At 44.6% G+C, this 121,896-nt stretch overlaps 2 protein-coding genes across 5 annotated transcripts in view; both read right to left on the reverse strand.

Annotated features, from left to right (window-relative positions):
- Positions 1 to 15,154, reverse strand: part of CLCC1 (chloride channel CLIC like 1) — a 145,992-nt gene extending 130,838 nt beyond the window's left edge. For all 3 annotated transcript variants that reach the window (XM_044301875.1, XM_044301874.1, XM_044301873.1), the window contains exons 1-2: positions 15,077 to 15,154; positions 3,645 to 3,782 (exon numbers count right to left, since the gene is read on the reverse strand). In XM_044301875.1, coding sequence (XP_044157810.1) covers positions 3,645 to 3,782; positions 15,077 to 15,148 — 210 coding nt within the window. In that variant the 5' untranslated portion in view covers positions 15,149 to 15,154. The remainder of the gene's footprint in view (positions 1 to 3,644; positions 3,783 to 15,076) is intronic.
- A 17,994-nt stretch (positions 15,155 to 33,148) lies between these two features.
- WDR47 (WD repeat domain 47) lies at positions 33,149 to 119,195 on the reverse strand. 2 transcript variants are annotated; one of them, XM_044300954.1, is made up of 15 exons: positions 119,021 to 119,195; positions 101,598 to 101,764; positions 91,419 to 91,502; positions 90,664 to 90,748; positions 87,292 to 88,094; positions 78,302 to 78,428; positions 72,764 to 72,942; positions 70,775 to 71,029; positions 69,507 to 69,561; positions 66,657 to 66,820; positions 66,379 to 66,548; positions 51,391 to 51,561; positions 50,642 to 50,773; positions 47,332 to 47,550; positions 33,149 to 39,661 (listed from the first exon to the last, which is right to left on the reverse strand). In XM_044300954.1, the coding sequence occupies exons 2-15, from the start codon at positions 101,753 to 101,755 to the stop codon at positions 39,519 to 39,521; spliced, it is 2,745 nt and encodes a 914-aa protein (XP_044156889.1). In that variant the 5' UTR covers positions 101,756 to 101,764; positions 119,021 to 119,195; the 3' UTR covers positions 33,149 to 39,518. The 2 variants fall into 2 exon arrangements, with proteins under 2 accessions (XP_044156889.1, XP_044156888.1); XM_044300953.1 differs by having other exon boundaries at positions 78,302 to 78,431.
- Positions 119,196 to 121,896: the final 2,701 nt, after the last annotated feature.

Genomic DNA, 121,896 nt, shown 5'->3' on the forward strand with positions numbered 1-121,896 from the left:
TCTGCTGCTATGTCCAGGACACAATTTGAGACCATCCTGTGTTTCCTGCACTTGTGACAATAGCATCTCTCGTCCCAGAGGCCACCCAGCTTTTGACCGGCTCCACAAAGTTCAGCCCCTCATAGACCACTTTAACACCAAATTTGCAGATTTCTATACCCCTGAGCAAAACATCTGCATAGACGAGTCCCTTATACATTTTACTGGGCACCTTGGCTTCAAACAATACATCCCAAGCAAGCGCGCCCGGGATGGGGTCAAATTGTAAAGCTCTTTGTAAGGGCCACAGGCTATACGCACAAATTTTGTGTCTATGAGGGTAAAGATCAGACCCTGGAGCCAGTCGGTTGCCCTGACTACCTGGGGAGCAGTGGGATGACAGTCTGGGACTTGGTGTCATCCTTATTTGGCAAGGGGTACCATCTTTATGTGGACAATTTTTACACAAGTGTGCCCCTCTTCAGGCATTGGTTTTTAGAACAGATTGGCTGCTGTGGCACCGCGCGACCTACCACCCGTCTTGCAAGGGGGGAGAGGGCTGCCTTGTGTAACGAAGAACTGCTTGCGGTGAAATGGAGAGACAAGCATGACGTTTACATGCTCTCCTTCATTCACGCAGACACGACAATATAAATTGAACGAACAACCAGTGTCATTGAAAAACCCCTCTCGGTCCACGACTATAATTTGCTCATGGGAGGGGTGGACTTCAATGACCAGATGTTGGCTCCTTATTTAGTGTCCTGCAGAACCAGACGCTGGTATAAGAAGGTGTCTGTATATTTAATTCAATTGGCTATGTACAATAGCTTTGTTCTCTACAGTAAGGCTGGGAGAACTGGATCCTTCCTCAAATTTCAGGAAGAGATCATAGAGAACCTCCTGTATCCAGGAGGTTCCGTGGCCCCATCCACTAGTGTAGTGAGCCGTCTACACGAGCGACATTTCCCAATGTCGTTTCTGGTACCTCAACCCAAGCGCCACCCCGAAAAAGATGTTGTGTCTGTAGCAGGAGTGGAATAAGGCGTGACACCCGCTATTTCTGTCCTGACTGCCCTGACCACCCTGCCCTATGCTTAGGGGAGTGTTTCCGGAAGTACCACACACAGGTACACTATTAGCATAGGGATTGCATCTCACAGGACAGGCACACAGGGCTCTTAGGGCCCTTTCACACAGAGCTGCTGCAAACCTCTCCTTTCACCTGGGACAAAGTGCATAATGTACTTCGCCACATCTCTGGGCGATTTGCGCTTTGCACATTGTCCCATGGGAAAGGAGAGGTTTGTCCTAAAAAAAGGTTAAAAAAAAGCAAAACAAAAAAAAAAATCACCGGTAAGCAAAGAAGTTAATGTTCCGTTCCAAAAGTTCAAAAAAGTTGATAAAAGTTAATGTTCTGTTCAAATGTTATTATAAAGTTCATGTTAATAAATTAATTGCGTTGCGGCCTGGTGTTTTCTTTATTGTTTTGGTTTTTTTACCTTCTAGGTGGACCACCCGATGAACCAGCTGCAGCACTGATGTGCACTCTGACAGAAGCATTGCGCTGCTGTCAGATTACACAAAAGTCGGTGTATGCGGCGCTGCAAGACGAGATTTCTCCTCTGCAGTAAAAAAAAGATGTTTGCCGAGGCTTATGAGCTGACGGGCGGTGTTCATATGCTTTGGCAAACACTTTGTATATAAAAAAAAAAAAAAAAGAACAAAAAACCGGCAATGATTTATTCATCCACATCAATTGATGTGAATGGAGAAATCGGGTTTGCCAGGGCATACGAGCTGAGTGGGTATGGATGTTGGGCGGAACTCCTATGTCCTGGCAGACGCCTTTCCCCTCCTTTTTTTTTTGGGCAGAGATTTTTTCATCCACATTGATCGATGCGAATGAAGAAATCTGTGCCATTCATTTTTTCTTTCAGCCCAGAGGCTGAACCGAAAAAAAAAAAATCTCATTACCCGTATGCTCAATATAAGGAGAATAGCAGAAACTCCTAATGCTGGCCATACATGTAATGATTGCGGAGAACCTCAAATGCCAGGGCAGTACAAACACCCCACAGATGACCCCATTTTGCAAAGAAAACACCCTAAGGCATTCGCTGATGGGCATAGTGAGTTCATAGAAGCTTTTATTTTTTGTCACAAGTTAGCGGAAAATTATGTTTTGGATTTTGTTTTTTGTTTTTTCTTACAAAGTCTCATATTCCACTAACTTGTGATAAAAAATGAAAACTTTCATGAACTCACTATGCCCATCACGAAATACCTTAGGGTGTCTTCTTTCCAAAAATGGGGTCACATGTGGGGTATTTATACTGCCCTGGCATTTTAGGGGCCCTAAAGCGCGAGAAGAAGTCTGGAATCCAAATGTCTAAAAATGCCCTCCTAAAAGGAATTTGTTCCCCTTTGCGCCCCTAGGCTGCAAAAAAGTGTCACACAGGTGGTATCGCCATACTCAGGAGAAGTTGGGCAATGTGTTTGGGGGTGTATTTTTACATATACCCATGCTGGGTGAGAGAAATATCTCTCTAAAAGTCAACTTTTCACATTTTTTTATACAAAGTTGTCATTTTAGAGATATTTCTCTCACCCAGCACAGTTATATGTAAAAAGACACCCCAAAACACATTGCCCTACTTCTCCTGAGTACTGCGATACCACATGTGTGACACTTTTTTGCAGCCTAGGTGGGCAAAGGTGCCCAAATTCTAAAGAGTATCTTTACGATTTCACAGGGCATTTTTTACACATATGGATTTCAAAAAACAAAAAAAATCATCATTTTACACTAACTTGTGACAAAAAATAAAAACTTCCATGAACTCACTATGCCCATCAGCGAATACCTTAGGGTGTCTACTTTCTGAAATGGGGTCATTTGTGGGGTGTTTCTACTGTCTGGGCATTGTAGAACCTCAGGAAACATGGAAGGTGCTCAGAAAGTCAAAGCTGCTTCAAAATTCAGAAATTCACATTTTTGTACCATAGTTTGTAAATGCTATAACTTTTGCGCAAACCAATAAATATACACTTATTGCATTTTTTTTTTAATCAAAGACATGTAGAACAATAAATTTAGAGAAAAATGTATATAGAAATGTAGTTTTATTTGAAAAATTTTACAACTGTCCTCCATCCATTCAAGTGAACAGAGCTTAGCCCCGCCCACACTAGTTGATACTAGTTGTGACGTCACTGGGCCAGTGGTAAACAGAGAGAAGGCAGCGTCGCCGCTATAGCGCCGCTTCCTTGTCAAACAGCTGATCTGCGGGGGTCCCGGGTGTCGGAGTCCCCGCCGATCAGATGCTGATGATCTATCCAGAGGATAGCTCATCAGTTAAAACAAACTACAGAACCCCTTTAAGGTGAAAAATTGCAGGGTCCTGAAGGGGTTAAACAGCAATTATACAGTAAATATTATTCACTTTTTATGAATTTTATATTTAACGGTAGGACAACCTCTAGGAGACAAAACCAAATGCATTCTGTTTGTATTACATTTTTTACTATGGTCACCAAATACAGACTATTTATGGGGAGAGTGGGATAATGATGGCAAGTAAAATCTCTATTCCATTCGACTTCCCAGAACTGCCCACCCATATTCCATAGACAAATCAAAAGCAGTTATAAAAGGTTTTCACCTTCAGTTTGATCATTTTGCCAGTAGCTGCATCGTAATTAAACATGTCTGTAGGATCAGTCCAGTCTTCAGCGTCATAGTGTCCACAGCAAAGCGTCACACACAGGGATAGAAGCAGGAACAGGTACATTTTACAGGCCTACAAAAAAAAAAATTAAAATTAGAAAATCTGCTCTTACTGTAGAAAGATAAAACAGTGTTATTCTCCAAAATGCCAACATTTTCTATGTGATGTGCCGAAATAACAGACGGAGCGTTGGTCACCTGGACACTCCGCCACCACCGGTCTCTGTTGCAGTCCGGCAGCCATGGGGTTGGGATTACTGTGGCTGGCTTTCCAACTTCCTTTGTTATTGTCGCAAATTCCCTGCTAATTATCAAATGTCCCCAGAAAACCCCTTTTCATTAGGCCGGCTTCACATATAAGTTGTGCTCAGGCCAGGAGCCAGACACACCATATATTGGTGTACTGCACTTCAGTGCAATTTTCAGTCCTGTGCTATTTGACATCTGGTGTCATAAGTGATGCTCCGGATGTATGTGGACGATCCCACAGAAAACGATGGGTACAGCCACATGTATCATGGATTTTACACAATGGAACCACATGCGGACAATGCGTAGCATTTACAGCAGCAGCATGAGGTGCCGATTTTAAATTCACAGCATGTCCATTTATGTTGTGGACACCTGCCACGGATTTCACCCTTTGCAATGTACAGGGTGAAATCTTCAGCAAAATCCAAACAATTTGGTGAACATTTTCACCAGATATGCTGCGGAAAATCCACAGCAGATACATTACATAGTCCTGATTACCCCGCCTACAAACTGTGATTGACAGCCTCCTGGGTACACATCCTGATAAAGGGAGACCTCACTGTTTCTCCTAGGAGTCAGAATTGTTTTCCAGTTATAAATCCAGGCTCAAATATGTAAAAATAAATCTACAGTAGGCCTCATGCACACGACCGTTGTGTGCACCCGTGGCCGTTGTTCCGTTTTCCGTGATTTTCTGTGGATCCATTGACTTTCAATGGGTCCGTAGAAAACTTGGAAAATGCACCGTTTGTCATCCGCCTCCGTGATCCGTGTATCCTGTCCGTCAAAAAAAATATGACGGACAACGGTTCACGGACCCATTCAAGTCAAAGGGTCCGTGAAAAAAGACGGAGGCACACAAGATTGCCATCCACGTCCGTGATCCGTAGGCTACTTTAGCACAGACTGATCCGCAGATCCGTCTGTATACAGCTTTTTCAGAGAAACGTGAAAACTCAGATCTGACAGTATATTCTAACACAGAGGCGTTCCCATAGTGATGGGGACGCTTCTATTTAGAATATACTACGAACTGTGTACATGACTGCCCCCTGCTGCCTGGCAGCACCTGATCTCTTACGAGGGGCTATGATCCGTACAATTAACCCCTCAGGTGCCGCACCTGAAGGGGTTAATTGTGTGTATCATAGCCCCCTATAAAAGATCCGGGGATGCCAGGCAGCAGGGGGCAGACCCCCCCTCCCTCCCCAGTTTCAATTTCATTGGTGGCCATTGCGGCCCCCCCTCCCTCCCTCTATTGTATTTATATCATTGGTGGCCAGTGTGCGCCCCCCCCCCTCTATTGTATTGATATCATTGGTGGCACAGTGTGCGGCCCCCCCCTCCCTCCCTCTATTGTATTTATATCATTGGTGGCACAGTGTGCGCCCCCCCTCCCTCCCTCTATTGTTGTTATATCATTGAAACTCAAACCACTAATGATATTCAAACTGGGGAGGGAGGGGGGTCTGACCTGAGAGGTTAATTGTGCCACTGTGGCACCTGAGGGGTTAATTGTGCGGATCACCGCCCCCTGTAAGAGATCGGGTGCTGCCAGGCAGCAGGGGGCAGTCATGTACACAGTTCATAGTATATTCTAACTAGAAGCGTCCCCATCACCATGGGAACGCCTCTCTGTTAGAATATACTGTCGGATATGAGTTTTCACGATGTAACTCAAATCCGATGGTATATTCTAACATAGAGGTGTTCCCATGGTGATGGTGACCCTTCAAGTTAAAATATACCATCGGATTGGAGAAAACTCCGATCCGATGGTATAAAAGGGACTCCTGACTTTACATTGAAAGTCAATGGGGACGGATCCGTTTGCAATTGCACCATATTGTGTCGACGTCAAACGGATCCGTCCCCATTGACTTGCATTGTAATTCAGGACGGATCCGTTTGGCTCCGCATGGCCAGGCGGACACCAAAACCAAAAAACGGTCACGGATCTACGGACCCCGTTTTTGCGGACCTTAAAAAAAACGGTCGTGTGCATGAGGCCTAAGGCTAATTTCACATGAGCATGTTTAAGCCGGGAAATATGCTCCGTGTGATAGACTCATCTCCAAGATCGACCAATGCTCATCTGATTGATGATGCTGTGAGTACAGCACGGTAAACACTCCAGTCATAATACACTCGTTGTTGGGATTATATTAAACATTCTATGTGTGAATGTAATGATGATATATGTAAGTGATTTCAATATTAGAGTGAAGGGAGAAGTTTATTGGAGAAAACTGTACAACTAAAAGGAGGCTCTAGGACCCTGTTGGGCTGAATCTAGCCTGGATACAAGGTGAGATACTATGGGAGGTAAAACCTGCCAAAATTAACCCTTTCACGACCAAAGATGTACATGTATATCGGGCTGGTCTTTAAACATAGCCGCCAGGTTTCTGCTATGACCACGGCATATGCACAGTCCGGAAGCGGAAGTGGCACACTTCCACTTCTGCTCCAGTAACAGAATTCCCCGGCTGAGATCTCCCCGAGATCTCCCCTGTTACTTCGCTGAAATACACTAAAGCCTCAAGCAAGCTTTGGTGCCCATTTCAGGAATATTCCAATACAGGCCACTAGGTGGCAGCATTGTATTGTTATATTCCAAATGAAGTGTTTAATGATGGTTTTTTTAGCAATCAGTGAACACACTGGGCAATCTAATGATTGCCAGTTATTGTCACCCAAGGTGACTTAAATAAAAGTCAACAAAAAAAAGAGTTAATTTTTTTTTAAAACATAAAAGTTCAAATCACCCCCCTTTCTTTAAAATAAAAATACTTAACCAGTAAAAAAAAAATTTACATCATGGGCATCTCCATGCGCGATAATAAAAAAATTTAAAATGGCCAATTTGCCATTTTGTGTCACTTCAACTACCCAATAATTTTTTTTTAAAAAGTGATCAAAAAAAATGTCACACACACTTCAAATTGGTATCACTGAAAAGAACAGATCGTTCTGCAAAAAATTAGCCCTCACACATAACTACAAAAAAGTTATAGGTGTCAGAATATGGTTATAAAATGTTTTTTTTCCTCAAAGGTTTAAAAAAAAAAATATTATTAAAACGCAAGAAAAATTATACAACTGTGGTATCATTGGAACTGTACTGACCTGGAGAATAAGGATAACAGGTCAATTTTACAGAATAGTAACAGTGTAATAAAATAAAAATAAAAAAAACCTTTATTTGAATTGTGTTTTTTCCCAATTCTACCCCATTTAGAATTTTTTTTCCGCTTCCCACTATATGGTATGCATCCATAAATGGCGCCATTAGAAAGTACAACTTGTCCCTCAAAACAAAAAAGCCTTCATAAGGCTATGTGAACGGGAAAATAAAAAATTTGGGATTATGGGAAGGTGGAGAGTGAAAAACGAAAACGCAAAATGAAAAATGGCCTAGGCCTGAAAGGGTTAAAATTAAATTGAAAAACCTAAAATTATAATAAAAATATAATTTTTATTTCATCTAGTGTCTGCAAAATGCATGCCAAAATTTAAAAGAAAATTCAATTCCTCCATTAGAATTTTCTTTTCCAACTTCAGTGTCTTTCTCCAACTCCAGTAATAAGTGTCAAAAATAAATAGCCTTTTTCATTTTAAATTTCCACTTTGTCAATTCATTCTCCTCTTCCTATAGTGGGTTTTTCATGTCAAAATCATAAATCAAATTAAAACTCCTAGTAGAAACTGAAAATGGTAGATTGAGATTTCAATTTCATCTCTTGCAGACATTTTCCAAGCCAAAAGTCAAATGAAAAAGAAAGCCCATTTTATTTTGATTTTAAAGGGGTTGTCCGGGTTCAGAGCTGACCCCAGACATACCCATCATTTCAACCAGGCAGCCCCCCTGATGTTAGCATCGGAGCATTTCATGCTCCAATGCTCTCCCTTACCCTGCTCTGGATCGTGCAGGACAAGGCCTCTTATTTACAATAACACACTGCCGGGCGGAGGCTTCCGTTCAGCAGTGTGTTCGGTGACCTCACCGGCTCTGATGGGCGGGCTTTAGTGCTGCCCTATCCGTTTTACAGGCTAGGGCAGCACTAAAGCCCGCCCATCAGTGCTGGTGATGTCACCGGGCTCACTGCTGGGCGGAAGCCTCCACATGGCAGCCCCATGGAGAGCCCAGTTCGTCACCAGAACTCCAAAAAAATGCCTTTGCCCTGCACGATTTAGCGCAGGGCAAAGGAGAGCATCGGAGCATGAACTGCTCCAATGCTCTTGTCAGGGGGGCTGCCTGGGTGAAAATGGGGATATGTCCGGGTTCAGCTCTAAACCCAGACAACCCCTTTAACGTTGTACTAACATTCAGATTTATTTAACCCATTAAGGACGCAGGGCGTACCGGTACGTCCTAACTTTAAAGAGGACCTTTCACCAGAATAAAACTTCTAAAGTAACTATACAGGCATGTAGAGCGGCACCCAGGGACCCCCCTGCACTTACTGTTATAACTGGGCGCCGCTCCATTCTCCCGTTATTGCCTCCGGTATCTTCAGAGTTAGGCTCCACCCAGGAGAACCTGCCGGCACCTCCTTCTCCCATGCTGCAGCGCTGGCCAATCACAGCGCTCAGCTCATAGCCCGAGAGGCTTTTTTCTCTCTCAGGCTATGAGCTGAGCGCTGTGATTGGCCAGCGCTACAGCATGGGAGAATGAGCCGACGGCAGGTTCCCCTGGGTGGAGCCTAACTCTGAAGATACCGGAGGCAATAACGGGAGAACGGAGCGGCGCCCAGTTATAACAGTAAGTGCAGGGGGGTCCCTGGGTGCCGCTCTACATGCCTGTATAGTTACTTTAGAAGTTTTATTCTGGTGAAAGGTCCTCTTTAAATGCAGATTCCGGCGCCACAGGGGTTAATGGGAAAGGGATGCCGGCTGAAATCATTCAGCCGGCATCCTGTGACAACGCCGGGGGGGGTCATGTGACCCACCTCTATCGGCGATTGCCGCAAACCGCAGGTCAATTCAGAACTGCGGTTTGCTGCGCTTTTTGCAGTTTCTGATCCCCGCGGTCCCTAACCGCAGGGATCAGAAACTTTAGTGTCCCTCAAACATAGATTTTACACACACCCCCCCCCCCCCTGCACCCCTGCATCCCTGCATGATTTTTTGCCGGTGGGTGGTGCAGGGGGGGGGAGTTGTGGGCGGTGCGGAGTGGGTTGGTGTAGAGTGGCACCCTGGTATAAACGGCTGACATCGGTGATGCGATGTCAGCCTTTTAACCCTTTCCATACAGCGGTCCGTACGGACCGCTGTATGGAAAAAGTTAACAGTAAGAAGTAGCTCCCTCCCTCTCCCATCGGGGGGCTGCAGTGCCTTTGCAGCCCCCCGATGGAGAGGGAGAGAGCTTCCAGACAGCCCCCAGAGAGCCCCCCTCCTTAATCTTCCCCGTCTGTGAAGTTCTGACCAGTACTGAGCAGACGGGGGGGGGGAAGGTTCCCATGGCAACAGGACGCCGTCTCAGGCGTCCTGCTGTCCATGGTGCTGAACAGATCTGTGCTGAAGGCAGAGATCTGTTCAGACAAAGTAAGTAAAATACAGTACTGTACAATATATATTGCACTGTACTGTATTATACAGACATCAGACCCACTGGATCTTCAAGAACCAAGTGGGTCTGGGTAAAAAAAAAAAGTGAAAAAAAAGTAAAAATAAAAAAACACATTTATCACTGATTAAAAATGAAAAAAATAAAATTCCCTACACATGCTTGGTATCGCCGCGTCCGTAATGACCTGATCTATAAAACGGTCATGTTATTTTCCCCGCAAAAAAAAAAAACTATTAGGAAATTGAAATTTTGCCCACTTTACTTCCCAAAAAAGGTAATAAAAGTGATCAAAAAAGTCGCATGTATGCCAAAATAGTACCAATCAAACCGTCATCTCATCCCGCAAAAATCATACCCTACCCAAGATAATCGCCCAAAAACTGAAAAAACTATGGCTCTCAGACTATGGAAACACTAAAACATGATTTTTTTTGTTTCAAAAATGAAATCATTGTGTAAAACTTAAATAAAAATAAAAAAGTATACATATTAGGTATCGCCGCGTCCGTATCGACCGGCTCTATAAAAATATCACATGACCTAACCCCTCAGATGACCACCGTAAAAAAATAAAAATACAAACGGTGTAAAAAAAGCTATTTTTTGTCATCTTACGTCACAATAAAGTGTAATAGCAAGCGATCAAAAAGTCATGTGAACCCCAAAATAGTGCCAAACCGTCATCTCATCCCGCAAAAAATGAGACCCTACTTAAGATAATCGCCCAAAAACTGAAAAAACTATGGCTCTTAGACTATGGAGACACTAAAAAAATTTTTGGGCTTTAAAAATGAAATCATTGTGTAAAACTTACATAAATAAAAAAAATTGTATACATATTAGGTACGCCACGTCCGTGGCAACCTGCTCTATAAAATTACCACATGATCTAACCTGTCAGATGAATGTTGTAAATAACAAAAAAAAACGTGCCAAAAAATCTATTTCTTGTTACCTTGCCGCACAAAAAAGTGTAATATAGAGCAACCAAAAATCATATGTACCCTAAACTAGTACCAACAAAACTGCCACCCTATCCTGTAGTTTCTAAAATGGGGTCTCTTTTTTGGAGTTTATACTCTGGGGGTGCATCAGGGGGGCTTCAAATGGGACATGGTGTCAAAAAAAAACAGTCCAGCAAAATCTGCCTTACAAAAACCGTATGGAATTCCTTTCCATCTGCGCCCTGCCGTGTGCCCGTACAGCGGTTTACGACAATATGGGGTGTTTCTGTAAACTACAGAATCAGGGCCATAAATAATAAGTTTTGTTTGGCTGTTAACCCTTGCTTTGTAATTGGAAAAAAAATATTAAAATGGAAAAATCTTCCAAAAAAGTGAAATTTTGAAATTGTATCTCTATTTTCCATTAAATCTTGTGCAACACCTAAAGGGTTAACAAAGTTTGTAAAATCAGTTTTGAATACCTTGAGGGGTGTAGTTTCTTAGCTGGGGTCACTTTTATGGAGTTTCTACTCTAGGGGTGCATCAGGGGGGCTTCAAATGGGACATGGTGTCAAAAAAACAGTCCAGCAAAATCTGGCTTCCAAAAACCATACGGCGCACCTTTCCCTCTACGCCCTGCCGTGTGCCCGTACAGTAGTTTACGGCCACATATGGGGTGTTTCTGTAAACGAGTCAGGGCAATAAAGATACAGTCTTGTTTGGCTGTTAACCCTTGCTTTGTTGGTGGAAAAAATGGGTTAAAATGGAAAATTAGGCAAAAAAAATGAAATTCTCTAATTTCATCCCCATTTGCCAATAACTCTTGTGCAACACCTAAAGGGTTAATGAAGTTTGTAAAATCAGTTTTGAATACCTTGAGGGGTGTAGTTGATAGAATGGGGTCATTTTTGGGTGGTTTCTATTATGTAAGCCTCGCAAAGTGACTTCAGAGCTGTAGTGGTCCCTAAAAATTGTTTTTTTGTAAATTTCTGAAAAATTTCAAGATTTGCTTCTAAACTTATAAGCCTTGTAACATCCCCAAAAAATAAAATATCATTCCCAAAATGCTACAAACATGAAGTAGACATATGGGGAATGTAAAGTCATCACAATTTTTGGGGGTATTACTATGTATTACAGAAGTAGAGAAACTGAAACTTTGAAATTTGCAAATTTTTCAAAATTTTTGGTAAATATGTTTTTTTGTGCAAAAAAATTAACTTTTTTGACCCAATTTTAGCACTGTCATGAAGTACAATATGTGACGAAAAAACAATCTCAGAACGGCCTGGGTAAGTCAAAGCGTTTTAAAAGTTATCAGCACTTAAAGTGACACTGGTCAGATTTGCAAAAAATGGCCAAGTCCTTAAGGTGAAATAGGGCTGAGTCCTTAAGGGGTTAAATGAACAGCAGTGGGCGTGGGCAGCATGCAAAATGCTGTTAGTTAATTCCTGACTGAACAGTGACTCTGTATGTCCACTAGAGGGATCTGTGCTTCTCCACAATCCCAACAGCTAAAGGCTGCTTTCACACTCGCATTTTGGTTTTCCGTTTGTGAAATCGGACATGGGCTCTCACAAGCGGTCCAAAACTGATCAGTTTTGCCCTAATGCATTCTGAATGAAAAAGGACCCGCCCAGAATGCATCAGTTTGCCTCCGATCAGTCTCCATTCCGCTCTGGAGGCGGACACCAAAACGCTGCCTGCTTGACAAAACTGAGCAAAACGGATCCGTTCAGATAATACAACCGTCTGCATCCGTTCAAATCAGATCCATTTGTATTATCTGTAACATAGCCCAGATTGTGTCAGAGAAAACGGATCCGTCCACATTGACTTACATTGTGTGCCAGGACGGATCTGTTTTCTCTGACACAATCTGGGCTATGTTACAGATAATACAAATGGATCCGTTCTGAACGGATGCAGAAGGTTGTATTATCGGAACGGATTCGTCCATGACTGATCCACACAAAACGTGAGTGTGAAATAGGCCTGCACAATATAAATCGCCAAAGCAATCGCAATAAATCGCCATATCGCAATCGCCAATTGGCCGACCTAAAAATCCTGCAATTATATTACCATATTTTTTGCTTTATAGGACAAACTTTTTTCCCCCATAAGTGGGGGGGAAATGGCAATGCGTCTTATAAAGCGATGGTTGACACGGATGTATCGCCGGCCGCTATGCCGCACAGCGCGTGCCGGCGATACATCAGTTACAGTGCGGGGAGGGGCTGGAGGCAAGTAGTTATTTTAATGAACGAATGTTCTTCTATTTATTCTATTTTATTTATCTGTTCTGTGCAGCGCTATTAAGAAAATGGCAAGTTTTGTATTTTGTACTTTTGCAGTAATGCAAATATGTTATTTAATTTAGTAAAAGATGTTTTATTTTGAAAAACACTGTGCATTTCAGTTCTTGAGTTAAGCATAACTACATTCCTGCAATATCAGTAATTTCTGTGTGCTTTTGCCTTGAAAATCCAAGCAAATAGACCTCTAGCACAATTCCCTTAAAATATCGCATCAGCATATCGTTATTGCAATTTTTAGGGGCCTAATCGCAATCGCACAAAATTCCCATATCGTGCAGCCCTAGTGTGAAAGTAGCCTAAGGATCAAGTATATAATTCCAATAGATGGCGCTGTGACAGGGAAATCTTAGTACTGTGCTGAATGCATAGGATAAGATTATGAGTCTAATAGATGTCGCCCTCTTTTTGAGGAGTGAGTTATACTAGGATTATGATTAGATCATAAACTCTGCTGCCCTGTTAACCCCCTAGATGCCGTGGTGCCTAATCACCCACAGCATCTATGGGGTTAATCCGCTCTGCCATACTTGAGTGAGGACGTGGTGGACGTTGCTCAAGAAAAGTTTCAAGAAGCTTAAAAAGTCACAAGTTATTGTACACATATGCCATGCGCCACGATCCGTGACTTTTTTACATCCGTATAGTGGCATAAAACGATGAGTAAATGTCCTCCATTCTGTCTGTGTGACCAAAAATCAGGGTGCATGACTAGCAGAAACACGGAGCATCCTTGGCATCACTGTTCTGATTGGTGCGAGAGTTCAGACCCCCATGATCAGTATTGATGGCCTACAATAGCGCTCAGCAACCTTCAGCCAGAGGTATAGCTATAGGGGGTGCAGAGGTAGCAGTCGCTACCGGGCCCAGGAGCCTGGCGCAAAAAGTCGTATGTACCCCAAAATGATAGCAATAAAAACGTCACCTCGTCCCGCAAAAAACAAGCCCTCACACAAGACTATAGCCAGAAAAATAAAAAAATATATGGCAACACAAAAACATGATTTTTTTTCTAAAAATGTTTTTATTGTGTAAAACCTAAAAATAAAAAAAACTAGACATATTTGGTATTGTTGCATCCGTAATGACCGGATCTATAAAAACATCACATGATTTACCCCATCAAGAGAATAGTGCACAAAAAATAAAAATAAAATATAGAAAAATGACACCAGCTTTTTTGTGACTACACCTCCCAAAAATGAGATACAAAGCAACCAGAAAGCCAAATGTACCCCACAACGGGGGTGTCTCACACAAAATAAGCCCTCACAAAGCTCATTAAACAAAAAATAAAAAAACTTTATTGTTCTTAAAACCTTAAGAACCATGACAGAAAATTCCATGTTAGAAAATCCAGATGCCGCTCCTTCCCTTCTGAGCCCTGGCGTATCCCCAAATAACCAGTTTACAACCACAATTGGGGTGTTACTGTATTCAGGAGAAAGTGGGTAGCAAATTGGGGGGGGGGGGGGTATTCTCCTGTAATCTTTTTGTACCTAGTTTGGACCTAAAGCACCATTTTCTTATTAAAAAAAAAAAGAGAAGTCACTGTGGGATACCTCAGGGCCTCTTCAAATGCAACATAGCGCCCAAAGACCATTCCAGCAAAAATCTGCTCTCCAAAAACCATATGGCGAAATTTTTAAATTTGCTAAATTTTCCAAATTTGGGGGAAAATTTGAATTTGTTTTTTACTCAATTTTTCTTACTGCCATGAAGCCATGAAGTACAATATGTGACGACAAAACAATCTCAGAATGGCCTGGATAAGTAGAAGCGTTTTAAAGTTATCACCACATAAAGTGACACGTCAGATTTGCAAAAAATGGCCTGGGCAAAAAGGTGAAAACTGGCCCGGTCATTAAGGGGTTAACATGATGTATGTGAAAACAATCTGAGAATGGCCTGGAAGAGTAGAAGCGTTCCAGAGTTATCACCACATAAAGTGACACATGGCATATTTTCAAAATTAGGCCTGGTTGCAGTAACACTGGGTGCAGTAACCAGCAAGTGCAGGCCATACCACAGCATGGTGACAGTGCTAATTACTTCTGCTGACAGAACTTCTCAGTGAGCAGAGGAGAGCCCAGGACTGAGCACCGCCCGCATCACCAGTGAGGCGCGGAGTCACTGCAGACATTACTGGGCGACATTTCCTGTACCGCAGCGCTGTCAGACTCATGTACGGTGCCCGCGCTGGGACAATAAGCCGCTAATCACACTCTGCAGCCTGACAGTCACAGATGCACGAACGGCAGTAAAATCCCCATGTCACCTGCTGCGGGTTCTGCTGTCCGGACGTGGACGACGGTTCACAGCACAGTTCACTCGGTAACTTCGAGATCATCCTATCGGGGAGAAGGAAAGTCAGTGACGTCACTACCATGTGACCCGCGTTAACGAGTAATAAACGCCCGGCAGCAGGAAGGAAATGTCATCACAGGAGAGGAGCCATGGTGTACGGGTTATAAGCGTCCGCAGCTCCCCATCATGGGCGGCCAGTGCCTCCATAATAGAGCAGAAATACAGCTAGTCACAATTGTACATCCCATAATACAGCACATACACAGCCACTCACATCTGTACCACAACCTAATAATAGAGCAGATACACAGCTACTCACATCTGTACCACCCCATAATAAATCAGTTACAGAGCCAGTCACACGGTACATCCCATAATATAGCATATACTGAGCCAGTCACATCTGTACCACCCCATGATAAAGCAGATACAGAGCCAGTCACATCTGTACATCCCATAATAGGGCAGATATACAGCCCTTCACATCTGTACCATCCCATAATAGAGCAGATATACAGCCCCTCACATCTGTACCATCCCATAATAGAGCAGATAAACAGCCACTCACATCTGTACCACAACCTAATAATACAGCAGATACACAGCTACTCACATCTGTACATCCCATAATAGAGCATGTCACATCTGTACCACCCCATAATAAATCAGTTACAGAGCCAGTCACATCTGTACATCCCATAATAGAGCATATACTGAGCCAGTCACATCTGTACCACCCCATGATAAAGCAGATACAGAGCCAGTCACATATGTACATCCCATAATAGAGCAGATATACAGCCCCCTCACATCTGTACCATCCCATAATAGAGCAGATACAGTGCCAGACACATGTACATCCCATAATAGAGCGGATACACATCCGGTCACATCTGTACATCCCATAATAGAGTATATACGCAGCCCCTCACATCTGTATACACCATAATAAAGCATATACACAGTCAGTCACATCTGTACACCCCATAATAGAGCAGATACACAGCCAGTAACATCTGTACCACCCCATAATAAAGCAGGTACAGAGCCAGTCACATATGTACATCCCATAATACAGCAGATACAGAGCCAGTCACATCTGTACTACCCCATGATGAAGCAGATACAGAACCAGTCACATATGTACATCCCATAATACAGCAGATACAGAGCCAGTCACATCTGTACATCCCATAATACAACAGATACACAGTCAGTCACATATGTACATCCCATAATAGAGCAGATACAGAACCAGTCACATCAGTATCACCCCATGATAAAGCAAATACAGAACCATTCACATCTGTACTACCTCATAATAGAGCAGATACAGAGCCAGTCACATCTGTACCACAACCTAATAATAAAGCAGATACATAGCCAGTCACATCTGTACATCCCATAATAAAGCAGTTACAGAGCTAGTCACATCTGTACATCCCATAATAGAGCATATACTGAGCTAGCCACATCTGTACCACCCCATGATAAAGCAGATACAGAACCAGTCACATATGTACATCCCACAATACAGCAGATACAGAACCAGTCACATCAGTATAAAGCAAATACAGAGCCAGTCACATCTGTACTACCTCATAATAGAGCAGATACACAGCCAGTCACATCTGTACTACCCCATAATAGAGCATATACACAGCCAGTCACATCTGTACTACCTCATAATAGAGCAGATATATAGCCCCTCACATCTGTACACTATATGATAGAGCAAATACACAGCCCCTCACATCTGTACACTAAATAATAGAGCAGATACACAGCCCCTCACATCTGTACACTAAATAATAGAGCAGATACACAGCCCCTCACATCTGTACACTATATAACAGAGCAGATACACAGCCCCTCACATATGTACATCCCATAATAGAGCAGATACACAGCCCCTCACATCTGTACACTATATAATAGAGCAGATACACAGCCCCTCACATCTGTACACTATATAATAGAGCAGATACACAGCCCCTCACATCTGTACACTATATGATAGAGCAGATACACAGCCCCTCACATCTGTACACTATATGATAGAGCAGATACATAGCCCCTCACATCTGTACACTATATAATAGAGCAGATACACAGCCCCTCACATCTGTACACTATATGATAGAGCAGATACACTGCCCCTCACATCTGTACACTATATAATAGAGCAGATACACAGCCCCTCACATCTGTACACTATATGATAGAGCAAATACACAGCCCCTCACATCTGTACACTAAATAATAGAGCAGATACACAGCCCCTCACATCTGTACACTAAATAATAGAGCAGATACACAGCCCCTCACATCTGTACACTATATAATAGAGCAGATACACAGCCCCTCACATCTGTACACTAAATAATAGAGCAGATACACAGCCCCTCACATCTGTACACTATATAATAGAACAGATACACAGCCCCTCACATCTGTACACTATATACCAGAGCAGATACACAGCCCCTCACATATGTACATCCCATAATAGAGCAGATACACAGCCCCTCACATCTGTACACTATATAATAGAGCAGATACACAGCCCCTCACATCTGTACACTATGTAATAGAGCAGATACACAGCCCCTCACATCTGTATATCCCATAATAGAGCAGATACACAGCCCCTCACATCTGTACACTATATAATATAGCAGATACACAGCCCCTCACATCTTTACACTATATGATAGAGCAGATACACAGCCCCTCACATCTGTACACTATATAATAGAGCAGATACACAGCCCCTCACATCTGTACACTTTATAATAGAGCAGATACACAGCCCCTCACATCTGTACACTATATAATAGAGCAGATACACAGCCCCTCACATCTGTACACTATATAATAGAGCAGATACACAGCCCCTCACATCTGTACACTATATGATAGAGCAGATACACAGCCCCTCACATCTGTACACTATATAATAGAGCAGATACACAGCCCCTCACATCTGTACACTATATAATAGAGCAGATACATAGCCCCTCACATCTGTACACTATATAATAGAGCAGATACACAGCCCCTCACATCTGTACACTATATGATAGAGCAGATACACAGCCCCTCACATCTGTACACTATATAACAGAGCAGATACACAGCCCCTCACATCTGTACACTATGTAATAGAGCAGATACACAGCCCCTCACATCTGTATATCCCATAATAGAGCAGATACACAGCCCCTCACATCTGTACACTATATAATATAGCAAATACACAGCCCCTCACATCTGTACACTATGTAATAGAGCAGATACACAGCCCCTCACATCTGTACACTATGTAATAGAGCAGATACACAACCCCTCACATCTGTATATCCCATAATAGAGCAGATACACAGCCCCTCACATCTGTTCACTATATAATATAGCAGATACACAGCCCCTCACATCTGTACACTATGTAATAGAGCAGATACACAGCCCCTCACATCTGTATATCCCATAATAGAGCAGATACACAGCCCCTCACATCTGTACACTATATAATATAGCAGATACACAGCCCCTCACATCTGTACACTATATAATAGAGCAGATACACAGCCCCTCACATCTGTACACTATATAATAGAGCAGATACACAGCCCCTCACATCTGTACACTATATAATAGAGCAGATACACAGCCCCTCACATCTGTACACTATATAATAGAGCAGATACACCGACCCTCACATCTGTACACTATATGATAGAGCAGATACACAGCCCCTCACATCTGTACACTATATGATAGAGCAAATACACAGCCCCTCACATCTGTACACTAAATAATAGAGCAGATACACAGCCCCTCACATCTGTACACTAATAGAGCAGATACACAGCCCCTCACATCTGTACACTATATAATAGAGCAGATACACAGCCCCTCACATCTGTACACTATATAATAGAGCAGATACACAGCCCCTCACATCTGTACATCCTATATATAGAGCAGATACACAGCCCCTCACATCTGTACACTATATAATAGAGCAGATACACAGCCCCTCACATCTGTACATCCCATAATAGAGCAGATACACAGCCCCTCACATCTGTACACTATATAATAGAGCAGATACACAGCCCCTCACATCTGTACACTATATAATAGAGCAGATACACAGCCCCTCACATATGTACACTATATAATAGAGCAGATACACAGCCCCTCACATCTGTACACTATATAATAGAGCAGATACACAGCCCCTCACATCTGTACATCCCATAATAGAGCAGATACACAGCCCCTCACATCTGTACACTATATAATAGAGCAGATACACAGCCCCTCACATCTGTACACTATATAATAGAGCAGATACACAGCCCCTCACATCTGTACACTATATGATAGAGCAGATACACAGCCCCTCACATATGTACACTATATAATAGAGCAGATACACAGCCCCTCACATCTGTACACTATATGATAGAGCAGATACACAGCCCCTCACATCTGTACACTATATAATAGAGCAGATACACAGCCCCTCACATCTGTACACTATATAATAGAGCAGATACATAGCCCCTCACATCTGTACACTATATAATAGAGCAGATACACAGCCCCTCACATCTGTACACTATATAATAGAGCAGATACATAGCCCCTCACATCTGTACACTATATAATAGAGCAGATACACAGCCCCTCACATCTGTACACTATATGATAGAGCAGATACACAGCCCCTCACATCTGTACACTATATAACAGAGCAGATACACAGCCCCTCACATCTGTACACTATGTAATAGAGCAGATACACAGCCCCTCACATCTGTATATCCCATAATAGAGCAGATACACAGCCCCTCACATCTGTACACTATATAATATAGCAGATACACAGCCCCTCACATCTGTACACTATGTAATAGAGCAGATACACAGCCCCTCACATCTGTACATCCCATAATAGAGCAGATACACAGCCCCTCACATCTGTACACTATATAATAGAGCAGATACAGTTACAGCAGTGATGTCTCCCCCATGTATCTTGTGACCCAGTGACATTATGCATTGGGGACACATCACTAAGGCAAGAAGCCAGGTAACCCGCATTGAACTAGATGTTGACATATTTAAAACAAAAGAGAGAGTGAGCACTCGCGACACCTGGATCATAAGATATATAGGATGTTTTAATTTTAAAGATAGGACCTATACGGTCAAAAGGGTAAAACAATTATACACCATTCACAATATAAAATACATTCAGAATAAAATATTATAAATAGGTACCATTAGCTATTATGTACTGATGTCGGGGTAGAATCCTAGCGCCACAATAGGGATTTATATGTAGCAGTGTCCGGTCACTGCCACTGCCTCCTATACCGCACACCGTACATCAAATAAAGACGTCCTGAAAAGTTCCTCAGATAAATCGCCTATCTCCGGTGCAGACAGTCACTGTGCTGAACAGTCCCTAAAGGGTACTTAGTTCTTTATTAACCACCCAACTAAGTTAATAGTGGCGTGGTCCGTGTCCAGAAAAAACAGTTTGGTAGTTCCTACTTTGTTCCTGGTAGTATATCCCGCTGTGTGGCGTCTTACGATCCTTTCCACGAGACGAGTCGAGTGATGCCGGCTGCTCAGGCGTCTTGCGCCGCACGTCTCAGGTCGATGACGTCACAGTATCGCAGGGTTTCAACAGGCAAAGGGAATACCTGATCGGCGGTATCTGCTGCTCCAAACTGATTCTGTAGTTTTTCACTGGAGATTTATTTTCGCATGGCCATGCAATTTATAAAGGGGTCCGGTAAATTAGGTGGGCTCTTTTTCCTCTCTTTCACCAAGAGAGCATGAAATCTGCATTTTTTCACTGCCGCGATCCGATTGGTTAGTCTGCACAGACTAACCAATCGGATCGATTGCCGGCAAGGGGCCACTCTGATTGGTCCCTTGCCGGCATTACTGCAGTGTATGCTGTCTGTGACAGCATACAGGGCAGGGGCAGAAGCTTTAATCCAAGCGCTTTGCAGCGCTTGGATTAAAGAGCTGCCAGAACCTTTATATACGTGGTAGCTGCACAGGGTATGTGCAGCTACCCTGTGTGCAGTTATACAGATGTATGTGCGGTATGTGCAGTTATACAGATTGCGGTCGGGAAGGGGTTAACCACTTTACGTCTGCCCATAGGATATAAACGTCCTATGGGTGGACCTCTATTTCTGAAAGCACGTTTTAAAACGTCCTTTCAGAAATAGCAGCTGCACGCTAATCGTGCAGCTGCTGATCGGGTTGCCCGCTGTCAGTGACAGCAGGGCAACCCAGAGATAAGGCAGGGACAGTTCCCAGGTGTCCCTGCCTTCTAGATCGCTGCAGACACAGCGCTCACCGAGCGCTGTGTCTGCAGAGCAGGAAGCGCTATGCGCTTCCTGTTCCGGCCCGGCGGTCGTGTGACCGCCGGGACCGGAGCGCGCAGGAGCTGTGTGAGGTCTCTCACAGACCTCGATCAGCCCTGCACTGAGGCTGTACAGCCTCTCTGGGGGGTGTATTTCCACTGTAACTGGGGCTACTATGTCAGCCCCAGTTACAGGAGAAATCAACAGTGAAAAAGAAAAGAAAAAGTGAAGCAAATGTCCCCCAGAGGTCTTGTATGACCTTATGGGGGACGAAAAGTAAGGAATAAAAAAAAAAAAGGTAAAAATAGAAAAAATAAAATAGACATATTTGGTATTGCCGCGTCCGTAAAAAACAGCTTTATAAAAATATCACATGAGCTAACCCCTCAGATGAACACCGTAAAAAAAAAAAAAAAAAAAGGTGTCAAAACAAGCAATTTTTGTCACCTTGCATCACAAAAGGTGCAACACCAAGTGATCAAAAACGCGTATGTCCCACAAAATGGTACCAATAAAACTGTCACCTCATCCCGCAAAAAATGAGCCCCTACATAAGAAAATCTCTCAAAAAAAAACAAAACTATAGCTATATCAGAACATGGACACATTAAAACATAATTTTTTTGTTTCAAAAATGCTATTATTGTGTAAAACTTTAATAAATGAGAAAAAGTATACATATTAGGTATCGCCACGTCTGTAACAATCTGCTCTATAAAAATGTCACTTGACTGAACCCCTAAGGTGAACGCTATAAAAATAAATAAATAGAAACTGTGCTAAAACAACCAATTTTTTGGTCACCTTGCCCCATAAAGTGTTATAATGAATGATCAAAAAATCATATGTACCCAAAAATAGTACTAATAAAACTGGCACCTTATCCCCTAGTTTCCAAAATGGGGTCACTTCTTGGGAGTTTCTACTGTAAGGGTGCATCAGGGGGCTTCAAATGGAACATGGCATCTAAAAACCATGTGGAGTTCCTTTTCTTCTGCGCCCTGCCGTGTGCCCACACAGCAGTTTATGACCACATGTGGGGTGTTTCTGTAAACCGCAGAATCTGGGTAATAAATATTGAGTTTTGTTTGGCTGTTAACCATTGATGTGTTAAAGAAAAAATTGGATTAAAATGGAAAATCTGCCAAAAAAGTGAAATTTAAAAATTTGATCTCCATTTTCCTTTAATTCTTGTGGAACGCATAAAGGGTTAACAAAGTTTGTAAAATCGGTTTTGAATACCTTCAGGGGTGTAGTTTCTACAATGGGGTCATTTATGGGGGTATCCACTATGTAGGCCCCACAAAGTGACTTCAGACCTGAACTGGTCCTTATGAAGTGGGTTTTGGCAATTTTCTTAAAAATTTGAAGAATTTCTTCTAAACTTCTAAGCCTTCTAACGTCCTAAAAAAATAAAATGACATTTCCAAAATGATGCCAACATAAAGTAGACATATGGGGAATGTTAAGTAATAAATATTTTATGAGGTATCACTTTCTGTTTTAAAAGCAGAGAAATTGAAATTTAGAAAATTGCGACTTTTTCAAATTTTTGGGTAAATTTGGGATTTTTTCATAAATAAAGGTGAAATATTTTGACTCAAATTTATGACTATCATGAAGTACAATGTGTCACGAGAAAACAATCTCTGAATGACTTGGATAAATACAAAGTTATTACCACATAAAGTGAGACATGTCAGTTTTGCAAAATTAGGCCTGGTCAGGAAGGGGGCAAATGGCCCAGATGGGAAGTGGTTAAGGACCAGTTCAGGTCTGAAGTTACTTTGGGAGACTTACATAAAAGAAATCACCCAAAAATGACCCCAACTGCACACCTCAAGGTATTCAAAACTGATTTTAGAAATTTTGTTAACCCTTTAGGTATTCGACAAGAATGAAAGGAAAATGTAGATGAAATTTCTGAATATCACTTTTTGGCAGATTTTCCATTTTAATAATTTTTTTCCCAGTAACAAAGCAAGGGTTAACAGCCAAACAAAACTCTATTTATTGCCCTGATTCTGTAGTTTACGACCACATATGGGGTGTTTTTGTAAACTGCTGTACGGGCACACGGCAGTGCACAGAAGGAACGCCATATGGTTTTTGGAGGGCAGATTTCACTAGGATAATTTTAAGTTGCCATGTCACATTTGAAGACCCCTGATGCACCCCTAGCCTCATGCACACGACCGTTGTGTGCATCCGTAGCCGATGTGCCGTTTTCCGTTTTTTTTCGCGGACCCATTGACTCTTTATGGGTCCGTGGAAAAATCGGAAAATGCACCGTTTTGCAGCCGAGACCGTGATCCGTGTATCCTGTCCGTCAAAAAAATAGGACCTGTCCTATTTTTTTGACGGACAACGGTTCACGGACCCATTCAAGTCACACAAGATTGGCATCAGTGGCCGTAGGTTACTTTCATACAGACGGATCCGAAGATCCGTCTGCATAAAAGCTTTTTCAGAGCTGAGTTTTCACTTCGTGAAAACTCAGATCCGACAGTATACAGGTCCTTCTAAAAAAATTAGCATATTGTGATAAAGTTCATTATTTTCTGTAATGTACTGATAAACATTAGACTTTCATATATTTTAGATTCATTACACACCAACTGCCTTTTATTGTTATAAATTATTTAATATTGATGATTTTGGCATACAGCTCATGAAAACCCAAAATTCCTATCTAAAAAAATTAGCATATCATGAAAAGGTTCTCTAAACGAGCTATTAAAGGGAACCTGTCACCCAAAAATCGCCTATTAAGCTGTTTACAGTACCTTATAGTGCTGTATACTCGGTTCTTGATGCACTTTTTGTTCGTTTTCCCGCATGTCTGCTCATTCAGAAATCGTAGTTATATTCAGCTGCTGCCCCGTGCTGCAAGTCAGGCTTGAAGTCACGGGGGCAGCGGCCTCGGCGTCTTACATGGCCCTCTCCCCGCCCCCTGCCTCTGTTACTGACAGCCGAACTCCGAATCCGGGACCGCGCTCAACGGCCGCATGCGCAGTAAAGGGCGGCAGGAGCGCGGTCCCGGCTGCCGCGCGTACTACGCGCCGTCTTACTTTCGCCGCACTGCGCATGCGCCCGACATCCTGTATCAAACGCGCCCGCGCCCGGCATCTGGGCGCGGGCGCGTTTGATACAGGATGTCGGGCGCATGCGCAGTGCGGCGAAAGTAAGACGGCGCGTAGTACGCGCGGCAGCCGGGACCGCGCTCCTGCCGCCCTTTACTGCGCATGCGGCCGTTGAGCGCGGTCCCGGATTCGGAGTTCGGCTGTCAGTAACAGAGGCAGGGGGCGGGGAGAGGGCCATGTAAGACGCCGAGGCCGCTGCCCCCGTGACTTCAAGCCTGACTTGCAGCACGGGGCAGCAGCTGAATATAACTACGATTTCTGAATGAGCAGACATGCGGGAAAACGAACAAAAAGTGCATCAAGAACCGAGTATACAGCACTATAAGGTACTGTAAACAGCTTAATAGGCGATTTTTGGGTGACAGGTTCCCTTTAACCTAATCATCTGAATCAACTAATTAACTCTAAACACCTGCAAAAGATTCCTGAGGCTTTTAAAAGCTCCCAGCCTGGTTCATTACTCAAAACCACAATCATGGGTAAGACTGCCGACCTGACTGCTGTCCAGAAGGCCATCATTGACACCCTCAAGCAAGAGGGTAAGACACAGAAAGAAATTTCTGAACGAATAGGCTGTTCCCAGAGTGCTGTATCAAGGCACCTCAGTGGGAAGTCTGTGGGAAGGAAAAAGTGTGGCAGAAAACACTGCACAACGAGAAGAGGTGACCGGACCCTGAGGAAGATTGTGGAGAAGGACCGATTCCAGACCTTGGGGGACCTGCGGAAGCAGTGGACTGAGTCTGGAGTAGAAACATCCAGAGCCACCGTGTACAGGCGTGTGCAGGAAATGGGCTACAGGTGCCGCATTCCCCAGGTCAAGCCACTTTTGAACCAGAAACAGCGGCAGAAGCGCCTGACCTGGGCTACAGAGAAGCAGCACTGGACTGTTGCTCAGTGGTCCAAAGTACTTTTTTCGGATGAAAGCAAATTTTGCATGTCATTCGGAAATCAAGGTGCCAGAGTCTGGAGGAAGACTGGGGAGAGGGAAATGCCAAAATGCCTGAAGTCCAGTGTCAAGTACCCACAGTCAGTGATGGTCTGGGGTGCCATGTCAGCTGCTGGTGTTGGTCCACTGTGTTTTATCAAGGGCAGGGTCAATGCAGCTAGCTATCAGGAGATTTTGGAGCACTTCATGCTTCCATCTGCTGAAAAGCGTTATGAAGATGAAGATTTCATTTTTCAGCACGACCTGGCACCTGCTCACAGTGCCAAAACCACTGGTAAATGGTTTACTGACTATGGTATTACTGTGCTCAATTGGCCTGCCAACTCTCCTGACCGGAACCCCATAGAGAATCTGTGGGATATTGGGAAGAGAAAGTTGAGAGAAGCAAGACCCAACACTCTGGATGAGCTTAAAGCCGCTATCGAAGCATCCTGGGCCTCCATAACACCTCAGCAGTGCCACAGGCTGATTGCCTCCATGCCACGCTGCATTGAAGCAGTCATTTCTGCAAAAGGATTCCCGACCAAGTATTGAGTGCATAACTGAACATAATTATTTGAAGGTTTACTTTTTTTGTATTAAAAACACTTTTGTATTAAAAACTACTTCAGTTGGTGTGTAATGAATCTAAAATTTATGAAAGTCTAATGTTTATCAGTACATTACAGAAAATAATGAACTTTATCACAATATGCTAATTTTTTTAGAAGGACCTGTAGTCTAACACAGAGGCACGGGGGGGGGGGGGGGGGGTCTGCCCCCTGCTGCCTGGCAGCCCCTGATCTCTTGATCAGGGGCTGCCAGGCAGCAGGGGGCAGACCCCCCCCCCCCTCCTCAGTTTGGATATCATTGGTGGCCAGTGCGGCCCCCCTCCCTCCCTCTATTGCATTATTAACACCGCCACCAATGTTATTGATGCAATAGAGGGAGGGAGGGGGGGCCGGGGGAGGCCGCACACTGCCACCAATGTTAATAATGCAATAGAGGGAGGGAGGGGCCGGGGGAGGCCGCACACTGCCACCAATGTTAATAATGCAATAGAGGGAGGGAGGGGGGGCCGGGGGAGGCCGCACTGGCCACCAATGATATTTAAACTGGGGAGGGGGGGTCTGCCCCCTGCTGCCTGGCAGCCCCTGATCTCTTACAGGGGGCTATGATACGCACAATTAACCCCTTCAGGTGCGGCACCTGAGGGGTTAATTGTGCTGATCACGGCCCCCTGTAAGAGATCGGGTGCTGCCAGGCAGCAGGGGGCAGTCATGTACACAGTTTGTAGTATATTCTAACTAGAAGCGCCCCCATCACCATGGGAACGCCTCTGTGTTAGAATATACTGTCGGATATGAGTTTTCACGATGTAACTCATATCCGACAGTATATTCTAACATAGAGGCGTTCCCATGGTGATGGGGACGCTTCAAGTTAAAATATACCATCGGATTGGCGAAAACTCCGATCCGATGGTATAAAAGAGACTCCAGACTTTACATTGAAAGTCAATGGGGACGGATCCGTTTGCAATTGCACCATATTGTGTCAACGTCAAACGGATCCGTCCCCATTGACTTGCATTGTAATTCAGGACGGATCCGTTTGGCTCCGCACGGCCAGGCAGACACCAAAACGACTTTTTTTCATGTCCGTGGATCCTCCAAAAATCAAGGAAGACCCACGGACGAAAAAACGGATCACGGACCTACGGACCCCTTTTTTCCGGACCGTAAAAAAAAACGGTCGTGTGCATGAGGCCTAAGGTGGCAGTTTTGTTGGTACTATTTTAGGGTACATATGATTTTTGGTTGCTCTAGATTACACTTTTTGTGAGGCAAGGTAACAAAAAATAGCTGTTTTGGCACCGTTTTTATTTTTTGTTATTTAGAATGTTCATCTGACAGGTTAGATCATGTGGTATTTTTATAGAGCAGGTTGTCACGGACACAACAATACCAAATATGTTTTAGTTTTACATAATTACAAATTTTTTTGTGTCTCCATATTCTGAGAGCCGTAGTTTTTTTTTGGGGGGGCGATCGTCTCGCGATTGTCTCATGAAGGGGCTCATTTTTTTTCGGTATGAGATGACGGTTTGATTGGTACTATTTTAGTGTGCATGTGACTTTTTGATCGCTTGGCAGGGGCGTAGCTATAGGGGAAATTATATACAGCGACAGAATAGACAGTGTAGAAAACACATGGAACAGCTGCCGGTCCTGGTCTGAGAGAGCGATCTTTACTAGCCACAGGAATGGGGGCAGCATGAAAGGAAGGGGCTGTAAAAAATTACTGGGGAAGGGGGCCCCATTAAAAAATTTGTTGTGGGGCCCAGTCATCTCTAGCTACACCATTGTTGCTTGGTATTCCGCTTTTTGTGATGTAAGGTGACAAAAAATTGCTTTTTTTACACACTTTTTTATTTTTATTTTTTTACGGTGTTCATCTGAGAGGTTAGGTTATGGGGTAAATCTTATGCCTGATTGTGATTGAGAAGTTCAGCAAAGCCATTGAAAAGTGCAACAGTGCCGTCCCAGAGGATCAAAACATCATCTATATACAGTTGTGTTCAAAATAATAGCAGTCAGACGTAACTAACCTAATCAATCACTGTTTTTGGTAGAAATTATATTTCTACATGGCAAATAATTTACTAGCAGGTGTAGTAGAGTAATAGAAATCCAACAGACCCAACAGTCATGACATGCATGCTGCTGATTCTGTGTAATTGAATCACTAATTGAAAGGAGCAAGTTCAAAATAATAGCAGTGTGGAGTTCAATTAGTGAGGTCATTCATTCTTTTAAAAACAGGTGGAAATTATTGCCCTTATTTAAGGAAGAAAGGCAGCACATGTTGTACATGCTGGTTACAGTGCATTTCTCTCTGAAATTCTGAGGAAAATGGGTCGTTCCAGACATTGTTCAGAAGAACAGCGTACCTTGATTAATAAGTTGATTGGAGAGGGGAAAACATATAATAAAGTGCAGAAAATGATAGGCTGCTCAGCTAAAATGACTTAAAATGGCAACCAAAACCTGAAAGGCGTGTAAGAAAGAGAAAAACTACCATTCGAACGGATAGAAAAATAACCAAAATGGCAAGGACTCGGCAATCAGCTCCAGGAAGATCAGAGAAGGTCTAAAGTTACCTGTGAGTTCTGTTACAATTAGAAGACGCCTATGTGAAGCCAAGCTATCTACAAGAAGCCCCCGCAAAGAGCACTGTTGAAAAAAAAAAGATGTGCTGAAGAGGTTACAATTTGCTAAAGAGCACATTGACTGGCCTAAAGAGACTGATGAAAGTAAGATTGTTCTTTTTGGATCTAATGGCCGGAGTTTGTCAGACGACCTCCAAACACTGAATTCAAGCCGCAGAACACTGTGAAGTCAGTGAGGCATGGTGGCGCAAGCGTCATGATATGGGGATGTTTCTTATACTACGGTGTTGGGCCTATTTATCGCATACCAGGGATCATGGATCAGTTTGAATACATCAGAATAATTAATGAGGTCATGCTGTCTTATGTTGAAGAGGAAATGCCCTTGAAATGGGTGTTCCAACAAGACAACGACCCCAAACACACCAGTAAACTTGCAACATCTTGGTTCTAGACCAACAAGATTGACGTTATGAAATGGTCACCCCAATCCCCGGATCTTAATTCAATAGAAAACTTGTGGAGTGACATAAAAAATGCAGTTTCTGAGGCAAAACCAAGAAATAGAGAAGAACTGTGGAATGTAGTCCAATCATCCTGGGAATACCTGTTCACAGGGGCCAGAAGTTGGTTGATGTACAGCAGTTCTCAGAAACAGTGGTTATATTAGTTAAAGGGGTTGTCCAGGTTCAGAGCTGAACCTGGACATACCTCCATTTTCACCCAGGCAGCCCCCCTGACATGAGCATCGGAGCAGTTCATGCTCCGATGCTCTCCTTTGCCCTGCGCTAAATTGCACAGGGCAAAGGCATTTTTCTAAATTCCGGTGATGTACCGAGGCTCTCTATGGGGCTGACAGGAACCCCGGTGACGTCACCGGCACTGATGGGCAGGATTTGGCTCTGCCCTAGCCAGTAAAACAGCTAGGGCAGAGCTAAAGCCCGCCCCTCAGAGCCGGTGACTTCACCGAACACACTGCCGGGCGTAAGTTACCGCCCGGCAGTGTGTTTTTGAAAACAAAAGAGCCTGAGCCCGTGCCCTGCGCGATCTAGCGCAGGGCACAGGAGCGCATCGGAGCATGAGATGCTCCGATGCTAGGCTCAGGGGGGCTGCCTGGGTGAAAATAAGGGTAAGTCCGGGTTCAGGAAAGTTTGTAAAGAATATAAACACTGCTATTTTTTTAAACAGTCTAATATTCACTTAAAAATTTTTGTGGAACAACACAAATTTGATATATTTTTCTTCATGTTTTGATTTAGAATAGAATGTGTAGTGTACCCAATACATTTGTGTGTATGGAAATAAAAGCTATTAGAAGGATTTTGAGCTTTATTCACTTTTTTAAACACACTGCTATTATTTTGAACACAACTGTACCTGCCCCAAAATAAAATGTGCCTGGTGTATGTCTGAAATGATTCAGTGATTTCAATAGTGTTTTCCCACCACCCCAAAAACGAATATGCATAATTCGGTGCACATTTACTCCCCATAGCTGTGCCAATTAATTGTAAATAATAGTGACCATCAAATAAAAAATAGTTGTGTGTAAAAAACATAAAAGTGTGAGCACAAATTGGTTGTGTGGGTGAAATTGTGTGCCTTTTGTGAATAGAAAGGAAGAGACAGCCGAATTTCCCAAATCATGTCTGATATTCGTATACAACGTTTCAATGGCTAAACTAGCCAATTTCAAGTTGGCTGTGACCTGGATCTCCTGGAGTCTGGTGACCGCATCCTTAGTGTCTTTGATGTAGGATGGCAAGCTAGGGACAAACGGAGATAGGATTCGTCTACATACGACTGATGTTTTCTGTAAGGCTACTTTCTGTTGGGTGAACAGCCTGTCTGATCCGTCCTGCCGCTAGTGGCCATGTGCTCCCGGACTGCCGCTCCGTCCCCATTGACTATAATGGGGGCGGGGCGGAGGCATGGAGGGAGGCTGCCGGAATAAAACTACTACATGTCCGACATTTATTCCAGCAGCCTCTCGCCGTGCCTCCGCCCCCATTATAGTCTATGGGGACGGAGTGGCAGTCCGGGAGCACATGGCCACTAGCGGCAGGATGGATCCAACAGGCTGTTCACCCGACGGAACAGCCTACCGGAGGTCCGTGTCACTAGTGTGAAAGTAGCCTAAGACTATTGTTGATAGAAACAATCGGTCTGGCAGGGATCGGTCATCTTTGCTTGTGCACCATTGGGATGGCATACAATGTAGCGATCATTGGATGCGGATTGTAAAGGTATTTAAACATCTTTGGAAATCAGATTGTCGTATTTTTAGCTTTGGTAAGTATGGTTTTCAGGTCTATAAGAAACCTATCTGTGGAGTTACCATCTAGTTTCCTATACATCTGTTTATCATTCAACAGGTGCATCACCGTATCTATCTACATTTGCCTATTCATTATAAGGCTACTTTCACACTGGCATTTTGGCTTTCCGTTTGTGAGATCCATTCAGGGCTCTCACAAGCGGTCCAAAATGGATCAGTTTTGCCCTAATGCATTCTGAATGGAAAAAGATCCGCTCAGAATGCATCAGTTTGCCTCCGTTCTGTCTCCATTCTGCTTTGGAGGCAGACACCAAAACGCTGCCTGCAGCGTTTTGATTTCTGTCTGGCGAAACTGAGCCAAACGGATCCGTTCTGACACACAATGTAAGCCCATGTGGACGGATCCGTTTTCTATGACACAATCTGGCACAATGGAAAACTGATCCGTCCTCCAGTGACTTTCAATGGTGTTCAAGATGGATCCGTCTTGGCTATATTAAAGATAATACAAACGGATCCGTTCTGAACGGATGCAGACGGTTGTATTATCTGGACGGATCCGTCTGTGCAGATCCATACCAAACGAGTGTGAGAAAGTTGCATAACAATATTGCCGCCCTTGTCTGTCTGTTTTATCACCACTTCTTTATTATTCACCAATTCTTGTAATGCTTGTGTTTTTTCCATATTTAAATTCAGAATGGGTGATTTCTGGGATCTTTTAATGCGTTTGAGATCCTCTGTTACCAAGTGGACAAAGTCGTCTTGCAGATCCTTCTGGCTGACCAAGGTGTTAATCACATTACAGAGGTGATTTATACCTAGTTTGTGGCGTTCCTTTTCCAATGCTGCCCAAACCCCAGAAGAAGCCAGGTTAGCTGGTAAAACATGTCGGGGGCAGTTCTTAGGTTTTAGATCTACTGCCAGCCTGTCTCTCTGAGCTAAAATCAGTGTTCCTTTCAGTCTCATTAGTGGTAGTGATGCACCAAATAATAACTAAGTGTAGGAACAGTCACTTTCAATAGCCAGCGTTGCAACTGGTAACAAGTGATATGCCATAAGTCAGTGATTCAAAGGAGAAATCCACGGTGCACCAATTGTTTTCTTTTCAGAAGATGCTTTTAATACATAACGTTTTATTTTACATGATTTTGTTCCATCCAGAGAAAGTGTCAATGTAACCGGCCAGAAAAGAAACCCCAACATTTCGGATAGGTAATGACCTTTATCAAGGGATCTGTGGCCTCAGTTGGACATATGTTCTCTGGAAGCGGACATGTGTGCTCTAGCGCTTCCAGAGCACACATGTCCAACTGAGGCCACAGATCCCTTTATAAAGGCCATTACCTGACCGAAACATTGGGGTTTCTTTTATGGCCGGTTACATTGACACTTTCTCTGGATGGAACAAAATGATGGAAAATTAAACGTTATGTATTAAAAGCATCTTCTGAAAAAGAAAACAATTGGTGCACCGTGGATTTCTCCTTTGAAATAGATTGGCATACGTCCTCTACGGCACCCACCGCCAAGGGTGTGCAGATCTCATCCTTTTCCACCATAAGTCAGTGATTGACAGGTGGGGAGAGTGCACATCCCTACTGGTGTCAAGAGCAATCAAACACACACATGCCAGCCGCTGAGACAGGAGACAGTTTATTTTTTATTCCTTTTCTGTTTGGCTCACTTGATATGTCTTTTATTAAATAATGAATAATTGTCTGGGACAAGTTTGCATTCTGTCCGTAAGGTCATTGTGGTCCATTATGTAAATATGTCTATACCCAGATAGGGTATTTTTTTTGTGGATATACCATTCATAACTTGCCCACATTTACCAGTCAGAACACAGAGGGGCTTCACATCACACAACTGAAACACCTCCAACTTTTGTCTGCTCATAGAAGAAGTCTCACATCGTCAAGTTTATAAAACTTGCATGTTATAAAAAAGCAAAGCAAACTTTGGCATTTGCACACAAATCCTGTCTAGCATGTATACTGTACATCCAGGCCAGTGCATCCCTATAGAGGGCTAGTTTCCCAGCCCTACCCTGGTAACCACTGTGTGCACATTCATCCACCCAGTCAAAATATTTGCACAGTTGAACCAGTAGCTGAAATGATGAATCTTGGATCTCTTTATTCATATTGCAGAACGGGTACACTTCCATAGTAAACATCGCCACATTAAACAATAGGTATAAAATAGACACGTACAGTGCACAGAGTTTAGTATGTTAAAAGAACAAAATAATAATTCCACTTCATATCAAATAAATAAAACTTTCCTAAATCTGGCTTAGGTTTTTTGTTTTTTAATTTAACAAAAATAAAAATATACAGTATTAACAGAATCCAGAAATATTAGCATTTACATTAGAGGATACAACATTGAAGCTCTATTTCTACCAGTATGATAGAAAAATAGTGAAAACAATACGCAAGTGCAAGACTTAATATCCAGGTTGGTTGTTACTCTGAAGAACATAGGAAACGGTTCTCATGCTCATGTGCCATGCAGTCACGTACATGATATTCCCTTTCTGGCACCTAGTGGGCTCCAAGTGAGATCACAAGCTCCATCACTGCCGCCGAGATGTCTTACTGGCCACTGAAGCAGAGGGTACACAGGGAATTCTGGTTTACATTGCCTATTATTACTGTATATGTATAAAAACGGGGAAAACATCAAGATCAACACTGGATAATTCTAGCAGCATTTCACCTACAATACAGTTCAGCATACAGCACGGTATAGTAGTGTTGAGCGCCTCGATTTGCATTGTATAGGGGTGGCGAGTTTGTTCACATGTGGACACCTCAATGACGACACAGCGAAGTGACTTCTGAAGGCCCAGACTAGAAGGAGGCAGGCTAGTGAGCTGCAAGCAGCACTGTACAAGCATCCCAGCAGTGACCATACAGCTAAAAGGTATAAACTGCACTTTCAGATTTTAAGACAATTTTCTCTTACTTTTTCCAATATCATTTAGAGGATATTCACACGCCAAATGTTCAACGCTAGTCTCATTAATAGTTAACAAGGTATTCTGGTTTTCATGATTACACTTATTTGTTTAGCTTATAGGCAGTTATACAATTTTCTGATGTACGTTTAAAATATTCTCACAGACTTATTATATTTGCACAATGGCTCGTCTCTGGTAAGACCCTTTTTATTCCTGCAAAATCCATCCATAGGAGATCTGAATAGGACTAAAGACGGCGTCAGTCATGTGTCCCTCAATCCTGTCATGTGACTTGTCTAGATATCCAACAGGTGAATAGTAGTTTATTGAGATGCAGCACATATGTATACAGTATATACATTACTACTACCTGCAGCAGTATCTCTTCATATCTGTCAGTGTAGAAGCACACCTAACATTGTTCTACCAGTCTCCTCAGTAAGTGCTGCATTTGTTGTTTTTTCATATAGTTATCTTTATTAACAACATGCCATCATCACCTAGAGACAGGCAGCCATTTTACCTATCACCTGGAAACAGGCAGCTACATAAACATATACAGTGAACTAGTTGCTGTGATAGTCACAATGGTTTCCACCATTAGTCTCATCTAGTTACCCCATGGAAGTGTCCTGTGTGCTGACCCAGCGCATGTATGTCATTTAACACTGTTGCCTACTGAATGTCATTGGGGTGTCACATGACTGATGCCATGTTTCAGTTAAGCCATGGATGTATTACACAGGACTGACTGACTCATGGACTATACCATTCTTCTGTGCAGATAGGGGTCAACATCCTGGTATAAGAAAGGCAAAATTTTAAATACATGTATATTTGAAAGTTGTATAATTTCCTATTATAAAAACAAATGAAAACTAGAATACCCCTTCTATACTATAGAACATTGTATTTTAAAAGTAACCTGCCATATTTAAAATGCGGTGCAATCTACAGACAGTATGCTGTCAGGATGAGCTGAACAGATGTATTGTCTTGTGGGAAAAGTATAACTTGTATTTCATTAATTTACATTCCTGCTCATTCTGGGCTTTTAAGTCAAGGTGGCAGTCCCGTCAGTGACTGAAGTCCAGGAGGCGGTCCCGTCAGTGACTGAAGTCCAGGAGGCGGTCCCGTCAGTGACTGAAGTCCAGGAGGCGGTCCTACCTATCAGTGATTGACAGCTCTCTCTGTATACACTGTCAGAGGGAAGGTTGTCATCACTGATAGGAACGCCTCCTTTACCTCAAAGTCCAGAATACACAAGAATGTAAATGAATAAATTACAAGTTTTGCTGGATTTTTTCCCTATAAGACTATATATCAATCTGCTCAGCTCCTCCTGCTTCTAGACATGCTCTGGCAGATTAAACTGCATTTTCATGGTGACAGGTTCCCTTTAAATCAATGATGGAAGATGCTGCCCCCTTGTGTTCAGAGTGGTACCTATTTTATGCATCTATAAATGAGCTTCAGATCGGGTTCCCAAGCATGTGCTGTGTGTGGAACCATCCAGTTCATGTGCTGCAGTTAAAGAGGACTTGTGTGGTATAGGGCCCGGCCATTGACTCGGTCCACGATTACTGGACAGTATCAGAGAGATGCAGAAGACTCCAACTTGAAAGAGGAGATGTGGTTGCAGCTCCATTGATAAACCACACTCAATTAGCATATAGGGAAACTTAACTAACGGGGGCTAGGTTTAAAGAAAGGTGGTGGTCGGGGTGACAATTGTTTTTCATTTGTAAAAGTCATGACAGATCTTCTTTAGGGGTTGTCCCATTACAACAATGTATTCCCTAAACAGGATATAAAAATTGTGCCCGATTGGAAGGGGATCTATTGCTGGGCCAAAATCACTAGAACGGGCGCCTGTGTTCCCCCTTTTGAATGAAGTGGAGGACACTAGGTTTGCTGCCGGTCCGTTCAACTCTATGAGACTGCTGGAGATAGCTGTGTACAAGTGCTTGGAAATCTCCAGGAGCTCCATAGAGCTGAATGAAGCAGCAGTGTATGTGTGTCCGCTGCTCCATTCAAACGGGTGAACATGGGCCCATTTCCAGTGACCCGCTGGTACCCCAGTGGTCAGGCCCCTGCCAATCAGACACTTATCTCTTATCCTGTAGATATGGGATACATTGTTGTAATGGGACAACCCCTTTAAAGTGAGAGCCTTCTGATTGGTATTGCACAGAGCCTGAAGCAGAAACACTGCTGTGTTCTATATAATTAACTATACATGGGATGGTGGCACAACCCCATTAATGAGGAGTACTAGAATACTGCATTAGAACTACTACTATGGAAAACTGCATAATGGAACCTCATGGAGAAAGTAGTTGCAGATCCCAAACAAAACTCTGATCCATAGGGCCACTGGTTCTAACAAGGACAAGAGGTGTTGCCCAAAGCAATCACTAAGGATAGAGGTGGAAATTCCATTGGGTGCTCTGGGTAACATCTCTGGTTCTTGGGTGCAGTCATTTTCATCCATAAAGCAAAGTTTAAAAAAGGTTATTTTTTTCCGCTGCAAAGTGGGAACAAAATTTTAAAAACCATATTCATTCCAAAAGGCACCTCTGTCTACTGTAGCAAATTACATGGTACATCAAGGCCTCATTCACACTTGGCAGCACTGGAATGCAGAGAACTACAACATAACTACTGAAGCAAAAAAAATATACTGTTGTGCTGCCCCTGGTGGCAACCTGTGAATGTGAATGAGGCCCAATACATTCTACAAATGGAAGATGGAAAAGTCTGTTCTTTGTGAGGTGAAAAGTAAAGAGCAGGGTGCTAATAACAGTGCCCACGTGTTTCACTACGGGTGGTAGAAGAGAGTCCCAACCACACGTTCATAAGGAGCTACATGTTGTTATGTATTTGGACTGATTAAAACTGATGAAAAATCACACTATAGTGATCTAGGCATGCCGTGTTGTGAAATTAGAGGGGATCTGGCCACTGGGACCCCCAGCAATCTTTACAGATGGTATTCTGATCTCCACTTTCACAGTAGAGATGACCTGTAGGGTGCGTTATGTAAATAAAGCCTAATTATTATACATGTTTAACATTATGCAACTTTCTAATATACTTTGCATTTCAGTTTGACGTTATTTCTTAAAAGGGTTTTTCTAAATTTCCGACACCTGGGACCCCCACCAATCAGCTGTTTGAGAAGGCACCAGCTTTTGCAGCCATCTCACACCTTTCCCTAGGCCATGTGATGTCATGTTCATTGGGCACATGACCTAGGAGGTGCAGCTCAGCCCCACTGAAGTGAATGGGGCTGAGCACAATACCAAGCACAGCCACTATACAATGTACGCCGCTATGCTTGGTGAGCCAGAAGGCCATGGCGCTACTGTGAGCACCGGTGCCTTCTCAAACAGTTGACCGGCGAGGGTCTTGGGAGTCAGACCCCCACCAATAAGATACTGATGACCTATCCAGAGGATAGGTCATCAGCAGAAAAGTCTCTGAAATTATTTTTTTTTACTCCCGCTGTTGGGGAACTGGTTGAACAGCACATCAATCAGGGTGGACTGTAATACAAAGTATAATGGATAGTTACATTTTTTATAAGCTTAACTATAAAACCAGAAACCTCCTTTAAGTTTTCTGCTCACTATGGAAACATATCAGCCTAAGGCCTCATGCACACGGCCGTGTTCCGCAGCCGAGAGCAGACCGTGGAAACCCGGCCGGGATTCCTCCTGACGGCATGAGCGCACGGCGTCATTGGTTTCCACAGTCCGCTCTCGGCCGCGGAACACGGCTGTGTGCATGAGGCCTTAGGGTAAGTCCACATGGGACAAAATTGCTATGGTTGTTACTCTGGGATTGGTGCAGGTGAAATCCAGTGACATGCAGCAGCAGGTATGTGCTGGATCCACATGCTGTAGAAACTTCCAGCTGAAAGTGACCTATGGTGCAGATTTGGGAACTGACCCCTTTCAATGTGGCAGGGGTAAAATCTGCTGTGAATTTGCATGTGGTCCTACCCTAAAACGCATTTCTACAATGACATTTGATCTTTGGGTGTACCCATCACATTTTGTTCATCTGCTCTGGCACTGCTAAAGCTACCACCTGGTAAATAATAGTTCTGATAAGGGTCCATTTCGACGTCCGTATGTGTTTTGCGGATCCACAAAACACGGACACCGGCGAACCGCACATCGCCGACACTCTAATATAAAATTCATTTTCTTGTCCGCAGACAAGAATGCGGACAGCACATTCCAGCTTCATTGAAAATGAATGGGTCCACACTTGTTCCGCAAAATTGCGGAACGGATGCAGACTCATTTTGCGGATGTGTGAATGGACCCCAAGGGGATGACAATGGACAGTGGAATTTGGCAGATTCCTTGCCAAAAAGCCGCCGCTAGCCGCGCAGAGTAAGCCTTCCAATACAATGAGAGGCTGCGGCTTATTACCACAAATGCGCCAAAAACAAACATGTCCATTCTTGGTGCAGTTGCAGCTGTAAACGGCCTCCCATTAAAAACAAGGGAAGCCGGATTCTGCACCAAATTCTTCCTGCAAAAGAGAGGGCCATATAGAGATTTAGGGGATTCCTAACCTTTCAGAATCAGTCTGCTTTTTCATCACATGTATACCTTACAGAGAATCTACTTTAACAGCATGTAACTAAGAAAACTAGATAAATCTGCAGTGTAAACTTTATAGGTCTTTGGTAGCCATCATATTCAAAGTGGTTGTACAGGGGGTAGCATTTTTAATTTTAAAGAGTAATTTCACTGGTCCCCTGCTGATGTTCTGACGCTGCTCCCTACTACCAGTCACCACCCACAGCAGTGACCAACCTCTGCCAGGACCAGCAAGTAGAGAGTCAGGGACAGAAGCAACACCGGGAAAACAGCGAATCGGGGAGGTCACCAATATTTATTCTAAGCCTATTCTGGCCCTTTAAAAAAATGGATCCCCCCCCCGCCCCAAGACAACCCCTTTAATTTAATGAATTCCAGATCATATTGGCACATTCTGCTATTACTTACACCGATCTCTTGGGTAGTAATGTGTATATTAAGGTGCAGTTGTCAAATAAAAGTGTCCACAGACTTGAGTGTGGTCAAACTGTCCTGCTGTGTTCGCCATTTCAAAGTGCTACTGCTCATTTTAGCGTAAGCTAAGAATGCAATTTTGTTCTGCAGAGATGCGTGCTCTTACAAACAAAAAAAATCCCACTCACATACTGATAAAGCAGGAAAAGAAAAAAATCCTATACACATATGTATATCTTAGATGATCTTTATCTACGACTGACCCGAGGCTGGTGACAGCCTCCTTTACCTCGCGTTACCGCCTTTCATCTGCACTACTACAGCATGATGTAGCTATGATTTTATTCTAGATTTTTGGTTGCAGTCGTTCAGTAACTAACCTCTCTGGCAGCTTAGAGGTTCAGCTGTAAAACCAAGATAATGGAGGCCAGATCGGAAAAAGTCAAATCAGCCTCCTAGTGAAAGTCGACCTAACTTGTGAAGTCTCTGGTTAAGCATTGTAAGCCCACAGGGATACAGTTCTGTCCGCAGATGATGACAAGAAGGAGAGATCTTGTGTATGCCACCGGCACTGGATCACCTTGTCCTTGTGCTCACCAACGTCAATGATTGGAAGAGGTTTTGTAAGATCACCTGAAGAGAAATAAAAATTGCAGAGTGGTTTTACCAAATGTCCTTCACAGAATTCATTATAGTTGCATGTAAGAATACAAGACCATCTTAATCAGGAAGAGCCTAAAATACCACTCATACTAACATCAATATGTTTTTCTCGTGCCATGAGAGTCTTGGGCTTACACTAACTGTTTTTTTTTTTGTTTTAAATTAGTCTTTATTTGAATTTCACACAAGGAACAAATCAACAAAAATCAGATAAACAAAGATCCACCAGTCCTAATTAATAAATACAGTTCCTTTTTCTTTCCCTATCTTCTCCCGTTTCCCATCCTGCACCCCCCCCCCCTCCACGTGGGGACGTAAGAGAAACAAAAAAAAAAAAAAAAAAAAAAATAAAAATAAATAAAATCCAACATTAAAGTAACCACTTTTCCCACACTTGGTCGAGATTTATTGACCTTTTTATATAGTTCTCCATCACTCGTTCTTCTTTAATTAAATTGTCTACCATTTTTCTCCATTGTCCCACTGTCGGTAAATCTACTTTTATCCATTGCCTAAGTATGAGCAGTCTGGCCTGAAACAGTACTTTATTCAAGACCAGTCGTGTTTTTTTTATTTAGTTTCAAATGTTCAGTTGCCCCTAGAATACCAATTATTGGATCATTGGGCAGCCGGACTTTCAGGAGCAAAAATATGATTTCCATTATTTCTGTCCAATATCTATGGAGCTTGGGACATCTCCAGAAACAGTGTATTAAATCTGCTCTCTCCTCCCCACATTTTGGACACTTATCTGTTGCTTTCACACCCATTCTTTTCAACATCCATGGAGATCGATGTAATCTGTGCACTATAAAAAATTGTGAGATCTTATGAGAGCCCCTATCGGAGATTGTAGCATAGTTTCTAAGGGCATCTTTCCAATTTTCTTCTGTAAGGGATCCTAGATCTTTTTCCCATTTTCCTAGAGCTAGCATTGTGATCTTTTTTTACACTAACTGTTAATCGGTGTTCCGTGAGCCAATGACAACACTTGTAATAAAGGCGGTGCCGTCATGGGGCTCAGTGGAAAAATAGCAATTACACTTACTGGTAATCAATGTTTCTTGAGCCATGACAACACCTGTAATAAAGCAGGTACTGTGATGTGTGTAGAGGAAATTCAGAGATTCAATTTACCGATAATCGTTTTTTTGTGAGCCCATGACAACACCTGTGATAAAGGAGCTGCTGTCATGGGGCATAGTGGAAATAAAGAAAGATTACTGTTACCACAAATTGGTTTTCCATGACAACACCTATGCTAAAAAGGGTGCCGTCATGGGGTGCGGTGGAAATATGGAGATTACACTTACTGGTAATCAGTGTTCTGTGAGCCCATGACAACACTTGTGATAAAGGAGCTGCTGTCATAGGGACTTGTGGAAATAAAGAGATTAATCTTACCGCAAATCGGTTTTCTATGAGCCTATGACAACACCTATGCTAAAGGGGGTGCTGTCATGGGGCACAAGTGGAAATATGGAGATTACACTTACCAGAAATTGGTTTCCCTTGAGCCCATGTCAGCACTTCCTTTATTGCAGGTGTTGTCATGGGGCGTAGTGGAAAACCTCTCTCATTCTCAAATCACATTTAAAAGTAGTGTGTGTATTTTGATAGAAATTTTATACGTTATAAAAGGACATGTACTGCTTTTAGTACTGAAGGACGCAATGGATGCTCGGCAGTACTATGTTGTTTGGAGCTGATTGTAGTCCCTCTTGTTGTCTCTGTGATTACAGTGTCTCAATGAGCCCCATAGTTCCCAAATTTGGAAATTAACAGTTTTTTTTGGGTTTGGCACGTAGCATACTTCTGAACCAAAAGATGAATTTGCACACAATCTTACTACAAGTCTCTTTCTAGAAGAGAGGTTAGCACCCCACTTTGGGCAGAGACCAATTCTAATCTACTAGGAAAATAAAGGTTGCAGGGAATACAAACACAGTGTTTTATTAACCACCAGCATGCAGAATATAAAACGTAACACCAATGCTACCCTCCCTTCCACCTGTTGTCACTACATGGTTAACTCTGACATTTTTTTAATATTTTTTTTTTTTATAAGAATCTGGTATTCTAGCTACTACATGTGGGGGCAAATAAAACATAATTTGCCCAGGTAGATGTCAGACACGTCAGAGAGGATACAATAAAAGTATAAATTCAAATAGAGGTGCTTGTAAGAAAAGAATACAAACTATTGCATAAATTAGAATGATGACATCATTTTCAGCCATAAAAAAAACAAAAACCTTCCTACCCTGAGCGGAGCTTAGCATGTCATGACTCTGCACCTGACTATAGACACCTGCACAGTGAGCAGAGAGAGCACGTTAGCTGACAGTTCATGGGGTGGGGAAAATAACTCATGGATACTGTAACAGCAAACAGGAACCGCACAGATTTTTTTTCTGCTACAATTTTCCCTGAATAAAAGGAAACTATAATCAGATAAAATGTATAGAGTATGAGATGGCCAGATTATTGGTGTGGTATATTTACCAAGGGTTATCCAACTAAAAAAGCAAAAACAGTGCTAGTGCCCCGGTAGTCCAGTATTATGGCATCATGACAGCGCTAAGTGCTGATGCTTGTACAGCACACCAGGTGACCACAGCAGCAGTCGCATGCCGGGGAAAATAAGAGGCAAGTACAAAAAATTATAAAGGTCTGTTAGATAGTTACATATGCGGTCATTTATCAAACTGGTGTAAAAGTAGAACTGGTTTAGTTGCCCATAGCAGATGCCACCTTTAATTTTCCAATGGAGCTGTGAAAAATGAAAAGTGGAATCTGAATGGTTGCTATGGGTATCCAAGCCAGTTGTTCTTTACACAAGTTTGATCTGGTGCTATGTTTTTTTGCTGTGGTTTTTATTGCTTTTAAAAGGCAGGTGATTTTACATTTTTTAGTTTTCATTTTGTAATGCCAGCCCAGCCAAAGCCATAACTTTTTTTTAAATTTTTTGTTAATTTTTTAAAATTATTTATGTACTATTATTTTAATTTTGGGGAAAGGGGGGTAATTTTTATATATTTTTTATATTTTAAAAAACATTTATTCTGTTCTTACACTTTTTAATAGTTCACATAGGGAACTATAACAAGCCACCATTTTTTCATACTCCAATGCATTAGCATGAGAATCAGAAGCCTCCGCCTAGCAGTGTAAAAAAAAAAAAGGGGAAAAAAAAAAATGGCCCTTCCCCTGCACGATACATCGCAGGGCAAGGGAGAGCATCGAAGCATGAAATGCTCTGATACTTATGTCAAAGGGGCTTTAATAATATCTGATCTCTCTTGGCTGCCAACATACTGTATGCTAGTATGAATATTGTATTATAGAGGTGACAGTGTGTAAGGGGTTATCCAGGAATGGATAATGAGGACCCAGCAGCTCTCCATGCACAGCATCGTACATAGTACAGCAGCTGTGCTTGGTTTTGCAGCTCAGCTCCATTCACTTCTATGGGGCTGAGATGCAACTAGACCATGTGACCGATGTTTAGTGATGTCACATGGCCCAGGAAGAGGCTGTGGTGCTCCTGGAGCACTAGTCTCCAACAGTGGATCAGGCAGCCGGGTGTCGGACCCCAGCAGATCTGATATCAATGACTTATCCTGAGGATAGTAGTAGAAATGGAAGGCCACAGCAGCGTCTCACCAAAAAGCTTCTTTATTTAGGAACACTCCTCATAACAGGTCATACAGAGCAGTTTGCAGCAACGTTTCGGCTAAGCATAGCCTTTATCAAGCATATTAATCAGTTAAAACCACAGCCTATAAATAGCACATAGTAAATCCGCCCACACCGCTAAGCAACCAATAAGATTAAAGATTTATATATAATACACCTGTATAGGTAATCAACATACTCAAACACATGAACCAGCTGTCACAGAACATACCCACTTGAGGCCATTACCCAGAGAATTTCTCCACCCATCTAGCGTCCCATGGCCGGTAATGCGCATGTCCGCTTACGTCATCACATGCGCGACTGCTAGGCAGCGCACGTGTGACGTACCCAGATGAATCCAAACACAAAGTCCACGCTGGGCAGCATACATCATCAGGCGGCGGCCGACAAACGTCACAAGACCACTCCCACCTGGCATTCCAGAGTGGAGTATGCATGAGGGTTAAAGTGGGACTGTGCATAGGAGGCGATCGCACCACGTCAACGAACACGCCACCACTAGGCAGCATGCCTATGTCGCACCTAGATAAATCCAAACGCATAGTCCAAACTGAGCCGCATATATCATCAGGCGGTGGTCGGCAAGCGTCACGAGACCACTCCCACCTGGCGCTCCAGATTGGAATATGCATGAGGATCAAAAATGGGGGCGTGTACAAAGGGCAATCGCACCACTATAACATATAACAGCGTGCAAACAACGCTCCTTGGAGAGCACAGTAATAGAGCATATCAAAGCGCATCATCTGCACCACTGACGCCAAGATAGAATAAAGGGATATATAGGGCATGTATGCACAAAAGGGGTATAAAAAGACATACTGGAAAGGTAAGAGCCACTGGGTGTCAATCACAACCAGCGTTCTCACTAAGTGTACAATCACATTAGTGACTGACCGCAATACCTTACTAATGCATGATAGCTATCATCCACACAGAATGCTCGACTCCCTCCCTTGGAGTCAACTTTTAAGGGTAAAGCGAATTGTTTCGGACCAGGACACATGTGCGCAGAGGATTGACACAATGTGCACGCGTTTCTTGGAACGAGGTTACCCTGGAGCGCCAGGTGGGAGTGGTCTCGTGACGCTTGCCGACCACCGCCTGATGATATATGCGGCTCAGTTTGGACTATGCGTTTGGATTTATCTAGGTGCGACATAGGCATGCTGCCTAGTGGTGGCGTGTTCGTTGACGTGGTGCGATCGCCTCCTATGCACAGTCCCACTTTAACCCTCATGCATACTCCACTCTGGAATGCCAGGTGGGAGTGGTCTTGTGACGTTTGTCGGCCGCCGCCTGATGATGTATGCTGCCCAGCGTGGACTTTGTGTTTGGATTCATCTGGGTACGTCACACGTGCGCTGCCTAGCAGTCGCGCATGTGATGACGTAAGCGGACATGCGCATTACCGGCCATGGGACGCTAGATGGATGGAGAAATTCTCTGGGTAATGGCCTCAAGTGGGTATGTTCTGTGACAGCTGGTTCATGTGTTTGAGTATGTTGATTACCTATACAGGTGTATTATATATAAATCTTTAATCTTATTGGTTGCTTAGCGGTGTGGGCGGATTTACTATGTGCTATTTATAGGCTGTGGTTTTAACTGATTAATATGCTTGACAAAGGCTATGCTTAGCCGAAACGTTGCTGCAAACTGCTCTGTATGACCTGTTATGAGGAGTGTTCCTAAATAAAGAAGCTTTTTGGTGAGACGCTGCTGTGGCCTTCCATTTCTACTACATGCCATTGGACCGCTTTGGATCTGCGATCTTCTGCTCAGCTGTTGCGCTATCACCATTTTGTGCTCTCCAGACGCCGCACGTGTTGCTGCTCCTGAACACATTTATTTTACTTATCCTGAGGATAGGTCATCAATATTAATTAACAGATATCCATTTTAACCCCCGTTATAGTTTTGACTATGGTACCAAGATCTAGTAATGTTTTAACCTCCGTAGCCTAGTGCCGCTACTAACAGCTGAAGGCCATTTACAGGGGGTTTGAGAGCAACGTGCGTCTCCCAAGTCACTGAGGAGGAACACTGCTCTACTTCATCATGTCATCCTAAACCTGGAAGGTGTCGCAGACAGCCGCAACCAGGCTGTCCTCCATGGAAACAATATTAGAAGATTATTCCGGATCAATATCAGAGTCCGAATCAAGTATCTCCCCTTCAGACAGGGCCTCACATGGGAGGGAGGACGCGTCCGAGCGTGACCTGAGGTGGGTTGGTGGAGACACCCAGGCGTCAGAAGAGGAACAATGTCCTGTTCTGGCCCGCTTGTGTGAAGGTCTGCCCCTGGGTTGGTCTCCTGAGGAAGGCACGTGTTGCGCAGGGGGGACTGGTCAACCAATCGGCCCGTCAGGGAAAGGGTGGATTGGGAAATTGTTGATAAGTCCTCCGCTGCCCGGGACAGGGCACGGGCCTAATACGGTTCCATGCAGTCAGGGGGGCAATGCGGCTGCTCAGGCAGGAGAGCTAGGACTAGTCTGGGCGCGCGGCATGCAGTACACAGAGTCCGGCTGGCCATGGGGGAACTTGAGTTTGCATTTTGTGCATGCGTAGTGGGTGGTGGCTGATGGCGGGTGGGTGTCGCTCGTGAGTTTGCACATGGCCGACTCTCTTGCAGACTAAGAGATGGTCTCAGGGCTGGAGGGAGAATAAATACTGTCCTACCAGAGACTGAAGAGGCAGGTGATCCCAGGTCCTGATGTCCCCCAGTGGAAGCGTCCTGCTGGAGTGAGACAAGGAGAGCAGGAGCCAGCGCGGGAAGAGGATGAAGCTTCTCCCCCAGTTGCATTCGGCAGTTAGCGCCCCGCCCATTAAATGCAGGGGGAGGGGCCTGGATAACTGCGGCCTAGTAGGCCCCAGAAGCCGGAGCCCAAATTAGTAATCCAGGCCGGCCGGCCGGTACCCGGAGGCAGACCAGAAGACGCACAAACCGCCTACTAGAGGGCCCATGCGCCAGAGGCTCGACATGACACGGGAATGAAGCGGGCCGCAAGGCGCAAAATGAGGGTAAGCCTGAACTGGAGCCGGGGCCTAGATTTAAGGTGCGGGATGCTGGCCGAAACGGCGTGTCAGGGCGGGCCGGCCAGAAGGGGAGCCCTCAGGAATAATGAACAGTGAGCCACCCCTTGCTGGGAGTTCCTCCTCAGGATCCCTGGATCAGGGACCAAGCTGTTGGCCTGGGGAAGGGAGAAGGAGGAGCAGGAGACCCAGGGGAGGGGAAATGGGTAATGGAATACTCACCAATTCCCGACTACTCACCCCATCTTATTCCTCTTCTGTTCGCCCTCCCTTGGTGGAGCAGTGGCGTCACCTCCTCAGCCGCTGGCACCGAAGTGGCAGGAGGCTGGAGAGGAGGGAGGGTCTGCTGGATCCAGGTGACCCCCTGGCTGGAGGGAAGCAGGGAAACAGGACCCACCTGGTCCTCCTTTGTCTTCTTGGGGGATCTGGGCGGGGAGGGAAACCGACCCTGGCCATGCTCCCCGGGGAACAGGGAGACTAGGTGACCCTTGTTCCCCCTGTAGAGGAAAAAAAAAACTGCTGAATTGACCCTGCAATTCAGGGAGGTCTGCCTCCTACAACACTAAGCTAAAAACTGAATGCTCTCTCCAGGCTGGAAAGGGTATAGCCGGCAGCAGGAGCTAACACTTTTTAGTCTAGTGTCACCTCCTAGTGGCAGGAGCAGCTATACCCACGGTCCTGTGTTCCTCAATGATACGAGCGAGAAAGTCCGTTTTATTCCTGATCCCTACTCTACATCATGTATTGTTCCTCAGGCTCTGCACTCACTATAACACAATGTGTAAGTTCTGATTGCGGGATCCCTTTCCGTTTTTCCTTAGCAGATCCACTGCCAGGGATTTAATTTTCAGCCAAAGAGCAACACTTTAGCTCAGTCTACACTTCAGTAATAAGCAATGTACCTTGTAGATCTGTGACTTTAACCTTCATGTCATAAGAACCAGTGAGCAGGTAGTGTGCTCCCGGGGAGAATCGGACAGACCGCACATCACTGGTGTGTGGGTGATAACTCTGTACCATTCGACCTCCTCTGATGTCATACAGCATACAACTAGAATCCTCCTGGCCTGTGGCAAGCAGCCTTCCACTAGGATCCACTGCCACTGAGGCCACTGCACTGCCTGAATGAAGAGGAAACAACAATAGTTCAGTTAAATAACATAAAAGCAGTTAAAAGACACTATAGAAACTAAAAATTACAGATCACAAAAGATGAATTTGGAATTGAGTTTTGTGTCATGCAATTTGATATTTCCAGGATAACATTATCTGCAGACATTCTCCGCACTGCGGAGGTTAGGATTTCTTCAAAACCGAGAGGGATAAGCATTGATCTAACAGAAGGAGTGAAGATAAAATCTAAATGTGTTATAAATCCATTTAAAACTTTGGAACTGATTTCATTTCTGGCACACCATGCTCCAGGAATGTGTAATCGGGAACTCCATTCTTACGATTCCTGCATTTAAGGCTAGTTTTAGTTTTATAGAGCCAGGTGCTGCCTTTCCCCACTGAAGCCCATTAACTACACTGGTTTTTCTTCAGCTGAATCCTGGCACTCATGCCGGAAACAGGCCAGATCACCATCCGGATCCATGTGACCAATGCATTGAAATGCCGGATGCGTCTCTCTGGTGTCATCCGGAAAAATGGATCCGGCATTTATTTATTTTTTTTCACATTTTTTGCAGTCTGAGCATGCGCAGACCGCAATGCCGGATCCGTTTTGCCGCAACACTTGGGGCCGTATCCGGCATTAATGCATTCCAATGGGAAAAAAATGCCGGATCCGGCATATGTTCCGGAATTTTGGATGGAGATAAAACCGCAGCATGCTGCAGTATTATCTCCGTCCTTAAAAGTAAAAAAGACTGAACTGAAGACATCCTGATGCATCCCGAATGGATTCCTCTCCATTCAGAATGCATTAGGATAACACTAATCAGTTATTTTCCGGTATTGAGCCCCTAGGACGGAACTCAATGCCGGAAAAGAATAACGCTAGTGTGAAAGTACACCCTAGCTGCAAGGAACTCCGGCAGGCTGTTCCAGCGGGTGAACAGCCTGTCGGATCCATGCTGCAGCTAGTGCACACCTGCCCCCGAACTACTGCTCCGGCCCCATTGACTATAATGGGGGCGGTCCAGAGTTCCGGCGGCAGCACGGAAAACATGCCAAGAGGCGGCCGGAATAAAAGTATGACATGTAAATGGGGCAGCAGCGGTAGTCCGGGGGCACGTGTTCACCCGCCGGAACAGCCTGCCAGAGTCCCTTGCCGCTAGTGTTAAAGTACCCTTACTCCTTCTGATGATCGATGCTTATCCCCCGTTAAGTTAACTATGTTTCTGCATACACAAGTAAGACTGCCTTAAAAGGAAACTGTCATCTTGAAAATGCAGTGTAACCTACAGGTAGCATGATACATAGTTTATGAGAAAGATTTGGTAAAACTTGAAATTTATATATTAAAATTCTTGCTCATTCTGAGCTTTGAAGTCCAGGAGGCGGTCCCATCAGAGATTGACTGCAGTCCAGGAGGCGGTCCCATCAGAGATTGACTGCAGTCCAGGAGGCGGTCCCATCAGAGATTGACAGCAGTCCAGGAGGCGGTCCCATCAGAGATTGACAGCAGTCCAGGAGGCGGTCCCATCAGAGATTGACAGCAGTCCAGGAGGCGGTCCCATCAGAGATTGACAGCAGTCCAGGAGGCGGTCCCATCAGAGATTGACAGCAGTCCAGGAGGCGGTCCCATCAGAGATTGACAGCAGTCCAGGAGGCGGTCCCATCAGAGATTGACAGCAGTCCAGGAGGCGGTCCCATCAGAGATTGACAGCAGTCCAGGAGGCGGTCCCATCAGAGATTGACAGCAGTCCAGGAGGCGGTCCCATCAGAGATTGACAGCAGTCCAGGAGGCGGTCCCATCAGAGATTGACAGCAGTCCAGGAGGCGGTCCCATCAGAGATTGACAGCAGTCCAGGAGGCGGTCCCATCAGAGATTGACAGCCTTCCCTCTTTGACTGTGTGGACAGAGGTAGCCATCAGTCACTGATAGGACCGCCTCCTTGATATCATAGCCCAGAATTAGCAGGAATTAAAAAGGAAAAAGTTTTACTGAATAATTTCCCATAAAATTGTATATTAATCTGCTGAGCTCCTCCTGATCTTATACATGCTGCCTGCAGCTCAGACACCACATTCAACCCAACAGGTTCCCTTTAACACCACAACATATATGTTACACATTACAGGTTTACTTACAACTGTGTGTGTGTCTAAGCACTATGGATTATTTAAACACAAAGCTCCATGCAATTCATGTGTTATTAAAAAAATAAATAAAAATAAATAAATAAAAAAATCGCTGTTTTTTGTGTATCTTTTGGTTGCACATATTTGACATACATTTTCCTCTATAGATATGGGAAAATGACAGTAAGAGTAATGGACCCAAAAAGACACTACATGTACCATTTCATAATTTCTTAACATCTGCTTGCAGCATTTTTACTTTTTTTTTTCTCAGCAAAAAAAAAAAAAGAAAAAAAAAGTAGTGGGGGACATTTACCAAAACTTTACCACCACTATTGTGGCATCAAAAAGTCGCAAATGATGGTGTACTCTATATTGATGCCATAATTTCAGAGATGTGACTAATTTAAAGGCTTTTTGTCTTAATAAATTAGATGCATCTTACGCCAGCCACTTGGCTTACAAATACTGATGAGAAACACTGACCAAATACTGACTATGTGAAAGTGTCCCAAAGGGGAGAAGAAGAAGAATGCCATTAGCCTATTTTCACATTTAGAAAAATGTTTCCATTGTAGATTCTGCTGTGGATTTTGAAAGGGTGAAATCCATGGCACAATTCTGCAATAAATCCTTACCCCTATGAGGAATGCAGATATCAATTTCTAAATTGACCCAAAAATCTATGCTGATGTTTTTCCATGAAGTGTGAATGGAGTTTTGAAAGACTGTATTGACTAGCTATATCTGAACGTGATCATAGCATTATGTAACTTTTTTATTTATTTTTAAACCAAAGACCAGGCTTGTATGTATTTTTTTCATTTTACCACATTTGTTGCTTTTAGCAATTTATTTTTAAATCCTCAACAACCAGTCTGCTGGGGTAGGAAGTGGGTAACAGACCAGCAACTAACAAAACTACAATAGTATAGTAACTATAACTACACGTCACTAATTTACCTGTTCCATGGAAAGTAGTTCCAATCACTCGAACACAGCTGGGAACCCGCAGATCCCAAAATCTGACAGTCTTATCTTGAGATCCTGATGCAATCATCCAACCGCTCCAAGTGTAAAGAGCCAAGATATGCCCTGTCACACAAGGTCAGAAATGTTAGTTACCAGGTTAGAGGAAAAGTATGAATGCAAAGTATGTGTGGTGTTCAAAATTAGAAAGTCTTTGAGGCAATGTGTAGTTGTCAAAAACAGTGGTCCATGATGTAAGTGATGTTGCAACCAGATATGCCGTAATTTTCGCTTTATAAATACGCACGTAGGTTTTAGAGAAGGAAAATATATTTTTCAGCAGACCTCAGATCAGACCCCCAATCTTCATCAGACCTCAGATCAGAGAGTAAAACAAACAACTTACCGCTCCAGACAGCGCGCTCTTCCTGCACTCACCGCTCCCTGGTCTTCTGCCAGAGCTGTGCTGCACAGCCTCAGGTCATAGTGCAGGCCTATGTGCACTACATCCTATAGCTATACGTAGTCAGCACACAGCACAGCGGGCGCCCAGAAGAAGACCAGGGGGCAGTGAGCACAGCGCCTAATGCAAACTAATGAGAGCTTACAAAATGAAAGCGCTTAGTATTTGCTTTATGACATTTTCCCTCATTTTTGGGAAAAGAAAGCGTTTCTTCTAAAGCAAAAAATACAGGATCCTGAAACGATTGTTGAGCTTGATGTGACCCTACAGTTATGCTTACCGGTGTGCCCGCTTAATGCATGAAGACCCTGCCCACGCTGGCAGTCTGTAGTGTAGATATTACAGTCTCCTGCTCCTGCACTGATTAATATTGCACCACCGCTTTCTGGCCCTTCCATAAAAGCCAAGTCTCTGATCGTCCCATCATGCATGCTGAACTCCAAATCTGGGCCTGAAAAGGCAAGATTCTGCATTAAAGTCTCTGGTACGAGTCAAGGACAATAGGATATGTCTGACATTTCATTTAGACAAAGTTACCTCATGCACTGCTCACGCTTTATAGTATATTGTAGTAGGGTCACACTGAGTAATTATCAAATGTTGCGCAAAGGGCTTGGTCCCTGTATAAGGACCTTCGCTGCACTACAAACTGCAATATACATATACAAACAGCTGCAGTAATAGCTTATGTGACTGGTGAATGTTTATCACAAGATCTGCATGTGATTTTTTTCATGATCATCAGAAAATCCAGTATTTTTTTTTTTTACTCATTTTATTGGAGTTCAACAAGTAAGGCAAGTTACAGCATTATCAAGCAGGGTTAAATCCCACGCAGTGGATACATTGACATCATGAAATATCTCTACAACCTTGTATCCAACATGAAGAGAGATCCAGTCTCGATCAGGAAGAAGTAATCAGCAGATATAATGGAGCGGCATTCCAGGGCACGAGATCCGCATATTATTATACAGCAGGAGCACGAGCCATATCAGCCACCGAGTACATGCATGATGTAGAGTTAAAGGAGCTGAACACCACTCTCCCCATACCTTATGGAACTTTTGTGGGCATTTCCTGTGAATAAATACAATTTTTTCCATACTCACAGCATGGTTGACCAATGATTTCCATTGGCCAAGTGTGGGTGCCCTATCAGCCATCCATTTCAAGGCAATAGCTTTTCTAGCGAAGAACAGAGCCTCACTCAAGAACACCCTGTGATGATGTCCCCAAATCTCCTCATCTAGTATACCCAGAACACAAATCTTAGGACAAAGCGGTACTGCAGAGGGGACCATAGTTGTCAATACCTCTATCACTGCTCTCCAGAAGCCTTTTAAATACATACAATCCCACATGAGGTGCCAGAAGTCAGCATCATCCTGTAAGCATCTATGGCATCTATTGTGTGGTAGTCTGCCCATTTTGTGCAGTCTAGTGGGCGTGAGGTAGCTTCTGTGCAGCATAAACAACTGGATCAACCTGTTATTGATCGACGGGGAGACCTTCATCGGAGCCATCAAGGCTTCATTCCAGTCATCAGCGGTCAGAGAAGGTATTGAGATTTTCCACTTCCCCTCTATAGCGAGGGGGTTCAACAGCATTCGATTATTGAGCAGGTGCGTATAAAGCACAGAAATGATACCCCTCGGGCCCTGTGATCTTATAATTCCTATTAGAGGGCATTTTGAAATGTTTTGTTCGCTTTCCCCAAATTGAGCCGTTAGCGCGTGCCTCAGCTGCAGATGGCTAAAGAAAAAATTCCAAGGTAACTCGAATTTCTCCTGCATCTGTGAGAAGGCGCAGAGTGCCCTCAACATATAAGTCTCGCAGGATGAGGACCCCATGGGATTTCCATAGATTCACCCCTTCTAATTCTCTCCAATGAGTAAGCATGGGGTTATCCCATATTGGAATATCATAGGAAGTCTTTGAGTGACTGCATTCTTAGCAGCACTCCATACCCGATGAGCCAATCTATGTATAGGGAGCAAGCGTGTGGGGACGGAACGGGGCTCTTCCAGTACAGGCCATTGGGAAGACGTGTAAATATTCCCTAAGATAGTATTCTGCGTTCAGCAATTCTGAAGCTGAGATCCAAGGAGTTAAGAATTTCAACTGACCAGCCAGGTAATATAGGTAATATAGGGGAAAAAAAAAAAAAAAAAATCAGGAAGAGCAGCTCCCCCCTCTAACTTAGATCTCTGCAGAACATTAAAGAGGACCTTTCACTAGAATAAAAAAATCTAAACTAACTATACAGACATGGAGAGCGGCGCCCAGGGACCCCCCTGCACTTACTGTTATACCTGAGCGCCGCTCCGTTCTCCCGTAATAGCTGCCGGTATCTTCATATGTTAGGCTCCACCCAGTTGAACCTGCTGGCGTCTCATTCTCCCATGCTGTAGCGCTGGCCAATCGCAGTGCTCAGCTCATAGCCTGAGAGAAAAAAAAAAAAAGCCTCTCAGGCTATGAGCTGAGCGCTGCGATTGGCCAGCGCTACAGCATGGGAGAAGGAGACGCCGGCAGGTTCCACTGGGTGGAGCCTAACCTATGAAGATACCGGAGGCTATACCGGGAGAACGGAGCGGCGCCCAGGTATAACAGTAAGTGCAGGGGGGTCCCTGGGCGCCGCTCTACATGTCTGTATAGTTAGTTTAGATTTTTTATTCTAGTGAAAGGTCCTCTTTAAGGTATAGCTTCCGTCTAGACTCTCCCCAGATAAAAATTAGCCACCAGTGAATAAATGCAACCAAAGAATCCCTTCAGTACCGGTGTGCATGCATGTGCCAGGAGATACAGACCCTTGGGCAAAAGAATCAATTTGACCAGGTTTAACCCCTTAAGGACTTAGGACGTACCAGTATGCCATGTTTGCCGAGTCCTTAAGGACCCAGGACGTACCGATACGTCCCAAGTTTAAAATAACATTGCGGCGCGGCGGGGGTTAATCGGAACAGGATGTCCGCTGAAATCATTCAGCGGTCATCCGGTCACAACGTCGGGGGGGGAGGGGGGTCACCGCATCGGCGATCGCCGCACACCGCAGGTCAATTCAGACCTGCGGTTTGCGCTTTTACCTTATCCGACGGGCGGTGCCATCAGGTCCCCATGCGGCCGTAGGGGGGACCCGATGTCATGAAAGGCAGCGCGATGACTTCCTTAGGCATCTGCGCTGCCTTCCGGTGACGAGCCTGTGAGATCCAGCCCCCTGGATCTCACAGGCCAGAAGCTGTATGAGTAATACACACTGTATTACTCATACAGCCAATGCATTCCAATACAGAAGTATTGGAATGCATTGTAAAAGGGATTAGACCCCAAAAAGTTGAAGTCCCAAAGTGGGACAAAAAAAAAAGTTAAAAAAAAAGTTGAAAAAAAAAAGTTGAAAAAAAAAGTTTTCCCCCCAAAAATTAAAAGTTTTAAGTAAAAATAAACAAAAATGTCATTTTCACCCAATAAAGTAAAAAAAAAATTGGTAGAAAATAGAAAAAAAAAAGTTGACATTAGGTATAACCGCGTCCGTATCGACTTAACCCCTCAGATGAACGCCGTAAAAAATAAAAACTGTGCTAAATAAACAATTTTTTTGTCACCTTACATCACCAAAAGTATAACAGCAAGCGATCAAAAAGGCGTTTGCCCACCAAATTAGTACCGATCTAACCGTCACCTCATCCCGCAAAAAATGAGCCCCTACCTGAGACAATCGCAAATCACAAAAAATAAAAACTATGGCTCAGAATATGGAGACACTAAAATATCATTTTTTTTGTTTTAAAAAAGCCGTTATTGTGTAAAACTTACATAAATAAAATAAAAAAGTATACATATTTGGTATCGCCGCGTCCGTATCGACCAGCTCTATAACAATATCACATGACCCATGAACACCGTAAAAAATAAAAACTGTACTAAATAAACAATTTTTTTGTCACCTTACATCACAAAAAGTGTAATAGCAAGCGATCAAAAAGTCATATGCACCCCAAAATAGTGTGAATCAAACAATCATCTCATCCCGCAAAAAATGAGACCCTACCTAAGATAATCGCCCCAAAACTGAAAAAACTATGGCTCTCAGAATATGGAGACACTAAAACATGATTTATTTATTTTTTAGTGTAAAACATAAATAAAAAAAGTATGCATATTCGGTATCGCCACGTCCGTATCGATCGGCTCTATAAAAATATCACATGACCTAACCCCTCAAATGAACACCGTAAAAAATGTAAAATAAAAACTGTGCTATAAAAAAACAATTTTTTGTCACCTTACATCACAAAAAGTGTAATAGCAAGCGATCAAAAAGTCACACGCACCACACGCAAAATAGTGCCAATAAAAACAGTTCTCATCCCGCAAAAATTATACCCTACCCAAGGCAAATCGCCCAAAAACTGAAAAAATTATGGCTCTTTGTTAAAAAAAAAAAAAAGAAATCATTGTGTAAAACTTACATAAATAAATAAATAAAAAGTATACATATAAAAGGTATCGCCGCATCCGTGACACCCTGGTCTATAAAAATATCACATGATCTAACCGGTCAGATTAATGTTGTAAATAGAAAAATAAAAAAACTGCGCCAAAACAGCTATTTTTTGTTACCTTGCCTCACAAAAAGTGTAATATAGAGCAACCAAAAATCATATGTACCCTAAACTAGTACCAACAATACTGCCACCCTGTCCCGTAGTTTCTAAAATGGGGTCACTATTTTGGAGTTTCTACTCTAGGGGCGCATCAGGGGGGGCTTCAAATGAGACATGGTGTCAAAAAAAATAAAAAAATAAAAATAAAAATGTTCAGAAAAATCTGCCTTCCAAAAACCGTCCAAAATTTAAATTCTGAAATTTCATCTCCATTTGCCAATAACTCTTGTGGAACACCTAAAGGGTTAACGACGTTCGTAGAATGTGTTTTGAATACCTTGAGGGGTGTAGTTTCTTAGATGGGGTCACTTTTATGGAGTTTCTACTCTAGGGGTGTATCAGGGGGGCTTCAAATGGGACATGGTGTCAAAAAAAAAAACAAAACAGTCCAGCAAAACCTGCCTTCCAAAAACCGTATGGCATTCCTTTCCTTCTGCGCCCTGCCGTGTGCCCGTACAGCGGTTTACGACCACATATGAGGTGTTTCTGTAAACTACAGAATCAGGGCCATAAATATTGAATTTTGTTTGGCTGTTAACCCTTGCTTTGTAACTGGGGAAAAAATTATTAAAATGGAAAATCTGCCAAAAAAAAAGTGTCAACTTACCAGTAAAATCTTCATTGGGGGACAAAAGAGATTTTACTGGTAAGTTTTACAAAATCCTGTTTTCTCGCCCATATTCATTGGGGGACACAGAGACCATGGGACGTCCAAGAGCAGTCCAACAGGGAGGGAAAAACCCCAGACCCATGAAGCAAGCGCCCGTGCAGTCAACTAAGAACTGTCGCCTGCAAGACCAAGCGGCCCACGCAGCAACTATCGATGCATAAGTATGCACCTGGCAACTTCTTGCGAACATGTGCAAGGAGGACCGGAGCCACCTTACATTACTGTGCAGCCAAAGCGCGATTCCTCCTAGCCCAAGAAGCGCCCACCACTATGGGGGAGTGAGCTGTGACACCTAAGGGTGGAACCTCGCTCCGAGCGCAGTAAGCTGCAGCACTGCCAGACCGAATCCAACGTGCAATAGCCCTTTAGGGGCCGCCAATCCCCAGCGATGACCCTTCTGAGAAAAAAAGGGGGTCCGTACGCAGAGAGGGACTGGAGGCTGCTAATAATGAGTAGAGCACTGACAACGTCCATAATGTAACTCCCTTCCGTAGGGCGCGAAGGAAAGGAACGTGCTATGGAAGTCAGAGAGTACCTTCGGGAGAAGAAGGAATGCTGAGAAAACCATATTCAGATCCCAAGGCTAAAAGGACGATACAGAGGAAGCATATGTGCCGCTCCTTGAAAGAAGATTCCCACGGGCACCAGGGAACCTGGAAGGCTGCCCAAGATGGAAGAGCCAACACCTGATCCATCAAGGAAACAAGGGCTAAACAAAAAGGTCCAACCCTTAAAGTAGAAAAGGAGAGAAAAAACACCAAAGTGAGGGGGACATCTTGGCTTCAGAGAAGCCTCAGAAGGACCTACAGGTCCCAGAATAGATACTGGCGATGCAGACTTCCTGTCCTGAATCATAGTGAGGAAGGTATCCGCCGAAAAACCCTCTCCACGTTAGAACGGCGGTCTCAATAGCCACACCGTCATTGAAAAGGTCATGTAAGACTGAAACCCCTGAAAGAAGGACGTCTCTGAGTGGCAGTGACCAAGGGACGTCTCCAGGAGAAGGAGGTCGGCGCATCACGCACAACGAGTCAGTTTCGGAGCGACTAGGATATGTCTGAATGTCATCCATCCGGACCTCCCGTAGAACCCTGCGAAGGAGGGGGAAGAAACTCCCGCCAAGGAGAATCAGGACCTCCATGGCGGATGCTTCCGGAACTCTGGCTCTGGAGAGAAGGCGGAAGCCCTTGTGCAGATACCGTTAGCGCACCCGGACCAATGGAAGAGTCCCTGTAGGAGGAAGAATGTGGAGGGCGGCACAGCCCACCAGTTAGGACCAGATCGTGTCTGGAATGGAAAGGCACCAAACGAATACCCGATGCAACGCAGGTGAGGGAAGGTAGCAATGTAGGAACTACCAAGGCATACGGGATGACAATTAACCATCAGCCAGAGGGGGAAAGGCAGGAGAAGCAATAGGCTAGGTCTAAGACTAACGCTATAGAGAAGTAGCCAAAAATCTAGCGGCCGTGCCAAAAGAACTCTGCCCGAGAAGGAAGCCAGGCAAGGGAAGTCACACTGCAATGCCAGCCCCATATCCCAGCAGAGGAGGGAACACCCGTAGAAGCCACCGATCCGGTGCTAAAGAGTCCACCGCCTAGCGAGGGGCTGTGTAGTAAGAACCCAAGCATGTAGGGAAAAATAATACCGCTACCACAGTGGTAGCCAGCGCTTGCCCTGGCAACGCAAAAAACTGAGGGAGAGGCCCGATACTATCCGTAGAAAATACGTGCCACACTGCCCCAGTCACGTGAAGCTAACCCTAAAAATTCTACCTGGAAGGGCGCTGAACAGGCGCAACTGCCAAGCTAGCTCCAGGGTAGGACCCCTACCAGAGGGAGATGTCCCACCGCAGCGACCATGAACTCGAACATTAGCGACAAGCCGCACCTGTGGAGGAAAACAAGCTGTAGAAGCTAAATCAGAGTCGCCAGCATAACCACTTCCCCAGAGAATGGGGAGTGGTGGGTAGAGAATACGGAGTCAGCGAAAAGAGTCGACCCGCTGGAACGTACTCACTAGGTAAGTACAACGGCGTATGTATTACATATTGATGCGGACAATATCAGGACCGACCGGAGCAACAGAGGCCCATGGAGAGGGGGGGGGGGGGGTCTGTAAGATCCACAAGTGATGCTAGGAACCCCCTGGAAGACAGAGGATGTCATAATCAGGTGTGAAACCAGCACCAGAAGAAGGATGTAACGATGAATAGCCACCGTATCCACTGGTGGCACCCATATAACACTAGGGTAAGAGTGTTGGGCGCCGGCGAGAACCAACTGTAGCTACGCCCTCTTGGAAATAAACGAAGGCACCTAGAGCCGTAGATGTTTAGTTACTCCCAGCTAGTGGATCACTAGCGGAAGGGGGAAATGCGACGGAAGCACGGTGATGTGCAACACTCCGCCTATGGCAGGATAGCGGACAGTCGGAACCGTATTCAATGGTAGAGTAATCAGCTACCTAAGGAAGGTGTGAGCATACGGCAAATACTGGTCAGTGGTAGGGAGAATACCCCACTTAAGATGGGGGGGCGAATGCCGACAGCGAACTAGCGCATATGGCGAGTCCTGTACCCCGTGGAGTGCAATATTGCACCTAAGGGGGTAATGCATAAAGCACATAATTTAACCAGTGACAATGTCATCACGCCACCGATGGATCTGCATATGGCAGGTCCCGAACCCCAAGTCATTGTACTTAGTCCACCTATGGCAGGGGACAATGTATACAGCAGGCACTGTATCCTGAAGTAGTGCAGTTACACCACCAAAAGAAGTGGGCATTGCATACGACAGTACTGCTGGCCACCTAGACGCAATCTCTGGAGGATTGCTTCGGACTCATATCAGGATCCGAATAAGAGATTCTCCTCTCTTTCTGGATGGACCCGCCCCAGTGAGGGAGGGTGTGTCTGAGCATGATTTTTAGGGAGCGGAAATATTAGAGGAGAAAATTGTCCTGCTGCGGTTCGCTTGCGCGTAGAGCTACCCTTCAGAATCTCGCCCCTGGCAGTTGTGGACCGCGCAGGCAGGAACTTATCAACCAAACCACCAGAGGGTGGAACGGAAACTCCCAGAAGTCTCTCCACCGGATTGCGAAGGTGGTGCATTATCAACCAAAGAACCCCGGACGGGAGATTTCAGCGGACCCCACTGGATTGCGCAGGTGGAGAATTATTAACCAACAACCAGGAGGGTGGATTGGGAATCCCAGAGGTCCTCCACTGTATGGTGCAGGTGTGCAGGTGGAGAATTTATCAACCAAACGGCCCCTTAGGACAGATTGGGATCCTGCAAAGATCCTTCACTGAGTTGCGCAGGTGGAGAATGATCAACCAAACAGCCCCGTAGGACGGATTGGGCTCCTGCAGAGAACCTTTACTGAGATGCGCAGGTGGAGAATAATCAACCAACCCTGCGGTGGTCCGTCACTGGATTTTGTAGGTGAAGAATCGTCAACCAAAACGGCCCCGGAAGACGGATTGGGATCCTGCAGTGGTCCCGCATTGGATAGTGCAGGTGGAGAATCATCAACTAAAACGGCCCCGGAGGACGGAATTGGGATCCTGCAGTGGTCCTTCACTAGATTGCGCAGGTGGAGAATCATCAACCAAACGGTCCAGGAGGACGGATTGGGATCCTGCAGCGGTCGGTCACTGGATTGCGCAGGTGGAAAATCATCAACCAAACAGCCCAGGAAGACGGAATGGGATCCTGCAGCGGTCCGTCACTGGATTGCGCAGGTAGAAAATCATAATACCAAACAGCCATGGAGGACAGATTGGATCCTGCAGGGGTCCGTCACTGGTCAACCAAACGGCCCGGAGGCAGTATTGGGAATTATGCGAGTGTGGCTGAGGAGGGGGACTTGTATGGACGGACATGTCCTATATTAATAAATATATTATATATATTAATAAATATATATATATATATTTTTTTTTTTTTATTTTTTTTATTTAAACAAATAGGAAGCCGGCCTCAATGACAAGAGGCAGTAAGGGGTTAAATTCTCCACTCATGTACAGTGTACTTAGGGGAAGGGCCCCAGATAATCAGGTGCCAGCCTAAGAATGGTGGGTGGCCATGAAGGGTTAAGGCAGTGGCTCAGCAGGTGACTGGGGGAGGGGGAGAAGAATTCGCGCCACAGTGCGCCCCCCCCCCCCTCCTCCCCCAGGGACGAAGGCTGCGGCCAGAGATTGCCTCCCCCCCCCACCTTGCTGCACCGGCCGTGTCACAGACCGGCCGGACTGAAGGGGGGCGTCACCCCGCCGGCTGGGCCTTTGATAGCGGGGGTCGGGCAGAGAAGGCGCAGGCCAGAGCACCGATGCGGTGCACGGTCGATCGCGCTGTAGTTAACCCCTTCCGGAGCAGCGCGACGGCGACCGCTCCAAGGGGTGTACTGTAATGTGGGAGGTGTCGGGGAGCAGAGTCTCCTCCACATGTATGACCGTCTGCCCTGCTGGCCGCCATATTTTTTGAGCGGGCGGCAAAAATCGCCTGTCGAACACAGGGCGGTTAACCCCTTCCTGGAGCAACGCAACGGCGTCCGCTCCAAGGGGAGTAAATGTGGGAGGTGTCGGGGGCGGAGCTCCTCCGCAAGTGTGAATGGCCGCCCTGCTGGCCGCCATATTCTTTGAGCAGGGCGGCAAAAAAAATCGCGGCCGGAGCACCGAAGCGGTGCCGGACGAACGCAGTGTGGTTAACCCCCTCAGGAGCGGTGCACCTGGCATCCGCTCCCGAAGGGGTGGATAAAGATAAATGCCTCCATGTCGGTGAGCAGAATATGTGCCGCTTCTTGCTGTGCTACGCTGCCTGTGAGTAAATAAGGAATTAGCACTAGGGAGTTACAAGTAAACCTAATTTGGCGCCAGTAAGCATACCGCACCTATTGACCCCCTATGTCCTTCTCAATCAACCAAACGGCCTGTGCGGGAGGGGAATGCTTCAGGGGTGCTGGGCTATGCTGAAGCCCTGTCTGGTCGCAGACTATGCCACCAAGAGGGAGGGGGGACCAACCCAGAGGGTTAAATACTCACCTAGTCCCGTGTACTCATCTCTCTTCTCTCTCCTGCCGCCATCTTCACCCCATCTCTGGTCCAGCAGGATCCCCCCTTCAGCTACTCGCACCGTAGTGGCAGGACGCTGGAAAGGGGGGCTTGGATGGGTGACCCCTTGGCTGGCGGGATGCAGTGGATCGAGGCTGCCCTGGTCCACCTTGTCTCCTGTGGGGGAGGCAGCAGTGCGGGACACCGGCACTGGTGCAACTTGACCCCGGGAGAACAGGGAGGCGAGGCATCCCTGTTTGCCCATCTGAAAAAGGTAAAAAAAAAAAAAAACTAAAATAAAAAAATCTTCAGGTGATGCCTCCTATTGACACTAGAAAAAACTGAAGCTATCTCCAGGCTGGAGGGGGTATAGCTGCCAGGGGAGGAGCTAACAGCTTTATCTAGTGTCAACGCCTCCTAGAGGACATAGCTATAGCCATGGTCTCTGTGTCCCCCAATGAATATGGGCGAGAAATTGTATCTCTATTTTCCATTAATTCTTGTGGAACACCTAAAAGGGTTAACAAAGTTTGTAAAATCAGTTTTGAATACCTTGAGGGGTGTAGTTTATAGAATGGGGTCATTTTTTTTCTATTATGTAAGCCTCGCAAAGTGACTTCAGACCTGAACTGGTCCCTAAAAATTGGGTTTTTGAAAATTTCTGAAAAATTTCAAGATTTGCTTCTAAACTTCTAAGCCTTGTAACATCCCCAAAAATCAAAATATCATTTCCCAAATGATCCAAACATGAAGTAGACATATGGGGAATGTAAAGTAATAACTATTTTTGGAGGTATTACTATGTATTTTACAAGTAGAAAAAAAAATGTATGCAAAAAAAAATAGATAGATAGATAGATAGATAGATATATATCTATATATATATATCTATCTATATCTATCCTCATTTCCCTGGTTCTTTTCTGGCCCTTTGTTTACATGCAATAAAAACAGTCTCTGCCCCTCCCCCTGGTAAGAGAGTGAATACAAGAGCTGCCCTGAGTGACATGTCTCCCTGCTGGGAGACTCAGCAGCATGTTGTACGTGTAGGACTACAAGTCCAAGCTGTATAATGACACTGCTAAGGGAGTGAATACAAGAGCTGCCCTGAGTGACATGTCTATCTGATGGGAGACTCTGCAGCATGTTGTATGTGTAGAACTACAAGTCCCAGCTGTATAATGGCACTGCTAATACACACAGGATCTTCCCCCTACCTTCTTATGCAATGCTCTCTCTAGTCCTTCAGCTCCTGTGCCCAGAATTGTCACTGCTGCAGATACCCAGTGTGTGCAGCTGAAGGGGTTAAAAATCCTAGGAGAGAGAGCAGACGGCAGTGAAGGGGGGCGTGGCCAGCACAGTGACGTCTCGTTTACAGGCTTGTAAACAACGTTTATCAGAGCAGGGAGAGAAGCTAACATCACAGGTCATGTGACCCTCAGTAAAATCTGAGAAACCAGCCACCGGAGATAAAGGGAGTTAATTGGAAAGCTGTTATATTTGCCCAGTTAGGAACATAGAAAGAACTAAAAAATTACTCGGACAACCTCTTTAAGGTGAAATAGGGCTGAGTCCTTAAGGGGTTAATCTCCCCATGATTGATAACGTTAGGGACTTCCAGGTTCTGAATTTATCAGTAAACAGAGGTTCCAGGGGTGCTATATTTAAAGTGTATGCCAGTTGGGGGTCTCTGGTGATCACAATCCCCAGGTACTTAAAGTGGTCCACCACCAGTAAATTACAGTATTGTGAGGGCCACGTATGTGTCCATAGGGGCATAACTGCGGATTTTGTCCAATTTATGTGCAAACCCGAGTACACCCCAAATGTTTCTATTATTTCAATTGCTCTAGGAAGCGTAGTCTCATGTTCATCCATAAAAAGAAGGAGATCATCCGCATATAATCCCACTTTATCAGTCCTATCTCCCATGCTCACACCTCTGAAGACCTGATCTTGCCTGATTCTGAGGGCGAGATGTTCTATCGCTATGGCTAACAGTAGCGGCGACAGGGGGCACCCTTGCCTAGTGCCTCTATGGAGCTCAAAAGACTCTGAATGCGACCCATTTACGAATATGCTTTCTTTGGGAAGCTGGTATAATATCTCCACCCACTTGATAAACTTAGGGCCAAAGTCAAAGCTCCGTAACACTTCTATTAAGTACAACCCCTCCACTGAATCAAAGGCCTTAGCCGTGTCTAGCGATGCCAGGGCCCAGTGCTTATCTCCTGCCGCTCCTATCTGCGATCTCCTAATGTTATCCGATGTCGATCTGCCCGGTATGAAACCCGACTGATCTTTATGTACTATAGTGGTGATTACCTTGTTCAGTCTAGTATCCAATAGCCTAGTAAGTATTTTATAATCTAGGTTCAGGAGCGAGATTGGTCTCTATGACCCACACTCCAGAGGGTCTTTATCTGGCTTCAGTATCACCACTATAGTAGCATCATACATGGACTCTGAGAGCCGTTGCTGAGTAGCCAGATACAATTTAAGGCCCCATGCACACGGCCGTGTTTCACAGCCGTGTGCGGGCCGTGGAACCGCGGCCTGGATCCCTCCTGAGACCAGGAGCGCACGGCGTCACTGGTTGCTATGACGCCGTGCGCTCCCTGCTGCCGGCACAGTACAGTAATACACTGGTATAGGTCAAGAAGTTAGGGGCCCAATACATCAGCATATTTAGAATACACTTCTATCAGAATTCCGTCCGGGCCAGGCGCATTACAAGCCGGCAGCTCCCTTATTGTCATTTGGATTTCTTCTAGCGAGATGTCAGCTTCTAATGGGTTCCTGTCCTCTTCGCTAAGCTGGGGATGTGCTACCTCCATTAAATAATTCCCCAACTCTTGTGTTGTATATTGAGCTGCAGACTTGTAAAGGTCTCGATAGAACCCCTTGAAGCATTCCAGTATATCCCCGACTGATTCTACCACCAAGCCCTCAGGATTCTTTATACTAATAACCGGGGGGGGACGGGGGACATGCTGTTACTACGTACAATTTGAGAAAGTAATTTGCCCGCCTGATTACCCATCTCAAAGGATAGCTGCTTTAAAAAGAATAAATTGCGCTCACTCTTTTCCCTGAGGTGCATCATATAAAGCCTACCTTTAAGCATCCATTCTTGTCCATTCACTTCAGAGGGATTGGACCTAAATAAGTTCTCTGCCTCCTTGCAATTAGTATGTAATTCCAGCTCCTTGCGTGCAGAATCTCTTGATATAGGATATGGACGACTTGAGGCATCCCCTCAAGTAGGCTTTCATAGTCTCCCAAGGTAACAAATCATCAGTCATCTCATCTTGCACTTACAGAAATAACTGAAGCGGGTCCAGAATTCTATCATTTGCGGTTATAAGAGACATACAGAATGGATGAATGTGCATTTTGATACTCTGATCGACAACATCATGGAGTCTGAGTTTAGCATAGACCGGTGCATGATCCGAGGGTCGCTGTAATCCATATCCAACATCCACAAGATCTGTAGATATTGCTGCATTGCCCAGAAGATAATCAATTCTAGACAAGGCACCCCCCCCCCTGGCAGGAGTAAAGCAGGAGTACTCTCTCTGAAGTGGATGTTTCAGTCTCCACATATCTAACCATCCCAGTTCCTTAATCATTCTAGAAAGGTTGGTGACATGTTGAGTGCAATCACCTTCTCCTCTTCCTGAGTGAAATCTATCCATATCTTCATGCATCACTAAATTAAAATCACCCAGAGTAGTTTAGCATTGGGGTACTGCGCAGCAAAGCTCATCGCCACCTGGAATATGGTTACAGTAGCACTAAATGCGTACGGGTCGACACATTCCAGAGGAGTGGCAATACTTGTTCATAAGAACATTAGATGGGAGGTTCAGCAATCTGTGGTGGATCCAGAAGGGCAATATATCCTTGTATATGCAGCCATCAATTGTGTTCCATATGTCGTGATCAACATATACAATCCCAAGGCAAGGGACAGACAGCTCTATTATACAGCAGGAGGACTAGGTAACGCAGCACAGAATCACTATACACAAGGACAACGCTGCACACATCTCCTATATGCCTCTTTGGCCCCTGGGGGAAGGGTCTGCACTCCTCCGCCTACCGGAGACCATAATAATCCATTGCATTCCACTGTTAAATTGAATAGTTAAAATGAGAAACCAGTAAAAGGAATCTGACAGTACAGAATTTCATGGCCGTTGTACCCACACATACTGTAAAGTAAATGATATTTTAAATGACATGCACGTGATTACAGGCTGTCACTAGAAACAAGGTTTATATAAAGGGCAACTCTAAACAAACCAGAAATCACTGAACTAGCCTCCTAACTTCAAACGCAAAGGTTTTACATTCTTAGGGGGGTACTCCAGCTTTTTGATATTTATGACCTACCCTCTGTAGCTAGTCGGTGTCAAGTGTTGGGGGTCCAACACTTGACACCGACTAGCTACAGTATGCCCGCAGGGCCACTACACGGTGAAGGGAGCCTTTTGGTTCCAGCTCCTTCCACTGTTTAGTTTCTGGCACCGGCGAAACAGCTGAATGGCGGGGTGCTGGATGTGGGGCCCCCACCAATCCGATATTAAAAGCTGGAATACCCTTTTAAAGTTGTGGTAGATCCCAGGGTCATAAGAAGTGGAGATCGTATTTCCTCCAGGACAGCATGGACTCCGGACATAGGCTTCTGAACTATTTCAGAGGAGAAATCACTCAATATGAATCATCCCTGTTAACCCATTATGAAACGAAAGTAAGAAAAAAACCCTCTGTATGGATGCAGTATGGCACATAACATGAAATATTACTAATGTCAGGCAAGGGTACAAGAAAAGTGCAGTATGTGACAATCTGTTAAAACGCACTCAGTCTTACCTGTTGCATTACATGTTTCAGCATTAAAAGGCAGCACCTTCACATACTTGTCATTAGACCCAGTAGCTAGTAGCTGCCCGCACGGGCTCCAGGCCACACAGTAAATGGACCCTTTGTGGTGTTTGTTCCTCTTAAATCGAACCATTGGCTGTATGGGGCTGCTTGGGGTGCTGAAACAACAGTAACATGGGTATGGATAGGTGTACATCGCTAATGGCCTATGTAAGCCATCCTAAGTTGTGTCACTTACAGCAATAACGGATTCTAAGATCCTATACCTGGTAGTATCCAATGAGTCTGGGTAAGCGCAAACTCTAAGAGTCTTGGAATTCGATCCAACAGCATAAAGTGACCCACTGGGGTGAAAAGCCACAGCTCTGACTGCTTGAGTATCCTCCAGGGTTGTCAGACAGATAAACTGCTGCTTTGATTTTCCATCTGGCTGTTAAAGTGACATAATTGAAAAACGTAATGGTAAGAATCCATGTGCAAACCATATAGCTAAAAATCCACACTTAAGAGGAAAGACTTGGACTGCTGTAAACAAGTCAGTGTGCCTTTCTAATCAAAAGATGACGAGTAATTTACAGCTATTAAAGGGGTTCTGCCATTATAACATCTTATCCCCTATCTACAGGATGGGGATTACGTGTCTGATCAGCAGGGGTCTGCCTGCTGGGACCATCAACAATCACTAGAACAGGTGCCTATGTTTGAATGAAGCTTTGAACATGCATGCTTGTGCCCAATCCCCCACTCAAGTCATCGGCAGGACCCCTGCGGATAGAGGATATGTTGTAGTGATGGGACAAACCCTTTAAGTCCAAACAAGAAAGACTAAAGTGTAGAGGTAAGTCAGAAGTCTTTTACAAACCACTACAAGAATAAATAACATGGAAGCTCAAATACTGAGCCATGAAATATACCAAGTACAGACCACATTATGTCAGACACAGAACAGGAAATGAAATATGAGATATCTAAATATCTTCTCATATAGGTAACTGATAAGTATTGTACCACAAACGATCTTCATAAAATATTGAGAGTAACTTCAAGAGTCACTGTACTTTCACACAGTTGCATTTAATAGAGAATAGTGCAGCTCGAGAATTTCTAAAGTCACTTCAATTAAAAAAAATATGCCTACATCCACCTGAAAAAAGCTGTAAAGGCCACTAGGGGTCTCACTTCCACATAATTTGCAGTCCACTGCCTGTTGTCAGGAAAGATCTGTCCCTAGTAACAGGGACTCAGACGACAACTGAAGAAGTGGGGTGGTGTCAGAGCTAGCTGAGATCCCGAGCCTGATAAAGAACTGCCTCTACACAGCTTCTGAATTCTCAGGAGCCTCCTGTGTGCCTGTAAGCACGATTCACCCCCCCTCCCTTTTTTCTGTTCTGTGAGCTCCGAAGCTGAAAACAAACAAGTGGGAAGTAAGGGAAAGGATGTCACAGCAGTACAGTGCTGGCAGACTTCACAGAAGGAAAACACCCCCTACTTCTGAGTGAAATGCTTCTAGTTGTGCAGCCAGCTGAAACAGGGAATAATGTGGCTGAAAGACTTTAGGGAAGCCCAAAACAGACCTGTTCTTTCAGTTATGATGTACAAAGCACAGCCATTATGAAAACTTTTTTTTTATAGTCAGGTTTTAAATACTGTATTTTGCTTCAGGTATCTTGCATGAATTTCAAAAGGAATTATTTTTATTCAAAGAGGTATAGATGTACAGACTGCAAACATATGGCATACAAATGGACTTGTCTAACAACTAAGCTGTATACTGTACATTTATTTGGGTATACAATTTTCTGTCAGACACATGGCACAAACATCATTTAAACACAGCCTTTATAATATATACAATGCATTCTGAAAGTATTCAGACCCACTTTTTCACATTTTGTTACGTTGTGGCCTTGTGATAAAATAAAGAATATCTCTGTACTTTGCTCCATTCAGCTTTCCCTCAACTCTGACCAGTCTCCCTGTCCTAGCTGCTGAAGAACACCCCTGCAGATAGGACACTTACAATTGAGGCAAAAATGTTCAATCTTGATTTCATCATAGTCTTAAAGTCCTTTAGGTACTTTTTTGCAAGCTTTCATCGGTCTTTTATCGAGAAGAGGCTTCTTTCTGTCCACGGAGTTGATTTCAGCGGTCTGTCATTTATAAGTACAAAGTAAGTGGTTGCCAAGAACCAACATCCAAATCATTGCAGACTGGGTCTGAAAAAGAGTCACGGACCACCTGAGAAGAGTCCTGGTTATTTGTAAATTCCTGCTCTCCTGCCCACCTTCTGATGATCGACAGTCTTTTACCTAGTTTTCTCCCCATCTCTCTAGGAGAGAACTGCCAACCATCAGCAGATGGGCAGGAGAGCAGGAGATTATGAATAACCAGGACTCTTCTCAGGTTGAGTTGACTCTTTTGAAGGCCTGGGCTGCAATGATTATGATGCTAGTACTCAGCAACCACTTACTATTAGCTCATGAGTGACACACCGCCGAAATCAGCATTTCTGTCACTAATTTATGCTGCCCTCAGTGAGATCAGCATAAAGTTGATGACAGGTTCCTTTTAACCTTCCGGAGGTTTCTCCAATCTGCACACAGGATCTTTGGAGCTCATCCACAGTGACCACTGGGTTTTTGATCACCTCTCTTACCAAGGCTTTTGATGAGGCAGCCAGCTCTAGGAAGAATTCTGGTTGTCCCAAACATCTTCCATTTAAAAATTATGGAGGCCTCTGTGCTTGTGAGAACTTTCAGTGCAGCAGAAATTCTTTGCACCCTTCTACAGATCTGCACCTCCACACAATCCTGTCTGAGCTCTACAGGTAGTTCTTTCCTTCTCATGGCTTGGACTTTGCTCTTATAAGCATTGTCAGAATTGAGACCTTATATAGACAGGCCTGTCCCTTTCCAAATCATAGGAGGTCTGAATACTTATATCCATGTGAAATTAAAAATTTTCCTTCTTAATAAATTAGCAAAGATTTCCAAAATTCAGTTTTTACCAGATTTTTAAAAAAAACATTTTAGCACAAGACTGCAACATAACAAAATATGAACAAAGTTATAGGGTCTGAAGACTTTCCAAACGCACTGTATATTTCAACCTCTCACCTCTGAACTTTTCCTTGCACTAGCAGTTAGGGGTTCTTCAAGGTTCTGTCTTTCACTAAAAGGAAAAAATTAAGTAATATGTTATATAGATGGGCTAAAAAAAAATGAACATTATTGCTCTTTTACAGATTATACGTTCTATTTAAAGTGTAACTTTCATTTTTATTTGCTGGGTTATTAGAGCTAGGCATGTCTACCCGAGTATTACCGTATAATAACAGCTTTCATTAATGTCCCCTGTTGCTCGTCTGTCTCTGGCTAGGAAGACAGAGGGGCGGTCCTCCACACTGCAGGCCTGCATTAGGCTTCACAGTGAGAAGGCGTGTCTCTCAGTAATCCAATCTGATTGGCTGGCAGGGAGCTACTGGCTACAGCAAGTGTGTATGTGAAGTGAGGGAAAGCAGTTTTGCCTCAGAACTGGCAGAGTAGCCATCTTGAGAAGATCCTTATATTGTAAATTTTAAAACAGCCGTAACTAAGGGAAACACTTAAAGAAAACAGTGGTATGTGAAGAAACTAAAAATTGCTTTACGCATAATGCTGCTGCAAGAGTAAGATATTCTAAAATAGATTTTTTTGATGAAAACATGACAGTTACACTTTAAGTACTACATGTATACAAAACAATACAAATTGTGACTACAAAGTTGACAGACACCCAAAGGCTGCACAAATGCAACCCCTAGCAGAGGGGCATTAGGAGAGTGCATTCAAGCTGTTCTGACCCTGGTGTCAGACAAAAATCATGTACCTGGGTTGTGTAGCACTATAATTAATTAGAACTGGACTTGGGATCAGCAGAGTACTCTTAATAGGTTCTAAACTGTTTAAAAGGATTTCAGCCTACATACATTTTTCAAAATGTCTGCCTAATGAGTTAGTAAGATACAACAGCTGCTGGCCGAAAAAATGGCTATTCTTCTATACACATATGCTTTCTAAACGCATCTCCGCATTATACAAAATTCAATATTACCGATCTATCTTTCCCTGGACATCATGTGGGTATAGGTCCTGCCAACTTTATGGGCACTTCAAGATATACAGCACAACTCTAGTCAAGCCTTAGGGTTTAAATTAATTATTTATCCTTTGTCTCCGTGGGTAATGTTATAAAGGGTCCAGCAAGCAGAAATGATGGCTGCTGTATGCAAGGTCCTCACACTAAACTGCAACACTAGCAGAACAGCAAACAAACATTTCCCTTCTAGAACCATTTGGAAAACTGCAGGGCAACCACATCTCATGATACATCATAAGTTACTCACCCTGAACTTCCGAACACTGGTGACTCTTCTGGGAAAGGTATATGGGTAGAGGCTTCTCGCTTCCTAGGAGTGCTTGTATTTATGTTCTGTCCATCAGGCTGCTGATTTCCTAGAGAAGTGGTTACTATAGGAGAAGGTCCATTGGTGGCAGATGAGCTGCTGTCTCTGGGCCCATTGTGTGGATTGCTCTTTGTCTGAATCTCTTCACTAAGAGGCTCCATCCCGACATTCAGCTCACCAAGCTTTCTGATAGACCTAAAGGGGAACACAAGGACACAGACAAATGCTAAATATGCAGAGTAATACATGGCTGCCGTGAACCAGGCTTTCTTTAATTATTAAAAAGTTTGAAAAGAGCTTATTTACTCAACAGTGTCCATTTCTTTATGTCCGTCAAACACCAATCCATGGAAAACGGATAGCACATGGATGGTTTCTGTGTGAGATTCCTTTTTATCACTGAATAAGCAGTGGCACAGCGTAGGACCTGCAGTGAGATTCTCAGATGGGGCACTCAGCCGTTTAATAAAACAGAAGTGTGAATAGCCCCATTGACTTGCACAGGTCAGTGTGCTCTCAGTTTTAAACACGGATAGCACACAGAAGACGACTATGGTCGTGTGACTAACCACTATTACAGATATAGCATTATACCTCTATAGCTAAATCTTCTGCATTCCAGCTTCCAGACTGGCTTTTCTGCAGCAGTTGTCACACTGGCCATTCGAGCAGACACAATAGGCTGAAAGTTCCCTTTTTTTTTTTCCAGGTTCACCTGTCAGCTTTGCTGTACAGACTGGGACAATATGCAAAGCATCATCTTATTAGAGGGTAGATGATTTATGACAGCTCTATTGTACTGCTGATACACTATACACACAGATATGGCTCTCAATCAATCTCTCTGTGACAAAGTATAATCCATGACATTTTTCTCACAATGAAATATTCATTTCAGCTGCCACAAAGTACACATGTGGTGACCAATTACACAGGCTGAATGTGGGAAGAACGGTTCCTTACTCCCTCTTTCTGTCCTATTCATTATCGGTAGCACATTGCTGATTATATAGGGAGATGTGCTGCTGATAATCAGGCATCTTTCACGAAAGATGTCCATCAGCCGATCGTTTATTGGCCGTTTCATTGCTTGATTATACGAGCCAGTTATCAGGAGCGAGTGTTGCTATGAATGCTTGTTCCCGATAATTTGCCTAATTATCATGTGGAAAATAGGGTCTCTAATGAGACATTTCCTTTAGGCCCCGTACTCACAACTGTATCCGTTTTTCCATCCGTAAGTTGCGGTTGCTCAAAATACGGATGCGGTTTCGGTGCCATCTGTATTGTACTTTGCGGAGCATTTAACGTCAATGGGACCATGGTCTGAATTTTGTGGACATTCTTTTTGTGCAACAGAAATACTGATGTGCAAAGGACACGGATGATCTTTGTGCTTTCTGCATCCGCCTGTCTGTTCCACAAAAAGAACATGTCCTATACTTGGCCGCAAAATGAGGACCATGGACCCACTGAATTCAATGTGGATGCCACACGGATGTTATCGGTATTTTGTGGATCTGCAATTTGCTGACATATGGTCGTGTGCATGAGGCCTAAAGTAAAGGGCTGAAGCATAAAGTGGTTGTCTTCCATCCAGGAACAAGAGTGTTGTTAATTGTGGAACATCTCACTTTTCCAGCCAGTTCTGAGGATTGAATAATATTGGATAATTCAGCATAGCATTAATAAAACGGAGAGATGAAATGGGTGCGAGTGAAGTTACGATGTTGGAAGAATGGATATTCAGATGTACGGTTTTTACTAGACAGCAAAAAAAAAAAAGGACTAAAAAAAAAAGGACAAAAATACTAATGTGCCTTGTATTCCAAATCTCAAGTTTTTTCGTTTTCAGTTTGGGGCCGTTTTAGGAGATGTAAACTGCTTTCATCTAAATATCCCCAATACCCCCATATTAGTTAACCATACCTGTTAAGAAACTGTTCAGTGAGATTTTGGGGATGTTCAGAGTCCTCTGTTTGGTTGACTCCCCCCTCAACCAGCATTTGCTGATAGAGCTGCCTTTGCTGCTCCTTCTGTTCCAGGTGCTGCTGGTAACGCATCTTCTGGCGGTAATATTCTTCAAACTGTTCTGTAGAGTCCCGCAGCTAGAAAACATCACAGCTAGAATGTAATGCTTGCAGAGGCCGCTAATGGGGACGGTAGGACACCCCTCCACCAGGTCTCTCTCAACACGCAGGAAATGACCACTCAGCCAATCGCTGCCTGATGCAGGTCACCCCTGAGGCCAGTGATGGGCGGAGTGGGCATTTCCTACGTGTTGAGAAGGACCGGGAATCTGGGATGAGGAGAGCAAGTAATACCGGTACAGACTTCTTTTATTACTTTACACCATGGGAAGTCTTTTTTTTTATGGCAAGACAACCCCTTTAATGTAGAGAATAGAAGCCATAGGATAACGGCATGAAAATGTTGGAGTGCAATTATCACATTTAAATAGTCCACACAATGCTGTAATGTGCATTAGCTGAATGGTGCTACTGAAGTGAGCAGCTAAAATACACGCACCATCTTTCATCTTAAAGGGCTTCTGTCAGCCCACTAAACTGTTTTTTGTTTTGCTTACTAATAATCCCTATACTGCGAGCTCCCTATACATAAGTAAAATAATTTTGGTTCAGTAGAATTTGATGAAAAGCTATTTTTAAAATATGTAAATTACCTTGCTACCAACAAGTAGGGCGGCTACTTGCTGGTAGCAGCCGCATCCTCCGATCCTAATGACGCCCCCTCCGCATTGTGATTGACAGGGCCAGGGAACAGAATCGCCCTGCCTGTTCGCAATCAAAATCCAGAGCCTGCGCCGCGGCCGTACCCATCTTCAATGTGCGCAGGCGCACTGAGAGGCGGCCGCTCGCTCGGCCGCTCCATCCTCAATGCGCCTGCGCCGGGTGTAGATGTGACCAAACACCACACTACACCCCCCCCCCCCGTCACTTATTAACCCCTTATAAACCCCTGATCACCCATGATCACCCCATATAAACTCCCTGATCACCCCCCTGTCATTGATCACCGCCCTGTCATTGATCACCGCCCTGTCATTGATCACCGCCCTGTCATTGATCACCGCCCTGTCAGGCTCCGTTCAGACGTCCGTATGATTTTTACAGATCCACGGATACATGGATCGGATCCGCAAAAAGCATACGGACGTCTGAATGGAGCCTTACAGGGGGGTGATCAATGACAGGCGGGTGATCACCCATATACACTCCCTGATCACCCCCTGTCATTGATCACCCCCCTGTCATTGATCACTCCCCTGTAAGGCTCCATTCAGACGTCCGCATGATTTTTACGGATCCATGGATACATGGATTGGTACGCAAAACACATGCGGACGTCTGAATGGAGCCTTACAGGGGGTGATCAATGACAGGCGGGTGATCACCTATATACACTCCCTGATCACCCCCCTGTCATTGATAACCCCCCTGTAAGGCTCCATTCAGACATCCGCATGCGTTTTGTGGATCCGATCCATGTATCCATGGATCCGTAAAAAATCATGCGGATGTCTGAATGGAGCCTTACAGGGGGGGGTGATCAGTGACAGGGGGGTGATCACCCTGATTACCCTGATCACCCCCTGTCATTGATAACCCCCCTGTAAGGCTCCATTCAGACGTCCGCATGCGTTCTGTGGATCCGATCCATGTATCCATGGATCCGTAAAAAATCATGCGGATGTCTGAATGGAGCCTTACAGGGGGGGTGATCAGTGACAGGGGGGTGATCACCCTGATTACCCTGATCACCCCCTGTCATTGATAACCCCCCTGTAAGGCTCCATTCAGACGTCCGCATGCGTTCTGTGGATCCGATCCATGTATCCATGGATCCGTAAAAAATCATGCGGATGTCTGAATGGAGCCTTACAGGGGGGGTGATCAGTGACAGGGGGGTGATCACCCTGATCACCCCCTGTCATTGATAACCCCCCTGTAAGGCTCCATTCAGACGTCCGCATGTGTTTTGTGGATCCGATCCATGTATCCATGGATCCGTAAAAAATCATGCGGATGTCTGAATGGAACCTTACAGGGGGGTGATCAATGACAGGGGGGTGATCAGGGAGTCTATATGGGTGATCACCCCCCTGTCATTGATCACCCCCCTGTCATTGATCACCCCCCTGTCATTGATCACCCCCCCCCCCCCCCCCCCCCCCGGTAAGGCTCCATTCAGACATTTTTTTTGGCACAAGTTAGCGGAAATTTTTTGTTTGTTTTTGTTTTTTCTTACAAAGTCTCATATTCTACTAACTTGTGTCAAAAAATAAAATCTCACATGGACGCACCATACCCCTCACTGAATCCAAATGCGTAAACATTTTTAGACATTTATATTCCAGACTTCTTCTCACGCTTTAGGGCCCCTAAAAAGCCAGGGCAGTATAAATACCCCACATGTGACCCCATTTCGGAAAGAAGACACCCCAAGGTATTCCGTGAGGGGCATATTGAGTCCATGAAAGATTGAAATTTTTGTCCTAAGTTAGCGGAAAGTGAGACTTTGTGAGAAAAAAATCAAAAAAAAAAAAATCAATATCCGCTAACTTATGCAAAAAAAAAAAAAATTCTAGGAACTCGCCATGCCCCTCATTGAATACCTTGGGGTGTCTTCTTTCCAAAGTGGGGTCACATGTGGGGTATTTATACTGCCCTGGCTTTTTAGGGGCCCGAAAGTGTGAGAAGAAGTCTGGGATCCAAATGTCTAAAAATGCCCTCCTAAAAAGAATTTGGGCCCCTTTGCGCATCTAGGCTGCAAAAAAGTGTCACACATGTGGTATCGCCGTACTCAGGAGAAGTTGGGGAATGTGTTTTGGGGTGTCATTTTACATATACCCATGCTGGGTGAGAGAAATATCTTGGTCAAATGCCAACTTTGTATAAAAAAAATGGGAAAAGTTGTCTTTTGCCAAGATATTTCTCTCACCCAGCATGGGTATATGTAAAATGACCCCCCAAAACACATTGCCCAACTTCTCCTGAGTACGGCGATACCACATGTGTGACACTTTTTTGCAGCCAAGGTGGGCAAAGGGGCACATATTCCAAAGTGCACCTTTCGGATTTCGCAGGCCATTTTTTACACATTTTGATTGCAAGGTACTTCTTACACATTTGGGCCCCTAAATTGCCAGGGCAGTATAACTACGCCACAAGTGACCCCATTTTGGAAAGAAGACACCCCAAGGTATTCCGTGAGGGGCACGGCGAGTTCCTAGAATTTTTTATTTTTTGTCACAAGTTAGCGGAAAATGATGATTTTTCTTTTTTTTTCTTTTTTCCTTACAAAGTCTCATATTCCACTAACTTGCGACAAAAAATAAAAAATTCTAGGAACTCGCCATGCCCCTCACGGAATACCTTGGGGTGTCTTCTTTCCAAAATGGGGTCACTTGTGGCGTAGTTATACTGCCCTGGCAATTTAGGGGCCCAAATGTGTGAGAAGTACCTTGCAATCAAAATGTGTAAAAAATGGCCTGCAAAATCTGAAAGGTGCACTTTGGAATATGTGCCCCTTTGCCCACCTTGGCAGCAAAAAAGTGTGACACATCTGGTATCGCCGTACTCAGGAGAAGTTGGGGAATGTGTTTTGGGGTGTCATTTTACATATACCCATGCTGGATGAGAGAAATATCTTGGCAAAAGACAACTTTTCCCATTTTTTTATACAAAGTTGGCATTTGACCAAGATATTTTTCTCACCCAGCATGGGTATATGTAAAATGACACCCCAAAACACATTCCCCAACTTCTCCTGAGTACGGCGATACCACATGTGTGACACTTTTTTGCTGCCAAGGTGGGCAAAGGGGTACATATTCCAAAGTGCACCTTTTGGATTTCACCGGTCATTTTTTACACATTTTGATTGCAAAGTTCTTCTCACACATTTGGGCCCCTAAATTGCCAGGGCAGTATAACTACCCCACAAGTGACCCCATTTTGGAAAGAAGACACCCCAAGGTATTCTGTGAGGGGCATGGTGAGTTCCTAGAATTTTTTATTTTTTGTCGCAAGTTAGTGGAATATGAGACTTTGTAAGAAAAAATAAAAAAAATAAAATCATCATCATTTTCCGCTAACTTGTGACAAAAAATAAAAAGTTCTATGAACTCACTATGCCCATCAGCGAATACCTTAGGGTGTCTACTTTCCGAAATGGGGTCATTTGTGGGGTTTTTCTACTGTTTGGGCATTGTAGAACCTCAGGAATCATGACAGGTGCTCAGAAAATCAGAGCTGTTTCAAAAAGCGGAAATTCACATTTTTGTACCATAGTTTGTAAATGCTATAACTTTTACCCAAACCATTTTTTTTTGCCCAAACATTTTTTTTTTATCAAAGACATGTAGAACAATAAATTTGGTGAAAAATTTATATATGGATGTCGTTTTTTTTGCAAAATTTTACAGCTGAAAGTGAAAAATGTCATTTTTTTGCAAAAAAATCATTACATTTTGATTAATAACAAAAAAAGTAAAAATGCCAGCAGCAATGAAATACCACCAAATGAAAGCTCTATTAGTGAGAAGAAAAGGAGGTAAAATTCATTTGTATGGTAAGTTGCATGACCGAGCGATAAACGGTGAAAGTAGTGTAGTGCCGAAGTGTAAAAAGTGCTCTGGTCATGAAGGGGGTTTAACCTAGCGGGGCTGAAGTGGTTAATCTGCGACGTGTACAATAGATTTGAGTGGTCGTAACTTACAACACTTTCCCCGAATGTATCTAGCATGTGCTGAGCTGTTCCAAATGTACGGTATAATGTAGTATGTGCCATCTGGATACACTGGATGTCGGTTTGATACAAAGACTCCCCATTTACATGACTGTGGCAAAAAAGGACATTTATCTTTTTTTTATATATATAGTAATAAGCCATAAAACAGTATTCTCCATACGTGTTGGACTCATTCTTTAGTCTTTGGTATCATTAAAGCCCGCCATACACATTTAATAGCTGACTTAGCTATGAATAGCAGTAACTATCTCTCTCATACACACACATGTTCAGTTCAGCCAACCTGTATGTGTTGTCAATGGGGAGAGAGGAGAAAGCCGCTGTCAGACAACTCTGGGGAGAACAAAAGTCAGGAGAAAAAAAACTGACCGTGTTCCTGATTCATCTCTCCTCCAGCATCATCTGTCGGGGGAGTCAGGAGTAAGCTATGCGCATAGATTGTCGGCTGAACCCACCATTCTCGGCAGGTTCGTCCAGCAATACACTAATGTACATGGGGGCCTTTGCTCTCCGAATATCACAGATACTCCATGTGGGTTATGCATTGAATTTGAAGTGTCCACTAGCACCTTAAAAACTGCACAAAAACCATATACACACAAAAACAGAAACAGTCATAATATCCAATAGCATTCTCTCAGGTCATGGAAAATGTACTTTCAGCAATGAAATTACTTGCAAGGAAACCATTACCTCATTTCTCTCTGGTTGTTCTGGCCCGTCACACGATGCTGCTGCTTGGAGATTGTTCTCGGGGCTGATGTTTTGGCACAAGGTCTCACTACTGCCGGGAATGTCTTTCTCCTGGGGAGTATCACTTCTGCTGGAACAATAAGACAGATGGATTACACAGGCCGGATATTTCAATTCTGATCAAATGCACCAAAATGACAGAAAATTCAAGAGCCATTTTTATGCTGCTTTCACACTTTTTCTGGTATTATTGAACTTTCTGCATATTGCCTTATTGTAATGGTTTTGGCAGTAAAAACACCAGCTACAGACGTTAGCTCAAGGTCTATGGGAAATATTATACGCAGCCCTTTTTTTTCTACTGACAGTCGTTAATTATGTGGCGTTTTTTGTCTTTCTTGCTTTTTTCAAAAACGCACCATGCTGAAGCTGACATTGCCTTCTCTATAGGGGAAAAATGCCATGAAGAAAACACTAGTGGTAAGACACACAGGGACACATTTATCAAGCTCGCCTGTTTTTAGGAGTAAAATTAGACAGGCGTATTTCATTCGGCGGTCTTTCTTTTGCCTAGTATTTATTAAGGTCGCCCAGCCGTTGATGAATTAGACTGGGCGAATTGTTATTAGTCTGACCTCTGGTGGTTCTTTTTCACCAGGACAGGTTCATATTCACTTAACTGGTCTATTTGCGCATGAAAAACACATCTGTGCTTTGAAAAAAACTCATAAGTCTCCTTGAAAGTGTGACTTGATTAAAAAAAAAAAACCCTTGCGCTTTAAAACTCAAAACTTTCAAATAAAAATAAGCTAGCCCAGGAGTGGAGTAAAAATTTGACTGTTTTTGCACCACATTCATTTGTTAGAAAGGCGCATCTACAGAAATAGATTGAAAAGAGTTGCAAAAAATAGACAACTCTTGAATTAGTCTAAAACTTGAAAATAGTCGAATGAGGCACAAAAGCCTCCAAAACAGGTGCAAAATTAGACAGTCTAAAACTGTTTTTTTTTTTTTATAAAAACAGGCACAAACACTAAAAGTAAATGTGCCCCACTGTGTGCAAAAGTGTCAGAATAACACCACCAAAAAAAAAAAAACCACACAACACACAAGAGGAAAAAGCTAGAACATACAGTTTTTTTTCCCCCACAAGGAAAATTCTGTTGTGTAAGAAGTCTTAAAGACCATGTACACCTTGGGGGCCTTTTTTTTTTCCAATTGGCCTTTATTAAAAAAAATTAACCACTATCTTTGTGCAGCCTCGAGTTTCTCTAGATGCAGGATCTGAATTTTCACTCTGTTCCGTCAGGCAGCGATGGCTCCTTATCTCTGCTCTCTGACCTTATAAACACTCATTTTAGTTCCGTTCTTATCTTACTGATCAAAATGTGACTTACATAAGTATTTTAAGACCATTTAGTAATTTAGAGATATGTTTTATTAGATGTCCAGCACAAAGAGAAAGTAAAAAGTACGATTCACACAGTTAACCCTTAGTGACAGAATGGCTCAATATTCTTTTAATAAAGACCAATTTAAAAAAAATGGTGCAAAAAAGGAGTAAAATGCAATCATAAAAAAAAGGGTTTCTCACAAGTCAGTTTCATAATGGCCCCAAAAGGCTGTCATCCGCAATGTTAAACTACTTTGCACTGTGGCCCATTTCCCTGCTTTCTGCCTACAACTTCCAAAACCCTTTCCAGTCTACATCACTACAAGCCAGTTTCCTTCCCCTTTTGGTAACCTTAAATTTAAAGCAGATACTGCAGATGGTTAGATAATAATTGTGCCATTTGGTCTGGAGCACTGAAGAGGAAGAGTTCTTACTAGTGTCCACTCCAATCCCTCCATACATATGAAATCCAATCTTTATTTCACTTTCCAAATGTATTGTTTGACATTACATCCTCAGATGCAGCCTTCTTAGGGGTACTCTCACACTAACGTTTTTCTTTTCCGGCGCTGAGTTCCGTCCCAGGGGCTCTATACTGGAAAATAACTGATCAGGCATATCCCCATGCATTCTGAATGGAGAGTAATCCATTCAGGATGTCTTCAGTTCAGTCGTTTTGACTGATCAGGCAAAAGATAAAACCGTAGCATGCTACGGTTTTATCTCTGGTGAAAAAAAAAACAAAGACATGCCTGAATGCCGGATTCTGCATTTTTTCCAATAGGAATGTATTAGTGCCGGATCCGGCATTCAAAATACCGAAATGCCGGATCCGTCCTTCCGGCCTGCGCAGACCGGTAAAAATGTGAAAAAAGATACAAGACGGATCCGTCTGTCCGCATGACAAGCAGAGAGACGGATCCGTCCTCGCAGTGCATTTGTGAGAAGGATCCGCATCTGGATCCGTCTCACAAATGCTTTCAGTCAGCGGCAGATTGGAGGATCCAGCGGCCAGTTCAGACGACAGAACTGACCGCCGGATCACACTGCCGCAATTGTGAAAGTAGCCTTAGCATTACTATACTACAGTAAGGCCTCTTAACCGCATTTTTGAAATTTCTTTTTTGTGGATTGCACACACACCAATTCATTTCTTTTTCTAAAAACAAAAAAAAAATGCAAAAATAAAATAAAAATAAATAAAAAATAGGCCATGAGATCCTTGCACTGTTTGCATCAGTGCAGCCAGGCTGCAAATTATAGAACCTGCCCTATTCTTGGGGTAAGCTCCAATGGTCCTGCCAGCTGCACATGGCCAGCCGCACCCACCCACAGCAGCCAATGGGTGCATTAACCTCAAGGCTTTGGTCCTCCCTTAGTACACGGACAGAAGCAAATTTCTATTGGCTGCTGTTCAGTAAACAGCTACGGCAAGCAGGATCCAGCAGCGCAAAAGACGACAGCACACAGGTGGCCACCAGTACTCCGCTGAGAAGGTGAACATGTACATTCACATAAATGCCGAACACTGTGTGGCGCCACATTCTGTAAGTATATATATAACTTCTTCAATGGATCTTTTTAACCCCTTATAGAGTGGGCCCATTTTCGTTTTTTGAATTTTCACTTTTTCCTCCCCACATTCCGAAAGCCATAACGTATTAAATTTTCCATTCACTTAGCCATGAAGGCTTACTTTTTTGTGGGACAAGTCGTATTTTTTTTTAAATGTGGGATGGAATTGAAAAACAAACAAAAAAACAACAACATCGAGTTTGTATGTTCTATGCATGTTTGCTTAGGTTTCCTCCGGGTACTCAAGTTTTCTCCCACACTCCAAAAACACACTGATAGGGACCTTGGATTGTGAACCCCACTGGGGACAGCGTGTGATGCTAATGTCTGTAAAGCGCTGCGGAATATAGTAGCGCTATATAGTGAGTAGAATAATAAAATATGGAAAATACATTTTTGCTGCTGGGACAACCCCTTCATAATTACCGGTAGTAGAAGTGAGACATGACATGGCTCTACAAGATTCAGAAGTAACACATACAAAATGGGACATCACAAAAGAGCAAGACATCAAGGGGAACAATTCTGAACTAGAAGAAATATCCAAATGTGTATTTTCCACTACAGCTGCTGAGCGACATGCATCCAAATACTAAGAAGCGTTCCTTATGTGACGGAGAGGTTTACTTTGTAGATTTACGTTACGTTCCTTCCATCCAAACATTATTTGCCTGAAGGCAACCACTTTGCAACTGGTGCAAGGACATGTCCATTAACATTTTAGTTTTCTTAGTCTGGCTTCTTTTTAGTGATATAGGCGCTTCATGTTTATGCCATTTGTAATGAAAGTTTTTTTGTTTCTGATTTTTATATTTTTTTATATGTTAACCGCTTGCCGCCACGCTAACGCCGAAAGGCATCATTGCGGCGGCTCTCCCAGGTCACACTAACGCCGACTGGCGTCATCTCGCGATAGCCGAGATTTCCTGTGAACGCGCGCACACAGGCGCGCGCGTTCACAGGAACGGAAGGTAAGCGAGTGGATCTCCAGCCTGCCAGCGGCGATCGCTCGCTGGCAGGCTGGAGATGTGATTTTTTTTTTAACCCCTAACAGCTATATTAGACGCTGTTTTGATAACAGCGTCTAATATACCTGCTACCTGGTCCTCTGGTGGTCCCTTTTGTTTGGATCGACCACCAGAGGACACAGGTAGCTCAGTAAAGTACCACAAAACACCACTACACTACACCCCCCTGTCACTTATTAACCCCTTATGAACCCTTGATCACTCCATATAGACTCCCTGATCACCCCCGTGTCATTGATCACCCCCCCCCCCTGTAAGGCTCCATTCAGATGTCCGTATATGTTTTACGGATCCACGGATACATGGATCGGATCCGCAAAACGCATTCGGACATCTGAATGGAGCCTTACAGGGGGGTGATCAATGACGGGGGTGATCACCTCATATACACTCCCTGATCACCCCCTGTCATTGATCACCCCCCTGTAAGGCTCCATTCAGACGCCCGTATGTGTTTTACGGATCCATGCATCCATGGATCGGATCCGCAAAACGCATACGGACGTCTGAATGGAGCCTTACAGGGGGGTGATCAGGGAGTCTATATGGGATGATCACCCCCTGTAAGGCTCCATTCAGACGTCTGTATGTGTTTTACGGATCCACGCATCTATGGATCGGATCCGCAAAACACATACGGACGTCTGAATGGAGCCTTACAGGGGGGTGATCAGTGACAGGGGGGTTATCAGCCCATATAGACTCCCTGATCACCCTCCTGTAAGGCTCCATTCAGACGTCCGTATGTGTTTTGCAGATCCGATCCATGTATCAGTGGATCCGTAAAAAACATATGGACGTCTGAATGGAGCCTTTCAGAGGGGTGATCAATGACAGAGGGGTGATCACCCCATATACACTCCCTGATCACCCCCCTGTCATTGATCACCCCCTGTAAGGCTCCATTCAGAATTTTTTTGGCCCAAGTTAGCGGAAATATATATTTTTTTTCTTACAAAGTCTCATATTCCACTAACTTGTGTCAAAAAATAAAATCTCACCTGAACTCACCATACCCCTCACGGAATCCAAATGCGTAAAATTTTTTAGACATTTATATTCCAGACTTCTTCTCACGCTTTAGGGCCCCTAAAATGCCAGGGCAGTATAAATACCCCACATGTGACCCCATATCGGAAAGAAGACACCCAAGGTATTCCGTGAGGGGCATATTGAGTCCATGAAAGATTGACATTTTTGTCCCAAGTTAGCGGAAAGGGAGACTTTGTGAGAAAAAATAAAATAAAAAAATTTCCGCTAACTTGTGCCAAAAAAAAAAAATATTCTATGAACTCGCCATGCCCTTCATTGAATACCTTGGGGTGTCTTCTTTCTAAAATGGGGTCACATGTGGGGTATTTATACTGCCCTGGCTTTTTAGGGGCCCGAAAGCATGAGAAGAAGTCTGGGATCCAAATGTCAAAAAATGCCCTCCTAAAAGGAATTTGGGCCGCTTTGTGCATCTAGGCTGCAAAAAAGTGTCACACATGTGGTATCACCGTACTCAGGAGAAGTTGGGGAATGTGTTTTGGGGTGTCATTTTACATATACCCATGCTGGGCGAGATAAATATCTTGGTCAAATGCCAACTTTGTATAAAAAAAAAAAAGGGAAAAGTTGTCTTTTGCAGAGATATTTCACTCACCCAGCATGGGTATATGTAAAATGACACCCCAAAACACATTGCCCAACTTCTCCTGAGTACGACGATACCAGATGTGTGACACTTTTTTTGCAGCCTAGGTGGGCAAAGGGGCCCACAATCCAAAGAGCACCTTTAGGATTTCACAGTTCATTTTTTACAGAGTTTGATTGCAAAGTACTTCTCACACATTTGGGCCCCTAAATTGCCAGGGCAGTATAACTACCCCACAAGTGACCCCATTTTGGAAAGAAGACACCCCAAGGTATTCCGTGAGGGGTATGTTGAGTTCCTAGAATTTTTTATTTTTTGTCCCAAGTTAGCGGAAACTGATGATTTTTTTTTTTTTTCTTACAAAGTCTCATATTCCACTAACTTGTGACAAAAAATTCCAGGTGCTCAGAAAGTAAGAGCTGCTTCAAAAAGCGGAAATTCACATTTTTGTACCATAGTTTGTAAACGCTATAACTTTTACCCAAACCATTTTTTTTTTACCCAAACATTTTTTTTTTATCAAAGACATGTTGAACAATAAATTTAGCGAAAAATTTATATATGGATGTTGTTTTTTTTGCAATATTTTACAACTGAAAGTGAAAAATGTCATTTTTTTGCAAAAAAAAATCATTAAATTTCGATTAATAACAAAAAAAAAAAAGTAAAAATGTCAGCAGCAATGAAATACCACCAAATGAAAGCTCTATTAGTGAGAAGAAAAGGAGGTAAAATTCATTTGGATGGTAAGTTGCATGACCGAGCAATAAACCGCTAAAGTTGTGGAGTGCCGATTTGTAAAAAAGGGCCTGGTCACTGGGGGGGTATAAACCTGTGGTCCTTAAGTGGTTAAAAGAAGGTTGAAAATGGGACTAGAAGGTGTGGGCTAGTGGTGGCTAACTTTTTTTTTTATATTTTGTCTTGTCTTTAGTATTACTTTTTACTGCACACTTTGTGCCCCCTTGAGGACATTACTTTTTTTATTGCCAATTTCTCCTGTCACTAGGGCTGATATATTAACCCCAATTACTGGAGAAATACAGCCTCCTGACATGCACTTCTGAGTTGCTAAGACCCAGCAGCTCCTGCAGATTCCCAGGGATCACAGGCTCACTAGGACCGGAGCAGGAACTGGCATTGCCATTTCCTGATCCACGTCCAGTGCTGTGTATAAGGCAATGGTGAAGGCAGGGATGGTAAAAACAAAACAAAAAAAACAACATTCTGAATAGGAAGCCCAGCTGCCAATGATAACTGGTGTCCCGCTCCTGGAGCTGCACGATTAGTGTGCCACTGCCATTTCTACAAGGACATTCAGAAACGTTCTTACATACTGTATATAAATGCAAGACTGCCCAGGCGTATAAATTCTATTCTAAGAACCATACATAGTGTTTAGCTTTTACCGCCGGGGATGGCCATGGCCAGTCATACATTTCCCCTACAGTAGCTGCTGCAAGTAGAATGTGATATTACATGCTGGCTATTCAAATAAATTAACATGCATGTGATGCATAGAAACAGCGATCCCACCCAGTGGGAGTCTCTATAATGGTTGCCCTGGTTGGACAACCTCTAACATTATTAGGCCTCATGCACACGACCGTATTTTTTTCCTGCATCTGAATGCAGACCCATTAATTTCAATGGGGCCGCAAAAAAAGTGGCCAGCACATGGTGTGCTGTCCGTATCCTTATGTCTGCTTATCCAAACACAAAAATAGTCCTATTCTTCTCCATTTTGTGAACATGGCAGGTACCTGTACATATGGTCACGTGCATGAAGTCTTAGGGCTCTTTCACACGAGCGGATGCCGTGCGGGTAATCCGCTGCGTGAAAGCGAGCCAAGCCCCGTTCCGGACAACAGAGACACGGAGCAGTAACATGATTGATAATGCTCCGTGCCTCTCAGTGATCTTTTACTACAGAATCACAGTGAGATAAAGTGGTCACCGTGATTTTGTAGTAAAAAGGTCCCAGAGAGGCAAAGAGCATTATCAATCATGTTACTGCTCCATGTCTTTGCTGTCCAGAACGGGGCTTGGCTCGCTTTCACAGAGCGGATTCCACGCATGGCATCCTCTCTTGTGAAATATCCCTTAGAAGGGTTCTCTGCTTTATACAAATGCTAACTTGTTGGTAGGGTCTTGTGACAATAGTGCTAACCACAAGGGGGGGAGATTTAGCACCTCTCTTGCGCCTGAAAAGTGCCATTAAAAAGTTGCAGGTGCGACTCTTTTAAAAAAAATTGTCACCTCTATCAGTTTTACACCACCCTCGCCATTTTCGCTATGGAAAGGGCAGTGTGGAAATGGTGGGGAAGGGGGTGTGGCCAGCTACCCGACAAATTTATCTTCATTCACGCAAATTAAGCCAGGACTCTACGGCAGCTCTGAGCTGTTGTAGATTTCTGTTTAGGGTCCATTCACACGTCTGTAGTGAATTGCGGATCCGCAATACACCCGGCCGGCATCCCCCATAGAACTGCCTGTTCTTGTCTGCAATTGCGGACAAGAATAGGACATGTTCTATTTTTTGCAGAGCCGCGGTCTGAAAATGCAGATGCGGACAGCACACTGTGTGCTGTCGGCATCTTTTTTGTCCCCAAAATTGCGGAACGGATGCGGACCCATTTGTGGACGTGTGAATGGAGCCTTAGGCACACGGACTCCTGGAGGATGCTTCTAATTTATGACGAGATGTATGCCTCATCATAAATTAGGCGCATCCTCCAGCAGCGCAGGAGGATGCCCAAAGTGTCCACCAGCTGGGACCTCAGCAATCAGCAGTAATCTGTGTTTCAATTCCTTGCATTGCAGTGTGACCACAAGAGACATAAAAGCATTACACAATTCCTATTAAAATCAATGGGCTGTCCGTTTGGCCTCGTGCACACGACGGTAAGCATTTGGCGGACAAGGACAGGACGTGTTCTATCTTTTGAGTCATCTATGTGCTTTCCATATGCGTAATGTCAGTTCCACAAAAGACAGAATATGTCCTATACTTGTCCCAACTTTTTTTTTGAGATTCATTGGTGCCATCAAGTTCTAAAGGAGTTAATTTTTTTCATGAAATGGTGAAATAATTGCATTTAAAAGACATAGGGCCATCAAAATGCCTCACTTTCAATATCTGATATGTGTTCTATGATCTACTGTGAATAAAATATGGGTCTATAAAATTTGCAAATCATTATATTCAGATTTTATTTACAGTGTCCCAACTTTTTGGGGTTGGGGGTTGCACAATATTAATTGTAAGTGTTTTCTGGGAGGGGGCGATTGCTGCTGGTAAATAGCCACTGATCTCCAAGAAATTTCATGCAATATACATCTTACTTATTTCTGTAAATACCTTTCAGAAGACTCTTCATAGATACTGTGACAGTCTGAGCTCTCCAACATTAGGCTGCGACTGAGGTTCTGCACTCCAGGGTAATGGAAGTTAGCAAATGAATGAGACATTGGTGAAGTTTTACTTCCAGGCTCAACTGTTCTTTTATCATGACCACTCAGCCCACACGTAAGACCATCCAAGGCCGGGTTCAACGAGCGAGACATGTATGCGTCTGCAGACTGTGGCCTCCTCATTGGAGAGGAAGGGTAGGGAGATAGTTTGCTAATGAGTGGGGTGAGAAGGTCTGCATAGCCAGCTTTGCTGGGCTTCATAAGTTTGTCAACATGAATATTCAGTGTCTTCTGTTCAAAAGCACAAGAAAACACACTAGGAGGCAAATTCTGAAGCCATGATAAGAGACTTAAGTCAAGATCATCACATCCATTACCACAAAGAAGGTCAATTCCAAGTAGGACCTCGCTTTCTGTGATCTCCTCTCCAGTGGCCTTACTCTGGCAGAACTCCACACAACACTCATACAGCAGGCCCTTCATGACGAGCTGAAACAAGCGGTTATTACTGGCCTTAAAACCTGCCTCACTTAGTTTCCTATCAGCAGGGATAAACTCTGCTACCATAGCACAGGCCTCGTCGAAGCAGTGCACTCGGGCCGTGCTTGGATTCCAGTCCTTAAACTCTGTGTGGTTTGTGAGCCTTGGAAGTGTGAGCAGAAGACATAACTTGCTGTAGTCATCCTTAGAGGAGCAGTACTCTTCGAGGGCATGGAGACACTTCACAGCTTCTTCCATTGTAAATTCCAGCTGCCGTAACAAGGAACATTTATAAGAAGCAAGATACAGAACATAAATACACACCTATATGATAAACCAATGCAAAATCTGTAAGTGGTCGCTATTTCAATTCTACACCCAAAAAAAACCACTGCAGTCATGGCTGATTCAATGGACCTAAACACAAAAAAATGAGCTCCAGAGGCAAAAAATAAAATAAAAACTAAGTAATGCAGCAGACGGCAAACCAGAGGAAGAAACCTGATCACTGGAAACACTGAGCAGTCTGATGGCTGGAAACTTCTGTTCCCTGCAGATGTCATTACTGTATTACATAGTGGACTCTCAGAGCTAAAGCTGGCCATAGAGGAAGATCTGGCTTCCTTCAATTGGCATTCTGATATTTTTCAGCATTGGGATATTGGTAGGTGCAAATAAATAAGCGGCAAACTGAGGATTTTACATGGGAAAAAAATAAATAAAAATCATTCTCAATGTGTCTATGCTGTTCTTGTGCAATGTGACACGTGTACTTCTCTACAATGACATCCGGTAGCTCAAAAGCCACCGTAAAATTATGTATTGTGAACTCAAAGTTTTTCAATGGGGTGGGGCGGGCTTACAACAACTGTAAGTTGAGACTGGTGCTTTATGTCATTATGAAAACATTAAAGGGGTTATCCTGGAAAATATAATGATGACCTATCCTTAGATCATCATTATCACATCTGCGGGGGTCCGACACCCAGGACCCCCGCCGTTCAGCTATTAGAAGAAATAGGGCACTAAGTGCATGCTGCAACCTCTTCCTAGGCCAGTGACGTCACTGTACATTGGTAATGTGGCCTAGTTGCAGCTCAGCCTCATTCAAGTCAACGGGGCCGAGCAACGATACCAAGAACAGCCGCTATATACTATGTGTGGTGCTGTGCATGAAGAGCTGCCGGGAGGCCACATCGCTCTGATCGGCTGGGATGCCGGGACTCGACCCAATGTTATAAGGATGACCTATCCTGAAGATAGATTTTCTAGGATACCCGTTTAAGGTTGCTATAAACCAATTTGCTGTGGAGAACTAGCCGGAAGTTACCCATACTTTTAGTTTAAAGTTCATCAAAACCATTCCAAACAAAAAGATCGTTCATCAGGTGACATTTAAAGGGGTTTCCCCGAGAATTAAGAAAATAAAATTACTGAAAATTCTAGTGTGCGTTTTGTGTGTACTAATAGGACGGCGGCCATTTTATTTCTCCTAATGATTGCTAGACATAACGAGTCATTATAACTAATGAGAGGTATTTGAGAATATATTTATAATAGTAAATTAATATTTAAGTATTTTCATTTTCTTAATTCCTGGAGAACCCCTTTAATAATGAATGGTCATTTTAACCAACCAATGACAGATCAACACCGGTGTTTGAAACTTTTGTTCAATAGTCGGACAAAAGGTATTTCATTCAAAGAAGGGCCATCTGTGGTGTAAAGATCATTATTTGTACGACCATCACAGAAAGATCACTCATTCTTCACCCCGGTGTCCTTAAATATTCAAGGCCAGAATGGCCAATATGGAATAAAATGTGTATGGCTGCATCTGTGAAGGGTGTCACTTCTATCAATCTGAACTCCTCTGATCAGCCTCACAGTCATAACAAATGTTATTTGGAAGCCTTCTAAGGGTCCATTCACACGTCCGTTTTTTCTTTCCTGATCTGTTCCGTTTTTTGCGGAACAGATCAGGACCAGATCAGGACCCATTCATTTTCAATGGGTCCTGGAAAAAAATCGGACAGCACAATGTGTGCTGTCAGTTTCCGTTGTTCCGTTCCGCATGTCCGTTTAAAAATAAAACATGTCCTATTATGTTCCTGAAAAATCGGATCCTGGTACAATGCAAAGTCAATGGTTCCGCAAAAAACGGAAGACATTCGGATGTCATTCCGTATGTCTTCCGTTTTTTGCGGAATCCGTTCCTGGAAACACATAGCAAATTTTTTATTTTATTTTTTTCAATTTTTTTTCAAAGAAATCCAAACAACTTTATTTGATTATTGAAATGTATACATGTTTCCGTTTTTTGCGGATCCGCAAAAAACGGATGACATACGGAAACATTTTCAGGAACAACGGATCCGCAAAAAAACGGACCGAAATTCGGATTATAGAAAAATACTGACGTGTGAAAGTAGCCTAAGACTGAAGACAAACTTCCAGGAACGTAGGAAAATCTGCAGGAATCCTCAGCTGGTTATAGTTTTCATCTTCGTACACTCAACCATCTGCTATTCTTACAGCCCTGAATACCGCGGTTTCAACTCCTGAACCTCCATTATAAGAGCAGAACAGAACAATGACAATGATGAAGGCGCTGGATCACTCACATGACACACTTAAACTAACAGACCCATCACATTGACTACAATGGAATCTGCTGGGTTTCCATCAATGCGACCCAGCTTTTCACTGAGTCTCTTTAAAATCTCAAATATCTCAGCTAAATTGGCACAACTATATTATTTAGCTACTGAGGTATACAGGAAGGCTGAAGAGGGCAGCTCCACGATAAACCTACATGCTGAATTCATTTATATCTTACGTGCTGGGGCTCCTCTTCTGCTGACATTGCATTGTTCACACACAGCGCTTCCAAAAACTTCTGCTTTAGAATTATGTACCGGAACCTAAGGAGATCAGAACACCCATAAGTGTAGATTTCCACATAACATAAAATACCAGAGAAAGTATATTTAACACACAACCTAAATAGGGACATGTTTTCCTACAGAGGTAAAATTGAGTGGAGGCGAGCAAACCTAGCCACCGCTTCAATCACAGGACCCCCATTCTCATGATCAGTGGGGGTCCCGTGTATAGCTGGCCAATTTCTAACAATACTAATGTATTAGTACTATGACATACATCTGTACCTCATACAGGTTATATTTGCATCTCCTCACCGCACGGGTCAAAACATCCGCCAACGCGGTAGTGGTGGTGGTGGGGTTTGTAGCCAATAGAAGGCCGCAAAGGGGTGAGCTTTTCTAGTATCATAAGTGACGTTAGGGAGGCTCAGCTCCATCACGGCCTGCTATTGACACCTTCCCCCCACCCCCCCCTCTCCACACACACACACACTGTTGCCGGATGTTTTCATCCATGCAACGGGAGATGCAGTGGCGGCCGTGTGGGGATCAGGAGCGACGCCAATGCAGGGAGCGGGGGTAAGTATAACTTATATGAGGTGCCCAGGCATTGGGGAGGGGGTATTATAGGGGTTGGATACCCCCTTTAAGCAATGCTGAACTACTCAAGAACCTGTACACCTCCCTCCTCCATTTATTTTTAGATTACCTTTTTCTGTCAAATTTGTCCATACACTCAAGCGGTTGGATAAACTGAAGGACTTCGTCCCACTGACCATCAAGGACCAACTGCCTGCAAGTTAGAAAAAAATAAAATAAATGGAAAAAAACTGCCAGACAGTTGACAAAGATCAGATTACATTACCAGACACATAATAACTGTCATGTGGTGCAAAAACCACGTATCTTCCAAACTGAATGTGTAAAGGAGCTGTCCCCTCTCCTGACATGCCTGTGTTAATAGCTTCCTGCGCTCCCCATCTATTCTTATGACTGCATGTCTGTGCTGTTACTAGAACGTGTGGATGAATTGCTCGCAGTCTGCAGTAAGGGTATAGAGGGGTGGTAACAAGTTGGGGGTGCCCCTGCAAAGATTGACTCTATCCAATCAGTGCTGCCATTTTTAGACTGTGCTGGTACACACCCCCAACTTGTTACCTCCCCTCTCCCCTTACTGCAGACTGCTAGCAATTCATTCATAACTTCTAGTACAAATAATAAAGGAACGGCACAGCATAGAGTCATAAGAATAGATGCTCCAGAATCTTTATTACAGGAAGCTATTAAAACAGGCGTATCAGTAGAGGGGACAGCTCCTCTTTAACCTGCTCAGGACCGCCGTACGGAAGATTGCGTCTTTGCGGCGGTCCTGTTGTTCTGGGTGGACGCGCCGATGCGTCCTCTCGCGAGACGCGAGATTTCGGGGAAAGCCGGCCCGCGCATCGCGGGTTGGCAAAATTCAAAAGACAATTTCGTCAGCAACCTGCCAGCCAATGATCGTGGCTGGCAGGTTGCTGATTTTCAAAAAAACAAAATCAGCAGCCAGATAACCCATCATATTAGTAAATATGATGTGGTTATATGGCTGCTGTGCTCACCAACACCACACTTAGCCCCCAGATCACCTCCCAGCACCCCAATTAACCCTTTGATCACCCCTTCTTGCCCCTGTCAATCACTAGTAAAAAGGAAAAAAGTGATCAGTGCAAACTGTCACTTTTTTTTTTCACTGGTATTGACCGTTAGGTTTTAGGTATAGTTTAGGCCCCTTGGTTAGGTAGTTTAGGGATCAGTTAGCGCCCAGCCCCCCATCGCACCGCAGTCCGTTATTCGCTGATTAGCGTATCGCTAATCAGCATTTGTACTTTTATAGTATCTGGAAGTGATCAAAACTGATCACGGTCAGATCTATAATTGTATTAGTGTCACTTTAGTTCGCCCTCCACCCAAAACGCAGTGTTTGCCTGATCAGGCCTGATCAGTCGCCCACACGTGCGTTCACCCACGCCCGCCCCACCGCAGTGACAAAAAAATATTTTTTTTTTGATCACTGCACATTCACTTTACACGCACTGCGGCGATAAAAAAAAAAATCTGTTTTGATATTTTTTATCAACCGCAGCGGCCTCCGGTACTTCGCTAGCCTCCCCTTTGTAAGACAGGCTTGCTTTTTTTCTTGGGTAGTCTCAGGGAATACCCCTAAATTTAGTTGCCCAAATGTCAAACAGGGGGTATTCTTCTGAAGAGGCCAACAGGCTTCTGACCCAGTCGGATGAGGAATGGGAACCCTCATCTGATGAATCTAGCGGGTCAGAATACGAACCTGTAGAAAGCAGTGGCTCTCTGACCCAAAGTTCGGACGAGGAGGCTGAGGTCCCTGATAGCACCAGGCGTACCCGGCCCCGTGTCGCTAGACCGCAGGTTGCGCAGTATCCGCTTCAAGAGCAGCAGAGTGGGGCTGGTGCTGTCGGATTACGTGGTGAGGCATACACCAGCAGCGCAGCCCTTCCTGGACCTAGTACCAGCACTGCCGTACAACCTGGTGAAGTGGCGAGCACCAGAAGGGCAGTTGAAGCTGGTTACGGTGGAACGAGCAGTAGTGACCCCGTCGCAGCCACCGCAAAGACGTGCCCGTAGAGCCCCTAGAATCCCTGAGGTGCTGGCAAACCATGATTGGCAGTCCCCAACTTCAGCCGCACCTGTAGTTCCCCCTTTCACTGCCCAGTCTGGAGTTCGGGTTGAGACAGCTCAGATCGGTTCGGCCCTGGGATTTTTTGAGCTGTTCTTGACTGCGGAGCTCTTGGACTTAGTCGTGGCCGAAACAAATCGGTATGCCACACAATTTATATCCGCCAACCCGGGAAGCTCTTATGCCCAGTCTTTCCGGTGGAAACCAGTCCAAGTTTCCGAAATTAAAACTTTTCTGGGCCTTCTCCTCAACATGGGTCTAACTAAAAAGCATGAATTGCGGTCATATTGGTCCACGAACCCAATTCATCACATGCCCATGTTCTCTGCTGCTATGTCCAGGACACGATTTGAGACCATCCTGCGTTTCCTGCACTTTAGTCATAACAGCACCTCCCGTCCCAGAGGCCACCCTGCTTTTGACCGGCTCCACAAAATTCGGCCCCTCATAGACCATTTCAACCTGAAATTTGCAGATTTGTATACCCCTGAGCAAAACATCTGCGTAGACGAGTCCCTAATACATTTTCCCGGGGGCGCCTTGGCTTCAAACAATACGTCCCAAGCAAGCGCGCCCGGTATGGGGTCAAGTTGTATAACCTCTGTGAAAGGGCCACAGGCTATACCCACAAATTTCGGATCTATGAGGGAAAAGATCAGACCCTGGAGCCGGTCGGTTGCCCTGACTACCTGGGGTGCATTGGGAAGACAGTCTGGGACTTGGTGTCACCCTTATTCGGCAAGGGGTACCATCTTTATGTGGACAATTTTTACACAAGTGTGGCCCTCTTTAGGCATTTGTTTCTAGAACGGATTGGCGCCTGTGGCACCGCGCGAACTAGTCGCGCGGGCTTCCCCCAACGGCTCGTTACCACCCGTCTTGCAAGGGGGCAGAGGGCCGCACTGTGTAACGAAGAACTGCTCGCGGTGAAATGGAGAGACAAGCGTGACGTTTACATGCTCTCCTCCATTCACGCAGACACGACAATCCAAATTGAGCGAGCAACCCGTGTCATTGAAAAGCCCTTCTCAGTCCACGACTATAATTTGCTCATGGGAGGGGTGGATTTCAATGACCAGATGTTGGCTCCGTATTTAGTGTCCCGCAGAACCAGACGCTGGTATAAGAAGGTGTCTGTATATTTAATTCAATTGGCTCTGTATAATAGTTTTGTTCTCTACAGTAAGGCTGGGAGAACTGGATCCTTCCTCAAATTTCAGGAAGAGATCATCGCGAACCTCCTGTATCCAGGAGGTTCCATGGCCCCATCCACCAGTGTAGTTAGCCATCTACACAAGCGACATTTCCCCAGTGTCGTTCCTGGTACCTCAAACCGACCGCCACCCCGAAAAAAATGTTGTGTCTGTAGCAGGAGTGGAATAAGGCGTGACACCCGCTATTTCTGTCCTGACTGTCCTGACCACCCTGCCCTATGCTTTGGAGAGTGTTTCCGGAAGTATCACACACAGGTACACTTAGCATAGGGATTGCATCTCACCAGGACAGGCACACAGGGCTATTAGGACCCATTCACATACAGCTGCTGCAAACCTCTCCTTTCACCTGGGACAAAGTGCATAACGCACTTCGCCACATCTTTGGGCGATTTGCGCTTTGCACATTGACCCATGGGGAAGGAGAGGTTTGTTCTATAAAAGGTAAAAAAAAAAAAAAAAAAAAAAACCACACACCAGTAAGCAAAAAGGTTAATGTTTAGTTCAAAAAGTTAAAGTTTATATGTTCTGTTCCAAAGTTAATAAAATTATTGCATTGCAGCCTGTTTTTTTCTTTTTTACCTTCCAGGTGGACCAACCGATCAACTAGCTGCAGCACTGATGTGCATTCTGACAGAAGCATTGCGCTGCTGTCAGATTACACGCAAGTCGGTGTATGCGGCGCTGCAAGACGAGATTTCTACTCTGCAGTAACAGATACGTTTGCCAAGGCATACGAGCTGAGGAGGAGGCGGCGTTCCTATGCTTTGGCAAAGACTTTGTATGTAAAAAATCAAATAAAAAAATCCCGGCAATGATTTATTCATCCACATCGATTGATGCGAATGGAGAAATCTGGTTTGCCAGGGCATACGAGCTAAGTGGGTATGGATGTTGGGCGGAGCTCCTATGTCCTGGCAGACGCCTTTCCCCTCTTTTTTTTTTTTGGCAGAGATTTTTTCATCCACATTGATCAATGCGAATGAAGAAATCTGTGCCGTTCATTTTTTTCTTTCAGCCCAGAGGCTGAACGGAAAAAAAAAAATCTCATTACCTGTATGCTCAATATAAGGAGAATAGCAGAAACTCCTAATGCTGGCCATACATGTAATGATTGCGGAGACCCTCAAATGCCAGGGCAGTACAAACACCCCACAACTGACCCCATTTTGGAAAGAAGACACCCCAAGGTATTCGCTGAGGGGCATATTGAGTCCATGAAAGATTTAAATTTTTGTCCTAAGTTAGCAGAAAGTGAGACTTTGTGAGAAAATAAAAATAAAATCAATTTCCGCTAACTTATGCCAAAAAAATACATTTCTATGAACTTGCCATGCCCCTCATTGAATACCTTGGGGTGTCTTCTTTCCAAAGTGGGGTCACATGTGGGGTATTTATACTGCCCTGGCTTTTTAGGGGCCCTAAAGCGTGAGAAGAAGTCTGAGATCCAAATGTCTAAAAATGCCCTCCTAAAAGGAATTTGGGCACCTTTGCAGCCTAGATGCGCAAAAGTGTCACACATCTGGTATCGCCGTACTCAGGAGAAGTTGGGGAATGTGTTTTGGGGTGTCATTTTACATATACCCATGCTGGGTGAGAAAAATATCTTGGTCAAATGCCAACTTTGTATAAAAAAATTGGAAAAGTTGTCTTTTGCCAAGATATTTCTCTCACCCAGCATTGGTATATGTAAAATGACACCCCAAAACACATTCCCCAACTTCTCCTGAGTGCGGCGATACCAGATGTGTGACACTTTTTTGCAGCCAAGGTGGGCAAAGGGGCACATATTCCAAATGCACCTTTCGGATTTCACCGATCATTTTTTACAGATTTTGATTGCAAACTACTTCTCACACATATGGGCCCCTAAATTGCCAGGGCAGTATAACTACGCCACAAGTGACCCCATTTTGGAAAGAAGACACCCCAAGGTATTCCGTGAGGGGCATGGCGAGTTCCTAGAATTTTTAATTTTTTGTCGCAAGTTAGTGGAATATGAGACTTTGTAAGGAAAAAAAAAAAATAATCATTTTCCGCTAACTTGTGACAAAAAATAAAAAGTTCTATGAACTCACTATGCCCATCAGCGAACACCTTAGGGTGTCTACTTTCCAAAATGGGGTCATTTGTGGGGGTTTTCTACTGTTTGGGCATTGTAGAACCTCAGGAAACATGACAGGTGCTCAGAAAGTCAGAGCTGCTTCAAAAAGCGGAAATTCACATTTTTGTACCATAGTGTGTAAACACTATAACTTTTACCCAAACCATTTTTTTTTTTGCCCAAACATTTTTTTTTTATCAAAGACATGTAGAATAAATTTGGCGAAAAATTTATATATGGATGTCGTTCTTTTTTGCAAAATTTTACAGCTGAAAGTGAAAAATGTCATTTTTTTGCCAAAAAATCGTTACATTTTGATTAATAACAAAAAAAGTAAAAATGTCAGCAGCAATAAAATACCACCAAATGAAAGCTCTATTAGTGAGAAGAAAAGGAGGTAAAATTCATTTGGGTGGTAAGTTGCATGACCGAGCAATAAACGGTGAAAGTAGTGTAGTGCAGAAGTGTAAAAAGTGGCCTGGTCATTAAGGGGGTTTTAGCTAGCGGGGTTGAAGTGGTTAAAGACGTCGTCTGGATAATCATTTTTTAAAGGCTCAGTGTGGCACTAAAAAATAAAAATAAAAATAGAAAAATAAAATTAAATCCACCTCCATTAATCATCAGTGGCTCCTGTTCTGATGCTTGACTGGTCTTTGCCCCATGATGGCTATTAGTACACAAAAGATGCCTGCTCTGCCAAGCAATGGCCACCCAAGCAGGCATTTCCTGTGCGTCAACCTGGGGAATGTTGGAATGGGAGAGGCGGGGATCGGTGGAGGTATGATTTATTTCGTTTTTAGGTCACTTAAAAAAATATATATATATATTATTATTATTATTATTATTATAATAATATAAAATGATATAGTGACTGGTATACTGGTGAATGGTATAGTGCTGCTTGTGGGTGATAAGTATGGCCTTACCCTTAGGGATCATATTCTTTTGGGATATCATGTCCTTCTCATGCAAAAAGCAAAGAATCAGAGCTCATTCCCATAACAGGTCTGTTTTATACATCCCAACATTGAGATCTGTGGAAAATGGCTTCCGTGTGCTATCCATTTTTTCTATCACAAGGAATCTGTCACAGTGACCCCTCCCATCCAGCTGTTTACGTAGATTATCTCATTAAATGCCGTTTTTCTTTTTTTGGTCTGAGGCTCAGTTCCGGAGTTATGATACTTTTTCTTATCCAAATCAGGCCTTTGGTGCACGCAAGTTCCGCTCCTTTCTGGCCACCCCAACTCTCGCTGCTTTGATTGACAGGGCCAGGCAGTGGCAAAGAGCGAGGGAGGGGCTGGCCACAAAAGAATGGCACTTGGGTACAACAAGAGCAACGGTGATGCAGTTGTTGCACCAAAGGCCTACTTTGCATATTAAGAAAAAGTATCATAACTCAGGAACGGAGCCTCGGATCAAAAAAAAAAAAAAAAAAAACACAGCGTTGTAATCAGGTGAACCACAGATGTGCTACATGGTGCCGTCTTTGAAAAACCACTCATCCAGAGACTATGTAGCTATCATGACCGGCGTGCCGATCACATACGTAGGGAAAGGTGGTGACCCCTAACTCACCTTTAGGGCTGGCACCTGACCGCCCTGACGTCCCTTGACTGGTTCCTCACCCGTACGCCGATCACGTGCCTAAACCCTGGCTTTCCCTGAGATGAGCCCTACGTAGTGAATAGGGCGGTGGGAACACTAGTCCGCACCACTAACTCTAAAGGAAAACACCAAGGGGAGGACAGACAATACAGACAACATATAATCCCAGGTGGGCGACAACAGCGGACAACAAAAGCCCAACAGGGATCCGGAGGGTAACGTTCTGGAACAACAACCAGGAATAACAGCTGCCTACACAGCTCCAGTGGGTCAGTATAGAAGTCCAGGCAGGAAGCTCTATATCTGGCAACCAGAGAAGTGGGAGAGGGGAATATAAGAAGGTTGGGAGTGCTAGACAAGAAACAGCTGAGGAAAAGGAGCTACGGATCCCTGAGTGAGCCAAAAAGGATTGCAAGGCAAACCCAGAAAGCTACCATAAAGAAACAGCACTATCTTTAGACATAGAGCACGCAGCCACCCGCTGCGACTTCCTGACCCCATGTATAACGGAGTCAGACGTGGCTCTTGACACCCTCGTCACAGTAGCTCTTCTAATACACTTTGGGGGAGATTTACCAAGACTGGTGTTTCTAATTCTAGTCTTTACCAATTATGTGGTGAGATGTTCCAAAATGTAAGAGGAGCACGTCAGAATCTGAAATCAGCTAGGACCAGTTGTAGATTTATGGTATTCCTTGTGCCATAAAACAGACAATGAAGTAATGACAGATGCGTCCAGCAGCGCAGAGTTTGCTGGAAAGGGTCTGAAACTTTGTGGTCGCACACCTCTGGTGCAGGGGGCTTGTCACTCTCCCTTTTTCTTGATTCATTCCTAATTTGTTTCTACAATGTAACAAAGCGCTGGACATACAGACGTACATTTGAGGATGTGCTGAAGGCCACACGGCATGGAAAGTATAGAGAATTCAACTCTGAAGAGCACTTGTCTAATGCGGATTACATCTGAATGGAACGTCAAATCCCTATAATACTCTTATAAGATGTAACTGCTGATCATCTAAGTTTCTACTGAATCTTTAACTCCTTCCAGCTCTCTGAAGTACTATTATGTCAGTATTTAACGCTCTGTGTCTAATAGTATGTCATGGCGATCATGCGAGTTCAGGATCTGGGCCCCTGCAGTTGCTTGTGGGTGCGGACTGTATTATGCTGAAGACATTGTGACAACTGGAGATAACTGCGACCCCAGCAGTTTAACCCCTCAGATGCGGCAATCAATAGCGACCGCAGCATGTCAGCAGTTAGACATAGGGAATGAGCTCCTTCTATCATCCAATCAGCACTCTGTGAATGCCATCACAAGGTGCTGAGTATTTGAAAGCAGGGGGGCTTATGAAGGGTTTAAGGTCTGCCATCTACCTTAAGCCCTTACACAGCTCAGTCGGCAGAAAAAAATAACATTTTTTATTTATTTTTTTAAAGAGCAATTTTCTTTTTTTTAAAGAGCAATTTCATAGTTTAATAGGAGTAAAATATAACAACAAAAAAATAAAATAGTAATTTGTTATCTTCATAATCGTTCTGACCCACAGAATGGCATCATTACTGTACAAACAACATAAAAACAAAACACTAAAAACAATGGCCGAATTGCCTTGTATTTTCACTGCCCCCACATTTGAAAAAAAGTTATACAATTCACCTGATGTGCCTTAAAAATGATGAGATATGGATGGTGTAGAAAGGACAAAGGAAGAAAGGCCCTTCACACCCGTGAAGAAAAGTTTGAAACACGTATCAGGCGCCAAATCACTCAGTCAATAGTCGTGATGTAAATGCAGATGGATTCTTATTAGTATATAAGATGTAGATAAGACCTTCACCGGGGTCTGTGTGATGTTAGAGGTCATAAAATAGTGATAATAATAAAATTAAGGGTAAGAATAAAATCAAGGATAAGAATAAAATCAAATCCACTCACTTCACGGGGGGGGGCAGTCACCAGGATAAACTCAATACACCTGGTGAGTTTATCCTGGTGACTGCCCCCCCCGTGAAGTGAGTGGATTTGATTTTATTCTTATCCTTGATTTTATTCTTACCCTTAATTTTATTATTATCACTATTTTATGACCTCTAACATCACACAGACCCCGGTGAAGGTCTTATCTACATCTTATATACTAATAAGAATCCATCTGCATTTACATCACGACTATTGACTGAGTGATTTGGCGCCTGATACGTGTTTCAAACTTTTCTTCACGGGTGTGAAGGGCCTTTCTTCCTTTGTCCTTTCTACACCATCCATATCTCTTCATAAGTGGACAAGGGCAATCCTTGATCCACTGAAACACTTGAGCTGCCTATCTTGTTCCATAACTTCAGATGAGCATAACTCCTATATTGTTCTGTATAGAACCCTCCTCCGACCCCTGGCGCCTCTAATAGCCTCTACTCTAGGTACTTATTTTGCGACTCCTGGTGCACGGTTAGACCAGGTAGTTCAAATTGTACCATAATCCTCTTTTTGTATCTCCACATTCTCCTTAAAAATGATGCCATTAAAAACATGCCCTCATAAGACTATGGCGATAAAAAAATTTCACCTACTTTTACACCAGCGTTTTCCCTCTCCGCTATGGAGTTCCGTCATAGGATCTCAATAGCGGGGGAAAACATTTGCGTTTTGTCCCCATTCTTTGTCAATGGGGACAATACTGAACTGACCGAAACGGAATCCACTCCTTTCCATTTGGCTGCGTCCCCTTCGCGACAGTATAAAGCTGCAAGCAGTGTTTTCTGTCAGTGATGTGCTGCGGTCAGTGATCCGTCCCCCATTCAATTTCAATGGAGTTCCTAACAGATCAGTCTTGGCCATGTTAAAGATAATACAACCAGATCCTTTCATAATGGATGCAGACGGCTGTATTATCAGTAACAGAAGCGTTTTTGCTGACCCAGATGGGGTGACTCTGGTGTGAAACTAGCCTTAGGGGTAGCTAGCTGATCATTGGGGTCTACACGCTGAGACCTTCAGCAATCCCAAGAATAATGTACTCCATCTTCAGCGCTCCCATAGAGAATGAACCAAGTGTCAGTGCACATACACAACCTGCCGCTCCATCAGAACGGGGGAACGGAACCCCTATTATCAGGATCGTGGTGGTCCCAGCATTTAGCTAGTCATCCCCTATCCTAACTTATAAACGTGGCACAACCCCTTAAAGTACCAAAATAGGTCGACTTCAAGGTGGAATTCATGTTAATCTTTGAATATTGAAGATGTATACTTTTCATACTGTGACATACCTGAGAAAAAGCATGTCATCAGAAAAGAGCCCGTTTATCACCCCGCTCTCCTTCTCCAGGGCCAGCATGCTGATGTGCAGCTTCTTGGCATTGAGGAAATCCAAAATCAACTTTGTAATTTCCACTTCTTTGACATTCACGGTCTCTTCAGCCGTCATTGTGAAGGTCTAAAAAAATTAAAAAAAAACATGTATAAGACACGTCAGTGGTCGCAGCAGGACCAACGCTACACAAATCAAAGGAATAAGACATGATTAGATTTATACTTTGTTCACTAAATGGTTAAGGGAGGCCTCCAGTACGCTGTGATTATGCCTGTTTATCCAGCGCAGGCGCGCCACTCATAAATGACAAGATGTAAAGCTGCAGCCCGCCAACCACGCACACCCTCCCGCTACCTCTTACCATACCTTCATGTAGCGTCTATACCTGGGTGTGAACACGGAGGGTACAACACATTCGTGCTTCTCTCACAGCCCAACCTTATGGAAGGAAGGATTAACTCGTTCACTGCCAAATAACTAAATATCCTAACTACGTTTTAGCAATTTCAAATCGAGGAAATTATTTATAGAGACGATTGGCGTCACAATAAATCTGCGACTTGTGAATATGACTTGGGGTACTTTCACACTAGCGTTTTTCTTTTCCGACACAGAGTTCCGTCCTAGGGGATCAATACCGGAAAAGAACTGATCAGTTTTATCCCCATGCATTCTGAATGGAGAGTAATCCGGTCAGGATGCATCAGGATGTCTTCAGTTCAGTCGTTTTGGCTGATCAGGCAAAAGATAAAACCGTAGCATGCTACGGTTTTATCTCCGGCGAAAAAAAAACGGAAGACTTGCCTGAATGCCGGATCTGGCATTTTTTCCCATAGGGATGTATTAGTGCCGGATCCGGCATTCAAAATACCGGAATGCCGGATCTGTCCTTACGGCCTGCGCATGCGCAGACCGGTAAAAATTTTAAAAAAAGATACAAGACGGAGAGACAAAACCGTCCTTGCAATGCATTTGTGAGACTGATCCGCATCCGGATCAGTCTCACAAATGCTTTCAGTCAGCGGCAGATCGGCGGATCCGGCAGGCAGATCACACTGCCGCAAGTGTGAAAGTAGCCTTAGGCTACTTTCACACCTGCGTTCGATCGGATCCGTTCTGAACGGATCCGCTCATATTAATGCAGACGGTGGCTCCGTTCAGAACGGATCCGTCTGCATTACAACTTAGAAAAACTTTCTAAGTGTGAAAGTAGCCTGAGCGGATCCGTTCAGACTTTACATTGAAAGTCAAAGGGGGACGGATCCGCTTGAAGATTGAGCCATATGGTGTCATCTTCAAGCGGATCCGTCCCCATTGACTTACATTGTAAGTCGGAACGGATCCGCTCGCCTCCGCATGGCCAGGCGGACACCCGAACGCTGCTTGCAGCGTTCAGGTGTCTGCTCACTGAGCGGAGCGGAGGCTGAGCGCTGGCAGGCGGATGCATTCTCAGTGGATCCACCTCCACTGAGAATGCATTAGGGCCAGGCGGCTGCGTTCAGGGCCGCTCGTGAGCCCCTTCAAACGGAGCTCACGAGCGGACACCTGTGAAAGGAGCCTTACAGGGAAGCGCGCTCGTACATTTAGAAATAAAGACCAATATTGTAAGCCTGAGGCGTAGTGTGCAGAGGGAAATAAGCCGACGTGTCAGCAGGCAATGAGGGTGCTGGCCTTGGCTATTTACACAGGCACTTATTAAAATAAAAACTGCTTACTGACAGTCTCCCGGCAGCAAAAATTGGCAAATTAAATGAAAACTAAGCAATATCCTGGAGGCCAGAGAGAGGATGGTTTTCATTAAAGGGATAGTATGAGTTTGGGTAACGAGTGCCCGTCTTCCTTCCAGAAAGAGTCCACTCTTGTCCATGGACTGTGTCTGCTATGGCAGCTCAGTCTATTCAAGTGCAACTAAGCTGACACTTCACTTTAACCGCTTCCCGACCGCCTAACACAGGGATGCGTCCTGCGGGCGGTCGGGTTGTTCCTTGTCGACGCGCCAAGCAGGCCCGCACATGCGCAGTTCGGGCCGGGAAAAGTCGCAGCACAAGTTCGTCACCAGCCTGCCAGCCAATGATCAGCGCTGGCAGGTTGGTGACTTAAAAAATTAAAAAATAAAAAAATCGAATCAAAAGCCATTTAACACACTATATTTATAAATATGATGTGTTAAATGGCTTCTGTGCTCTCTGTTGGGTCCTTTTCATCGGTTTGTCCCAACGGAGAGCACAGATCAGTGTAAGTACACAAAACACTACACATTTTGCCCCAGATTACCCGCCCATCACCCCAATTAACCCCTTGATCACCCCTGTCAATCACTAGTGAAAGGAAAAAAAGTGATCAGTGTAAACTGTCACTTTTTTTCACCAGTATTGACCGTTAGGTTTTAGGTTAGTTTAGGCCCCTTTGGTAGGTAGTTAGCGTCGGTTAGCGCACAGCCCACTGCACCGCAGTCACTGATTTATAGTATCTGTAAGTGATCAGAACTGATCACAGTCAGATCTATAATAGTATTAGTGTCACTTTAGCTCGCCCTCCACCCAAAACGCAGTGTTTGCCCGATCATGCCTGATCGGTCGCCCACACGTGCGTTCACCCACGCCCGCCGCAGTGAATTTTTTAAAATTATTTTATCACTGCGCAATCACTACACAAGCGCTGCGGCGATAAAAAAAAAAATAATCTGTTTTGATATTTTTTTATCAATTGCAGCGGCTTCCTGTACTTTGCTAGCCTCCCATTTGTAAGACAGGCTTGCTTTTTTTCTTGGGTAGTCTCAGGGAATACCCCCTAAATTTAGTTGACCAAATGGCAAGTAAGGGGTATTCTTCTGAAGAGGCCTACAGGCTTCTGACCCAGTCGGACGAATCCAGCGGGTCAGAATACGAACCTGTGGAAAGCAGTAGCAGTCTGACCCAAAGTTCGGACGATGAGGTTGAGGTCCCTGATACCACCAGGCGTACCCGGCCCCGTGTTGCTAGACCACAGGTTGCACAGGATCCGCTTCAAGGGCAGCAGAGTGGGGCTGGCGCTGTCGGATTACGTAGCGAGGCATACACCAGCAGCGCAGCCCATCCTGGACCTAGTACCAGCACTGCCGTAGAACATGGTGAAGTGGCGAGCACCAGAAGGGCAGTTGAAGCAAGGCTGGGAGAACTGGATCCTTCCTCAAATTTCAGGAAGAGATCATCGAGAACCTCCTGTATCCAGGAGGTTGCGTGGCCCCAACCACCAGTGTAGTGAGCCGTCTACACGAGCGACATTTCCCCAATGTCGTTGCTGGTACCTCAAACCAACCCCGAAAAAGATGTTGTGTCTGTAGCAGGAGTGGAATAAGGCATGACACCCGCTATTTCTGTCCTGACTGCCCTGACCACCCTGTCCTATGCTTAGGGGAGTGTTTCCGGAAGTACCACACACAGGTACACTTAGTATAGGGATTGCGTGACACAGGAAGGCACACAGGGCTCTTAGGGCCCTTTCACACAGCGCTGCTGCAAACCTCTCCTTTCACCTGGGACAAAGTGCATAATGTACTTCGCCACATCTCTGGGAGATTTGCGCTTTTCACATTGTCCCATGGGGAAGAAGAGGTTTGTTCTATAAAAGGTAAACAAACAAACAAAAAAAAAAAAAAAAAGGTAAGCAAAAAAGTTAATGTTCCAAAAGTTCTATAAAGTTTATAAAAGTTAATGTTCTGTTTCAAATGTTATATAAAGTTAATGAGATTTCTCCTCTGGAGAAAAAAAGATACGTTTGCCGAGGCTTATGAGCTGAGAGTGCGGCGGTGTTCATATGCTTTGGCAAACACTTTGTATATAAAAAAAATATATAAAAAATTCCGGCAATGATTTATTCATCCACATCGATTGATGTGAATGGAGAAATCGGGTTTGCCAGGGCATGCAGGCTAAGTAGGTTTGGATGTTGGGCGGAGCTCCTATGTCCTGGCAGACGCCTTTCCCCTCTTTTTTTTTTTTTTGCACATTTTTTGGCAGAGATTTTTTCATCCACATTGATCGATGCGAATGAAGAAATCTGTGCCGTTCATTTTTTCTTTCAGCCCAGAGGCTGAACGGAAAAAAAAAAAAATCTAATTACCCGTATGCTCAATATAAGGAAAATAGCAGAAACTCCTAATGCTGGCCATACATTTAATGATTGCGGAGACCCTCAAATGTCAGGGCAGTACAAACATGCCACAAATGACCCCATTTTGGAAAGAAGACACACCAAGGTATTCGCTGAGGAGCATATTGAGTCCATGAAAGATTGAACTTTTTGTCCCAAGTTAGCAGAAAGGGAGACTGTAAGAAAAAAAAAAAAAAAAAACTAAATCTATTTCCGCTAACTTGTGGCAAAAATTTTTTTGGGGTGTCTTCTTTCCAAAACGGGGTCACATGTGGGGTATTTATACTGCCCTGGCATTTTAGGGGCCCTAAAGCGTGAGAAGAAGTCTGGAATCCAAATGTCTAAAAATGCCTTCCTAAAAGGTACTCAATGGAATTTGGGCCCCTTTGCGCACCTAGGCTGCAAAAAAGTGTCACACATGTGGTATCGCCGTACTCAGGAGAAGTAGGGCAATATGGTTTGGGGTGTATTTTTACATATACCCATGCTGGGTGAGAGAAATATCTCTGTCAAATGACAACTTTGAATAAAAAAAAAATGGGAACAGTTGTCTTTTAGAGAGATATTTATCTCACCCAGCATGGGTCTATGTAAAAATACACCCCAAAACACATTGCCCCCCTTCTTCTGAGTACGGCGATACCACATGTGTGACACTTTTTTGCAGCCTAGGTGCGCAAAGGGGCCCAAATTCCAATGAGTACTTTCAGGATTTCACAGGGCATTTTTATGCATTTGGATTCCAAACTACTTCTCACGCTTTAGGGCCCCTAAAATGCAAGGGCAGTATAAATACCCCATATGTGACCTCATTTTGGAAAGAAGACACCCCAAGGTATTCCGTGAGGGGTATGGTGAGTTCATTTTAAATTTTATTTTTTGTCACAAGTTAGTGGAATATGAGACTTTGTAAGAAAATAAAATAATCATTTTCTGCTACCTTGTGACAAAAAATAAAAACTTCCATGAACTCACTATGCCCATCAGCGAATACCTTAGGGTGTCTACTTTCCGAAATGGGGTCATTTGTGGGGGTTTTCTACTGTCTGGGCATTGTAGAACCTCAGGAATCATGACAGGTGCTCAGAAAGTCAGAGCTGCTTCAAAATGCGGAAATTCACATTTTTGTACCATAGTTTGTAAACGCTATAACTTTTGCGCAAACCAATAAATATACACTTATTGCATTTTTTTTTATCAGATATGTAGAACAATAAAAAAAATTATATAGAAATGTAGTTTTATTTGAAAAATTTTCACAACAGAAAGTGAAAAATGTCATTTTTTTGCAAAACTTTCGGTCAATTTCGATTAATATAAAAAAAAGTAAAAAGGTCAGCAGCAATGAAATACCACCAAATGAAAGCTCTATTAGTGAGAAAAGGAGGTAAAATTCATTTGGGTGGTAAGTTGTATGACCGAGCAATAAGGCTGGGTTCACACCTGAGCGTTTTACAGCGCATTCCTACGCGCTGTCAAACGCTCAACAGGCAAGAACCAATGATTCCCTATGGGAATGGTTCTCACCTGAGCGTTTTACAGCGCGTACGATCACGCTGTAAAACGCCCGACGCCCCAAGAAGTACATGAGCGTACATAGACTTCAGCGGGAACGCGCAACAATAGGTGTTCGCTTGTCTCTGTATGCGCAATTGCAAACGCCCGTACAATCGAGCATACAGAGTGCTCCATCGCGAACGCTCAGGTGTGAACCCAGCGTAAACCGTGAAAGTAATATAGTGCAGAATTGTAAAAAGTGGTCTGGTCATTAATGGGGTTTAAAGGGAACCTGTCATGTGGATATTTGATTATAATCTAACTAATTATATACAATCATTAACTACTAAAAAGTACCTTAGATGTATTCACTTACTGGTGTGACAGATGGTTACCTCATAATATACACACAAAGATGGCGCATGCTAATGAGCTGATTTGAGTCCGGCGTGATGTCATTGAGTCCAGCGTATATTTAATTCAGAGCTATAGCCACTCCCCTGCTCACCTGCTGCTGATTACTATGGAAACAAACTGTCAATCAGCAGCAGGTAGGCGGGGAGAGTCAGGAGCTCATAAATATTCATGACTCATCATTATCAGCTGGAGCTTTTCAATACAAGATGTTGGCAGATTGACTGGGTCGATTAAAGAAAGTGACCCAGCATTTTGCTAAGAGAATCAGTCTTATTTATGTTACTCTTAGTTAGGACACCATAAAACTGGTGACAGATTGCCTTTAAGCTAGGGGGGCTGAGGTGGTTAAAGAGGTTGTCCTACCATAAGAACGTATCCCCTATCAACAGGCTGGGGAAAATGTATCTGACTGGCCGGGGTCCCAGTAGTCAACCCCATGGGACTGCTGAAGATAGTCCAGCGCTACACTCTTCTCATAGAGTTACATGGAATGCCACCACGTACGACTGCTGCGCCATTCTCTCCACACACTCCAGCACCTCATTCTTGGGATCAGTGGGGGTCCAAGTAGTCAGACCCCACAGATCAGATCCTCTGCCCCGTGGATGCGGCTGTTTTCAGAATCGTTGCAGTCTATGGGGCTATTCACATAGCCTTTTTTTTATTTTAACGCTTAATGCCCAACGCCCAGTGAATTCCAGTCGTCAAAAAAAAAAAAAAAAAAAATTGAACATATCCTATTTTTGGCAATTTTCACCACTAGGTGGACCCCATTGAAATCAATGGACCTGTATTTAATGGACATGTATTGGGCGTTAAAAATGTGGGGGGTCATTTACTAATCAGAAATACGCCTATACTATCTGCTCACGCCAGGTCTAAAGAAGTGGGTGTGGCGTGGATGGCGAAGGGGACGGGCCCTTAGGCCTGTCTCATTTACCATTTTCTGTGTCCGTTTTAGGCGTAGAAAATGGTCTAAATGTAAGACAGCTCGGATGTTACATTTAGAAGCGGCGGTGGATCCGCTGAAGTCATAACCGCAGCGGATCCATTGCCATACACAGACTTACCTCATCCAATTGAACGTGCTAACACTGGCTCTGCACTGGGAGGACCTGGCGCTCCCAGCATCATGATGTCACATACTGCCAGTGAACAGTGAGTGTCAGCACGTCCAAGTAGATGAGGTATTTAATTAGATTTTTTGCACCAAGCAAAATTTGTGACTAATTTATACTGGGGGCACTATTGGGGGATTTGATACATATGGTGACACTATTGGGGGGTATTTTATATACAAGGGGCAGTATTGGGGGGATTTTACATACAGGGTGGCACTGTGGGGACCTTATTTATACTGTAGCTATATTACAGGGAGACCATTATGGAAACTGGGGGCACAGCGGGGTATACTTAGGGCACTGCAGGAGCTGGGATGCTAAAAAAAATAAACCAAGGAAATGCATTAATTTTTTTTTTTACGAACATGAAAAATGGATGCAAAACACTAACAAGAGAGGGGACGGTTAGGGGGCGTGCTTACCTTGACTTGAAGCAAGGAAGCCGCTGCCCCCTTGACTTCAAGCTGAACGGCAAGATAGCGCTGATGGCGTTTAAAACCATCATTTTTTGAACCTATGGAGCATTAGACTAACTGATCAAACATATGATTATTAGCAGACTGGGGGCTACTATGAGGTAATACTGGCCGTTTTATATGCGTTTTTGAGGTGACAGGTTCCCTTTAACTATTCACTATAGCTACGGAGTTATTAATAATATGTATCTGTATAGCACCACCTATTTGTTTTTTCTTATTTCTTTGACCTGCTCACTGAGTTGGCCGCACATGCTCAGTTTCATCCTTCAGCTGCCCCCTGAGCTGTGATAGGGAGAGCTGAGACACGCCCCCTGAGCTATGATAGGGGGAGCTGAGACACGCCCCCTGAGCTGTGACAGGGAGAGCTGAGACATGCCCCCTGAGCTATGACAGGGGGAGCTGAGACACGCTCCCTGAGCTATGACAGGGGGAGCTGAGACACGCCCCCTGAGCTGCAGGTTTATTTACAAATGCCTGAATAGGCAATAGAACCTATCCTGGCCCAGGTGCAAATTAATACTTCACTTTTATTGCAATATTTATTAAAATCTAACACTAAATGAGAACATGAAACACAGCTTGATTGGTTACAGACAAAAGAAACAAAAAAGCTACGAGGTGTTAAAAACACAGTCATCAATCCACTGTTAGAAGTGTTGGTTTAGTCAATTTAGAGGGGATGTGCACAACCCCTCACTCTAATGTCTAAAGGGGCAAACTCTTGCCGTGCCGCGTCTGCAAATGTTGTCGCCAACTTAGTCTGGTTGTCAGCTAAATCTGATTGTCAAAAACTATTATAACATGGTGGGAGACTTGACCCGTCAACCCACTATGAAACCTATAAGATGGTGGGAGACTTGACCCGTCAACCCACTATGAAACCTATAAGATGGTGGGAGACTTGACACTCCCCTTGAACTTTCAGCTTGCTATAAATCTAGCAGAGCAATGAATGGGGGGAGCTCTGGATCCATGTGAGGTACAGGGCTGGTTCTAGCTTTGTTAGGGCTCTTTCACATCTGCGTTATTGTCTTCCGGCATAGAGTTCCGTCGTCGGGGCTCTATGCCGGAAGAATACTGATCAGGATTATCCTAATGCATTCTGAATGGACAGTCCGTCCTTCAGGATGCATCAGGATGTCTTCCGTTCCGGAACGGAACGTTTTTTGGCCGCAGCAAATAGCGCAGCATGCTGCGCTTTTTGCTCCGGCCAAAAATCCGGAACACTTGCCGCAAGGCCGGATCCGGAATGAATGCCCATTGAAAGGCATTGATCCGGATCCGGCCTTAAGCTAAACATCGTTTCGGCACATTAGCTTTTTCTCAATGGTTACCATGGCTGCCGGGACGCTAAAGTCCTGGCAGCCATGGTAAAGTGTAGTGGGGAGCGGGGAGCAGCATACTTACCATCCGTGCGGCTCCCGGGGCGCTCCAGAGTGACGTCAGGGCGCCCCAAGCGCATAGATGACGTGATCGCATGGATCACATGATCCATGCGCCTGGGGCGCTCTGACGTCACTCTGGAGCGCCCCGGGAGCCGCGCGGACTGTAAGTATACCGCTCCCCCGCTCCCCGCTCCTACTATGGCAACCAGGACTTTAATAGTGTCCTGGGTGCCATAGTAACACTGAAAGCATTTTGAAGACGGATCCGTCTTCAAATGCTTTCAGTACACTTGCGTTTTTCCGGATCCGGCGTGTAATTCCGGCAAGTGGAGTACACGCCGGATCCGGACAACGCAAGTGTGAAAGAGGCCTAGAAAGAGATGGTCATGTGTTATATATGTTATATCTCTGATTTTCATTTTTTACCGTACATTAGTCATGGGATAGACCCTTTAAAGGTGGGCCAACACATTTAAAGGAAACCTGTCACATTGCACAGCTGGTCCTACTTGTGAGCACCATGTTAGAGAACAGCAGCAGAGACGGAGTACACGGATCTATAGATCAGTATAAAAAAATAATTATTCAGGAGAACTTAAAAATTCCGGCTAATTTTGGGCTAGAGCCCAGTAAGTGTCCTTCTCAATGACTGACAGCTCTAGCTGCATGTACAAACGCTGTCAATCACTGAGTAGGACCGCCCACTGGACTCCGAGGCCCAGAACGAGCAGGAGTGTTAATTAATGACAATCTCTTCTGAATCTTTTTCCCAGATCGGGATTCTCCGCTAACCGGAAGCCGAACTTTAGACGCCGAACTTAAAACAGAAGTTCGCTCATCTCTACTCAGCCTCTGTTCTTCTCTAACACACGTCAGGTTCCCTCTACTTAACCTTATCTATGGTAATGTTCTGTCCAAGGGGTTGGCCAAAATACATTACAAGTCCACTCACCTCCTTCCAGGTGCTTCATTCCAAACATGGCTTCCAGTCACATACACAGGGGACAGACCGTGGCACTAGCATATGTGCAGTCTGTCCCCAATGTAAGTGCACAAATGCCGCTAGTAACATACATTGGGTATATCAAACTATCTGACATCGGCATTACTAGCTGCATGCACGTGCTGCTCCCGGCACATGTGCAGTTAGTAACAGTGGCCAACCCCTCTAATTTCCTAATATAGCAGTAGAAGCTTTGTAATTCTGATACACAGATCCAAATACCCTGTACAGACATAGCTTTTAGGCCCCATGCACATGGCCGTTGTTCACGGCCGTGTGCGGGCCGTGGAACCGCGGCCTGGATCCCTCCTGAGAGCAGGAGCGCACGGCGTCACTGGTTGCTATGACGCCGTGCGCTCCCTGCTGCCGCCGCAATACAGTAATACACTGGTATAGATCATACCAGTGTATTACTGTACTGTGCCCGCAGCAGGGAGCGCACGGCGTCATAGCAACCAGCGACGCCGTGCGCTCCTGCTCTCAGGAGGGATCCAGGCCGCGGTTCCACGGCCCGCACACGGCCGTGAACAACGGCCGTGTGCATGGGGCCTAAAAGATAACATGCTGACTACCTGCTGTGACCACTAGTTGGAGCATGTATATCAGTAAGTGGTTAGCTCTTTAGGGTACTTTTACACTTGCGGCAGAGGAATCCGACATGCAGTTCTGTCGCCGGAACTGCCTGCCGGATCCGTCAAAACGTGTGCCAACTGATGGCATTTGTAAGACTGATCAGGATCCTGATCAGTCTTACAAATGCATTGAAATGCCGGATCTGTCTTTCCAGTGTCATCTGGAAAGACGGATCCGGCATTTATTTTTTTCACCTTTTTTCCGGTCTGCGCATGCGCAGACTTGATTGGCGGATCCAGCATTCTGGTATTTTGAATGCCGGATCTGGCACTAATACATTCCTATGAGATAAAATGCCAGATCCGGCATTCGGGCAAGTGTTCAGTTTTTTTGGGCCGGAGATAAAACCGCAGCATGCTGAGGTTTTATCTCTGTCCTAAACAGTCAAAAAGACTGAGCTGAAGACATCCTGAATGGATTGCTCTCCATTCATAATGCATTAGGGTAAAACTGATCCGTTTTTTTCCAGTATAGAGCCCCTAGGACAGAACTGTATGCCGGAAAAGAAAAACGCTAGTGTGAAAGTACCCCAAGCTCCCTCTAGTGGTTGCTGCAGGAAGGCAGCATGTCATCTTTTAAATCAACATCTTTGCAGGGGGTTTGGACTTCTGTATCAGAAAAACTAAGTAGTATTCAAAAATGAAGCCAAAAATCCACCACAGAATTTTGAATGGATTTAAATAATAATAAAAGGTCTGCCCTCACTGCACCCCCTGAGGACTCTAAGCTTTGTTATATGTTGGAATGGGAGGCTGATCTATTAGCGGAAACCAGCGTATCTACATGGCACCAACGCTCCCAGACGCTCTCCAAGGGGTCATGGCAAACTACTCTGGCGGAGACCTCAATTAAGATCCTTCACCGGACATATCTGGTGCCGGCCAAATTGCATCAATTCTACCTAGAGGTCCCTTCTACTTGCTTCCGGGGTTGTGGAGAGGAGGGCACGATGTTCCATACCTGGTGGACATATCCCATAGCTTCCAGGTTGTGGGGTCGCATTTGTGATCTGCTCTCATCCTTGTTGGGACACACCCTCCCCCCTACACCCTCGGTCTTCCTACTTGGTGACAAGCCATCTAAATTAACAAATGCTAAATTCAAATTGGCCCAATTTATCTTACTTGCTGCTAGGATCCATATTGCTTCCCAATGGCGTTCCCTATCACTGAGCTATCAAGCGGTGATTGATAGGGTCAACAAGATTTAGCAATCTGAAAGGTTGTCGGCTATCCGTTCGGATACATTTTCCTTATTTGAGGGAGTCTGGGAGCCTTGGTTGTCCTCCCCCCACTCTGCCAATCTTTCTCTCTACCCTGAACTTTGATAGGATACAGTATATTTTATATGCAACTAAGAGATGGATGCGAGTATGGGTCTACTCTCTACTGCTCGCCACACGAGATTACCAAGAGATCTAGAACTGCATGACTGCTACCCCTGACTTTATGCTACTCTTTATTTTTGTTTAATTTATTTTATGTCCTTATGTTCTTTATTTTATTTGTCTGGATTGATTATCTGACTGGACACTACGTCCTTTATTTTGTGCACAATTTAATCTGTACCTTATTATTGTGGAAAAACCTTTAATAAATACGATTGAAACATAATAAAAAAAAAAAAGGTCATCACTAAGACCGATATTCCCATCTTAAAGGGTTTCTGTCATGAGAAATAACATTATGTAGCGGACGGACATGAGCGATGTGCTAATGTCTGCAGCACACAGCAGTGCGCTTTATAACTCCCTGCCTGCCGCCGTTCTCTTAAAATAAAGATTTTTAAAATATGCTAATGAGCCTCTAGGTGCTATTAGGGCGTTGCTTCAGCACCTAGAGCCTCGCTCTACGCACCCTTTGGCACGCCCAGGTCCAGTTGATTGACTTTCGAGTTCCCCTCAGTGTCCCGTAAATCCCGCGCCTGCACCGTCCCTTTTAGTATTCGGTGCAGTGAGTGAAGGACGCGCTCCTGCTGCCGGCTTCCTCACTGCGCCTGCGCCGAATACTAAAAGGGATTTACGGGACACTGAGGGGAACTCGAAAGTCAATCAACTGGACCTGGGCGTGCCAAAGGGTGCGTAGACCGAGCCTCTAGGTGCTGAAGCAACGCCCTAATAGCACCTAGAGGCTAATTAGCATATTTCATTTTAAGAGAACGGAGGCAGGGAGTTATAAAGCGCACTGCTATGTACTGCTGACATTAGCACATCGCTCATGTCCGTCCGCTACATAACGTTATTTCTCATGGCAGAAACCCTTTAAAACATTTACTGCCATGAAGGTCTAATAGATGTGTCACACTTCTGTGAACCTGTACTTTACTCCAAAACGGGGGTCCCCCAACCCCTGACCACCATCAAAGGAGAGATGGGCATGCATGTGTCCTCTCTTCGTTCATTTCTATGGGAGCTCTGAAGACCGCTCAGCAGTCCTGCTTGGCTCTTTTCAGCTCTCCCATAAGAAATAATGCAGAGAGGCACGAGTCCCAAAAGTGGGATCCACACTGATCAGACATTCATGACATAAGTCTAAGATAGGAATACCCCTTTAAGACCACACATCATACTATGAAGTCAAAGGGGATTTCCATACTGCCATATGGCATCCACAGGAGCGTGCCAACATATTACTATTAGAAACCTATGGAATCAGACCGAAAAAAGCTTTCTGTATGTCTCTGCTCTTTATCTAAAAGTGGACGGACGCACAGGGGTAATAGCCTATAATCCTATAATAACCAATCCTCAAATTAAAGGATTCCAGCCCAGCATGATGAAAGCCCTGTGTGTGGGCAGCCTCCAGCACTGACGGGGTGCGCACACATTACCAGTATGTCGCTGGTGCACTGCTGGCAGCTTTTACCACCATCTACAAGGATATACATAAGTGCCAGTGAAATAAGGAAGGATTTGCCTGTATGTCATCACTACAGCACCTATTGAACACAGAAGAGGACCTGCCCCTGACATAACCGTGTGCAGCGTCCACACGTTGCCAGGTGTCATCCATGCAACAGGGACGGGGTAAACAAGCAGCACAATGGAGGCCCCGGCCATGGCTCAACACAGAGATCTGCTACATACCGCACTCCCCCTCCTACCAAATGCCAGAGACTCTCCTCCCATCCACTAAAAGAGGAGGCAGCAACCTCCACCACTCCGGATGTTGTAAAACTACAACTCCCAGCATGCACAATTGCTTAGCTTTTATTAAAAGCACCTAGGGAGTTAAGAGGAGCATGCTAGGATAAGTGGTTTCATGACAGCTGGGATGGTGGAGGTAGCGGACTCTGCACTACAAAGCTCAGCAATACTGACCAGAGAGACTGAGAGGCGGGACTCCGCAGCACACCAAACCAATGCTAAGGGTAGGGTCACACCGGATCCAGCCTACTGCCATTCTCTGCTGGACAGCCTGAATTTCAGGTCCCATTGGAGCGAAACGGCTCAACTGAAAAGTAATTGCCCAGCGCTGGAATCAGGGTTCTCTGCCACCCCAGACTGGGCAGCAGACACTTGTGTTCGATTCCCTTTGAAAGGGAACCTGTCACCCACTTCATGCTACCCTCACTGACATACGAAGTCAGTGCTGCCCGTCACTCACGGGCTAAAGGGGTTCGACAGGATTTTAATACTAACCTAGATGAAGCTCAGTCCCATTCAAGCAAATAAGGCTGAGCGGCAATACCAAGCACAGCGATTTTCAAACGGATGGCGCTGTGCTTGGTGAGCTGCGAGGAGTCTAAGAAGCTGCGGTGACCACGGCGGCTTCCTCCGAAAGCTGATTGTAGGGGTACAAGGGGGGTCAGATGCCCGCCAATCTCATACTGATAACCTAGCCTGAGGACAAGTCATCAATATAATAATCCCAGAGAACCTCTAAGTGGTTGCTGAGAACTTACTGTATAATGGTGGCAGCCCAAACCAAAGAGTCAGCCATGAGCTCTGGCTCTCTTGTCAATGATTGGCAGCATAACGTTAGTTACAGGTTCTCATCACCCAGAATACCCATTTAAAGGAGTTGTCCCATTACAAGAATGTATCCCGTATCCACAGGAGTGGATAAGTGTCTGATGAGTAGGGATCCGAGCGCTGGGGCCCCTGCCAATCATGAGAATAGGGCCCCTTGTTCCCCTGACTGGAGCAGCAGACTCGCCTGTATGTCCACCAAGTCATTCAACCGTACGGGACTGCCAGAGATAGCAGAGCGCTTGTACTGTGGACACGGGCAAGATGAATGTTTTCACGTTACACCCAGAAACGTAAATGCATTTTATGTGACAGATAAACACAAAGTAAGAAGTATGTGTGAAGTGAACAGAAAATACATGGTTTTCAACATCTTTAATAAATACCAATCTGGACACTGTGGCGTGCATTTGTATTCAGCCCCCCTGAGTCAGTACTTTGTAGGACCACCTATCACTGCAATTACAGCTACAAGTCTTGGGGTATGTCTCTACCAGCTTTGCACATTCTGCCTATTCTTCTGTGCAAAATAGCTGAAGCTCAGTCAGTCCCAATAACATACATTTAAGTTTGTGGGTGTAATGTGAAAAAACGTGAAAACGTTCAAGGGGTATGAATACTTTTTCACAGCACTGCTTATATATATTATATACACACAGTATTGGTTATGGAGCATCTACCTAAATGCAGAAGCCTCCATCAGGGGGACGTCCGCTTGCAGTACATGCAGCCGATATTACACCACTGATGCCACCAGACACTGGCACCGTGCATAGCCCAGGGCACACAAGAGACGGACAGAGCTCCAGCAGTGGGCGGCTCATTTGCACATTGTGCCATAAATAATTGAACAGGCTGGCTCTCCCATCTGGATAGGCGGCCCCTTTCCCAGTCCCATTCTAGGGGCACTCCGTACACCAGCAGCACTGAGCCCTTCCAGAACACATACAACAAAGGAAATGACATTCTGTCCCAGCCGGAGAGGACAGAAGGGGTGGGTGTGATCGCTCTCTCAGCTGACCCCCCCCCCCTATTCCCACTGCGTGCTCATTATCTGGCAGACAGCCCCCTCATCCTACTGACTACAACAACAGCTCACTATTTTGCAGCTCGGTCCCTCCCTGCAATAGAGAAGCTGAGCAGCGTCATAAGAAAAGCGGCATCAAGGGGCAAGGAAGAAAACAGGATATTATCACCAGGAAGAGCTTTCTAGTACAAATGTGCCAACATCCCAGGTGGTAAAGGGGCATCCAAAGTGACCCTTAGCGAGGACTCTGCTATAAATGGGCAAAGCAAGCATTCACAAGGGAGAAAAATGTATCAGTCCGTACGTTAATGCCCATCTTGCCGTGTTGTGGGCAGTCTGCCATATGACAACCCTGCATTCAGCACACAAGAGCTTGATGTGTAAACTGTAACCAAAGCTCTGGAGGCACGTCATATCTTAGAAGCAATTTGCAATGCTAACCCCCCAGAGACCCATCTATGGAATACGGTTTCAGGTTCTTGCCCCTCATCAGTACAGGGCAGGGTAAAACAGATAAGCGCCTGTAAACATTTCCCATGGCGCAATGAGATTGGGGTCTCTTCAATGAGAGCCAGCGCCCTAAGCAATTTCCTAACTGGGACTACTCCTTACATGCCATAGTGTTCTATGGGGGGGGGTTTATTGCAGCCAGTATTCTGCCACCCACATCGGTACACTGTGCAAGCGCTCCATTCACAGCACTCAGGCTGCGGGGCCAGGGAAGGGTACGGGCTGATCCACACGACCGTGCTCAGTCCGGGAAACACAGTCCACAGAGTACTGGCTACAATAAACCCGCACCCCCACCGCCATGCAGGATTATGGAACACAACTGTACAAAGTGGGATTCCAATAACTTTCTAGAAAACTGCTCAAAATGCAATTCCTCACCATGAAAATAAAGGGGGAGATTTATCAAACTGGTATAAAGTAGAACTGGCCTAGTTGCCCATGGCAACCAATTAGATTCCCCCTTTCACTTTCTAAAGGAGCTGTGAAAAATGAAAGGTGGGATCTGATTGGTTGCTATGGGCAACTACGCCAGTTCTACTTTACACCAGTTTGATAAATCTGTCCGAAAGTGTCTCCGGGGAATCGCTCCATGAGATAGGACGCCTACAGAGAAGGATCACTAAATGCTAAGGCCTCGTGCACACCAGCGGATTTGGTATCCGTCTCTGATCTGCATTTTTGGCGGATTTCAGACGAAGCACACAGAAGGCGGCCATAGTTTGCCGACCGCAACACGGACACAGTTGTGTGCACGAGGCCTCAGTGTGAGGAACTAAAACTCTCATCAGATGAAATGGCGATCGGACACGTCCAGCATCCACCTCAGTGAAGTCTGAGGCTCTCCAGAATGGAGAGGATCTAGAAAGCATCCTAAGCCCTTTGGTACTGCTCAGAGACTGCTGACACCATCCTGGCATATCTCCATAGGGCTGCGTGGCCTCTGCACGGGTTTCAGGTAACCTATGGACAGGGCCAAACAGGCGACCGGTCATGCAGCGATGGCCTGGAGCCACACCATCCATTCATTCTGTAAGTCAGGTTGTCACCCTGGAGCCCTGTAACCCCGCACACATCTATGTCAGAAGGTCATTTAGGCTGAAGCCCCCCTTTGATCAGGAGGCTCTGAGGAGCCATCAACATGTCAGCCCCGGTCCTCCGGCAATGAGCAGGCAGGAGCACTCAGCCTCCCTCCACGGCTGCTACCTGGTTTCCAGTCTCCGGTCCCAGAATCCCGGCCGGCTTTGTTGTCTCCGTGAACCCAGCTAGCCAGCCGTGGACCGCGTCCCTCCCAGTATAAGCCCCAGTGCACGGGCCGCGCCGCCCTGTCGCTGCGTCTCTTTTCTCTCAGGTTGCGGTTGTCAAGCGGAGCTGCCGGTAACCAATCACAATCCGGAGCGCCAGGACCCCGGGCAGAGCTGGCTGCAGATTTGCCTGAGAGGGTGTGGTACAGATGATGGGGATGTGAGGAAAGGGATGTGGGTCACGTGACCGCTGCAGTGAGATGCTGAGAGCAGCGCTGTTATACTGTCCGGGAGGAGAAGCGGCGGCCTGTGCCCGTCCTCCGGTGTATGCCCCGCTCCTGTCTGCTCTTACCTGTTATTATACTGTCAGGGAGGAGAAGCGGCGGCCGCCTGTGCCCGTCCTCCGGTGTATGCCCCGCTCCTGTCTGCTCTTACCTGTTATTATACTGTCAGGGAGGAGAAGCGGCGGCCGCCTGTGCCCGTCCTCCGGTGTATGCCCCGCTCCTGTCTGCTCTTACCTGTTATTATACTGTCAGGGAGGAGAAGCGGCGGCCACCTGTGCCCGTCCTCCGGTGTATGCCCCGCTCCTGTCTGCTCTTACCTGTTATTATACTGTCAGGGAGGAGAAGCGGCGGCGGCGGCGGCCGCCTGTGCCCGTCCTCTGGTGTATGCCCCGCTCCTGTTATCGGCGTCTGACTGGAATTGGACTCGTTCTTGGAAGGTTTTGCTCTCATGAGCTCATCATATACCTGTAACCTAAAGCCACAGCCTAAACACGTACAACCTCATATACCCAGCCAAACAGAAGACAGTGCAGTGCATATGGGAGAGTTTTATGGAACTGCCATTCATTTAGTAGAAAAAGAGCAGCCATCTTTTACCGCTTTCCTAATATATCTCGTGTTTTCCTTGGGACATTTTTACTTCAGACCATCTATTAGGAAACAGCCCACAATATTATATATACAGGGATAATGAACAGTGATGTCACAGCGCAAGGGCAGTAAGCAGTGATGTCACAGCGCAAGGGCAGTAAGCAGTGATGTCACAGAACAAAGACAGTAAGCAGTGATGTCACAGTGCAGCGTAATGAACAGTGATGTCTAGAGATGTCCCGAATTATTAGCCGGCGAACATAGTTTGTTCGCCGCAGCAGGCAAACATGCGATGTTCGGTCCGCCCCTATACATCATTATTGAATAAACTTTGACCCTGTACCTCACAGTCAGCAGACACATTCCAGCCAATCAGCAGCAGACCCTCCCACCTCCTAGACAGCATCCATTTTAGATTCATTTGGAAGCTGCATTCTTAGGCCTCATGCACACAACAGTATTTTTTTCACGGTCTGCAAAACAGGGTTCCGTGATCCGTGTCCGTTTTTTCTTCTGTGTGTCTTCCGTGATTTTTTGAGGATCACCAGACATGAAGGAAAGTTAAAAAAAAATGTCGTTTTGGTGTCCGCCTGGCCGTGTGGAGCCAAACGGATCCGTCCTGACTTACAATGCAAGTCAATGGGGACAGATCTGTTTGACGTTGACACAATATGGTGCAATTGCAATCGGATCCGTCCCCCATTGACTTTGAATGTAAAGTCAGGAGTCCCTATCGGAGTTTTCTCCAATCCGATGGTATATTTTAACTTGAAGCGTCTCCATCACCATGGGAACGCCTCTATGTTAGAATATAGCATCGGATCTGAGTTACATCTTGAAAACTCAGATCCGACAGTATATTCTAACACATGCGTTCCCATGGTGATGGGGACACTTCAAGTTAGAATATACTAAGAACTGTGGACATGACTGCCCTCCTGCTGCCTGGCAGCATCCGATCTCTTACAGGGGGCTGTGATCTGCACAATTAACCCCTCAGGTGCTGCACCTGAGGGGTTAATTGTGCATATCATAGCCCCCTGTAAGAGATCAGGTGCTGCCAGGCAGCAGGGGGCAGACCCCCTTCCCTCCCCAGTTTTTAATTCATTGATGGCCAGTGCGGCCCCCCCTCCTTCCCTCCCCTGTATTAAATTCATTGGTGGCCAGTGCGGCCCCCTCCCTCCCTCCCCTGTATTAAATTCATTGGTGGCCAGTGCGGCCCCCCCCAGGTCCCCCTCCCTCCCCTGTATTAAATTCATTGGTGGCCAGTGCGGCCCCCCTCCCTCCCCTGTATTAAATTCATTGGTGGCCAGTGCGGCCCCCCCGGTCCCCCTCCCTCCCTCCCCTGTATTAAATTCATTGGTGGCCAGTGCGGCCCCCCCCCGATCATTGGTGGCAGCGGACAGTTCCGATCGGAGTCCCAGTTTAATCGCTGGGGCTCCGATAGGTAACCATGGCAACCAGGACGCTACTGCAGTTCTGGCTGCCATGGTTACTTAGCAATTTTAGAAGCATTATACTTACCTGCGCTGTCTGTGACCGGCCGGGTGCTCCTCCTACTGGTAAGTGAAAGGTCTGTACGGCGCATTGCTTATAGCACAAGACCTATAAGCAATGCGCCACAGTTTAACAGTCACAGACAGCGCAGGTAAGTATAATGCTTTCGTGTGCATGAGGCCTTAGTGAAAGGAGGGACAGTGTAGCTGCTGCTGATTTAATAGGGAAATCGATGGCTAGGCCAACATCAGTCTGCTTTTTTTTTTTTTTTTGTGTGTAATCAAATTGCAGTTGCCTGCCTGCCAGCGTGTGTGTCAGGCTCACAGCCCTGCAAGTGCATAGTGTCACCAGCGCGACTCGTATCTGGTGTCACATTCGATAACATTTAAAGAAAAACAACAAATTTGACTGTGAATAACTAGCAGTCAGTTGCACACACGTGTTTGTGTGTTTAAGGCCCAGTGCC

The sequence above is a fragment of the Bufo gargarizans genome, chromosome 7 (assembly GCF_014858855.1).
Source record: "Bufo gargarizans isolate SCDJY-AF-19 chromosome 7, ASM1485885v1, whole genome shotgun sequence".
Lineage (NCBI taxonomy): Eukaryota > Metazoa > Chordata > Amphibia > Anura > Bufonidae > Bufo > Bufo gargarizans.

Coding starts and splice junctions, on each gene's coding strand:
- WDR47 (XM_044300953.1), bottom strand. CDS start 101,755: ATGACGGCTGAAGAGACCGTGAATGTCAAAGAAGTGGAAATTACAAAG. Junction 50,774..51,390: donor TGCATTAAGCGGGCACACCG/GTAAGCATAACT, acceptor CTTGTGTGACAG/GGCATATCTTGGCTCTTTAC. Junction 47,551..50,641: donor AACTACTTTCCATGGAACAG/GTAAATTAGTGA, acceptor CTCTTCATTCAG/GCAGTGCAGTGGCCTCAGTG.